Genomic DNA, 123287 nt, shown 5'->3' with positions numbered 1-123287 from the left:
CCCTAACGCCCCTACTCTACTTGCGCTACATTGATGACATCTTCATCATCTGGACCCATGGAAAAGAAGCCCTTGAGGAATTTCACCATGATTTCAATAATTTCCATCCCACCATTAACCTCAGCCTAGATCAATCCACACAAGCGATCCATTTCCTGGACACTGCTGTGCTAATAAGCGATGGTCACATAAATACCACCCTATACCGGAAACCTACTGACCGCTATACTTACCTACATGCCTCTAGCTTCCATCCAGGACACACCACAAGATCCATTGTCTACAGCCAAGCTCTAAGATACAACCGCATTTGCTCCAATCCCTCAGACAGAGACAAGCACCTACAAGATCTCTATCAAGCATTCTTAAAACTACAATAACCACCTGCTGAAGTGAAAAAACAGATTGACAGAGCCAGACAAGTACCCAGAAGCCACCTCCTACAAGACAGGCCCAACAAAGAAAATAACAGAATACCACTAGCTGTCACCTTCAGCCCCCAACTAAAACCTCTCCAGCGCATCATCAAAGATCTACAACCTATCCTGAAAGATGATCCCTCACTCTCACACATCTTGGGAGACAGACCTGTTCTCGCTTACAGACAACCCCCCAACCTGAAGCAAATACTCACCAGCAACCACACATCACTGAACAAAAACACTGACCCAGGAACCTATCCTTGCAACAAAGCCGGATGCCAACTCTGTCCACATATCTATTCAAGTGACATCATCATAGTGTTGGTGTCACTAGGCATAGCTACCAGGTAACTCGGGAGAGTGGAAGGCCAAAAGTGGCGATGAAGCTCTTCTGCTCTGGGCCTACCTGAACCACAGAACTCCATCTTGTGAACTCTCACCTACTTTCATGCTAATTGCCTTGATGCTGAAGCAGAATATATAATGGTCAGCTTTTCTAGCAGATGGCTGCTGTTTTGCTCACTCACAAACACAGTAGAGATAAGACGGGGGAAGACTGCTGCACAGGCCTTGCGAGGCCAAAAGATAAGCATGTGAATGGGAAAGTTTCTAACATGCACACTGTGTACCTGCTGTAACTGTTGTCTGGAAGGGAGGGGTAAGGGTGAAATAGACAAAGGCTTGCACAGAAACTGCTTGGAATATAAAAGGGAAAATTTGTTTGTATTTGTTGCACTTGATTTGAGACATGCTGATCTCCTAGTGCCATTTCAGAGCTCTGAAATAAACTTGGCTTGCTTTCTTCCCTTGGTGTCTTTATTGGTGCCAAGCACACCGGGCAACGAACCCCGCTATTTGCCTCCTCGGGCCCTTTGGGTTGGCAACAATAGGACCTAATCACATCAGCCATATCATCAGGGGCTCGTTCACCTGTACATCTACCAATGTGATATATGCCATTATGTGCCAGCAATGCCCCTCTGCCATGTACATTGGCCAAACCAGACAGTCTCTAAGCAAAAGAATTAATGGACACAAATCTGACATCAGGAATCATAATACTCAAAAACCAGTGGGAGAACACTTTAACCTGTCTGGTCATTCAATGACAGACCTGCGGGTGGCTATTTTACAACAGAAAAGCTTCAAAAACAGACTCCAACGAGAAACTGCTGAACTCGAATTGATATGCAAATTAGACACAATCAATTTAGGTTTGAATAAAGACTGGGAATGGCTGAGCCATTACAAACATTGAATCTATCTCCCCTTGTAAGTATTCTCACACTTCTTATCAACCTGTCTGTACTGGGCTATCCTGATTATCACTTCAAAAGTTTTTTTTCTCTTACTTAATTGGCCTCTCAGAGTTGATAAGACAACTCCCACCTGTTCATGCTCTCTGTAGGTGTGTGTATATATATCTCCCCAATATATGTTCCATTCTATGCATCCGAAGAAGTGGGATGTAGCCATGAAAGCTTATGCTCAAATAAATTTGTTAGTCTCTAAGGTGCCACAAGTACTCCTTTTCTTACTCTGGTGTAATGGAGTAGACTCTAGGACCCTGTACATGCTAGGGAGGCAAGGCTCTTCTGCTGCGTCCCTCTAATGTCAGTTGCTAAAGTAGACTCCTGAATAAAGATAGAGTAATATGTGCTGACAGGTGGCTCCTATTACCTCCAGCACAGAAAAAAGGTCAGAATGTTTCTGTGAGGCAGAGGGAACAAGGTGCTGGGGCCGAAGGGTCCTGTGGGAAGAACCCTAGGAAAATCCATACTCAGAAGAAAGCTTAGACTGAATTTTTGTTTGTTTGTTATTTTGTAAGTTACTAATAAAGGCAAATACCAGGAGAGGGATAAGTTTGGATTATGTGCTTTGGTCCAAATTCTCTGCTGCTGTAAATGGGTGAAGCGCCATTGACTTCAAAGAAGTTTTGCTCATTTACATTAGCAGAGAATTTGGCCCAGTGTACATATACTCTGCTCATGGCAGGTTGGGAACTCTATCTACTTACACATATTTACCCATTAAGACACTCTTAAGAACATAAGAATGGCCATACTGGGTCAGACCAAAGGTCTGTCTTCCCAGTTCTAGAGTATTCATGATGTTATGTAGCACCCAGAATAGTAGGCAATATTTTGAGTGTGGCAACCAAAATAGTGGGCAATATTTTGGGCACTTACTGGAGAATTGTAAAGGAAAACAGCAGTTACTTACACCAGCTTCTGTAGCATACAGTTGGAGTGTTTCAATCCTTCACACAGGAGTCTCAGTCCTTCACCCATCCTGCGACTCCGAAAACTCCAAAAACTACGCCAAAAACTATTACCTCTCAGATCCAGCTCTGTCAGCATCTGCTTTGCACTAAGAAGTGAGGAGAGATTCTTACAATCCTCATAACTGAGTCGGCACCATGGAAACCTGGAGGAGATTGAAAAGAACAGAGAGGTGATTGGCTAGTTCTAAACAATCTGGAGAATTCACTTCAGTATACCAAATTCATGTGAACCAAATTCATCACCAGTCTATATCCATTGTGCTCAGTAGAATTACATCAAAGAAGGCATTTGCCATGTGTTGTTTCAATAGATTCTTTTAACCAAAACTATAAAAAACCAACAACAGTATAATGAGTGTTTAAATAAATGAAATGATCCCTGAAATAACACTGGTTAAGGCACAGGGAATAAATGCTGTAGAGATGCTGTGTGTAGCCAATGATTTTAGTTTAGTATTCATTTATTGTGTGATGTTATGATTAATCAATGTTATACTACCTATATTCATTGTATGTTAATCAGAGTTGAATTGTAGGATAAGTGACAGGTGCCGACTTACCAATGTGCCCGGGATGCTTGACCCCCGGCCCTGCCGCAGGCCCTGCCCCCACTCCACCCCTTCCCCCAAGGCTCCACCCCGCCCCTGCCCCACCTCTTCCCACCCCCGCTCCACCCCTGCCCGATCTCTTCCTGCCTTGTTCCTCCCCCAAGCATGCCCGTCCTTGTTCCTCCCCCCTGCCCCCAAAGCCTCCTGCACGCTGCAAAACAGCTGATCCTGACGGATGGGAGGCCTGGGGAGGGAGGGAGGGGGAGGTGCTGATTGGTGGGGCCTGCTGGCAGGCAGGAAGCACGGGGGGGAGAGGGGGCCTGCCGGAGCATTTTTTTGCTGTGGGCCAGCCCTGGAGCACCCACAGAGTTGTTGCCTATGATAAAAGTATAAGATTGATCAGTATTTAGAAGAACTATGTAGTAGACATGAGTAAGACAAGCTGAAATGGAAGAAACTGTGGGATGAGATTAATTTTCCTCTGAGTCAGAAACAGGTAATGCTGCTTCCCTTCAATCCTTCCTAAATAGGTTATAACTATTGATTTTAACATTCCAATTGTGCGGATCATCCCAACAAGTTTCAGTAATACCATCTAGATTGAATTTATGCTCATAAATGAGCAATTCCAATTCCTCCTATTTATTATCCAGCTCCTAGCACTGGTGTATAGTCAATTCAAGATTTTCTTCTCTTCATGTTCTTTGTTTCTTAATTAATTTTGTTCTCAACATCTCGATTTTGTGCTAAATGAATGCTATTTTCCCTTTTTACCCTCCCCTTCTGTTATAGTTTAATGCCCCCTTGACTACTCTAACCAGCCTATCCCTGGGAAGATTGGTCCCCCTTCTACTGAAGTGATGAAGGCCATCCAAAGTATACAGCCCCCGATTCCCAAAGAAAGTGGACCAATGTTCCACAAAACCAAAACCCTCCACCCTGCACCACTTACTTAGCCAACAGTTCACTTCCAGAATCTTCTGCCTTCTCTCTTCCTTCACTTGTGGGACAGAAAGGATCTCAGAGATCACTTGGACATTATTCTTCTTCAGCACATTTCTGAGTTTCCTGAAGTAATCTATTAACTATGCAATATGCCACAACACAATGTCATTAGTGCTGATATGAACCATTACCTATAGATCCTTGCCCATCAGCTTCAGAACCCAAGCCAATCTTAGAGTAAGGTCTCGTATTTTGGCTCCCGGAAGGCAGCGCGCCATCCTGTTGTCCTCCCATCCCTTGCAGAATATTTTTTCAATTCATCTGAGTACTGTACACCCAAGAATGATCATTTGTCGTCCTTGGATGGTTGGAGAACTCTTTGTGGACAAGCTTAATTTTCTTACAGGTTGGGCCAAGTTGCCTTCCACAGGTGTGTCCCATACACCTCTCCATTCCCTTAGACCAGCTACACCTTGAGAACTATCTTCCACAGTTTCCATGTTGAGGATATGGCATTGATTGGAAATTTTGAATTGTGTGGAATTCCTTCTGGTCCTCTTTTCTCTGGTGGCCACAGCCTGCCCATCCTTGTCTGTTTCCAAATGTTGTACAATGCTGCCGTGACCTCATGCCTCTGGTGGTTACAAACTGCCAGGTCTCCTCCGACTTCCTTTCTCTCTGACTCCTTGCTGGCCATATCTTTCCTTCCTTGAACATAGGGTACTGATGTTTCCTGAACTTGGCTATATAAGAACTTCTCAGAGTCTCTCATTCTCAATAGCATCTGTTACTAGTCCCTCCAATCCAAGAATCTTTTCCTCCAGCACAGCCACGAACTTGCACTTCATGCTCAGGAAAGGCATCAGGCAGGAAAGAAAACATGGCACATTCATGCAGGTCACCACCCTGTTCCATCACTGGCCATCCTGAAATCACATGTAGAGCTGAACCTGGAAGGAGAGCCTCTCACACACAGGCCCCACCACCCAACCACCTCCAAAATTATCCTGTTAGCTGCCTCTGTTTGCAGCTCTCAAGTTCACCTAGCAAGTGACTTTTTATACCAAGTTTCCCTGCTTAGCTCAGTTCTATCCCTACCACTAGGGAGTAAGTAACCACTCAGAGACTTCAAACATCGGGACTGATCAAAGTTCCAAGGGTCAGAACCGCATGGGCCCTTACCAAGGCACCCACAAACAGACCTTTCTAAACTGTTTCTTCGGGGGGCCATGGCCCAGCTACATAGCCCATACACAGAAAACAAACCCGCAAATGGACCACATACCATTCACCATGTCCCACTACCTCCTAGCCAGGGGCGGCGAGTTGTATGGGCCAGGGGTGCCCAGGCTCCACCAATGTCGGGACTGGGTCTTTCCCCCAGCCCCACCTGCCTCCCCCGGAGTGTCCCCCAGCCCCATTTGTTGGCCCCCATGCACCTCCCCCAGTTGCCTCACCTGACTTGCGCCTGGGCAGCGGGCAGCTACCCTGGGCCCCCTGCACTCCCTCGCCGGCTGCTGCCGCTGCAGCCTAGCTATAAGGGAGTGCTGGTGCTCGCGGCAGGCTGACTGCTGCATCTGTGGAGGGAGGAGGTGCATGACAGCCCTCTCCACCCCCCAGCAGGTGACTCCGAGTGAACTCCTGGGGCTTGGGTGAGTGCCAGGAAGAGGAGGGGTTGTCCTCCTCTCTGGCCCCAGACCCGGGGCAGCCTGCCTGCTACACCACAAAGTTTGAGCTCCCCAGCCCAGCCCCACCCCACAGCTCAAACCCCCAGCCAGAGCCCTCACCTGCACCCCAACTCCAGGCCTCTGCCCTAGCTCTGAGCCCCTCCCACACCCCAAATCCCTCATCCCCAGCCCAAACCTAGAGCCAGAGCCCTCACCCTCCAACCCTTACAAGGCAGGGGAGAGAGGGGGGATGGACTTGGACCCATTCTGGGCACTACCAAAAATTATACAAACCTGCCGCCCCTGCTCCTAGCATAGAGTCTGCAGCAACACCCATCAAAACTCTCTTATTAGCTGCCTCTATTCACTGTTATGGAACAGTTTGACACTTTGAACAAATTAAAAAAGAAAATAATAAAAATATAAAAATAAAATGAAAAGCCAGGTGAGCCAGGGAGCCCACCCATCCAGCGGGAAACCTGGAGGAGCCAGCAGCCCAACTCTCTGAGTAGCCTGCGAATTAGCTGCCCTGGGAATTGGGCAGCTCTGGGAGCCCTGGCTCATAGTAGAACTCCCGGTGGGCTGCTGGGGAAGCGAGTGAGCTGGCAGGAAACCAGGCAGTTTTTCATTTAAATTGTCAAAATCAACACATTCCCTCAAGATATTTTGATTTTGATGAATCAGCATTTCCAACAGAAAAATGTTCCATTAGCAAAATTCTCATCAGATCTACTTGACAATCAGAAAGCCCTTTTTGCAGCTTCTGACAAAGTGGTACTACCAACAACCCCTGAATTCCTATCTTACGTTGTTTTTCCATATTTAAATGAAGATATTAGGCTACCTTCATTCTGTCCCAGTTCTTCTCGCCCTAAAGAAATAAGATGGCATCATCTGAACATCTATTGAGCCATTAAATCCTATTTGAACAGAGCAGAGCCTTTTAGGAAAACAGATGCTTTGTTTTTATCATAAACCAGGGGTGGCAAAATTTATCAACCCTCCAAGCTGCATATGATGATCTTCAGAAGTTCGAGAACTGCAAGACACACACAACCTTTACACATGCATTTTAAAAAAAATTAACTTGTTAGTAACTGTATTATGGCTAATTACTACTAGAGCTAGAGGCTTTGTTGGTCTCCCTCCTGGTCGTAAGTCTCTGGAAAATCTGGTTGATATTTTGTCAAGGCAGTACTGAGGAGCTCGGTCAGATGTTGATTTGTAAGGACTGCACAAAGTTCACGGAGAGCAACGATTCACAGCAGTATGTTGTGCCAAAAATTGAAATGAGTCACACACTGGTCTTCTTGAGTTGAGAATACTTCATTCCTGGCACTTGCTTTCAAAACTTGACTGTAGACTATGATTTATGCTATGCATCATCTTTAGAGCCTGGTCCTCCTGGATTTCCAACAGTTCCATTTCTACAGTAGATGTTTCCATAACCATGGTTTTGGAAATTGGATAGCTGTCATTGATCACATCAACCATGAATGGGATTACAAGAAAGGTGAAACAGGATCTCAATTTCTACAAGTCTTCAAACCTGGCCCAGAACCATCAAGCAGTCCTTGGTAATTTACCTCTGTATTCCTCAAGTTTGTGATCTTCTACTTTGATTTCAGGGAATGTGTTTACCCTACTCTTGAGATAGGTAAAGTGGTTGAAGTCTCCTGAAGAAGCTTTAACTTGTTCTGGAAGCTGAAGATTCTCTGAGTAAGATCAGAAATAATCTTATCCTTCCCTTGGAGTGCCAAGTTGAGAGTTTGCAGATGCTGCATAATATCAGTGAAAAACATGAGATCCTGCATCCATTTCTCATCTTCCAGTTACGGATAGGACTTTTTCTTTTCCTGAAGGAAAGCATTGATAGGCTCTATCCATTCCACAAACCTATTTAAGACATTGCTGGTTGATAACCACCTCACAATACAGTAGAAAGAGACATTGTTAGGTTTGTCTTCAAGATCCAGCTCTTCGATGAAATTTTTGAACTGTCAATGAGTCTTCCTATTCAAGCGGATAAAATTAACAATTTCTAGGACCATTTTTGTAACATTTTCATACTTGAAGTGTCTGCCTGTGAGATGATCATGATGGATGATGAATGAACAGGGAGAAACTCCAGAAATTTGGGATCGCTTTTTAAGAGTCTGATAAGGCCTAATTCCCCCCCACACCTTTGCAGGTGCTCCATCCATTGCAATACTGACAAGTTTATCCAGCAGTACATCAGCATTTGTCAATGCTTTGTCAAGTGTGTTCTTTACATCAATACAATGGGTTGTTTCTTCTAGCACCATTAAGTCCAACATTTCTTCTTTCACAATTAGATCTGTGGAAACAGCAAACAAATATTGCTAGTTGGGGTTTATCTTGTATATCTGTGGATTTGTCAACAACTAGGCTGAATGCTAGAGAATTCTTTAGATCATTTTGCATCTTTCTTGCAAAATCAGCACTGATCTGGGATATACACTTCTCCATAGTGTGGTGCGAAATTGGAATTTGCTTTATCAATCACTGAAGTTTTTGTTACTTGGATCTAAAATTGCAACCACTTCTGCAACATTCTTCTTAACAAATTCTCCATCAGAATATGGACGTCTAGCACAAGCGATATTCCATGACATAAAAAAACACTAGCTTTGGTCGTTTGGTCAGCTTCCTCACTCAACACTGAAAGTAGTGTCTGTTGACTATTTAGACATAATTTTAATGCGGATATATTGTTTTTCCTTAATTCTGATTCAGGAGGGTATTTAGACTAAAGTTATTGTGATTCATTTCGTAATGACTGATGCTGTATGGAACCTGGGCAACACTTGAGGATATTATGAATATCAATATTGTAAAATTGTAAAGAGTTGTGCCAGATATGCCATGTAAGGGATCTGCGAAAATGTTATAATTTGCCAAATATGATAAGCTTGTTTATGTTTGTATCACCTTTGTACTGTAAGTTATATGTATGGTATGTCTGTAGTTACAAACTTGTGCTGTGCATCTGGGTGACACCCCAGACAGATTAGCATTAGCACTGCCTAGTCAGCTTGATGACCCATCAAGGGACATCGCCTATGCAACTGACCAATTGATGCCTTGTCTACACTGCCAAGTTTTGTTGCCAAAAAATGCCTTTTGGTGACAAAACAGCAAGAGCATACACACTGCAACGGGACTTTTGTAAAAAAAAAGCCCAGTTTTGGCAACAAAAAACTTCCATCCCTTCGAGAGACTTTTGTCTTTCCCCCTCCCTTTATTGTCAACAAACAGCCAGTGTAGACACCACACCTGTTTTTTTTTTGCTTTTATTGGCCTCCAGAAAGTGTCCCACAATTCCCATGCTGCCACTCTGGTCAGCAGTTTGAACTCCGCAGTCCTGCAACCAATCTGTCCCCTCCCCCTTGCAAGCCGTGGGAATTTTAAATCCCATGTCCTGCTTGCTGGCTCAGCATGGAGAGGTATCCTGGCATGGCTATCACACCAAATGCGCTCCTGCTTGGACTACCATGGAACTGTTGGATCTGATCAGTATATGGGGAGAGGAGTCTGTTGAGTCATAGCTGCAAGTGACCCATAGGAATTGGGACACATATGGGCAGATTTCTTGAGGATTGTGTGAAAAGGGCTATGATCAGGACATGCAGCAGTGCAGAGCAAAGATAAAGGAGCTGAGGTAGGCGTACCATAAGGCGAGGGAGGCAAACCATCGCTCTGGTGGTGCACCTAAGACCTGCCGCTTCTATAAGGAGCTGAATGCTACCCTCGGTGGTGACCCCACCTCCATCGCCGAGAGCCCCAAGGATACTTCGGAGGCAGCAGAAAGAGGAGCTAACCCAGAGGTTGAAATTCTTGATGAAGAAGTGGAGGTAGAAGAAGATGCGGAGCTCCCAGCGACGTCACCTGGTGGGGCAGGCAGCCAGGAACTTTTCTCCACTTCAGAAGTGCTCTCTGGGGAGCAGGAAGCAGATGAGACGCAGGGTAAGTTGCTGTGGCTTGTGTAGGGAATCGAAAAGTGGGAGGCAGGTTGTGTTTTTATGTGAGCTTGACATTGCCCTGTGTAGCTAATCTGCGTGGCCAAGCAGGGTGTCAATGGACATCGAGATCTGCATGGAATCCTCCAGAGAGAGGCTCTGGAAAGTACTTGTTAATCCTCTGCCACATATTTCCAAGGGAGTGCAGCCTTGTTAGTTCCCCCATTTTAGGAAACTGTCCCATGCCATTTAGCAGTCACTGCAGCTGGGACCAAAGCGGCACATAGCTAAGCTGCATATAGACCGGGGTGAAAGCCACAAGCATGCAGTAGTTGTGCCCTGGTTTCCCTGCTTGCCCGCAGCAGTGAGATGTCAGCTAGGGGGCCTGCCTGTGGAAAAGTGTTGGATAATTTTAGAATGAGTTCCCTGCAAAGCTGCACTGCAAGCTGTGGCTGGTTTGTCCATATGCACAAGCGCCCTCCCCCCGATCTGACACACACCATGATTTGTGTGCTTGCATAGCTGTGTGCCTGCTTAGAGTCAGTGAGAAAGCGATTGCTACTAGTTGCAAAAGGCCCTTGTTACTGAAATGTTTCAATCATTTGCTGGAAGGTAACAATCCCTCATCTGTGCATTGTCCACAGCAGCTGAGACCTTAAGGAACACACCATGCACCCCTGCTGTCTGGCTTTGGCAGATAAGGAAGAAGACGCAGCAAAGAAGATATGCTCAGAGAGATGCTGCAGCGCGCTGACAAACAGACTAGGGAACAGAAAGAGTGCTGGGAAGCCGAAAGGCAGGACAGAAAGGAGAATCAAGCGTTCGCTATGGAAGTGACTGAGCGGATGATAAAAGTAATGGAGGATCAGATAGAGATGCTCAAGTCTTTAATACAGCTGCAGACTGAGCAGATCCGTGGTCGACCTCCACTGCAGCATGTGCACATGCACAATTCTTTGCCAATCCCATTGCCCTCTACGCCCACACGTTCCTTTTCACTTCACAGCACTCCTGAGTTTCCCCATCACTCCACCCCCTCTCACAGCTTGGACAATGATGACCTCTGGAGTAACCTTTCTACAAACAAAGCTTTGAACAAAGGGCTGAATAACCCATCCAAGCTGTGGATGTGTTCAGGGACTTTCAAGACAGCAAACTCACCAATACTGCTAGGAACCTGATGCACATTGAAGTCTTTGTATATATGTGACTGTTTTACCATTTAACATCTCTCTTCTTGTTCTTTTTTCTTTACAATAAACCTTTAGTTTTAGACACTAAAGGATTGGCTGGCAGCGTGGTATTTTGGGTAAGATCCAAACCTGGCGACGTGGCTGACCCTTTGGGGTCAGAAGAACATTTTGTATATGTGAGCAGAGTTTTTTAAAGAACTTCTCACTGTACTGGACCTATATGCTGATTGGGAGCCAGAGTACTGGAATGCAATAAAGGGGACTGTGTGATTTCTCTTATGCTTCTTGATGTAACCCTTCTGCCAGGCCAAGTTGATAGCAGCAAGGGCCGGGTTCAGTACATAGGGGTCCCTTCCCAACAGCGTGACACAGAACCAGCTCGAGCCCCCACCCAGTGACCTGGGAAAATCTTACACAAACCCCTAGGCGCCTCGAAGAGAAAATATTTCCCCTCTCGCAAGCACAGAGCCTCGGTGTAGCAGAAAATGTTTAATAACATGAGGTAAATGACATAGCATTAAATTGGGAAAACACCACAACTAGAGTTCATAGACCAAACCATGAGCGAAGACCCACCCCAGCAAATTGGGCCGTGTCCTCTCCCGTTGGTTCTTGAAACCAGCGACCCAAGAATCACCAAAGTCCCAAAAGTCCACCGATCCCAAAGTCTCTTGGGTCCAGCAACCCAAGAATCACAAAAGTCCCAAAAGTCCGACAACCCCCCAAAGTCTCTGTCCCTGATCAGTGCAGCCCCAGAGTTCAAAGGGGGGGGTGAGCAGGGTGTTAAGGGGCACCTTACGTGATCCGAGGCCAACCGGCTGCTTCTCCATGGGGTTCCACCGCAGCCTTCACCACAAACTGCTCCACTCCACCCGCAGTCCCACTCCTGCCGTCCCACAAACTGCTCTGGCAGCTGCTCCGCTCCGCTCACTGACCTGTGAGCCGCACCGCTCCGCTCACCGACCTGTGAGCCGCACCACTCCGCTCCGCTCCAGCCGTCCCTTGGGCCGCTCCCACAAGGCTCTGCTCTGCTAGCTGCTCCTCCAGCCGCTCCACTCGCCCCCGCTAAGCTAACTTAGCAATATAGCTTCAAGCTCCCCCACTAGTTAACACAGCCTCAGTGATCTCAGCTCTTAAATAGCTGTAGCTCTTTTGTGATTTCAGCTCTTAGTGATTTCAGCTAGTAGTAGGGGAGCCCCAGTGCTGGTGCACTATTGGCCCAAAGTGAACTCAGCTCAGCAGTGTGTAACTAGACTCCTAAGGGAATCAAAGTTAGCTCTGACATTCAACAGTGGAGAGCGGATGAGGAGGTGTAATTGGTGTTTCAGGCCCACAAAAGGGACCCACACCACCAGGTACCAATACCTGCCCCCAACCTCTCTCAATTCACTGGGTTTTGTAACCCATGCCCCTTGACAAGCAAATGCTACTTAGGTAATGGTGAATGACTCACTCAGTCCTTCTGTCATACAACAGTTCCACTGGCCTTGATTCACAGAATCAGGGTAACAAAACTTTATTCTTCCTGCCCCAATAACAGAGAAACTGGGGATCCCACACCAGCCAAAGTAACCACTTTGAGTTGCTGTTGTTTCATGCCAGGCGAGGGGATGTGCCTATGCAAACAAGATCAGCCCCTGGAGTTCTTTTCCACACTCGCCATAATTCACCACCAGATGTCAGGGTAGAGCTTATCCTGACTCTGCTTACATTGATAACCAGTGTGGGAGATCAGAAGCACAGTTTGTGACTGGTTGGGGAGTCTAACTTCAGTGTTACCCACTAGTCTTGGGAGTATATCTGCTCTCCCTTTTGCAGCCTCCCTGACCTTGGCATTTCCAGTGAGAGCTGCCCTAGGCACACCGGGTCACAGTGATGTGTCAAGTTGCTCCCTTTGTAGTGAGTAAGCTATGCATTGCAGATAAGACACAGGGATTTGCCACCTGTAACGCTGAATGCAAAATGTTTCTCCCAATCTGGCTTAAAACTTCTGTTTTCTTCTTCATACTTGTGTTTCTTACAATTTGAAGATGTCATTGTAATCCGCAAAATTAAAGTAGGGTTAACACTTAAATCTAAAACTATTCAAATGCAATTTATGAACAGTAAACACAGCCTATATTCTGCAGAATGCAGGGAGATCGCAAGCACATGAGGTCCACACAGCACAATGTCTGAATACAGAATGACACAAGTTCCTGATATAAAGCGCATGTGACAGCTTCTCTTTCTATTGGTCTCACTCTCACAATAGCTCAGGGTTTAAATTCTCTTGAAGTATTTCCCAGAGTCCCTGCCCCCCATTCTCCGCCTACCAGACTAAGGGGCGGGGGGAAGCTTGGGGGTTCTGCCCTGTGGCAGGGTGGTGGGGCTAGGGGCTTCTGCCCCAACGCCTCCCATGGGGCAAAAGCCCCAACGGCTCACAAACCATGGTTTGACCATGTTTGTCCTAGACTGATACAAAGAAATGCCTCAAAGCAACCATCTCCCAGCAGGTCTGGGCAGTCTGTTTCATCCAATGGACAGAGAGAAACACAGTAATTTATGAGAAAATTTGTAAACTGCAATAACTTGGTCATCTCTCCACTCCTTCACAAAACAACTTCAAGGTGCATATCAGCTTCCTCAGAGGCTATTGTTGGTCTTCAGATTTCGCAATTTTTCATCTGTCCTTAATTTCTATCTTTCCAACTATTCTCTCCTTCCCTCTCTGGGTTCTGGACCACTTGCTAATTCTTTGTAGTCCTTTCAGAACTGGTGGTCTTGGACTACCTATGTATGAGAATAATACAATTTCATTCTTAATTGCAAATTTGTCGTCTTCTAACAGAGAATCCAGCTGTTTGGGTTTTCCCCTCCCTTGTTAATAATGTGTGTCAGTGTTTCAGAGAACTTAAGGCATTGGAAGCTATTGAATAAACTCGTGGCACAGTACCTGAGTATATATGGAGGTTGGGATGGGGAGTAACTGGGCACCAACTCTTTGATCTGGCAGCTGCCTCCATGTGTTTCTGTACGCACAGCGACCCAATAGTCTGGTTTTTATGACAAGACAAATTCACAAGTAAAGGTAAAACTATCATACTACTCACCCAAGTTTCTGCACTTTGCAGTTTGGATGCTTCAGTCCTTCCACCAGCTCTTTTTTTATTAAATTACTCTGGCAGGCCTGTTCATCCTCATCCAACTGTGTCAAGGGCTGGTTTGCACTGAAAACAGAAGAGAGGTCTCTGCAGTAAATAGTAGTTGTGAGTCAAATTTGGGTTAATTAAAACAGAATTATCAAGTAACCTGCCCATGTGGGAAGTTTCTCCTAACCTCAGGCAGTTAGTGGTTGGCTTATGAATGGTAGCAGGTTTATATGTAGAGCTGGTAGTGATCCCTGTATTTGGGATACCTAACACTACCCATTTTAAATATTCTGTTGACCTTTATTTGAGAAGCTCTTAAACACCTTCATTGTTTGCAGCAGCCCTTTGAAATCTGGCATGGAGCCCTCCACCTAGAGAAGGGCCTTCCCCTTGTCTGATTAAATTCCATTCACATGTAGCTGAGTTATAAACTGTTAAAATCACCATTTCCCTGCTGTGGCTGGGTTCCACAGGAAAGTTTTGGTAGCATGCCAAAATAATAATGGACTATGAACACTCTAAGGAGTCAGGCCTGTGCCACCACCAAAATAGAAGTAACATCGCCATTAACAGTACTGAGAATGCCTGGAAGTGTGGTTTCCTGAAAATGAGAGAGATAAGACTGAGACACAGTCCCATAAGGGAAGTAGTGGAAGCCCCAATCCAGGAGACATTTAACAGGGACTGGCATGGAAAATATATGATGGGGGAAAAATAAGCAAAAGCCCTTTTGAGGTGGACTAATTTGGACCTAACCGATTTCATTCACTAGTTTCTATTATTCTATCTAATGATGACACAACCTTATTTAATATGACGTAAGTAGGTATTGCTATAACTAAATGTAAGATAAAAAATGGTTATCTATCTTTTCGTAACTGTTGCTCTTAGAGATGTGTTGTTTATGTCCAATCCATTCTAGGTGTGTGTGCACCCATGTGCGTGGTCATCAGAGATTTTTGCCTTAGCAATCTCTGTAAGGTCAGCTGTGGCGCCCCCTTGAGTGCCACACCCATGCATCGGTATATCAAGCACCACTAGCCCTACACCCTCTCAGTTCCTTCATGCCAGCAACTCTGACAGTAGGGCAAGAGAGTGGGTAATGGAATGGACATAAGCAACACATCTAGAAGAACAACAGTTATGAAAAGGTAGGTAACTGTTTTTAATTCTTTGAGTGCTTGCTCATGTCAATTCCATTCTAGATGACTCACAAGCAGAGCCCATGGAGGTGGGCTTGCAGTTCACGGTCATCCAGCTTGCAGCACTGCTCTGCCAAAGCCAGTGTTGTCTCAAGTTTGCTGGGTAAGTGCATAATGCAACGCGAATGTGTGGACAGATGACCAGGTAGCGGCCCCAAAGATCTCTTGGATTGGCACCTGCGCCAGGAAGGCCACTGATGACGCTTGCCCCCTAGTTGAGTGTGCTGTCAGGTTTGCCAATGGAGGCACTTTTGCCAGTTCATAGCAGTAGCAGATGCAAGCAGTGATCCAGGATGAAATCCTTTGAGCAGACACTGGGGGACCTTTCATTCTGTCTGCCACCACAACGAACAACTGTGTTGACTTACAGAATGGCTTTGTCCTGTCTACATAGAAGGCCAGCACTCTTCTGACATCCAGGGCATACAACTTACATTCCTCATCAGATGTATGAGGCTTTGGGAAGAAGACAGGTAAGTATATGTCCTGGCCAGTATGAAACTGGGAAAATACCTTGGGCAGGAACGCCGGGTTGCGGCCGCAGTTGGACCATATCCTTGTAGAATACCATATAAGGCGGTTCTGAAGTAAGTGCCATGATCTCAGACACCTTGCGGGAAGAAATTATTGCAATCAGAACGAAACCTTCTAGGAGAGAAGCAGGAGAGAGCAGGAAGTCAGCAGCTCAAAGGGAGGCCCCATGAGCCCTTACAGCATGAGAATCAGGTCCCAGCGAAGGACAGGATCCCGGACATGTGGGTAGAGATGCTCCAGACCTTTCAAAAAACAGGCTGTCATGTCGTGAATGAAGACCGACCTGCCTTGGAATGGAGGGTGGAAAGCTAAAATGGAGGCCAAGTGGACCCTGATCAATGACAGGGACAATCTTTGGAGTTTGAGGTGCAGAAGATAATTCAGGATCTCCTGAAGCAAGGCCTGTTCATCCCAGATACATTGTTCCAAGACCCAGCACGTGAACCTTTTTCACTTGGCCAGGTAAGTCGCTCTGGTGGAGGGCTTTCTGCTACCCAACAAGACCTGTTGATCCCGGGCCAAACATTTCTGTTCTTCCGCGTTCAGCCATGCTGTCAAGTGCAATGCCACCAGGTTTGGATGCAGAAGACTGCTGTGGTTCTGGGTCAGCAGGTCTACCCAGAAAGGTAGTTGCAGCAGGGTGACTACCAAAAAATCCAGCAGCCTGCCAAACCAGTGCTGGCCAGGCCACGCAGGGGCTATCAGGATAACCTTTGCCCTCTCCTGTTTGATCTTCACGAGGGCTCTGTGAATTAACAGCACTGGCGGGAAGGCGTACACAAGAGCCCCCAACCACGGGAGCAGAACAGAACACGTGGCATTTCCTGTTCTGACAGGATGTGAACAAGTCCACCTGGGGAATACCCCACCTCTGGAAGATCGTACTGATTGCCTCTGGGTGAGACAAGAAAGTCCTGCTGAGGCAATCTGCTAATACGTTCTGGGTCCTGGGCAGATGCACGGCTACCAGATGAATGGCATGCCGCACAAAAAAATCTGAAAAGCAGAGACCTTCATGGCAAAGGGCTGACAACCTGGCTCCACCCTGCCTGTTGATGTAATACATTGCAGCAGTATTGTCCATCAGGACCTGCACTACCTTGCCCTTCAGGTGGGGCAAGAAAGCCTGACAGACCAGGCTAACTGCTCTGAGGTCCCTGACATTGATATGGAGGGCCAGATCATCCTGCAACCAATGACCTTGTGTGCTGAGCTTGCCCAGATCTGAAGCATTGGAGACCAGGGTCAGCAACTGGGCCAGGGCTGTGAAGGGAACTCCCTTCAACACTGACCCAGGGTCCAAACACCAATTCAGGGATAACCAGATGTGATCCGGCACCCTGACTACCCACTCTAGGTCATGCCTGTTGGGGATGTAGACTGATGCCAGCCACACTTGCAAAGGCCAGAGATATAGCCGGGTATGACTGACCACATATGTACATGGGCAGTGGGTGAACCCACAGCTTGGGGAGACTAGCCTCCCACCCCGCCCCTTCCATGCCCACCAGACCCCAGCCCACCCCACACTGTGGCCGCTGCTGGCCCATGCCCAGCGCCCCCCCCACTCAATTATGGCTGCTGGCTCCTGTCCCAAGGTAGCACCTCCAGTCTCCCCCACCTCCAGAGAGCCAGGCAGCGCAGCCACAGCCTGCCCCGGCCCCGGAGCTCCAGAGAGCAGAGTTGCGTGGCTGCAGCCTCCCCCAGTCCCGGAGCACTGGAGAGGAGAGTCAGGTGGCGCAGTCCAAGCCTTCCCAGGGTGCATCTGCTGGCATGACTCCCAAGCATGAAGACACCCCCTTTGCAGCTGAGCCGCCAGCCCCAGCGCTGGGCATTTGACATGGCTGGAGCGCCCCCAACACCCAGTGCTGGGTGGCCACAGTGGCCGCAGCGCCGGGAGGACAGGCAGCGTGGCGCAGCCCCCAGCCTGCCTGCCCCAGCCTCTGGCATGGGAACAGGAGGCAGGAGGGGGCCTGGACTCTGGTGGAGCCTGGGCGGGGGCACATGAGGCAGTTTGGGAAAGCAACACCTTCCCCTGCCTACGATACCTGCCACCCAGGCATGTGGCCCAACAACCATAGACAGGTGTGAGCTGTGGTGAGCGGGTGGTTCTTCACATGGGAGATTAGGGCTGACATGGCTTGGAAATGCACCTCTGGAAGGAAGGCTCTGGCTTGCATGGAGACGAGAACAGGCTCAATGAACTCTATTAGTTGTATCAGCCTCACGGTGGATTTTTTCTCATTTATCAACAGGCCCAGGTCATGGCAGGTGGAACACATCAAATCGAAGCTCCTCTACACTTGTTCCTGAGATCTGCCCTCAATGAGCCAATCATCTAGATACAGGAAGACCTGGATCCCTTGATGCTTCATGTAAGCGGCCATTAGCGACCATACATTTTGTGAACACCCTTTGGGCTGATGAGAGGCCAAAGGGCAGTTCCGTGAACTGGAAATGGCATCCGCCGACTATAAAACAGAGCAAATGTCTGTGGCCTTGGAATATGGAAATAAGCGTCCTTCCCGTCAAGGGTGGGCATACCAGTCTCCCGGATCCAGGGATGGTGGAGCCAAGAACGACCATGCGAAACTTCAACTTCTTGAGAGACTTGTTGAGGCGTCACAGGTCCAGAATAGGTTCAAGGCCCCCTTTTGCTTTGGGGATTAGGAAGTAGCAGGAGTAGAACCCCTTTCCTTCCATGTCCCAAGGGACCTCCTCCACCACCCCCAGGTGCAGTAGGTTTTCGACCTCCTGAATGAGGAGTTGCTCATAAGAAGGGTCCCCGAAGCGGGACAGGGAAGAGGGGGCATGGTATGGAGGGGCGGCTGAGAATTGCAGGATATAGCCCCAAGATACTATCTCTAGCACCCAGCGGTCTGAGGTGACCTGTGACCAGGCCAAACGGTAGGGATGGAGATGGTTGAGGAAAGAACAAGGTGGATCGGGGGAGTTGACTGGGGTGTCGCTCTTGAGTGTACCTTCAGAATGAGTACTTCTGGCCCCCTGGATGCTTTGCCAGACTGGGTGAGTAGGAGGAGGAATGGTGGCGACGACTAAAGCTCATTGTTAGGATATAGATATTCAGGCCTGTCGGTAAAGACCTATACTTTAAGAATGTAGGTGCATTCTTATCACTTAACTAGTTATAGAGGTACAAGACAAGAATCAAAATCACAGTCTGCCTGTGTATGGGCCTTCTCTCACTATGATAGTCTAAGGCCTTGTTCTTAAGCTAAGGCCTTTGGCTAAACAACAGGGGCAGCCATAAGCTGGGAAGCGAACGGTCACATCCTCACTTGTCACATTGAAATAAGGCAATTTGGGGCTGTTAAAAAGATGATCCAATCTATCACCTCCAGAGAAAGGGAAGAGTCTAGAAGATTTAAAGAAAACTTAGTTTGATAGCATCCTGTCTGGCAAAAACTCACTTATCAATAGTGGTGATTGTGAAACACTCACTTCTTATTATTTTGTCTTTATGGTCTCCACTTCTCTACTGTTTATCTGTATGGTCTCTGTCTGGTTCTTTGATTAATTATACAGCAGACAGAAACAATTTTGCTGGGTGTAAACCAATTAAGGTGGTGGGATATAATTGGTTAGACAATCATGTTACAATATGTTAGGATTGGTTAGTTAAATTTCAGTAAAATGATTGGTTAAGGTATAGCTAAGTAGAACTCTCAAGTTTTAATATAGAGACTGAGGTCAAACAAGAAGTAAGGGGGGAAATAGGAATCATATTTTGCTAAGGGGGGAAATGGGAACAGGAACACAGGCAGGGCTCTGAGGCATCAGAGCTGGGAAGGAGGACATGGGGTAAATGCTCTGCGATGTCAGAGCTGGGAACGGAACACTGAGGAAGGAAACTGGAATCATTGTTTGCTGGAAGTTAACCCCAATAAACATCGAATTGTCTGCACCTCTGGACTTTGGGTATTGCTGCTCTCTGTTTACATGAGAAGGACCAGGGAAGTGGGAGGGTGAAGGGATAAGCCCTCTAACACTCATGTCTCTATCCCTTCTCCTCACAGACCCCTATCGAGGTTGTCGAGCTTTGGTGGAGGGGGCGGCTAGAACTGCTTCCTTGCAGACTGTGGTGTATGGAGTCCTGAATGTCCTTTAACCCATGCACCCTCGCATACGACTGCTCTGCAAAGAGTCCATTCCCATCAAATGGGAGATCCTGGACTGAGGCCTGCATTTCTTGGGACAGGCCAGTGGTCTGAAGCCCTCTTGAAGGTCAGAGGGATGGATGAGGGGGTCTGCCAGAGGGCCTTGGCAATTTTTAGGACCTCATCATGCACTGGTAGTATGACACAGGCAGGGGTAGATGCCCAAGATTACATTGAACAGGGTGCTCAGCCATCTCCTCTGGCTCTAGGCCCAAGTTCATGGCAACCTGTCAATGCAGTGCCTGTGCTCTTTAGAATCACCCGGCAGGCTGGCTCTCGAGGGACCTGCCACCACCTCGTCCGGAGATGAGGATGATGACTGTATCGCTGGGGAGGCCCTGGGGCATTATGCCCTGTGGAGGAAAGGGGTTTTGGAATTGGTGCTGGCTCCTCTACCACAACCTCCAAGTGCATTTCCTGCACCGAGACTGGTGCCGCTGGTGCTGTCAACTGTTGCTGTGAGGCAGCAGCAGATGAGTGGTGCAAAGGGGGCATCAGCATCTGCATCACAGGCATGCCCCATGCACTGCAATAGGGCCACTGTGCGGGCCACTGGCCATGTTGCCAAGGTGGCACTGTAGAGGTCGACGCAACCTTTGGTGCCCAATCACGCCGGTGATGCCTCAGCGAGGGGCTAACCTCCCTTTCCATGTGGGAGAAATCCCCTTCCGGTGACAATGGTGGGGACGTCAATGCCAGCATTTGCTGGCTGACCATCGCCGCTGGAGACCAGCTCCTTGAATAGGAGGACTGGGGTTGGGGGGACCAGTACTATGATGGAGATCATTCCCATCTGTGCCAAGAAGATGACTGGCAGGAGGGTGAATGGTGCCGGTAATACGGTGACCGTGCCTCCTACTAGGTGACCCATGTCAAGAAGGCAGAGACTGCGAACGCGGTGCCGGTGATCTACAGCGAGCCCCAGAGGATCTGGGCTGTGAAGCCAGAGATCTGCAACATGGAGTCAGAGAGCACTGCCTTGGCTAAGGGGATTGGTGACGCTCAACTGCTCTGTGGGGTGTCTTGGCGGCTGGCTTGCCCTCATAGAGAGCCTTTGTCGTGTCCTATAGCACATGCAGTGCCGGCAGCACTGGTAGAGGTCTCTGCTCTCTAGGCTCCAGGAGAGCCTGGGAAGGCATTGGTCCAGCCACAAATCTGGGTCCCCTACTGCTCCCGGGAGTCAGTGGCAGATCCTTTGGAGGGATTAGGGGCCCCGACTGGGGTGGCATGTCCATGTGGCTCTGGTGTGGATGGGTGGCCCAAACTGGGACTTTTGCCTGAAACCCCATGGCCTTTCTTGCCCAGCGCCAGGGAGCCGTGTTTTTTGGTCTTCTAGGGTACCGGCGATGGAGAGCGGTGCCAGACAGAGCCCAGTGCCAGGGCTGTGCTACAAACCCAGGCCAAGGTACTAGGGGTAGAGTCTGGCCGGAAAGGCTCAGAAGCTGGGCAGAGGACAGCCTCCATGAGGAGAGCCTGCAAACAGATGTCACACTCTTTTTGGGTCCTGGGCCAAAAGTTTTTACAAATAAAGCACTTGTCCTTCACATGTGATTCCCTCAAAGCACTTCAGGCAACTGTCATGGGAGTCACTAACAGCCCTAGGCCTGTTGCAATCTGAGCAGGGCTTAACCCCCAGAGAGCATGGGGCATACCCTGCCTGGGGCGAAGTCCCTGATGGGAGTCTAACTTCTAAACATACTTAACAACTACTTAACACTAACTACTATAAACAAACTATTTACAAGGTTCTAAGGCTCGAAGTAAGAAGAGACAAAACTGCTAGTTCTTGCTAGGCCAGGAAAGTTGCTAAGACTAACCATCACAGGTGGTAAGAAGGAACTGAGAGGGCATAGGGTCGGCGGTGCCTGATATACTGACACATGAGCACAGCACAATAGGGTGCCACAGCCGTCCCTACGGACACTGCTAAGGCAAAAATCTCTGACGACTGTGCACATGAGCGCGCACATACCTAGAAAAGAATCAACATGAGCAAGCACTGGAAGAAGAACTAATTGTTGTTATAAGGAAGTTATATTTACTTTCTAAAGATAAAATCTCAATAAACTATCTTTCCCTACCTTTGTGGTTTTCTTGCACTGACTTCAGATGAACAAAAAGACAGAAAAAGTGACTGCATTCTTCGACAGTTCTTCAAACAGAAGGGAAGAACTGTAAACTGCATTTTTGAAAAACAAGTCCGCTCCAGGTGAATGAGTGGGAAACAATCCATTGCACGTGTCACAATTTCTTCTTCTTGAATCTCAAACAAAAAGTGGAACAATTCAAACTTCAACTTATTTTCGTTCCAGTCTTTAGAGGACAGAGATGCCAATGCTATGCCTACTTCTTCAACCCAGTTCAGTACTTTGGGCTTTGTTTCAAGTGAAGTTTTATAGCCTAAGCATTTCTCAATCTCCTTCATTCTATCTACGTTTAAGAGACCAAACAGGAAAGGAGACCGGGGAGATGGGTTGGAAACGAGAGGGAGTGTGGGCTATATTGGCAGAGAGAAAGGAGAGTCAGGACAAAACTGGGAGGAAAGATCAAACCAGTATCTTAGATGCCTATATACAAATGCGAGAAGTATGGGGAATAAGCAGGAAGAACTGGAAGTGCTAATAAGTAAATACAACTATGACATTGTTGGCATCACTGAAACTTGGTGGGATAATACACATGATTGGAATGTTGGTGTGGATGGGTACAGCTTGCTCAGGAAGGATAGACAGGGGAAAAAGGGAGGAGGTGTTGCCTTATATATTAAAAATGTACACACTTGGATTGAGGTAGAGATGGACATAGGAGACGGAAGTGTTGAGAGTCTCTGGGTTAGGCTAAAAGGGGCAAAAAACAAGGGAGATGTCATGCTAGGAGTCTACTACAGGCCACCTAACCAGGTGGAAGAGGTGGATGAGGCTTTTTTCAAGCAACTAACAAAATCATCCAAAGCCCAAGATTTGGTGGTGATGGGGGACTTCAACTATCCGGATATATGTTGGGAAAATAACACAGCGGGGCACAGACTATCCAACAAATTCTTGGACTGCATTGGAGACAACTTTTTATTTCAGAAGGTTGAAAAAGCTACTGAGGGGAAGCTGTTCTAGACTTGATTTTAACAAATAGGGAGGAACTCGTTGAGAATGTGAAAGTAGAAGGCAGCCTGGGTGAAAGTGATCATGAAATCATAGAGTTTGCAATTCTAAGGAAGGGTAGAAGGGAGAACAGCAAAATAGAGACAATTGATTTCAGGAAGGCAGATTTTGGGAAGCTCAGAGAGCTGATAGGTAAGGTCCCATGGGAATCAAGACTGAGGGGAAAAACAACTGAGGAGAGTTGGCAGTTTTTCAAAGGGACACTATTAAGGGCCCAAAAGCAAGCTATTCCGCTGGTTAGGAAAGATAGAAAATGTGGCAAAAGACCACCTTGGCTTAACCACGAGATCTTGCACGATCTAAAAAATAAAAAGGAGTCATATAAAAAATGGAAACTAGGACAGATTACAAAGGATGAATATAGGCAAACAACACAGGAATGCAGGGGCAAGATTAGAAAGGCAAAGGCACAAAATGAGCTCAAACTAGCTACGGGAATAAAAGGAAACAAGAAGACTTTTTATCAATACATTAGAAGCAAGAGGAAGACCAAAGACAGGGTAGGCCCACTGCTTAGTGAAGAGGGAGAAACAGTAACAGGAAACTTGGAAATGGCAGAGATGCTTAATGACTTCTTTGTTTCGGTCTTCACCGAGAAGTCTGAAGGAATGCCTAACATAGTGAATACTAATGGGAAGGGGGTAGGTTTAGCGGATAAAATAAAAAAAGAACAAGTTAAAAATCACTTAGAAAAGTTAGATGCCTGCAAGTCACCCGGGCCTGATGAAATGCATCCTAGAATACTCAAGGAGCTAATAGAGGAGGTATCTGAGCCTCTAGCTATTATCTTTGGAAAGTCATGGGAGACGGGAGATATTTCAGAAGACTGGAAAAGGGCAAATATAGTGCCCATCTATAAAAAGGGAAATAAAAACAACCCAGGAAACTACAGACCAGTTAGTTTAACTTCTGTGCCAGGGAAGATAATGGAGCAAGTAATTAAGGAAATCATCTGCAAACACTTGGAAGGTGGAAAGGTGATAGGGAACAGCCAGCATGGATTTGTGAAGAACAAATCATGTCAAACCAATCTGATAGCTTTCTTTGATAGGATAATGAGCCTTGTGGATAAGGGTGAAGCGGTGGATGTGGTATACCTAGACTTTAGTAAGGCATTTGATACGGTCTTGCATGAGATTCTTATCGATAAACTAGGCAAATACAATTTAGATGGGGCTACTATAAGGTGGGTGCATAACTGGCTGGATAACCATACTCAGAGAGTTGTTATTAATGGTTCCCAATCCTGCTGGAAAGGCGTAACGAGTGGGGTACCGCAGGGGTCTGTTTTGGGACCGGCCCTGCTCACTCCATCCCCCCCTCTCTCTGTCACTTGCTCTTCCCCACCTTCAATCACTTTCACTGGGCTGGGGCATGGGGTTGGGGTGCAGGAGGGGGTGCTGGCTCTGGGAGGGGGGATCAGGGCTGGGGCAGGGGTGGAGGAGGGGGTATGGGTTTCTGGATCTGGAAGGGGGTTCAGGGCTGGGGCTTGGGGTGCAGAAGGGAGTTCGGATGAAGGGGGTATGGCTGTGGGTGGGGGGGGTTGGGGTGCGACCTCCTGCCAGGCGGCACTTACTGCAGACAGCTCCAAGCTGGTGGCTTCCGGCCTGCCCCGGCCCCACGCTGCTTCCAGAAGGGGCCAACACGCTCCTGTGGCCCCTGGGGGTGGGGCATGTGGCTCTGCGCACTGCCTCTCTCTGCTGGCACTGCCCCCTCAGCTCCCATTGGCAGGAGCGCTGCCAGCTTTTCTGCCAACCTAGGTGGTGGAAGGTCCCGCCCCGAAATGCCGCCCCCCACAGAGGCAGTGGAAGGTCCCACTGCCGAAATACCGCTGCGGTCGCCACCCCCCAAATTGTAGTGCCCTACAATGGGTTACGCCGGCCCTTCCCATTGGCCACAGTTCCCCGTTCCCGGCCAATAGGAGCTGCGGGGGTGATGCTTGCAGGCAGGAGCAGCAGACCGAGATCCCTGCTCCCCACCACAGGGCCGCGGGGACCGCTTACGGGAGCAGCATGGGGATGGGGCAGTCAGGGAACAAGCCTGCCTTAGCAGCAGCCACGCTCCACAACCGGAGATCACGATCAACTGGGAGAGTCCCCAGGATCGACCAGTCAATTGCAATCAACTGGTTGGTGACCACTAAAATAGAGCCCCACATGAATTACACTATGCACGTGAGCCAACAGAAGTCAATGAGACAACTTGTGTGTAATGTTCAGCATGTGTAAATCTGTGCAGGATTGGGATGGAAGTGAACAAACATATTAACAACAAAACCACCACTATGAATGCCTCACAAAATGTACTTTGTTCATTTTAACAACTGTAGGGTTATTATATTAATTCATATGTGATGTTGCACCCCATAATGCTTTATGGAAATATGCTTCTGAATGTAAATATAACATAACTGGAAAATGTTTTATGCTACATATGCCATGTAACATATCTCTGCAAAGGTTACGATCTACTGAATATAGTCATACTATTTGTATGCATGTATCATTTTTGTATTCGAAATTGATACATGCATACAAATATTGGCTGTGTACTTGTTTGATTTTAAGTAGCCTTAGTAAGGCATTTGGGCAGCTTCTTTAGAAAGGAATGTGCAAGTTAAGTGCCCAATCAAGAAACACTTAATGGACAATGAATCTTGGAAAGCTCCAATCCACACAAAAAGTCTACTTGAGGACGTTTAAGGTAGCATCTGAACAATGGCTGCTACCTGTAAGTTCTGAGTCATGCATGGACATGTGACTTGCCCATGTGACTCCAAAACTCCATCTTGTAGCTGGGATTCTACACAGGGGGAGGGAGGGGTATCCACCCACAAGAGAAAGTCTATTTAAACCCCTGGGAGACCCCTCCATTTTGTCTTCAGCTGGCTCAAGAGATAGCCTCTCACCCCCAAGGATACCTGAAAGAAACTGGAACAAAGGACAGTAACCACGGGGGTGTGAGTGATTGCTGGACCAGACTAGAAGGAGGCTAATCTGTAAAAGAAGCTTACTGGAACATCTCTGATGGTGAGGTTTCATCTGTAATCACTTTCTTACTGTATTAGGCAAAGGCTTGCGTGTTTTATTTTATTTCGTTTGGTAATTCACTTTGTTCTGTCTATTATTACTTGGAACCACTTAAATCCTACTTTTTGTATTTAATAAAACCACTTTTTACTTATTAATTGACCCAGTATATGTATTAATACCTGGGGGAGGAGGGGAGGCAAACAGCTGTGCATATCTCTCTATCAGTGTTATAGAAAGCGAACAATTTATGAGTTTACCCCGTACAAGCTTTATACAGAGTAAAACAGATTTGGGGTTTGGACCCCATTGGGAGCTAGGGCATCTGGGTGTTGGAGACTGGAACACTTCTTAAGCTGTTTTCAGTTTAGCCTGCAGCTTTTCTGGGACATGGTTCAGACCTGGGTCTGGGTTTGTAGCAGGCAAGCGTGCCTGGCTCAAACCAGGCAGGGCACTAAAGTCCCAAGCTGCCAGGGGAAACAGGCTCAGGGGTAGTCTCAGCACATCAGTTGGTAGTTCCCAAGGGCTTTTCTGTGATCCAACCCGTCACATCATAATTAGAGCTGATTGAATAATATAATTAAATTTATTACATTTTCACTCTTCATCAAGTGGTAAATACATTTTTTTCATCATTTGACCAGCTTTATGAATGATCCAATAATATTTACCAACTATATTTATTTGTCTTTCCTACAAATTGGCAAATAATTTATTTGCAAATCACTTTTCTAATATTTGCATAATCCAGCTCTATTTACAATGTACAAGTGTTACTCCTGAGGGAATTCTGCACCAAAAAATTACAAATTTTGTTCCCCCCAATTAAAAATTCTGCAAAATTCTGCATATTTTATTTGTCAAAATAATGCAGTATAATCACTCCAGTTTCAATTATTTTGGTAATTTATTTCAAAATACCTGCCAACAAATATGTCAACAATACAGACAATAGGAGTGGAGAGTTAAAGAAACCCCTACAACAACCCAGTTCCAGTTGGGGGATGTTGGAGGGGGCTGTGCGGGGCCCCGAACACCTGCACTCCCATCCCCCCAGAGCCCAGCTGTGGAGCACCCTCTAGCCCAGACACCAGCACCGCTCTCCCAGCCCCAGCCCAGACACCAGCACCCCCAGAGCTTTTACTCCCCCCAAACTTCTTTACTGTCCTGCCGGGGGACATGGGGTGGTGCAGCCCTCTTCCTCTCACTTTGCCAGAACTGGCTGGGTCTCCCAGGCCCTCTTCCATCCCCAGGAGAATGAGGATTAAACAGCGTGCAGCCTCCACCCCGCCAGGTGGATGCTCTGCTCACTGCATGCTGGGCTCTGCAGAATCCAGTAGCCCCTAGTGGTGGCCAGAAATTCTGTGGGGGAAACAGAATTGTGCAAAATTCCACATTCCGCAGTGGCGCAGAATTCTCCTAGCAGTAAAGTGTACTGTAGAATATTTAAAAAAATAATAAAGTCTTATCAGATGTTATGACCAGGCTGTTACATTAAAAGTACAGAAGTTCTGGGACATTTCAGACTTGTGCTCTACAGGTTTTGTTACTTCTATCTGAATATTTGTAGTTGCCTGAATTTGTCTTTTTAATAATAATATGTCTTGTAGAAGAAGTTCCTGCCTGAATCTTTCTTTAGAAATCTTAGAAAAGATGTATGTTTATTTAGCTATTTTTTGTGACAATGAAGTGTATGCATCTTGGTTTTTAGTCTTATTGTCTTGAAATTTCAAATTGGTGCTAAAAGCCCGTTCCTACTGCTGCTTCTTTTACTAACACATAATCTGGGGATATTCAAGGGGAAAAGATTTAAAGGAGTTACAGGAATTATATGTATTTACCTTTTCTTTTTTCTTCTTTAAGTTTAACCGCAGAGTCTCTCAGATTGGTCTGGGTGAATACTTCTATAGCTACATCTAACACAGTGTCTTCACCATAGAATTTCACCAGGAGATTCTTCGTATCTATTCTGTCGGCATTCTCCAGTGGACCTTCGGGGATGTTACCTCCTCCATCAAAGTCAATAAAAGATAATTTGTCTTTAAATCTTTTAAAATTTTCCTGAGAGAGTTCATCCAGTGCACGTAAGAGAAGATCGTTAATTTTGCTGCTTGTAATTGCCATCATCTGGAACCAGGAGGAAATTAAAATATAACAGTAGGACCGAGGATTAGAGTCCGTTTACTAAGAATCAGCATACAATCACAATTTTTCCTTGTAGAGAAAAAGAGAGCTAGAATAGCTCTTAAGACTCCTGGGTTCCCTTCCCAGTTCTGACAATGACTTGCTATGTGACCATGTCTACTGACTTCTCTGGGGCTTGTTTATTTATCAGTAAAATGAGCATAGCAGTAGTTTCTGTGCCTATATCACAGGTGTTTTTAAACTCAATTAACATTTGTAAAGTGCTTTGAGATCCTCAAATAAAAGGTAAATATACAATATTATTATGTAATGTGACAGACCCAGACCAGGGGGGTACAGGAGTCTGGTAGAGGGCAAATATACTGGTCACTGGATGAGTAGTTTTCTGTTCCCTGAGTGACCAGAGCAGGGGCTGCAGTAGCGTAATCAGGAATCCGCTAGAACCAGTTAAGACAAGCAGAATAATTAAGACACCTGGAGCCAATTAAGAAACTGCTAGAATCAATTAGGACAGGCTAGCTAATCAGGGCACCTGAGTTTAAAAAGGACCTTATTTCAGTTTGTGGCGTGCATGTGAGGAGCTGGGAGCAAGAGGCACAAGGAGCTGAGAGTGACAAGACATATTGCTGGAGGACTGAGGAGTACCAACATTATCAAACACCAGGAGAAAGGTCCTGTGGTGAGGGTAAAGAAGGCATTGGGAGGAGGCCATGGGGAAGTAGCCCAGGGAGTTGTAGCTGTCATGCAGCTATACCAGGAGGCACTCTAGACAGCTGCAGTCCACAGGGCCCTGGGCTGGAACCTGGAGTAGAGGGTGGGCCTGGGTTCCCCGCAAACCTCCCAACTCCTGATCAGACACAGGAAGAATTGACTTGGACTGTGGCTTCTACCAGAGGGGAAGGTCTCTGGGCTGTTACCTGACCCACATGGTGAATCTGTGAGGCGAGCAAATCCGCCAATAAGCGCAGGACCCACCAGGTAGAGGAGGAACTTTGTCACAGTAACCAGTTTAAGATAAGAAATTCAGAAATTTTACCACCCAATTACTTTGGGTTTCATACAGCATGTGCTTTCAGAAGAGAATATTAAACTGAATTTCTCACTTAAAGGAGAAGTTGTTTATTATTATGATGTGCACTTGAGTCTATTGCAACAAAGGGTCAATTGCATCTGTAGTGTAGCACATGACTTAATTTGAAACATGGTGTGCCTATGATGTTCATATTTGACAATCAAAGGGGGACAAATTTTGATCAATTTTGTATAAGGGGTTAACAGCTACTTAGTGCCTGAGAACTTTCTACTGGCTGAACTCTGGAAACATAAGATTGTAGTAGCGATAGTATAACTAAAAGTGAAGGGTGGCAGGATGAAGACTCTCCATCCAGCTCACAAAGCTGCAGCAGAATGCAGGGGTTAGGGTAAGGGCTATAAACCAGCTTCCCACGCAGAAACAGAATTCTCCCCAGGCCACTCACCATCACTAGAGTAGTTAGCCACCTGCTACAGAAGTCTGTATGGGAATATTTGTTCAGATGAGAGATCTGTGCAAATCAGGATGACAGCAGAAATTGACTATTCTGGGATGTACTGAAATTAATGTTTCTCCAGTTGGGATTATATATCTTCCTCATATCTGTGCTTAAGTGGACTGAGAATGCACGTGGGAGGTGGTGGTAGGGATCAGACGCAAACCCCTATTAAAAATGATAATTTTTTTAGTAATTTTGATGAACTCAGTTCTCAGAGCACCCAAGTTTCTCGGGGTGGCACCATTCATCATAAATATTATACTACTATTGTCTTATCTCAGCAGAACTTGTACTGGGGGCGGCACCTCCAGGCAAAGGGGCAGCAGGGACATGTGGTCGCCGCTTCCCACAGCTCCCATTGGCTGGGAACCAGAGAATCACGGCCCCTGGGAGCTGTGGGGGGACAGGGAGGGGGACGTTCCTGTGGACGGTCAACGTCAGCAGAATGTCTTGCAGCCCGCAATCAGATTACCCTGATGGGCCACACGTTGCCCATCACTGATCTTGCCCCTACTGACTAAACAAACTTGTTTTGTAATGATGTCCTGCTTTTACGTGCCTGTGATGACCTGAAAGTTAAATATAATCAGTACCTTTTGATAATGGTAAAGATTAAGGTTGTATAAAATTAATAGTTCGCCCTCTGACTCCTGAAGTTTCAGGCTGCAAACTGAAGTTCACGTAACACAAAGGTCAAGGCTGAGGCCCTATTCCAACAAGGCTGTAAATTCCAAGAGACAAATTTACTAAAATGTAATGAGTTAAGCTAAAAATGCACCCATATATAAATAGCAAGCATACTTACTGTTAGCCAGGAAGATGTTATACACAAGACATAATCAGCACAATGTACTTCCTCTCCTTCAATCGTCTCAGTGTTCAGATGTATGCAATACTGTCACCGAAAAGCCACATCAGCACTATAACAAAAGCAAATTCCTTCAATAAAACAACTAGACTGCATTTCATTGGAGAATAGGATCTGTGGAGCATACCTAATGGAAGCCTCAAAAATTAGAAAAGGGACTGTTTACAGTTAAATAGGGAAATATTTTTCATAGTAAAGGGTTGAAAAAATACATTAATTTGGTGTTTTTCAACCAACTTTTCTTACGAGCTATAGGCCATTAGCTAAATCTCCCATGCCTCCATATGCCTCTCTCTGATTGAAGTCTGAAGGCACCGGTGAGAGAATTACTGCATATTCAATCAGCATTAATGCTTGAGTTGCCTATGTCAATACCCACCAGTAGCTGAAGAAGCATGCTGCATAGAGCAGCCCTTCCCTAAGAGGCTTGTTAGTCCAGATGCAAGCAATAGTAGCCGTGAAGCCACCATAACTTGTGCCAGGGGCTGAAACTTAGCCATCTTAGGGATTGGGGGAGTGCAAAATTGGCATACAGTTACAGTCCTTGGGTCCCATGCTGAGCAGAGCTTGATCAGACTTGAGGACAAGAGCCACTGTAATAATTTATGGAAACCCTCGGCACCAAAAAAATAGAGAGAAACCAGAAACAGCAAAAAAAATTCCGTAAATGCTGTTAATTGAGGCACTCAAATGCCTCCACCGATTTATAAGAATAGGTTAAAAGAGCAAACTATGTATAATATAACATGATCACTATGAAGTACAGTATCTGAAGGCTATAAATATCAAAGACAGGATTTGTTTAAGGCGGTTTATGTAAAGGAGTAACTGGCTGAAAGGAAAATTTAGGATGAACATCAGGAAAAAAAAAATCTCCTAAACATGAGAACTATTGCTACTATTATTTGTACTGCAGTAATGCATACTTGTCAAGTTTTTTGTAGGCATCACAGCAAAGGGGAGTTTTTAGAAGGCATACAAAGGAAGAAAAAGAGGTAGCTAGGCTGGAGGATTACAGGGTGCTCTATAAGGGACAGCCTGGGAGACAGCATGAAGGTCATTATTTGAAAAGCCAATAACTGGGCAATTCAAGCTGGCACCACAGGTCAATCAGAGGCAGGAGTCAACATTACAATACTCCTCCCTTTCTGCTCATCTGCAAAAGACAAAACAAGAACAAACCATGGGCTCCTGCTCTCTTTACTGACCGAGGCAAAACTACCATTGCCATGGAGCTCCACATTACACAAAGGGAGGGATAGCTCAGTGGTTTGAGTATTGGCCTGCTAAACCCAGGGTTGTGAGCTCAATCCTTGAGGGGGCCATTTAAGAAACTGGGGCAAAAATCTGTCTGGGATTGGTCCTGCTTTGAGCAGGAGGTTAGACTAGATGACCTTCTGAGGTCCCTTCTAACCCTGATATTCTATGAACTCACACAGCTGAATGCTAATTTGGTCTGTTTTAAATTGTATCAATTTGCAGGGGAAGTTTGGGAGTTCTGATGAATGCTATAGAAACAGAGATTACAGAAAATTATGCCCCCAGATAACATAACCCCTGACTTTACCTGTGTGTGTCTCTTTCTGTCGATGCCAAAGATTCTAGCTTTCTTATCATCTGATTAACTGTAAATATGATCTCACTGAATTTATGCATTGAAGACTCACCTTGAAGCCTGCAGAGAGCTTGTTTAGGTTGAATTTGTATCATTTCCCCCAGGGTAAATGGAGGAGAATGGTTTCTGAAATCTTTTGAGAACTGTCAAGGCTCCTTCCCCACTCTGAACTTTAGGGTACAGATGTGGGGGCCTGCATGAAAACTTCTAAGCTTAACTACCAGCTCATACCGGGACAGTGAACAGGAATGCGGGGGGAGGAGGGTTACAACTGCTAATGGCAAATACCACCGAATGCAAAACCACAATACAGAATAAAGCCATACAACTACATACATCACCTTCTTATACATACACACCACAAACATCTCCTGTTCTTACCCAAAGCTGATCATCTGGGAGATGTGCAGGTCATAGTGGATGGCTTTGCTGCAATGGGTTCCCTAACTGTGGTGGGGCGATAGACGGAATGCATATCCCTATCTTGGCACCGGACCACCTTGCCAACCAGTACGTAAACTGCAAGGGGTACTTCTCAATGGTGTTGCAAGCACTGGTGGATCACAAAGGACATTTCACCGACATCAACGTGGGATGGCCGGGAAAGGTGCATGACGCTCGCATCTTGAGGAACTCTGGGCTGTTTGAACAGCTGCAAGAAGGGACTTACTTCCCAGACAAGAAAATTACTGTTGGGGATGTTGAAATGCCAATAGTTATCCTTGGGGACCCAGCCTACCCCTTGCTCCCATGCCTCATGAAGCCATACACAGGCAGCCTGGACAGTAGTAAGGAGCAGTTCAACTATAGGCTGAGCAAGTGCAGAATGGTGGAAGAATGTGCCTTTGGATGTTTAAAAGCTCGCTGGCGCTGTTTGCTGACTAGGTTAGACCTCGCGCAAACAATATTCCCATTGATATTGCTGCTTGCTGTGTGCTCCATAATATCTGTGAGAGTAAGGGGAGTCATGTGAGTTACCCCACCAAGTGTCTGTTATTGCAATCACATCATAGTTCCTTGACTGTGCCAGGATTTCCAATTCTTCCTGCTTGTTTCCCAGGCTTCTTGTGTTTGTGTACAGGCACCTAAGATAACTAGCCGATTGCCCTACTTTCTCAGTGTAACCCTTCTGCCCCTCTGAGTTGGCAGCAACAAGGGCCAGGTTCAGTATCTAGGGGTTCCGTTTCAATAACGCAATGCAAAACCAGCTCGAGCCCCCACCCACTGACCTGGGACAATTACATACCATCCCCCTGGGTGCCTCTAAGAGGCAATACTTCCCCTCTCGCAAGCACAGAGTCTAAGTGTAGCGGAAAATGTTTATTAACATGAGGTAAACGACATCAGCATTAAATTGGGAAAACACCACAAACAGGATTCATAGCACAAACCATGAGCAAAAGATCCACCTCCAAAGTCCCAAAAGTCCAACACCCCAAGTCTCTCCAGTCCAGCAACCCAAAAATCACCCCAAAGTCTCTGTCCCTGGTCAGTACAACCCCAGAGTTCAAAAGTTTATCTGCAGAATCTTACCCCCCTCCCCAACCTGGGTGGAAATGGGGGGGGGAGAAAGGGGGCACACAGGGTATTAAGGCACACAGGGTATACGTGATCCGAGGCCAACTGTCCCACCTCTCCATGGAGTTCTGCTGTAGCCTTCACCATGAGCCGCTCCGCTCCGCTCCACTCCACTCCAACTGCCCCACAAACAGCTCTGCTTCGCTTGCTGTCCCATGGGCCACACCAACTGTCCCGCAAACTGCTCAGCTTGCTGCTTAGCAATAAATCTTCAGGCTCCCCCAATAGTTAACACAGCACTCAGTGATCTCAACTCATAGTGATTTCAGCTTGCAGTAGGGGAGCCCCAGTGCTAGTGCACTATTGGCTCAACATGAATTCAGCATTGCCACCTGTAATTAGACTCTTAATAGAATCAAAATTAGCTCTGCTATTCAACAGTGGAGAGGGAGAAAGAGATACAATTGGTGTTTTAGGCCCTCAAAAGGCACCCATGCCATTAGGTACAAACACCTGTCCCCAGCCTCTCTCAAGACACTGGGTTTTGTAACCCATGCCCCTTGTCTAGCGAGTGCTACTTAGTTAATGGTGAGTCCCTCTGTCATACAACAGTTCCACTGGCCTTGATTCACACAATCAGGGTAACAACACTTTATTCTTCCTGCCCCAATAACAGAGAAACTGGGGATCCCACACCAGCCAAAGTAACCACTTTCAGTTGCTGTTGTCCCCGGCTAGGCGGGTGGGTGTGCCTATGCAAACAAGATCATCCCCTGAAATTCTTTTCCACCCTTACCATAATTCACCACCAGATGTCAGAGTAGAGCTCATCCTGACTCTGCTTACATCAGTATGAATCAGGAGGCCTCCTCTGTTGCATCCTCCTCCTTGTGTTTCCTCCCAGTGTCCCACTTCCCCACTTACCTCAGGGCTTAGATCTCCATTCCCCAGAAAACCTAGTTTAAAGTCCTCCTCACTAGGTTAGCAAGCCTGCCTGCGAAGATGCTCTTCCCTGTCTTCATTTGGTGGATCCCATCTCGTCCTAGCAATCCTTCTTCCTGGAACAACATCCCATGGTTGAAGCATCCAAAGCCCTCTCTCCAACACCACCTGTGCAACCATGCAGTGTTCCTTTGTTATCCTTTGGAAATCAGAAAATCTTCTCAGACAATGGAAGTAGTTAGGGTTTCTGACCAGTACCCTGGATATGAGGCTCAATTTAGAACTTGAGCTAATGAACAAATGGAAGACATAAAAGAGAACATAGGGATAACTGTATGGAACTGGAGAAAAAGTGATAAGGTTTCCAGAGCTCTGCCCAGAAGTCAAAGTATGCAAATTATTTGCTGCAAATTATTCACTTGGCTCTGCTATCACATTAGTCTGTGGCAGAAAACAAGGCAAGGTGATGGACTTTATACTAGTTTGTGCTTTACTCTGATTTAGACTCTCTTCCTTACAGATGCATAGAGCATGGATCAATGTTCATGTCACACTCTTCACCAGTACCCAGCCTGAGCTGGGGAAGCTAATGATCCAACCAGCAGACCAAATTTCATGAGGAATCCAGGTCACATGCCACCTGAGGCATGTTGCACATATGCTAAGAAGAAGACTGATGCACACGGGAGTCTACATTAGTGTAATTTAAATTCCAAGGAGCTGGGAGAAGGAGGAAGAAGTTGCAAGATAAAGTAGTTCATACCCTGTTTTAATCTGCGCCTTCTTTTGACTGCACATTATGTAAGTTTCACAATCTTAGTCTCTCTTACATCTCAATATCTGTGTTTACATAGGTTTAAAGGAATCTAAAGTATCTAATTCTGCCTTGTTTCACAGGTGCAACATCCACTGAAATCTAACTTTCAGACCCCTTCTCCTCCCCTCTCAATTTGGCCCAGCAAGTGTTAAATTAGCTGATATTCTATGATTCTGTGATTTGGTCCTATGAGTTTTCTATCTTCAATTAAAAAAAAAAGCAGAAATAATCATTTTCCTGCAAATGTTTTCATTAATGGAAGGCCTATTAAAATGATTTTAGATGAGCAGTTAGAGTGATTATCTATGCAAAACTAGTTAACAAAATAGATCCAATGTTTGGCTTTTGGATGGTAATATCTCAATACATGTGTTAGATTCCCCAGGATGATGATGATTTATTTGCATTACAGCAGTGTAAAAATAACTAAATGTGTCAGGCCTCAAATACTATGAAGTTAACCATGATCTAAAAGCTAGTTAGCTACATGATATTTTGCCTCTGCTTTGCATCTCCTTTAGGTTTAAGTAAGGTTGCCAGGTGTCTATTTTTTGACCAGCACAGAGACACTGGCAGCTCTGTGGTTGAAAAGGGACACTGGCAGCTCTGGTCAGGACTGCTGACCGGGCGTTAAAAGTCTGGTTGGTGGCTCAGTGGGGCTGAGGTAGGCTCCTTGCCTGCCCTGGCTTTGTGCAGCTCCCCAGAAGTGGCCGGCATGTCCAGCCGCTAGGCACAGGGACAATCAGGGAAGCTCCGCGGGCTGCCCCAGCCCCCACCACCGGCTCTGCAGCTCCCATTCATTGGGAACCGCAGTTAATGGGAGCTGCAAAGGCAGCACCTGCAGGCATTGCGCAGAGCCCTCTTGCCCCTCAGCTTAGGGGCTTGGACATGCTGGACATGCCAGCCATTTCTGGGAGCAGCATGGAGCCAGGACAGGCAGGGAGCCTGCCTTAGCCTCGCTGTGCCACTGACTGGGAGCTGCCTGAGGTAAGTGCCACCTGGCCAGAGCCTGAACCCCCACCTGCACCCCAATCCCCTGCCCCAGCTCAGAATCCCCTCCCAGAGCCTGCACCCCACACCCTCTCCTGCACCCCAACCCCCTGCCCCAGCCCAGTGGGAGAGAGCAAGCGACACAGAGAAGGGGCTGGAGTGAGTGAGGGGTGGGGCCTCAGGGAAGGGGTGGGACAAGGTGTTCGGTTTTGTGCAATTAGAAAGTTGGCAACCCTAGGTTTAAGCAGGGGTAGATGACCCTTGCAGAGCTGGCTCTGCAGAGCCACATGATTTCGCCCAGCAGGATCTGGCTGAAGGAGCTGCTAATGTACCGTCCATGCAAGAAAACCCTTCTGGGCTTCGTGACCCCCTCCCACCCATGTATGAATTTGGGCACCTATGACCTTTATTTGGCAGCCTTCTCTGAAGGCCCAGTTGTGAGAAACTACCACTCAGAACCTCCTGAGGAAAACGGGGTCCCTGGAAGAGGCAGAAGGTACAATCATGCAACCATAATTCAGTAGGTATCTAAGAAGAGGACCGACTGAGGGGTCTACTTGTGGGGAAGGCCAGGGGCTTAAAGTTGTGAGATCATTCAGCCCAGCTTTAGGAACTAGAGCTGATGTGCACAGATCTACCACCAGCCAAACCCACTCTGATTTCATGTGGGTTCTAGGCCAACCTTTCCCTCAGCCCAAGCTGTTTAGGTCTAATGAACTCAATTGCCCTTGAAATGTTGGATGGTATCTGAGTGCAGGCCAGGTACTGCTGCTGCATTACAGACAAGTGCTTAAGGCTTTGTCCAAGGAGGTTTTTATTTCAATATTTGCTAATTAACAAAGGTAAATGTTAGAAAACTTCATGAACAAAGAACAGTTAGAGTTGAAAAAGAAGCCAAAACAAAAGATTAAAAGGGCAGATAGATTGCTGCCAAGAGAAAAATCCGGTTCTGGTAATTAAGAACCACTTATGGTCAGTAAAAAATATGGAACAAGCCATATTTAATTATTGGTTTTATTACTGTGATTTTGCAATTAACCAGCCAGACTCTGCTTTCAGATACATCAGTGCAGCCTCAGCGTGGGTTGAATTGTGATCCTGTTTACTCTGGTTTTACACCACTTACTTCAACAAAGTTAGCTCAGATTTACATTAGTGCTAGAGTCAGCAGGATCACAACCTCGGGACACATTTTGTAAGACAGGCAGAACAGGGATCCTTCCTGCAGACCTGAAAAGGTACGTGTAATAAGCAGCCAGACCTTCTGGGGGTGTCTAGTCCTGTTGACTTCACTGGGGCTACACCTATTTACACCAGTGGCAGATCTGGTTCAGGGTCTTGCCAAGGCATCCTTATAACCTGGTGATCCACAGCTGCCAGAACAGCTCTCTGTGGCTGTGGGCAGCCAGGCATAATTTAGAGCAGCCATGAGGGAGTTCTAAATTGCACTGTGGGACCAGTCCAGCGCTGGGAGCAGGCCAGTATTATGAAGATCTAAGAGGAAGCACAAAGCTGCCTTCACATTCCTCATCGCTCAAGAGTTGCATGCAGCACAGCTCTGGCATGGCCAGGCCCTGGACTAAAGTGTGAAAAAAAAAGCTTTTAAATAGAAAAAGAACCAGTCTGTTGCTTTGGATGGTAGAGATTGAGGGATTACTGTGGCCTGCTCTACACTAGAAAATTAGGTCTGTTTAATTACATCGGTCATGGGGTGTGAAAAATCCACACACTGAGTGGTGGTGTTAAACCGACCTAAATCCCTGTGTAGACAGTGCTGGGTTGATGGAAGAATTCTTCTGTCAATTTAGCTATTGCTTCTTGAGGAGATGGATTACCTACGTTGATGCGAGAACCCCTCCTGTCGGTGTACGTAGCATCTACACTGAGCCACTACAGCAGCACAGCTGTGCCACGATAGTGTTTTAAGTGTAGACAAGCCCTCAGAGATAATCTAACTCAGCCATTACTGCTGGGTTTGGGAGCCCAGGGAGAATGAGGAGGGGGCTGTCTGCTGTAATGTTTGGCCTTCTAGAAGACAGAACATTACAAATAGCCTGGGCCAGGGTCTACGGTCTCCACACAGAACTGTGCTTGGCCATGGTGTAGGCTTCATGTACCCTCTCCCCAATTTCCATGGTGGGGCCTAATCTGTCCCATAGCATTTAACACAATAACAATAACCTTGGGGATAAATATCGTGCAGCTTATTAAAACTGGCTAAGCTTCTCCTTCCGTATGTAACTTTCCCTTTCCATGGGCCAAGAGATTTCTCCTTCTCACCTGTTGTGGCCTTTCAGTTCAGCTTTTTCCTTATGTTACCCCAAACGATTGTTTGGGTCACACAAAGCACCAGCTCCTAGAACAACAAATAAAGGAACAACTCCCCAAGCAGCCTGCCAAACCAAATCCTGGTACCTCTTGCCAAGAGAGCACACTGCATTTCTGGAGCTTTTTTCCCACCCCCAGATATTTATTTGCCTCCAGGGTAAATTTTTTCAACTCTTATTCTTCTTTGTAACTCACAGATATGACAGGGATTTTTTAGCCATGACATCTTCAGTGAGGGGCTATTGCATTTAATTATTCCATTGCACTTTTGTAGCATGCAGTCCGGGGGAATGCAAATATAAGTCTGACGGTTTTTTAATGGAAATGTTTCTGAAATGATTTTATGAAGGAGAACTATTTTCTGTACTCCATGACCAGACCCTGCAGTTTGAGCTGTTTCTCGATGAACTGCAACTGTCAGGACATGGAAGGGACGTGATTGTTACATATTTAGCTATGATAAAAGCAGAAAATATAAACAAAGTCTGAGTTATAGAACAGGATTCTTCATCCAGGCTTCATCACTAGCACAGATAAACTGCCCAGTAGGGTCAAAGGGAGTGATTCTTTTCTCAGTTAAGTCAATGGCAAATCTAATTGATTTCAAAAAGAATAGAATTGGCTCCACAGGGCCAAATTCTCAGATATGTGCCCACCTAGGATCTGGGTCGGACACTGGGCAGATACGTGAGGTCAAGTGAAGGAATCCTCCCATCCAGACTGTGGTGCGGCTGCCGAGCTACTCCCTGCAAGCTACTTCTGAAATAGCGCTCTGTGGCCATAGTACTTCTCTCTTGTCACTGGGGAGCAGGGCCGGCTTTAGCAAGAGCGGGGCCCGATTCCTGGGGGCGGGGCTTGCTGCAAACCCCGCCCCCAGGAATCGAGCCGCGCTGCGGGGGGGGGGGGGGGGGGGGGGGACACGAGGAGACCTGAGCCGCGCCGCGGAGGGGATGGGGGGACACGGGGAGACCCGAGCCGCGCGAGGACACGGGGGGACAGGGAGACCCGAGCCGTGCCGCGGGGGGACAGGGAGACCCGAGCCGCACCGGGGGGGGGGGACAGGGAGACCCGAGCCGCGGGGACCGGGCCGGGCCGGAGCCGGGCCACGGGGGCCAGTCTGGAGCCAAGCCGGGCCAGAGCCGCTGGGGCCTGCGGGAACGGGCCGCGCCTCCCTGGAGCCCTTCTCCCGCCCCCACCACCCCAGCTTACCTTGTGCTGCCGGCCCACCCCTGCTTCGTCTCAAACTTCCCGCGAATCTCTGGGGGCGGGGTGGAGAGCTGCAGCGCGGGGCCCTCTTGGCGCGGGGCCCAATTCAGCCGAATCGGCTGAATCGGCCTAAAGCCGGCCCTGCTGGGGAGTGAGTATTGCAGATAGGGTGACCAGATGTCCTGATTTTATAGGGACAGTCCCGATTTTTGGGTCTTTTTCTCACATAGGCACCTATTACCCCCCACCTCCTGTCACGATTTTTGACACTTGCTATCTGGTCAGCCTAACTGCAGGATCCTGGCAACACTTAGGGTTGCCACCTGCCCTGTTTTTCCCAGGGGTGATGCATGGCCAGAAAGGGTTAAACATCCTGCAAAATAAATAACCCTCAAAAGACACGTGGGAAGATAATGTTTGTGTTTTTGTGCGTTTACATATGTATGAGTAGGGTGGACACTGTAATCAACAGTCCCTGTCTATGCTGTATTCTGATAGTTCAGAGATCAAAAGAACATCCTAGCATTTAAATGAATTGTAAACACGGGATATTTAAGTATTCATCTCTCTTTGAAATATACTGTGAATGGTGGAGGAACAAGCAAATTGCCTTATGTTAATTCGTATAGCTAAGTACCAGTGATGGACCTCCTTCAAAGTCATCCTAGTGACCTTTTGTTCCCCGAGGAATTCTAACTTGTCAAAAGACATGAAATTGTACAAAAGATCCTTGGGTCCTGATTCTATCATCTCATATCTGCTCTTCACCGCTCCTCCTGTGCCCTGCAGAGTTCTTCTTTGATTCTTTAAGCAGAGTACTGCCTCCCAGGGCTTTGTCACTTGAGGCTCTTCTTCCCTGCAGGTTTCCCCAACTGCTTTCCCCGCCCTGAGAACTCCAGCAGCTTCTCTACGGCACCTCCCTGCTTCCAACAGGCCCTATTTCAGAGCCCCCACAGCAGCCTATCCTGCTCCCCATAGGCCTTCTTACTATAGGGCTACTATCATAAAGAACAAAATTGTCAGACACATAGATGAACATAATTTGTTGGGAAATAGTCAACATGGTTTTTGTAAAGGGAAATCATGCCTCACCCATCTACTAGAATTCTTTGAGGGGGTCACCAAGCACGTGGACAAAGGAGATCCAGTGGATATAGTATATTTAGATTTTCAGAAAGCCTTTGACAAGGTCCCTCACCAAAGACTCTTAAGCAAAATAAGCAGTCATGGGATAAGAGGGAAGCTTCTCTTATGGATCGGTAACTGGTTAAAAGATAGGAAACAAAGTGTAGGAATAAATGGTCAGTTTTCAGAATGGAGAGAGGTAAATAGTGGTGTCTCCTAGGGACCTGTACTGGGCCCAGTCCTATTTAACATATTCATAAACGATCTGGAAAAAGGAGTAAATAGTAAGGTGGCAAAATGTGCAGATGATACAAAACTACTCAAGATAGCAGTCTCCCTGGGACTTAACTAAGAGCTACAAAAGGATCTCACAAAACCGGGTGACTGGGCAACAAAATGGCAGATGAAATTTAATGCTAAGAAATGCAAAGTAATGCACATTGAAAAACCATAATCCTAACTATACATTTACAATGATGGGGTCTAAATTAGCTGTTACCACTCAAGAAAGAGTTCTTGGAGTCATTGTGGCTAGTTCTCTGAAATCATCCACTCAATGGGGGGAGGGATAGCTCAGTGGTTTGAGCACTGGCCTGCTAAACCTTGAAGGGGCCATTTAGGGATCTGGGGCAAAAATCTGTCTGGGGATTGGTCCTGCTTGGAGCAGGGGGTTGGACTAGATGACCTTCTGAGGTCCCTTCCAACCCTAATATTCTATGATTCTATATGTGCAGCAACAGTCAAAAAAGCAAACAGAATGTTGGGAATCATCAAGAAAGCAATAGATAATAAGACAGAAAATATCGTATTGCCACTATATAAATCCCTGGTACGTCTTGAATACTGCATGTAGATGTGGTCGCCCCATCTCAAAAAAGATATATTGGAATTAGAAAAGGTTCAGAAAAGGGCAACAAAAATGATTACGGGTATAGAATGGCTTCCATATGAGGAGAGATTAATAAGACTGGGACTTTTCAGCCTGGAAAAGAGGTGACTAAGAGGGGATATATAGAGGTTTATAAAATCGTAAGTGGTATAGAGAAAGTAAATAAGGAAATGTTATTTACTCCTTCTCATAATACAAGAACAAGGGGCCACCAAATGATATTAGTAGCAGGTTTAAAACAAACACAAGAAAGTATTTTTTCCACACAACGCACTGTCAATCTCTGGAACTCCTTGCCAGAGGGTGTTGTGAAGGCCAATACTATAATGGGGTTCAAAAGGGAGCTAGATAGATTCATAGAAGATAGGCCCATCAATGGCTATTAGCCAGGATGGGCAGGAATGGTGTCCCTAGCCTCTGTTTGCCAGAAGCTGGGATTGGGTGACAGGGCATGGATCACTTGATGATAACCTGTTTGTTCATTCCCTTTGGGGCACCTGCCATTGGTCACCATCAGAGGACAGGATACTGGGCTTGATGGACCTTTGGTCTGACCCAGTATGGCCGTTCTTATATTCTTTAGGCTGCCTTCACCAGGCCTTTTTAGCTTCCGGGGTCATCTCCTCCAACTTCTTTTCTCCCCCTATTCAGTCTCTCTGACACTTTTACAGCAGGGATCACCAGCTATAATTCAGTCCCTAGATCCGGTGGTGGTGAACTGCTAAATCACAGGCAGGGCTGAGCTTGATTGCCCAGAAAGGGCTAGACAGCTTGCGACAGAACCCCACAGAGGAGCAGGTCTCTCTGGCCCGAGTCCACAGAGATGTAGGTGTTGCAATGCTGAGCATCGCAACACCTAACTTTTAGGCACCTAGAAATTCATTGGAAGAATGAAAGGTTCCACAAAGCCTGAGTTAGGTGATCTGGCTCCCTATACAATGAATGGGGAGAGAGAGATGCCTAAGAATAGGATCTCTAAGAGGCAGCAGGCTAGACAGATGCCTAAGCTGCAGTTTCTCGTCGGAGTCTGTTTTTGAAGTGTTTTTGTTGGAGTATTGCGACTTTGAGGTCTGTAATCGAGTGACCAGGGAGGTTGAAGTGTTCTCCGACTGGGTTTTGAATGTTATAATTCTTGACGTCTTATTTGTGTCCATTTATTCTTTTGCGTAGAGACTCTCTGGTTTGGCCAATGTACATAACAGAGGGGCATTGCTGGCACATGATGGCATATATCACATTGGTTTTTGTTGTGTGGTGTGTAGTTGCAGGTGAGTATTTGCTTCCGGTTGGGGGGGCTGTCTGTAAGTGAGGATTGGCCTGTCTCCCAGGGTTTTTGCCACCCCAAGCAGCCAAAAAAAAAAAGCTGCGATCGCGATCTGCAGCGGCAATTTGGAGGGAGGTCCTTCGCACCGAGCGGGAGGGACCGTCCGTCAAATTGCCACCGAATAGCTGGACGTGCCGCCCCTCTCAGGAGTGGCCGCCCCAAGCACCTGCTTGCCAGGCTGGTACCTGGAGGTGGCCCTGCTCCCAAGATCTGAGAGAGTGAGGGATTGTCCTTCAGGATAGGTTGCAGATCCTTGATGATGCGCTGGAGAGGTTTTAGTTGGGGGCTGAAGGTGATGGCTAGTGGCATTCTGTTACTTTCCTTGTTGGGCCTGTCCTGTAGTAGGTGACTTCTGGGTACTCTTCTGTCTCTGTCAATCTGTTTCCTCACTTCAGCAGGTGAGTATTGTAGTTTTAAGAATGCTTGATAGAGATCTTGTAGGTGTAGGGCTTGAGGAGAGAGTCTACATAGCCAGACAATCCTGCTGTCAGGGTGCCAATGCCTGAGATGATGGGGCGTCCAGGATTTCCAGGTTTATGGATCTTGGGTAGCAGATAGAATACCCCTGGTCGGGGTTCTAGGGGTGTGTCTGTGCAGATTTGTTCTTGTGCTTTTTCAGGGAGTTTCTTGAGCTGATGGTGTAGTTTCTTTTGGTAACCCTCAGTGGGATCAGAGGGTAAAGGGCTGCAGAATGTGGTGTCAGAGAGTTTTCTAGCAGCCTCTCGTTCATACTCCGACCTATTCATGACGTGTTGGAAATATTCCTTGAGTTGGAGACATCGAAAGTAGGATTCTAGGTCACCACAGAACTATCACGTTCGTGAGGGTGGAAGGGCAGAAGGAGAGACCCTGAGATAGGACTAACATGGCTACCACTCTGCAACTTTATACTGAGATTGTTCAACCCAACTCATTGGCAGCTTGAGTGTGATTCAAGCTCCCAAGGAGGTAAAGAAAGAGCAGGAGTGAATAATGTATGAAGTGTTTCACAGGTATTGGTATTTGTAACAGTAACCCTGTGCACAATGCAGGGTCTGGCAGGCCTTTGTAGCAACATTAACTCTGCCAAGCACTGTACCTTTCCAGCTGCAGCACACTTTGTCAGTGTCACACATTCTATCCTTTCCTCTTATTTATCAATTGGGTCCTTTGCTGTAAATTAGAGATGAGCCTGAGCCAGAACACCAGAGCTCTGGAGACATTCAAATCTGGATCCAGATCCAAACAGTTGCTTAGGCCTGTCTCTGTAACAGGCTGCTGACATCTGTAAACTCTCTAAACCAGCTAGAAAATAAGAGCAAGAACAAATTCAAGGGCCTGATTCGCCTCCCACTTAACCCAGTGTAAATCAGAATTAGCTCCATTGCTGTACATTCAGCTAAGTGCAATGTAAATGAGAGAAGAATCATACCCCAAAACACAGGACTGAAGTAACTTTGGCACAATTTCATACTGAAGATGACTATATTACCCCTTTGTTGGGAACTCTGGAGTAATTTGGTTCAGCAATAACACCATGATGCTCCCCAAACCTGCAAAGATCACACGGAAGCTAGCATCGTGCAGGGAAAGGGCCAAAACACAGCCAGTACTCCAATAGGCTAAATTCTGCTCTGCTACACCAATGTAAGACCAGATAACTCCACTAACTTCAATGAAGTTACTTCAGATTTACACTGTATTAGGGTGACCAGACAGCAAATGTGAAAAATCAGGACAGGGGATGGGGGAGGGAGGTAATAGGAGCCTATATAAGAAAAAGACCCCAAAATCAGGACTGTCCCTATAAAATTGGGACATCTGGTCACCCTACACTGTGTAGACAAGAGAAGATTTGTCCCAACAGTTCTGAATCCAAATCAAACAAAAACCTGCCATGCTGTGTTTGGGGACTAAGGAGCACACCTTTGTTCCATTTGACCTATGTTCTGTGTCCTTATTTTATTCCTCAACATCAGGGAATTCTCTCCAAAGGGGTCCCTCAGCTCTGTGGGCTCACTGGTACCACCAGGGTGAAGATCCATGCTATGTAGTTTGTTTTCATTGTACATAGGCTGAAGGACCTCCACGTGATCCAAACAAACACTGAGCTTGCTTCTACACCTGCAGGATGGCTGTAATGCAGTCCAGGTGAGCTTGTGCTGCAAGAGAAGAGGAGATTGAGGATGGAGCCAGTCCTGCTTTGCAATCTTCTTCTAATAGGTTGCTAGTGTAACCCTTCTGCCCATCTAAGTTGGCAGCAACAAGGGCCGGGTTCTGTATCTAGGGGTTCCGTTTCAATAACGCAATGCAAAACCGGCTCGAGCCCCCACCCAGTGACCTGGGACAATTACATACCACCCCCTGGGCACCTCTAAGAGGCAATATTTCCCCTCTCGCAAGCACGGAGTCTGAGTGTAACAGAAAATGTTTAATAACATGAGGTAAACGACATCAGCATTAAATTGGAAAAACACCACAAACAGGATTCATAACACAAACCATGAGCAAAAAACCCACCCCAGCAAATTGGGCTGTGTCCTTTCCTGTTGGTTCTTGAAACCAGCAACCCAAGAATCACCAAAGTCCCAAAAGTCCAACAACCCCAAAGTCTCTTGGGTCCAGCAACCCAAGGATCACCAAAGTCCCAAAAGTCCAACAACCCCCCAAAGTCTCTGTCCCTGGTCAGTGCAGCCCCAGAGTTCAAGGGGGGGGCACGCACGGTGTTAAGGGGCACCTTACGTGATCTGAGGCCGACTGGCTGCCTCTCCGTGGGGTTCCACCGCAGCCTTCACCACGAGCCGCTCCACTCCACCAGCTGTCCCGTGAGCCGCTCCCGCCGTCCCACGAACTGCCCTGGCAGCTGCTCTGCTCTGCTCACCGACCTGTCAGTCGTTCAGCTCCGCTCCAACCGTCCCCGCGAGGCTCCACTCTGCTAGCTGCTCCGCCAGCCACTTAGTAATATAGCTTCAGGCTCCCCCACTAGTTAACACAGCCTCAGTGATCTCAGCTCTTAATAACTTCAGCTCTTTTGTGATTTCAGCTCTTAGCAATTTCAGCTCATAGTTGGGGAGCCCCAGTGCTAGTGCACCATTGGCCCAAAGTGAAGTCAGCTCAGCAGCCTGTAACTAGACTCCTAATGGAATCAAAGTTAGCTCTGACATTCAACAGTGGAGAGAGGAGGTAATGCAATTGGTGTTTCAAACCCTCAGAGAGGGCCCATGCCATCAGGTACAAATACCTGTCCCCATCCTCTCTCTATTCACTGGGTTTTGTAACCCATGCCCCTTGTCAAGCAAGTGCTACTTAGGTAATGGTGAAGGACTCACTCAGTCCTTCTGTCATACAACAGTTCCACTGGCCTTGATTCACAGAATCAGGGTAACAAAACTTTATTCTTCCTGCCCCAATAACAGAGAAAACTGGGGATCCCACACAAGCCAAAGTAACCACTTTGAGTTGCTGTTGTTTCATGCCAGGCGAGGGGTTGTGCCTATGCAAACAAGATCAGCCCCTGGAGTTCTTTTCCACACTCGCCATAATTCACCACCAGATGTCAGGGTAGAGCTCATTCTGACTCTGCTTACACTAGCATGAAGGATCGGAACAAGCATGGGCACGACTCCACCCAGAGCTTCACCGCTAAGAAAGAATTTATCATGAGATGGGAAAAGACAACTTATCTTACATGTGGTTTAAAGGAGGAGGGAAATAGTCCTCCCATCATCCAATACCATAAGGGAGGTGGAAATTAACAGAAATGCCTGCCTATCCCTGCAGCCATACTGCCCTATGGATGATAATGGCATCCAGAGGCTTGTTGGCCTACTGAGCCACACAGTTCCATTCAGGAAGGAAATTCTCTACCATGGCTAAGTTTTACATGTCTGGAAGCTCAGCAATCAAGTATAACACATTCTCAGACAAGCAGAGAGGAAAATCTCACATTTTACTATCTTTGATGTGGACATGTCAACACACTCTTGCATGTCTTTTCCTCACTGAGGACCAGATTCTGCCACCTTATGTTGAGTACTGATTTAAATGGAACTATTTGTGGAATAAGACCATGCTGAATGAGAAAGAGGGTAGCAGAATTTGTCTGAGTTAGCTGTGAGCATGAGCTACTGCAGAAAAGGGTGGTGCTTAGTTCAGTCAGAGCTCATGGCCCTGTCATTTACGCTTCTCCCAGTGGCAATGGAAGTTTTTTCACTGCAAGGGCAGTATTGTGATGTGTGTGATGTGAAATGTGACACATGATATTTGTGATATCGGATGATTCATAAAGCCTTTAATCTCTTTTTGGCACCTCAAGTGGGTGGAGCCTGGCCTGGGGGAGGACCATGGGTGGGTATCATTACTCCCTCCCCCACCCCTAGTTTGAGTCATGCTCCCTCTCATCTAGCCATAAAGAAAGAGAAGGTGGTCGTGGTCCCCTGTAAGCTGTTTGCGAACTTCTCAGGGTTTGCAACCCCCAGGTTGAAAACTCATGCAAGTTTAGTCTTTTCTTGGGGTGAGAAAGGAGAGAGAAAAGGTCACAGCCTGCTGGCCAGATGTAGATGAAAATACGTATTCCTGATCATTGCTGCAATATGTCCATGGGGATCTAACACCACCTCCAAACGGTGAACTCAGGTGATCAATGGAGGACAAACACCCACAGTCAACAGGGACAGTGTTACCTTTGCCTTGTCCTTCAGCTGCTTCTCCCATTTTCCCACCATCATCTCACACTCATCTGGATTAAGTCTTGGCCACCCTGCCCCTTTCCATGCCCAAATCTCAACCAGACATTTGCTAAGGAGCTTAACTGCACTGTCCTGGTCAGATTAAGCAGACACATAAAGCCGAGTGTCATCAGCATACTCCATATAGACTGAACCCCATGCCTCATCATTAATCAGCCTAATGGCTCTATTTACATATTAAATAAGATTGGTAACAGAATGACTGCCTGCGGCATCTCATATCTGAGGGCCCTTGTTGGCAATTGCTCTGCTTCCCCAACTACTCCACATGGCTTCTCCAAGAAAAAAACAAAACAGAGCTACATTAACACAGCTCCATTTAATCCTTCCAGGGGCCATATGAGAGCCAACACCTCATGATCAAGAGTATCAAATGCAGCTGGTAACTGACACCTGGTCTTCATCCACCACCATCTGCCAACACAACCAAGTCAGTCTAAGATGCACCTTTTGAGCAAGGAGCTAGCAAAGGCTTGTTTGAGGGTTGCGAGCAGCATACTCTTCTTGAGGAATTCATTGTCAATAGTTGACAATACCTGTCTACTTGATTTGAACAGCTAGGAGAGTCACAGATCCAGCTTACCAGTAACTGCTCAAACCTCCATCAGTACATCATGAACTTCAACCAGAGATTACATGCATCACTCCTGATACAGATCTGCTTCCATGGATGTCGTGAGTCCAGTCTGAACACGAATGGTCTAATCTGTATAAACACACACACATACACACACCAACAACAGAAAACTCATTGCAACAAGTCACAAGGATTAAATGCCTGAAAATTACTTGGAGACTATCTATATACACCATAATAGAGGTTCAAACTAAATGTATACCCCAAATTAAAAAAAATAAAACAGTAAGAGGACTAAACAAATGTCAACATGTCTAAAGAGCAGAGTAAAATAGGTGGTTAGAGACAAAAATGTATCATTTACAAATTGGAAGTCAAATCCTGGTGAGGAAAACAGAAAGGAACAAACTCTGGCAACTCAAGCATAAAAGTGAACTAGCACCAAGAAAGACTGAGGCACATACCAAAAATGCAGAGGAGGAAGCAGTGCTCTAAGAAGAAGAAGAAAGTGTGGGAGTAGATGTTCTGGGGTGGAATCCAGAGCACCAGGCTGTGGATTGTCACGGGCACGCAGGGGCGAAAGAAAATGCAGGCCTGTTATTTACCAGGCTGCATGTGGCAATGGACTATATTGGTAAGGGATGCAAGGAGAGTATGGGTCATGATGCAAACTGCAGACACACACACACAAACAACTAAAATTAATCAGTTTAAAGTTTTATTGGGGATAAATTACCTGGGGTAAGGGAGCAGCGTTTGATTAGCTAATAGAGTTAATGAAACTTAAAAACTTAAAATATCTACTAACAATATTTATAAACAAAGATGCAGCATTTAGTAATAACTGATACTTACAAATACAAACCAACGCATAACGACCAGCAAACGTAGACACTCTGTTTGAAACACGTGAGCTGAGAGAGAGGCTTCGAGGTGATCAGGCTCGGTTACGGGTGTACACAGGATACATTTTTCTTTCTCCTCTCCCTGCCTGCACATGGCAGGCAGGCCCATAAAGTACCAACTATGACATCATAGACGTGTCATAGGGGACGGGGCCCTAAACCTGTTTGTGTTCGTTTCTGATTGGCACAAGCAAAATTTACACCAAGTAGGGGAGCGGGTGCCTCAAAGTCTGGCTTCGCCCCCAAAAGCTGAGGAAATGCATATTGTTTTTGAATGCGTGCAACACTGAATGACAAAAGAAGAGGCCAGGGCAATACCGGTATGGGCAAGTTTTACAGGATGCAGACACGAACTCATCTCAACACAGGCAAAACAAGCACTGAAGTGCTACAAAAATATACAGGATTGCTGAGGCCAAGGTATCAGAATTCATGCAACCTACCAAACTATCTTGAAGGATGCATAAATCATGTAAAGGAAAGAGAAATAGAAAGAGCTGGAGCAATGCAGAAGCACAGCAAACTGGAAGCTCTTCTAACAACAAGAAGGAACTATTTGGAATGTTCAGAGCAGGAGTGCCACCAGCTTTTCTGCCGCCCTAGGCGGCGGAAGGTCCCACCCCCCCACAGAGGCGGCGGAAAGTCCCGCCGCCGAAATACCACCGCGGTCGCTGCCCCCCAAATCGTAGTGTCCTAGGCGACCGCCTAGGTCACCTAATGGGTTGCGCTGGCCCTGGTTCAGAGGCAGCATTTATACCTATAGGGAGTGGAGGGCAGTGGCTCACCCTCTACCATGCTACAGCTATGTGTAAGCGGGGGAATGGTCCCGCTATTGTGGGGAACTTTCCTGGCTTCTGCACTACCCTGGTGAAGTGGGCTAGCGAAAGGATCTGAGTCCTCGCTCCCACTTCCTTTACCCAGAGGCCTCCCTGCCCTTGAGGGCTCCCCTTCCACTCTCCTGTCTGGCAGAGTCCTCGTAACCCCAACAAGACTGGGCCCAGGATTCCTGGGGGTCTCGACCCCCAACCCTGCTGTGGTCACCCAGGATAGGGGCTAGGGTGTCCCCACTCCAGGGTCATCTCTTTGCACTGGGCACCTCCCTGACCCACTGATCATTTCATACAATTTAAAGCAAATACAAGTTGTTTAATTAGCAATTAATTTAAAAAAGAATAAGGAAAAATGGGAAAAGTTAAAGGAAAACATCACCCCGCTCTGTGGCAGGGAACATTACAAACAGTGTCTCTGGAACATCAGGGCAGTTCACAGTCTGTTCCTTGTAGGTCCCAGGCCTCCTTCTCAGGCTCTGGCTGTGCTACAGAGACGCTGTGGGTTGGACACTTGCTCTGGCGGTGGCCACACGCTCTCAGGCTCTAGGTGGCAGGACCCTTCTTCCCAGCGTTGCCCCCACCCTGTCAGGGTTACGATCCCCCTCCAAGTCTGGCCTGTAGAGCCTCTTGGCTTAGGCGTCTCCCTGTGCTGGGCCCTCTGCCCAGGGTCTCCCTCCTCTCCCCAGCTGCTCACCGCACCCAGCTCCAGACTGCTCCAGCCCCAGCTTCAGCTTCACTCTGCCTCAGCACGGCTGCTGCTGCTGCTCTGCCTTCAGCTCCCTGGGCTGCTTCTTTGGCTCTGGCTGCTGCAGCTCTCCTCCCAGGACAGCTCTGCTCTCTCTGGGCTCTGCCCTGGCTTTGGGGCTGCAGCTCTGCTTCCAGCAACTTAGCTCGGGCCCCTGCTCTCTCCTTAGCTCAGCCCCACTTTGTCTGACTCAGGCCATTCCAGTTCCCACGGAGGACGGGACCCTCCTGACTCCCTGATTAGCCTGCCTGCCCTGTCAATCAGGCTGATCTGGAGCATTGGCCTCTCCCCATTGTTCCTGGGGACTGTCAGTCTCAGGCTCCTGATTTCCCATTGACCCCTCCCCTTTTAGTGCTGGGAGCTAGCCAACGAAAACACCCCACTGAATGTTAGTAAGGGGGCAACAGTCCCCTTACATTTGCTCAGAGGTCAACATTTTTTTTAAGAACCATGGGAGTTCCACTGGTCTCCTGCTAAGGAGTTAAGATCCAAGAGTGAGAATCTAGGCAGATGGTATCTTAAGAGACCACCTGTCTCTCTGAAAGTGTAGAAAGCTATTCAGTTTGCACATGCCGTTTGCTCTGTCATCAGACTAAGTTAGGGGAGGGCAATACAAGTAACTTAGGGGGACATTTATTTGTATCAAACCAAATATTAACACAAATACTGCAGACTCATAGAAACTACAGGTGGACAAGAAAGAGGGATAGCTCAGTGGTTTGAGCATTGGCCTGCTAAACCCAGGGTTATAAATTTAATCCTTGAGGGGGCCACTTAGGGATCTGGGGCAAAATCAGTATTTGGTCCTGCTAGTAAAGGCAGGGGGCTAGACTTGATGACCTTTTCAAGGTCCCTTCCAGTTCTAGGAGATAGGATATCTCCATTAATTTACAAACAAACTGTACTTTATATGCTGTTCTTTACATAACATGTGACTCCTGCCCTTTTCTTGATCTCTAGTGCACATGCTGCACCTTTACATAACAAGAACTGGAGATGTTTAATTCTTCAGACTATTCCATTCCCAAGAGAACAATAAAAAAGAACAACTTCTACATTTTTTTCTTATTTCCACTCCATTGGCAAATATGGGATGGATTCCAGTGTTAATGAGGCCGTGTGGTCTGGCATAGACGCTGCTGGCAGGAGCAGATGTTGCTGCTGTGCTTATATATTGGATCGCTGCATGCAAAGTTCCTAAGCGAGTTCATTGGCTCTTGCAGTTTGAGTCGTGATACGCGATAAATCATCATCTTCACCATGAAGCTGCCAGTTGCCCTTCTGCTGATCAGCCTGACACTGTGCTGCTACTCTGGTGAGTATTACTTACAGGCCAGACTGTAAAACATTTAGTGACTGAAGTCAATGGGATGATTTGTATGAGTAGGTGTTTCACAATGGAGCCTTATAATTGGCCAGTCTTTATATGAAACCTCAAGTTCTTGAAGCCTCAAGAATTAGGCTATTTGAAATCAGCATTAAGAAGTTTATAAGGTTCCCACAGCAAATGCATTTCTATTTCTAGACTGGAAAGACAAACAACTGAGGTCAGTTACACTTATTTTGTACTCACTGAGGACCAGATTCTGCCACCTTAGTCTATGAAATCAATAGGGTACTCAAGGAGTAAGGTACTACTCAACACTAGTGATGATGGTGGAATCTGGCCCTGAATGTCACATAGTGGAAGCTACACAGCTGTGCAATTTAATCTACCTACACCTGTATTCTGACCTGTGCATAACTTCTACCACCTTTGATTAAGATGCAGCACGGCATGATTCTGCTCTAACATTGGCTTTAGATTGATGCAACTCCATGACTTCATTGGAGCTACTCCTGATTTACATCAGGTAAACTGGGAGCAGAATCAGGTCAAGTGACATAAGTATATATAGGATTCAAAGCAGTGTTGATAAAAAGATGGGCATTAGTATCAACTTTGTATTGTAGCCTAACATATAACACTACCTTACATATTATGAATTTGGGTTAGCAAGGGCTATTAGAGTTTGATTAAAATAGGGATGAGTGAACTTAGGGGGAACTTAAGAGGTCAAGGGATCCTCATGCATTGCTTTGTTTTGTTTCATGAGGTTCACAAAATTAGTTTGAATATACAAAACATTTTGCTTTGCAAACTAAAACCAATGTAGTTTCCCCACTCTCCCAGTGAGATTCAGTTTTAAAAAACTGAATGGCACGGTGATTTGGTAGAAGAAAGCCTATAGTATGTACTAGGAGACCAACCCAAGTCCTAGAGAGAGCAGATGTTCTCAAAAGTTTGGTTGGGATGAGTGGGTGTCCTAAGTATAGTTTAACCGATTCTAAGAAATTATGAACAATTTTTATTCCCCATCTCATCTCCATATTTCAGTCTCTCTCTCTCTCTCTCTGTATTTGCATTTCAGTCTTTCTATCTTTTCATTGTTCCCCCTCCCACCGAAGTAGGGCAGCCTGGGGAAAGGCTGACCATTTAAGCAATGTCATTTTTTATGGTATTTGAATATGTATATCCCACTTGTGTACATTGAGACATCTACACCCATGTCTTGCTTAAATCAGTAAAAACAGTGATATAGTAGACATGCCCACTGTGTTGTACTCAACCAAATTTCTTCAAAAATATCCAAGGTTCTTGACCTTATTGAGAAAAAATATACATCCATGGTCTGTTTGATTTTTCAAAATATAATCTGATTTGGAGTTATCGCCTGGCAAGAAATGATCCACAACAGGACAAACTAATACTCTTACTCTCATTGAGTAGTACCTTATTCTACAAGTATTCCCCATTCAGTGAAAACGAGGAAAAATTTCAGCCGTATGAACACAGTGATAGAGGTATAAGCACAAGATCACAGACATTTCGAATGGAATAGCCATCACAACCTCTACTATGGCATCGGCACCATGAGTTTTAAGACAGTAGAGAAATTGCACTAAATATTTTAGCAATAAATAGTTTAAAATATTTTGATATTATCCTGCTTAACTCTATTTCCTGTGTTTGCATTCCAGTTACTGCTGATACGTGTCCAGTTCTCATTAACATTCTTAACAAGTACCTCTTTGGCTCTCTTCCGGAATACATGGAGTCAATTGCTCCTTTTGTAACCGGTGATGTGATGAAGACTGCTGCTTATGAGTTTAAGGGATGTGTGCTTACATTTTCACGGGAACATACAGAAGCCATAGGGGAATTGATGGTAATTTCATCTATTAATTATTATTATTAAATAAAGGGTACCAGTGTAAAATCAGGAATAACTTCATTGAAGTCAAAATAAATACCCTTGTGTAAAAGCAATGTAAAGTCCTAATCCAAAACAAACTGAAGTCAGTTGACTCTCACTGACTTCATTGGGTTTTGTATCAGGCCCTACGTGAAGCATATTCAGATCCAAAGGGTTACACTGGTGAAAAAATAACTTTACGAGATTTTACTCCTCTTTCTAGAGTAAGAAATAGCTCCTGTCTTGCTTATCATGACAAGTCATTGCATAGATTCCTTTCAATTTTGCTTAGGCATATTTAAAATCAAATTTGCTTGGCAGAACCTACTGTTAGAAAGATGAAATCTCATGATTTTAAAACACCCAGATTTAATACTACCACGACAAAAGTGACTGTGCAGCCAGTCAACATGCTCTTATGCTCCAAAATGTTGTACTAGATCCCTAATGTTCAATTTAGCTGGTTGTATGGCACTTTACCTGCATTATCTTCTTAGCAGAGTTAAGCCCTCTCCATTCACTGTTGTTAATCTCTGTTTCAGAAAAATATCCTGGAAAAGTGTTAAGAGGCACCATAACTCCAGCGATCTGCACCACTGAAAAGCTCATCATAATCCTACCTGCTGATTGCTTGTTGTTGATTCCCTCTCTCTAATTTTCTCTTCTTCCTGATTCTTTGATCAAGAGTTTTTAATCTCTAATGCATAAAAAAAGCCACAGATGATGTTTTAGATTTAAACTTTTTATTTCAATAAACCAAAAGCAGTTCAGTTCTTTGTTCGTGTCCTGTTTTATTAGTGCAGGAGACAGAGGGCTTGATTTGGAAAAGGATCTAATCAGCTATTAAAATTTATACTTGATACATTACTGAAAAATAACTAAGGTTAGATGGTAAATTGCTTAGAGATCACAGGATGACAAACACTATGTCAATGCACAAGTCATTCATTTACATTGATAATTCAATATTACAAAGAAGAAATCCATGTATCACTACCATTGTTGGTACAGTAGGTATGAAAGGAAAATGGCAGATTTTGTTATGATAATAACTGAGGCAAATCTATGTCAAACTGGCAACATTTACTAAGTTCCTCAGAGTTTCCTTTAAACCACATACATTAAAACTGGTACCTGAAAAAGATCATACAAGATAGTTGCTTTGAACCCTAGGGTTGGAACATGCATGTGGACAGTATCCTGGAAATGATGCAGCCATAGTTCCAGCAAAGATGCACCAAAGTGTTTAATTACTTTCATAAAAGCAAACACTGGGGCTGGTTAAAAGGGCCTTCATGTTTCCAAGCACAATTTACTCACTATACTTCAAGGTGGTGGATTTTTTGCATACAAATTTCTCTCCCATTTAAAAAGTGAAACTTCACAAAATAACACACACAAATTAAACAGAGGAGATTCCCCACAAGATAATAAAATGGGGAATCTGAGCTGAGAATCATGGCAATGGGACAAAAGATTTCACAAAAGAAGACTGCACACACTCAACCTAGAACTGTCTGGCATCCATATTTGTCCTGCTGTTTCTGTACATCTTGGTCACTAATCATGAGGACTATAAAAGATTGTTAGGTCCCACATAGTGGTGAAAGAGGGAATACAGCTAGGAAGCAGGAAAGACAAAGAATGAGCCAATGAATCATCAAAAAAGCAGCAGCAGTTCTTCAGTGCAAAATCAAATTGGAGGATTGAACCAAGTGAGCTCAGATGCACTACAAACTAAAAGGTTTTACTGAAAATTCTTTTAATCAACCCCTGCCCTTCTGTCTCTGTATTTCTGCCTCACAAGTCCACAGGATACTCACTAGAGATTTTCAAAGCAGACTAGGGCAGTTAGTCACACAACTGCCCTAAAAGTCCCAACCTCTGTGACTTGTTTAAACTCCCTTACAATTATTTAGTCACTTAAATTCACTCTTACTAACCAATTTGTACCTTCCCTCTTTAAATGAGCATGTAAATTAGGCTCACTGATATGGAATGAAAGGAGTCTACACTGGAATAATACATAAACTGAAGGGTCAGAAGACAAAAGTAAATAAAGGAAAGAAAATTACTAGAAATGAGAACATGTAAGGTATAACAGACATCCTACTTTCACTCACAACTTGTTATGGCCCCTCAATGTGTAAGTTACACCATCTTCCACACCGTTACATTTGTTTGTTATTAAGTGGGTGTAATTAGGTCCAAAGGAGTCGGAGTGTATAGGAATTCTCAGGCCTGGCCTACACTACGAATTTAGCAGTGTTAAATCGAATTAAGCCTGGACACGTCCACACGACGAAGCCCTTTTTTTCGACTTAAAGGGCCCTTTAAACCGGTTTCTTTACTCCACCTCCGACGAGGGGATTAGCGCTAAAATCGGCCTTTGCGGGTCGGAATTGGGGTAGTGTGGACGGAATTCGATGTTATTGGCCTCCGGGAGCTATCCCACAGTGCTTCATTGTGATCGCTCTGGACAGCACTCTCAACTCAGATGCATTGACCAGGTAGACAGGAAAAGCCCCGCGAACTTTTGAATTTCATATCCTGTTTGCCCAGTGTGGAGAGCACAGGTGACCACGCAGAGCTCATCAGCACAGGTAACCATGATGGAGTCCCAGGATTGCAAAAGAGCTCCAGCATGGACCGAACGGGAGGTACGGGATCTGCTTGCCATATGGGGAGATGAATCAGTGCTAGCTGAACTCCGTAGCAGTAAACGAAATGGCAAAATATTAGAAAAGGTCTCAAAGGCCATGAAGGACAGAGGCCATAACAGGGACGCACAGCAGTGCCACGTGAAAATTAAGGAGCTAAGGCAAACCTACCACAAAGCCAGAGAGGCAAACGGAAGGTCTGGGGCAGAGCTGCAAACATGCTGCTTCTACGTGGAGCTGCATGCGATGCTAGGGGGTGCAGCCACCACTACCCCAACCGTGTGCTTTGACTCCATCAATGGAGAAACACGCAACAGGGAAGCGGGTTCGGGGTATGAGGAAGATGATGATGAAGACAATGAAGATAGCTCACAGCAAGGAAGCGGAGAAACCAGTTTCCCCAACAGCCAGGATATGTTTATCACCCTGGACCTGGAACCAGTAACCCCCGAACTCACCCAAGGCGTGCTCCCAGACCCTGAGGGCACACAAGGGACCTCTGGTGAGTGTACCTTTGTAAATATTACACATGGTTTAAAAGCAAGCATGTTTAATGATTAATGATTAATTTGCCCTGGCAATCGTGGCCAGTACAGCTACTGGAAAAGTCTGTTAACGTGTATGGGGATGGAGTGGAAATCCTCCAGGGACATCTCCAGAAAGCTCTCCTTCATGTACTCCCAAAGCCTTTGCAAAAGGTTTCTGGGGAGGGCTGCCTTATCCCATCCGCCATGGTAGGACACTTGACCACGCCAGGCCAGTAGCACGTAGTCTGGAATCATTGCATAACAAAGCACGGCAGTATATGGTCCCGGTGTTTGCTGGCATGCAGACAACATCTATTCCTTATCTCTCTTTGTTATCCTCAGGAGAGTGATATCATTCACGGTCACCTGGTTGAAATGGGGTGATTTTATTAAGGGGACATTCAGAGGTGCCCGTTCTTCTCGGCTGAACAGAAATGTTCCCCGCTGTTAGCCACGCGGTAGGGAGAAGGGATGAAGTGATCATCCCAGAGAATTGGGTGTGTGTGCGGGGGAGTAGTTGGGTTTGTGCTGCATGTTAACCCAGAAACCGCAGCCCCTCCTTTTACATTGCAAACCCATTTTAAATGGCCAACCCAACGGGTGCTTGGTATAGGAAATGAGGGCGCTACTGTTTGAAACCATTCCCACATGTTAAGAAGGTTAAAAAGGCTAAAAGACTGTGGCTTACCATGGCTGCCTGCAAGCCGAAATCTGTTGCCTGGCACTGCATGAGTGATCTCTCACACCAAACCGGCAGGCCCTCAATATAAGTCGAAAAATGCGACCTTGTAACGAAAGCACATGTGCTGTGTAATGTGAACAGCAAAATTTAACATGAAAGAGTGTACCCATTGTTCTCTAAAATGTGTCTTTTTTAACCACCTCTCCCTTCTCCTCCATCAGCTGCAAATGTTTCTCCTTCACAGAGGCTAGTGAAGATTAGAAGGAGAAAATGGCGGAATCGGGATGAGATGTTCTCGGAGCTCCAGATGTCCTCCCATGCTGACAGAGCACGGCAGAATGCATGGAGGCAGTCAATGTCAGAGTGCAAAAAAGCACAATATGAACGAGAGGAGAGGTGGCGGGCTGAATCGTGGGCTGAAGAGAGCAAGTGGCGGGCTGAAGAGGATAGGTGGTGTCAGCTTGCAGACAGAAGGCAAGAGTCGATGCTCCGGCTGCTGGAGCATCAAACTGATATGCTCCAGCGTATGGTTGAGCTGCAGGAAAGGCAGCAGGAGCAGAGACCACCGCTACAGCCCCTATGTAACCAACAGCCCTCCTCCTCAAGTCCCATTGCCTCCTCACCCAGATGCCCAAGAACACGGTGCGGGGGCCTCAGCCTCCGGCCACCCAGTCACTCCACCCCAGATGATTCCCCGAGCATCGGAAGGCTGGCCTTCAATAAGTGTTAAAGTTTTAAACTGCAGTGTGTCCTTTTCCTTCCCTCGTCCCCGACCCATCCTGGGCTACCTTGGCAATTATCCCCCTAGTTGTGTGATGAATTAATAAAGAATGCATGAATGAGAAGTAACAATGACTTTATTGCCTCTGCAAGTGGTGCTCGAAGGGGGGAGGGGAGGGTGGGATGGTTAGTTTACAGGGAAGTAGAGTGAACCGGGGGGGGGCGGGGCGGAGGGTTCATCAAGGAGAAACAAACAGAAGTTTCACACCGTAGCCTGGCCAGTCACAAAACTCGTTTTCAAAGCTTCTCTGATGCGCACCGCACCCTGCTGTACTCTTCTAACCGCCCTGGTGTCTGGCTGCGCGTAATCAGTGGCCAGGGGATTGGCCTCAACCTCCCACCCCGCCATAAATGTCTCCCCCTTACTCTCACAGATATTGTGGAGCGCACAGCAAGCAGCAATAACAATGGGGATATTGGTTTCGCTGTGGTCTATCCAGTCAGTAAGCTGCACCAGCGCGCTTTTAAACATCCAAATGCACATTCCACCATCATTTGGCACTTGCTCAGCCTATAGTTGAACAGGTCCTGACTACTGTCCAGGCTGCCTGTGTACGGCTTCATGAGCCATGGCATTAAGGGGTAGGCTGGGTCCCCAAGGATAACGATAGGCATTTCAACATCCCCAACGGTTATTTTCTGGTCCGGGAAGAAAGTCCCTTCCTCCTGCTTTCGAAACAGACCAGAGTGCCTGAAGATGCGAGCATCATGTACCTTTCCCGGCCATCCCACGTTGATGTTGGTGAAATGTCCCTTGTGATCCACCAGGGCTTGCAGCAGCATTGAAAAGTACCCCTTGCGGTTTATGTATTCGGTGCCTTGGTGCTCCGGTGACAAGATAGGGATATGGGTTCTGTCTATCGCCCCAGCACAGTTTGGGAATCCCATTGCAGCAAAGCCATCCACTATGACCTGCACGTTTCCCAGAGTCACTACCCTTGATATCAGCAGGTCTTTGATTGCCCTGACAACTTGGATCACAGCAGCCCCCACAGTAGATTTGCTCACTCCAAATTGATTCCCAACTGACCGGTAGCTGTCTGGCGTTGCAAGCTTCCACAGGGCTATCGCCATTCGCTTCTCAACTGTGAGGGCTGCTCTCACCCTGGTATTCTGGCGCTTCAGGGCAGGGGAAAGCAAGTCACAAAGTTCCATGAAAGTGCCCTTACGCATGCAAAAGTTTCGCAGCCACTGGGAATCGTCCCAGATCTGTAACACGATGCAGTCCCACCAGTCTGTGCTTGTTTCCCGGGCCCAGAATCGGTGTTCCACGACATGAACCTGCCCCAGTAACACCATGATTTGCACATTGCTGGGGCCTGTACCTTGTGAGAGGTCTATGTCCATGTCAATTTCCTCATCACTCTCGTCGCTGCGCTGCAATCGCTGCAATCGCCTCCTCGCCTGTTCCTGGTTTTGCTTTGGCATGTTCTGGCTCTGCATATACTCCAGGACAATGCGCGTGGTGTTCATAGTGTTCATAATTGCCTCGGTGATCTGAGCGGGCTCCATGATCCCAGTGCTATGGCGTCTGGTCTGAAAAAAGGCGTGAAACTAGTGTCTGACGGAGGGAGGGAGGGAGGGGCAAGTGACGACATGGCATACAAGTACAGGGAATTAAAATCAACAAAGGTGGCTGTACATCAGGGAGAAACACAAACAACTGTCACACTGAATGGCCCCCCCCAAAGATTGAACTCAAAACCCTGGGTTTAGCTGGCCGTTGATTTCACGGCGGGAGGGGGAAGCAAATGAATACAGAACAAATCTGGTCCATCTATTTTTTACATCTTAAGCTGGCAGCAGACGGTGCAGCATGACTGATAGCCATCGGCATCTTCTGAGTGCTTGGCAGAAAATGCTGTATTACGACTGCTAGCCATCATCATCAAGATGGTTCAATAGGACTGCTGGCAGGACTGAGTCTCCAGGAGACAAAACATGTCTGCCCAGGTGCCTCTGATCGAACTGGAATATGACCATGATGGATACCAGTCGTAATACACCATCTACTGCCAAAAGGCAAGGAGCTGGTGCTGTGTAGCAATGCAGTACCACGTCTGCCGGCACCCAGATAACACAGGGTGACGGTGAGCTGAGCTGAGCAGGTTCCATGCTTGCCATGGTATGTTGTCTGCACAGGTAACCCAGGTAAAAAGGCGTGAATCGATTGTCTGCCGTTGCTCTGATGGAGGGGGAGGGGCCTGACAACATGTACCCAGAACCCCCGGCGACATTGTTTTTACATCATTCAGGCATTGGGATTTCAACCCAGAATTCCAATGGGCGGCGGAGACTGCGGGAACTGTGGGATAGCTACCCACAGTGCAACGCTCTGGAAGTCGACGCTAGCCTCGGTACTGTGGACGCGGTCAGCTGACTTAATGCACTTAGAGCATTTTATGTGGGGACACACACAATCAACTGTATAAAACCGATCTCTATAAAACCGGCTTCTATAAATTCGACCTAATTTCGTAGTGTAGACATACTCTCAGTTAAATCAGTGCAAACCTGGAGTAACTCTACTGAAACCACTGGTGTTTCTTATATAACTAAGAGCAGACTTCAGTGTTTTGTATTATTTTGCATCTCTTTGAAAGTTAAAAATTGTTAACACTGAAATAGCTTACATCTAAAACACTGCTCTACAGCCAAAATGCTTCTGAAATAAATGTAGTCAAACTTTATTAATTCTGGGTCACTGAGAACGAAAATGATGCTTAAAATTGTTGATTGGCTCCAGTTTTCAAGAAATGCTATTGGGTCAGTATATACGACACTTGACTTGGGAATGGCGGAGGATAAGTGAGTTATAAAGGGAAGGGATCTCAATTTAAACCAGAAAATGACTAAAATACAACTTTGATTGGATCTATGAATAAATCTATGACTGGGTTTGGACAGTATTTGCTTTTTAGGCAAAACAATGAATGATGCAATCTAAAGCTGGTATTGCGTCATACATGATATGAATTGCATCATGTTATTCCTAGAAGTCATGGATGATGCAATCATAATGAAGCTTACATCACTCTGCTGAACAAATTGCCCTGTATCAGCTCTAGAAATCATACAGTGTCGTGCTCTCTTATTTGTCAGTGTTTGATTTTGCAAAGGGACACATTTCTGTTTAGCCAAAGTGAGCAGAGATGCCTCGTACTCATGTGAACAGTGCAGATAACTTCTGCTATGTTTGTGGTGAAGTGACTTTTGCATCACAAAAGCGCAGTATAACCATAGTGGTTAAGAAAGCCTATCACCTTTATTTTGGCTGCAAAATTGGAGATCAGGACAAGAGGTGGGCCCCACACATATGCTGCAACACTTGTGCAACAAATCTTCGCCAGTGGTTGAACAGGAAAAGGAAATCTATGCCTTTTGCAGTGCCAATGATTTGGAGAGAGCCAACAGATCATACCAGCAATTGTTACTTCTGCATGGTGCCTCCAGTTGGGAAAGGTGTGTCAAAGTAGCAAAAGTGGACTGTGCATTATCCAAACATTCCATCAGCTATACGCCCAGTACCTCACGGAGAAGGACTGCTAGTTCCTGATGCACCAGAATCCTTCTCACCTGAGTCAGACGAGGAAGAGGAAGAGGATGAAACTTCTGGTCCTGAACCATCAATGTCACAGCACCCACATTTTCTCCCATCCTCCTCCTCTGAACCATACCTCATAACACAAGGTGAACTGAATGACCTTGTCAGGGATTTGGAACTACCCAAGAGTAAGGCAGAGCTGTTGGGCTCCAGACTACAGCAGTGGAATCTCCTGGCAGGTGATGTTAGGGTTTCCATGTTCCGTGACCGTCAAAAGGATCTTGTCCCATTCTTCTTCACGGAAGGTGATCTTGTAGCCTGCAACAACATCGATGGTGTGATGGCAGCCCTCAACATCGTTCACGATCCAGATGAGTGGAGACTGTTCATTGATTCATCGAAGACGAGTCTTAAAGCTGTTTTACTGCATAATGGCAATGTTTTGCCATCAATTCCATTTGGTCATGCAGTCCATATGAAGGAAACCTATGACAACATGAAACAACTTTTGAGGTGCATAAACTATGACCAACATCAGTGGCAGCTTTGTGACGATTTGAAGGTTGTTGCTCTCTTGCTTGGTCTGCAGACTGGATACACAAAGTACTGCTGTTTTCTCTGCAAATGGGATAGTCGTGCAAGAGATTCCCACTACATCAAGAAAGATTGGCCACTCCGACAGTCATTGGAGCCTAGGAGGAAAAGTGTTCAGCATCCACCACTTGTTGAATCAAGGAAGATTTTGTTACCGCCCTTACACATCAAGCTGGGTCTGATGAAGAACTTTGTCAAGGCCATTGACAAAACACAAGCAGTGTTCAAGTACCTCCGTGGAATTTCCAAGGTTAAGTGAAGCTAAGATAAAGGAAGGTGTCTTTGTTGGTCCTCAGATTTGTGAACTTCTTTGAGATGATGCATTTGACCATGCACTGTGTGGCAAGGAAAAGACGGCATGGAAAGCCTTCCAGTTAGTGGCAATAAATTTTCTCGGAAACAACAAGGCAGACAACTACAGGTTGTTGGTGGAAAACCTACTCAAGGCATACAAAAGCCTTGGTTGCAACATGTCACTAAAGATACATGTTTTGCACTCTCATCTAGATTTTTTTCCACCGAACTGCGGAGCAGTGAGTGACGAGCATGGCGAGCAATTTCACCAGGACATTGCAACAATGGAGAAACGCTATCAGGGCAAATGGAGCCCATCAATGCTTGCAGCCTATTGCTGGACAGTGACAAAAGATGCTCCATTTAATGAATACAAGAGACAAGCCAAGAAGCAAGCGCTGAGTAGACACTGAATAGGACTAAACTATGTACATAATATTTTTTTGCTTTTTTGTTTCATAATAAATTTTATTTATATAACCCTTTTGCTGATTTTGAAAGTGTTACATAAACAGGACAGGTGAAATATTATCATGTAAAGCAACCATAAACACATGAAAAGACCTAGGTTTACAATTTATGATTCAAACTCTACTACACAATATACATAGACATAAAATGTAAAAACTTAAATATCTTAGAAACAGTAGCCAGTTAGTTGTTTTAATTGTCATATTTGAATTCAGCACATCAAAATACATAATAAATAGCACATTTTATCTCTGAAGTAGACGATTTCTCAAAAATTGTAGACCAGTGAAATAAGCATAAACCTAATTAGATTTTGGGGGCAGCGGTAGGGTTTGATGCTCTTGTGGAAACACTGCATCAATTAAGTGAAAAATGAATAACTTAAAATATTTTTTAGTTACCTTGTTAAACTTTATTGTGTATTTTGTGCTTCAGGGATTGCTTCTGCTGGAGAAGTTCTTCCTGGTTGTCTCTGGACACTTCTTAAGGGCTTGAACAGCTTTATGCTGGACTATTTTCCTAGTACAAAATTGATGACGTTACTAAAGCAGCTTTGGCTGCACTGAAGAAAAGTATTGATGGTCTTTCTGCTGAACATGTAAGGGCCCCTGTCAACCTTCTGGTAATTCACTGATTGTGTGTTTAGGTATTGCCTCTGCAGCCTAGCACAAGATTCAAGATGTTGTGTTCCTGAATATTTTAATTCAACTATTATTTGGCTAATACGTGATACAGGCAAACACAGGGAAGTCTGGCAGATGGGATTAGGACTCCTGGATTCTATTTTCAGCTCTGTCACTGAGGGCTTTGGACAAGTCATCCTCTCTCTTCAGTTTCCCCATCTGTTAAAACAGGGATAAAAATACTTATTGTACTGGGAACATGTGCAGCTTAATTAATATTTGTGAAATGTCTTGAGATCATTAGATGAAATGTGATATACAATAAGTGCAAAGAACTTTTTATATATTTAAGTAAGTTAGAAAAGTTAGATTTAGATAAAGTTAGATGTATTCAAATCATCAGGGCCTGATGAAATTCACCCTAGAGTACTTAAGAAACTAGGTGAAGCAATTTCTGAATATTAGCAATTGTCTTCAAGAACTCACAGTAGATGGATGAGGTCCCAGAGTACTGGAGAATGGCAAACTTAATAACTATCTTTAAAAAAAAGGGGAGGGGGAGAAGGATGAGAACCTGGGGAACTATAGACCAGTTAGCCTAACTTTTGATATCCAGAAAGATACTGGAACAAATTATTAAACAATCAGTTTGTAAATATCTAGAGGATAATAAGGGGATAAATAATAGCCAACATGGACCTGCCAAGAACAAATCACACCAAACTAATCTAATTTCCTTCTTTGATGGGGTAACCAGCCTAGTGGATGGTGGGAAGCATTCAGTGTGACAGTGAAGCTTTTGACACAGTCTGAGCCCCCTCCTGCACCCCAAACCCCTCATCTCCAGCCCCACCCCCAGTCGGTACCCTCACACCCCCTGATCCCAGACTCCAGCCCGGACTCCCCTCCCACACCCCATACCTCTCATCCCCAGCCCCACCCAAGAGCCTGCACCCCCAGCCCAGAGCCCATACCCCCTATGCACCCCAAACCTCTGCCCCAGCCCGGTGAAAGTGAGTGAGGGAGGGAGAGGGGATGGAGTGAGCGGGTGCAGGGGTGTTAATTTTTGTGTGATTAGAAAGTTGGCAACCCTACCCCAGCCCCACCAGCTCGCCGCAAGGCAGAAGCCCCGAGCTCCCCCCGTCTGGTAGATGGAAAATGGAGGGGGGGCGCCTTTGGGGGCTCCACAAGCCGCTCTTTAACTGTAAAAGAGCTGCATACAACTCACGAGCTGTGGTTTGCCCACCCCTGCTATAGAAATGTAATGCTTCATTGTTCCATTCCTACTGAAATCATTAGGAAAAAGAAGAGAGGTAATTCACATTTTTCATCTGCCTATCCCTGGACAGACCTGCCCTGGATCAATGTTGAGACCATTCAACCCATCATGTAATCATATGGAAAGAGCAAATCTGGCTGATTTGTTTTGTTCTTGTAACTTCCAAAGCAAGTTCATTGGGTTTTACATCTTAATGGTCAAATTTCCAAAAATACTTAAGTGGCCTAGGAGCCTACGTCCCATTTTCAAAAGTGACATATGCACTTATCCATTGACTTTTCCTTTGAAATCTATTTGAATTAGGCATCTAACCTGATTAGGCAATTTTGAAAATCTCACAAGGCACCTATCTCCATCTTTACCTTTGAAAATCTTGCTTTAAGTGTCTATGTCACTCTTGAAACCAGGGCTTAGGCTCAATCATTCAGGTGACTGAAAGGTTTGCCCCTAACCTACAAAACACCCAATGCACTCTTTTTGGAATTTCATAGGAAGAGCTCAATGTATACACAAAGCAGCCACAAGCACTAGGTAAGCAGGATTTGATTATTTAAATAGTATCACTTGAAGAGATGGATCAGCACTGACGATAGAGAAGTGGACAGAAAGACTTATCACTGCGGTTTGAACTGGACTACCCTGTGGGCACAAAGTCCTTGTATAGATGTGAAGGTCAAAAAGTAGCACTATGATGCCAAAGCTATAGGAATGATTCATGAAACACATACACCAGGGGCTAGAATCCTAATACTGGACAGTGTTCTAGAACCTCCTGAGCCACTGTACAAGTAATTGTGAGTTTCTATGACAATTTCATGAAAGTTCTTCCCAAGTCCACATGGAGGGAGAAACCTAAGCCTGCCCTGCCAGCATTCCACCTTCTCCTAAAACTCTGCAGTTCTATTACTGAAAGAAAAGTGAGAAGGGCAGCAGAAAGGACAGGGTTTATTCACATGTAATTAGGCTTCAAAGGACAAGAAAGGTGAATTGTTTCCTATTTATCTAGTTGGAGATTTCACAGCATCTTCATTTCTGTATAGCTTCTAGTTCTATAGTTAGCTATATTGAGTCTGCAAATTGAGCTTAACGGGATAATTTTAACAAATCATTTTCTCTCTAAACCATAAACATTTTAATATTTCCAAGCTGGTATATTTAAAACTGTTTTCTTCTTAAAATAATGCATTAATGTATTTTCTTTTCAATATAGAATAGTAATAACAAAAAAAGGTGTTGCAGAAGATAAAAATCATGGAAAAGGTGTAAAAATGCTATTGCCGGAGAAAAACAGAGTTCTCACTATTTGTTTAGGTATAGCAAGTCAGATGCTTTATTAACTCTCACAATTGCGCAGAGGGAGAGAGCTAAGCAGGTCTCTCAACAGGTAACCAATTACAGCAAGCATTTATACCTTTTGTTACAGACAATAATGAGCAACAGTTGCATTTTGTTTATACATAGGCCATCTTGATATCTCATTTCCTCACTTGTTTTGACTCTTGCCAACATACAATATTTTCTATACCTTATCTACACAAGGTCTTCTACACCTTATCTATACCAGGTCATAATGACTTCTTACACAGTTCTTTCTCACCCGCCTCACACAATCCTCGCTTCTACAAATCTCGCGTTATCAGGGTTACAGTTAGCCTGACTCTTGCTAACGAACGGTCATGCATTGCATCCCCTTCCTGTCAGTTCTTTCTCTGCTTCCACACTATATTCACACAACTGTCAGCTGTCCTATAGTAAACTGCTGTAATTTGCTAGATAGGGTACGCAAGAAAACACAGTTAAGTCCAAACCCACCGAATTCCAAACACAATCTGCTAACATCTGACACTTCATTGTGCAGACTCAGAATTATTTTTATTTAGGACACCATCTGCGTCAGAGAAGTAGCTTTATAACATAGTTATAAAGTTGTAAAGCATTTGTGGTCCACAAAAAAAAACCTCTTTGCAAATCTTCAAAACTCTACCAGACAGTCTAGCATTGCAATTGACACACTGAGCATTTTTTGTGGACTGCTGGTGTCAAGGCCGGCTCCAGGCACCAGCTTGGCAAGCAGGTGCTTGGGGCGGCCACTCCGGATAGGGGCAGCAGGTCCAGCTATTCGGCGGACGGTCCCTCACTCCCGCTCGGAGCAAAGGACCTCCCGCTGAATAGCCGCCGCAGATCACGATCGCGGTTTTTTATTTATTTATTTATTTATTTTGACTGCTTGGGGTGGCAAAAACCCTGGAGCCAGCCCTGGCTGGTGTACCAATAGTGAGATGGCTTTACATGGAATTTGGAACTGCTAGGAAGAAGAGTGCTTCCCTCAGATTCGACCTGCTGAGAATTCCCTATAGAAGCAATAAGCCAAAACTAGCTTTGTTTCTTCTGCATGTTGAATTCCAACGTGTACAGCATCAGGGTTATAGGTTATCATGGAATATTTTAGTATGTTATATTTTTTTGAAAAGTGAATGGAAAATGGCATCATGGTCTTCTATGTTTAAGGCCTGATCCTTCAATTACTCTTCACACAGGAGTCCTATTGAAATCAGTGGGAGTTCTATGAGCGCAGCACGAGGCCAATATATCCAGTGGCTTTCACAGCATATCGGCTCAATTTACAAACCCAAAGAAAAATCATTTTTCTAACATCCAGTGCTGCAAACTGCACCTAGGATCTGCCTCTTCCTGTACATCATCGCCAGTAACAAAAGATTCTGCAGTAGGAACTTAGCTGAGTTGGAGAGGCAGGATAACATTCAGCTCCCTTCTCTGTAACTATACTGGCTCTGAGATGCCAGCTGTAGTTAACATTTTGCATCTCCCAGCATACCAGGAGATAAAAATCAAAGATGGACAGTTAGCAAAGAGTGTCATTTTTACATTGTCACTGTTCTCTCTGTAACCATATTTTAAAGTGTGTAATACATACACATAATGTATGTGAGGCACATTTAACCCTCTTGGACCTATACAGAAGAGGAAAATTGCAGTTCTTACAGAGAACAGCTGAACCTCCAGGTTTGTTTGGTTAATGTACTTGCAGACTTAAAATAAGGAATTGTTATGCTAATGTTATTTCTTCGTTTTTCATTCTTGTATCCAGCTGAAGAGCTCTTATGTTTTGGGTTTCAGGCACCTGTGTCAGTCCAGACCAGGAACTGTTCTAAAATAAATCTCCTGAGTCATATTTAAAAAGGAACAGCAGTAGACGGGGTGGTTCACGACTCAAAGCACAGCAAGTTTTGCTGCTGATACAGAGAAAATAGAGTCACACAGCTGATGCTTAAAGCAGCAAAGCAGCAAGTACAGGTGAAGCTCAGGTGAGCACACGGTGTCCAATGAGTGAGATACCAGCAGGTACAATAATGACTCTGCAGAAGAAAGAGGTAGAGTGAGCGGTTTTCTAGCAATTCCTTCTTACCATAGTGCCTAGGAGCCCAGGACCTCATTGTGAGAGAAGCTGTACAGACAGAGAACAGAAAGAGAAGAGGCAACAGATAGATACAGACAAGCAGAGAAGAGTACAAGGAAACTATGCAATAATATTGGTCAGCATGAATAGGCAGTGGTCTCAGCATACTGGTGGGCTAACTGCTGTCAATTTTTTTGTAAGCATCAAGGCAAAGGAGAGTAATACAGAGTAATTTGAACAGGGATAATAAGGTAGCTTACCTGAGGGCCGGACAGCCCAGTTATTCAAAAAGTGTCCTACAGATGAGAGCAGTGTAATCTAAAAAGTCCCATGACACCATGTGAGATAGGGAGATATATAGCTAAAGGAATGGAGGCAGAGGGCTAAGTGCACATACTAGTGAATAGGAGTGAAATCCTGGCCCCACTGAAGACAATGGCAAAAGTCCCATGGACTTCACTAAGGACAGGATTTCACTCCTACTATGTGTACAAGTTTAGGGATAGGCCCATGGCAGAAAATATTTCCTATCCGAGTAGAACAGAACTGCAGCCTGAGGGATTCTGGGCTCTGCTGAGATACTGGCTAACGAACAACCTGTAGGAGACCTGAGATTTTTATTAAGTTCAAACTCTGACAAGAAAATCTTAGTGGCAAAGACACTGTGAGGGAGGATCCTACAATTGCTGAGGATACAGGATGTGAAGGTTACTAGCAGTCACCAAATAAAACCAGGATCTGCTTTATAACAATTATCTGATAGGGGAGAAAACCAGACCCTCTGCAATGTCAGAGGAGTCCTTGTTCTGGATTCAGGGATTTGCCCTGTCTACTGCATTGAAAAGATTCTTAATATCACAGGCGTCAGGTTTCCTGTTCCTATTCCCTAGAGGATTCTCCCTCTGGTAAACATGACAAGTCACACTGATGGAAAACACCTACAATTTCCCTTCCAACAGCTGTTTTAGTGCCTCAGTACCACCATGCTACTGGCAGCAGCAGACACCCAGATACCAAGAGGTTTCCAAGATACTCCTACTACAGTACTGATATGCTAGTAACTTCGTCAACACTTGTCCACTGTCCTATATCCATTGTCTCAATGGGTTTGCTTATACATTGGAGTTGACATGTTAGATCAGATTGTTGGTCCAGTGCATTTAGCTGAATACCTTGCCTCCATCAGGGCTAGCACCTGATGCTTCACAAGAATGCACACCCTCCCCATATTAGCCTATTGAGCATATTTCACCAGCCATTGTGCAGTGCTACCAATGAAGAAGGTCCTGATAGAATGCTTCACACCTTGATGTCTCCCTGCTCCTCACCATACCATAAACAGGGTAACGGGTATAAAAGAAAATGCAGATTAGCAAAACAGGTAGACCACTGAGTTTGAATGCGTTAGCATCAATGGCCTAAAGAAGCAAATAAACTAGGTATGTATTATATGAGCAGGGGTCCTTTATTCCTGATACAATGCAATCTATAAAACATTATGTCTCTCAGTTCCATTAACATGGAGACTGTATTCAGCAGATGAGGCTTCAGGTGTAGTACAATTACAGGGCCAGACTGAGAATTTTTCACTGAAATGCAAAAAAGAAATAGAATTTTGCTTCTTTAAGAGAATCCTGCTATTAACTTTTCTACTCTCCCTTCAGGCTTTGTAACCAGCTCCCACCATGGGTGACAGCGCTTGGGTGGGGACCTGGAGGCCTCATCGTCCAAGGGGCCCAATAATGGCCCACTTTACCAGCCCAGGACCAAAGTACTCAATACAGGGGACAACAGGTAAAAGGACAGAAAGATACAGAGTTTCAAGAAACATAGTTGATAACATGAGTTAAACACACTAAATCCAGATCAGTTCAAACAATTCATTTAGTACAAACTTTCACATATTCTATTCAAATAATTCCACTTTCTCTGATGTGAAAGTTAATAAAACCCTCCTACGGGATGTCTGTATTAATTTTCATTATAACCTAGGAAATAGGACAGGGTGATTCTGCTTAGTACAGACTTATGCTGAACCATTTCAAATGATGTTTTCTTTACCATCAATCGTTATTTTAAATCTCTCTGTGGCGAGTAGATTTTGTCGGTAGGCTGGTAAATTTTCATGACATCACAAAGATGAACCAGAAACACGTTTCCTTGGAGTAGAAATTACAAAAAGGAGAAGTTGTTGGGAAATTCATAAAGAATATCTCTGCTGTGCTTAACCTCACTGCCAACCACCTATGGCTGTAGCTCCTCAGAAAATTAGAGAAAGGTGTTAGATGTCTGACTATGATGCAAATGATAGTCAGACATTTGTAAGAGGCAGCTTGACTCTTACATCACCTCTCACTTCTGCTGCTGCATACCTTTTGTCTTCCTCGAATAAAGTGTCAATATTTAGCTAAGGAATTATATCACCATCTGAACTATTTGCATTATGCACATTTTTAAGGCATCAATCAATAAGAATATAAATTCAGAAGGAATTTTCAATATAGATTTTTAGAAATAATGTCACTAGGAAGTTGTTGTCACTCTCACTGGGAAGCTGCCATTTGAACAACTGCATTGTACTTCCCAGCAGCAGGACACATGGTAGGTAGCATCCCCATTAGAATGCTTTGGAAAACAAGGTTTAAAATTAGTGGTAAGTAATAAGTGTTCTTTACATTTGAGTTTGGGTGCTTTTTATTATTTTGGTTATTTTAAACAGCTGGTTGTTAAATAACCAAAGTATTTTGTAGTTCCAGAATTTGATTTAACAACAACTTTGGCATACTCTAATCACCAGTGTTTTCACATGGGAAAGTCAACCTTTTCAGTCGTACTAGGCATCACATTGTTAAGACCGAGTTTTCTTGTTTGATCCCAAATTATTTAAAACTAGTATTTCAAACTAATTTTGTTTGGGAGTTACTCTTCTGTGTAATTGGAAGTAATTTTTAGAATCTCTTATATTACAAGCTAGTTTGCAAGAAAATTCTCTTGGCTTTAGGGTATGTCTATGCTGGGAAAGGTACCAAAATAGCTATTCCAGAGTAATTATTCCAGGGATAGTTGTTTCAATATAAGCTCCAGAATCAGCGTCCACATGAGGGCTTGTACTGAAAGAACTATTGGAGTAATTATTACCTGAATAGCTATTTTGGTAAGTTTTCTGAGGTAGACAAGCTTTAGTCTCTGTAATAAGAACAGCACAGTACAGCTCACTTTTGCAATCCGTGGATGAAATCCTGGCCCCACTGAAATCAATGAGTTTTGCCATTTGTTAGTGATTCACCCCTTTTGTCCAGTGACAGAACTGCTCAGAAGGCGACAGCTTAGGCTTGGTTATAACAAGAGAGAAACCTCTGACATACCCATAAACTGAGATGAATGGGCAATAATAATGACCGTATGTCCATCTTACAAACCAAAAGTAAAGCCAGCGTCTTAGAAATGAATCTCATGGTCCAAAAGCTCTAAAACGACTTTAGCAACAAGACCCAAAGGGGAATTAAAATAAAACCTGACACATGCATATGAAATGTAGCCCTTCTTCCTAGGTTACCTGAAGCACAACCCCACCAAAAGGAAAGCCCCTGCCTACACTTTTAAGGGGGCAAGGCCTTTGCTCCGTGAAGCCTGTTCTCCGGGTCCTCGTTACTATGTGGAACCCGCAATGACCAGGAAGGGAAAGGAAGCTGCCCCAGCTTATACCATGTGTGGGCGCCCCAAGGTGAAAACTGAGGTCACACCTGGCCCAAGTGAGTAATATTTCTTTCAACCATTTATTCAAGGTGAGGATAATGTGCCTATGGGTGTCCTACATTAGGGGAATATAAACCACGGCAAAATGAGGTATAGATGTTTTCAAATGGAAAGTAACAGCTCCAGTATTTGAGGGTAGGATTGGAAGGAACAACAACATGGGTGGTAGACTCAGGATTCAAGGAAGGGCAGTGCAGGGCCACAGGGCTGGGAGGAGGGGAACAGCAGTGCAGGGGGTGGGAGCAGGATGGAGGAGAACTGGCAAAGCAGGATGATGGGGATGGGATGTAGGGGGAAAATGGCCGTGCAGCATGATGTGGTTGGTTGGGACACTGCAATTTTGCACAGACTGAACCTACAGATCAAGCCACCTGTTTGGCATGAAAGGATCACTGTTGTTGCTTTGCTCATCTCTTGTCTAGGCGATTATTCACCAGAGAAGTCAAAAAAGCATGTTTATGAATCTGCTCCTGTGCACTCCATGTCATTCAGGACTAGGAGCTTCAGTGTAGACAGCACTCCAGGTAAAAATCCAACAACTAATAAAGGAAACCAATCTAGGAGTCCTGTAGTTGCCACCTGACCTAAAAGCCAGAAAGAAAGTGAAATTCCTGAGACTGACTCCACAGCAAAGTATTATAATGAAGGAAGAAAGCTTTGGTAATAGCATGTGTAGTTTGAACTTGGGGCTCTTAAAAGCCATGAATTAGAGATGGTCCTGAGCTTAATATGGTTGTCCTCTGCACTGGTTACAATATAGTTCCAATTTGTAGTGCAAATGGAACCTTAATAGTGTTCTGTAACTGGGCTTAAGACTTGCTCACATCCAAAGCTTCCGCTCAGTTACAGTACATGGTTAAGGACAGCCCTGTCTACACTAAAACAGAAATCATGTCTTAAACGAGTCAATGGACATGCATGTTATAACAAGACTGTATCCCATTTGTATTTGTAGTGGAGATGGGCTCTTAGAGACAATTTAACTGATTCAGTGTCAAAAGAGGTGAAAGTTGAAGAAACTAAATTCTTCCTCTCAATTAACAAGGGGCAATGGGGGACAGAAACCAACAGGAATATTTCCAGGGGAGGAAAAAAAAATACTGAAAACACTCAATGCTCATGTGACAACTCTCAGAGTTACTAGACATTGATACCACAGCCAGGCAGCTTATGTCTCAAAATTGAGAAGAACTCCTTTGGCACAGAGGTATAAAAGCTCACTAGAAGTCACTGTTACACACAGACTTTGAGACATACTATCATCAAGATTAGTAGGCCAAAATGACTAACTTTATTGTCCTATGTCTGTTTGAAATGCATATGCAATTCCTTTTACCTACACTTTAAATATCAGCAAATAATTAGCAGCACAACTATCAAAATCAATAGAGGTCATCACATGACAAACTCCATAATATGTTTTTAAAAAATGTCCCATTATATGAGTATAGTTTTGGAAAAATGTTTCAGTGTTCTTTTATGAAAAAATGTCTGAAAAACCCAGGTCGCTATAGATGTGTTAGGTTTACTTCATCAGCAAGAAAAGTATCAAACATGCAGAGATGAGACAGAAGAGATACAGCTTGATCAAAAATAATGGCCATGGATCAATCGTTTAGACAGATCCAAAACAACATAATACTTATTGTTGTACCACTTTCAGAGCAATGTCTACATATCATCACTATGCAACTGTTTCTCTATTACTTTTGGTTCTCTCAGATAGCTAACACCCGGTCTACAATCATAGCAATGTTTGTGTGCCAACTGCAAAATAGATGTGCCCAAACCTTGTATAATACAGTTTGGTTTTCTTTGCATAGACAGAACCCAAACATTACTGGGATAGCACCTAAGAGCCCCAATCATGGAACAGGACCCCCTTGTGCTGAGTGATGTACAAACAGAGAAAAAAAGGTTGTCACTTCCCCAAAAAGCTGACAATCTAAGTATAAGATGAGACACAACATGTGGACACAGACAGAATGAGGAGCACAAGGAAACGACATTAGTCGGCATGATAGTCATCACCTCAGCATACCATCTGTTATCACATTTTTGTGTGTGGACATAACAGTAAAGGAGAGTTTTAAAGGATGGTTTTGAAGAAGGACAAAGAGGTGGCTTGGCAGATATTTACAGGGATCTCCTCAGGCATGATGGGCAGACTGGTAGAAAACACAAAATTGCTCATTTGAAAATGTTACACGTGAGCATTAAAGGCTGGTATAATTGGCAGAACAGAGGCGGGCGTCGTTAGACATATCAATAGCGTATGAGAAATGATGGGTAGCGTGGAGAAAAGCCACAAACATCCTTGAAAGTGAAGACAATTAGTTTGTGTTTCATGTGGTGAAGGGGGAGAAAGAGGACAGATGGAAAGAGAGAGGTGGCATGGACAAAGCCAGGAAAATGATCTGTACAACAGCAAAACATTACGATCGTGTTATATGAACTACGTTACAACCTTGAAAAGATCCAAGTAAGTCCTGTTCACAGAGGCAAAAACCAAACCACATTACAGCCCCATTAAGCCACAGCAGGTTTGTCATTTGTTGCCCCAACATAGTTGGAATTGTTGTGTAGATGGGACCTGAGATTTATGGTAGAACAATTTGTAATGATTACATAAAATTTGTAATAACTTCTCTTTAAATTGTATAATGTTTATTATTTTTCAATGTTATGTGAAGTACATCCTCTTATACCCAGAATAGTTATTGGGGGCAGCTTTAAAAGTGCCGCTCTACTCTCAAAAGCCACTATAGTGTCCCAGGGACTCCAGTGTAAATTAGATCAGCCCACAATTAATAGATGTGATTTTTTTTTTAAAACTACTAGCCCCACAAACTCAGCCTGGGTTCTAAACTTCAAGCTGTATCCTTGGATGGAGCAGGCGGCTTTTTAATTCCATTGTTCTTTGAGTGATTGTTCACATGGATTCTACTCTTGGTGCACATGCATCCTATGTGTACGATCTCAGATTATTTTGCCCAGCAGTGTTTGCTGGAGCCGCACATGCACCCTCAGTTCCCTTGTGCCCCTAACCCAAGGGCATAAATCATAAGTGGTGAACCAGGTCCAAGAGTCTCTCATTTCCTTCTTATCTGTGGCAGTGAGAATGAACCCCCACTGTGTCCACCTGCTTCTCTGCAGCATCGTGTTTGTTTTTTTGCCCACAGGCAACACACCAAAAAGTTCTGATTTCAGTCAGGTTCTGGTTTTTAGGCACGCCTGTACTGACTGTTAAAAGAGCACCAATATTAGCCATTAAACCTGCAGACAGTATCTCTCTTTGTAATGATCCTTCAGCAACCAGTGCTTCTGTACAAGCAACCTTGAAACCATGTTCCTCAGGGCCCAGCCCAGGTCCCTACTGTGCTGGTACTCAAGGCATATATAGTACTTATATGATTTATCTGTGGCTCGGTACCAGTCTCCTCTCCTTGAGTGGCTGAGGATTCACCCAGCTACTGACGCATCAGTACAGCAGGTAAAGGAGACCGCTCCAGTACCGACCTGACTTCCTATCCAGCACAGGAGAGCACAACAGAGCCAGGATGTTCCTGACAGTACAGCCCCTCCCTTGGAAGAAATGTACTCCTTTACTTCATCCCCATCAGGGCATAACAGGGACTCCTCTCCTATGCACACTTCTTCCACTGCTTTGGAAATGCCACCGGAGCCACGAAAAAACTCTAAGGAAGTATGTGTAAGGAACAGCAGGAAATGACCTAATGTTCATAGGGAAAATTGTTCCTGGTGCCACCTTCCCTAGTACCTATACTCATATCAGCCTGCGTGCTACCGGCCACATGGGGTAGGATAAATGACTCAGTGCCAGACTTCACTTGTGCTCCATGAAAGAGTATCTATTCAATAGACACCACATGCTCCCACAAAAAGTCCTCTCCCCATTCAACTAGTGATAAGACCCAATCCGGGTATGCAAGGGGATACTCTGTTCTGCACATCTCTCTACCAAGACATTAGCGATAAAAACCTTCACTTGTGGATGGAGGACTCGTCTAAATCACCCTCAGACTAAGGGCCTATGATGTCCCCAGGAAGCTCATCTTCACATAAACATCCTAGAGCTCAGCGCTATCTGCCTTCATGCAAAGTACACCTACCGCTACTCTAGGAATCTGTGATCCAAGTGCTGACAGACAACCCCACAGCTATTATGTCAACAGACAGGGGGAGCAAGACTGTCTCCACTGTGGAGTTGGGTGCATTCCAGATCAAATCATACCAGTGGCGCTGCGCCTTCCTGGCCCTCAAAACATCGTGGTAGATTGACTTAGCAGGTAGTTCTCAAACAACCAGGAGTGGTCTATCAAAGACTCAGTTCTGCAGAACATCTTTCACATGTGGCAATTCCCAGAAATAGATGTGTTTGCTACAGACCAGAGCAACAAAACATCAGGCATTAGGCTCCTGGACACTGGGATGAACATATACCTTTCTGCCAATTCCTAAGATACTGAGGGCTCTGAGAAAATTCAGGCAAGACGCAGTAGTTGATGATGACACATCTTGAAGAACTGCAGTTAGTGTAAAGTAAATAACCGTTCTTTTCTGTTTGTTTCATTCAGCATGCCAGCCTCACCACTCATGAGCACCAGCAGTTCAGACTCCAGATGCTTACCCTTATTCCAGGACAGAAAAGGGCCAGGGAATGTGAAAAAGAAATATCCCTCCTTCTCTCCAGCCTCTGTTGAAAGCCTCTCTCCCATATGATGCTCCCTCTAATCCCTGAGGATTCACACTGTACATAACTATCATGGTTCCCCCTCCAGGTCCTGGCGCATACACTATCCCTCGGGTGATGGGACCCAACACAGTGGACAAAACTGCTAGCCCTTGTTATTCCATGAAATGGAAGAGTAAGCTTGGTCGCTTTGATGAGGATCTCCATAAGGTAAGCTGCTTTTCCATTTCCTTTCCAGCTGCTCTCATTGACAACCAGTGGTCAGTCACTGCCTCCAAGACTGAAGGCCGTTAAGCATTGGTGGGTTCTTTCCTAGTACTTGAAGAGATACAAGTGCTGCAGCTGAAGACTGGCAGCAAACATGGCTGTTCTTAGTAACTGAATCATTGGCAAGTCAGGGCTCTAACTGTATTTGCAGCAAATACCTGTCTAAGGGCTTCATCCAAAACCCATCAAAATCAATGGGAATCTTTCCAATGACTACCATAGTTTTCAGATCAGGCCTAGTTCTTGTGCTATGCCTAAGCACCATGTTGCCTGAACTCCATCCGGAAAAGGAGTTGGAACTGGGATGAGGACAAGAAATGTGTTAAGTAAGAGAAGTTCAGATATGAAGTTTCACATCAGGACACATATTGCAATATATTTTTTATGTTCTAGAGGAAAAATCTTTTGCTCCAATGTTATAGTTACTGAATATTTTGACATCTTATTGTGCATCTGCGGTAGCAACATTTCAAACTCAAATTTCTCTGCCATCTCTAAAGAATTTTTCTTACTGAAATACCTACCGTGATCCATGTCCCCAGATAATAACTATGTGTAAAAAGTCTTTCTAAAATACCCAGTAATAGTCATTAAAATGTCAACAATTGCCCGCAGTAAACACAGCAGCATCTGAAGGACCACAGCTTTCTTACAAGAGCAAATAATTGTTACATCTAAGATGCTGCTGTGTGGTAAGAGTTGGAACATGATTTTTTTTTTAAACGATTAGCATTGTGTTTTACAGTGAGGGGTGTGGGAAAATAAAATTGACATCTTGCTCAAGCTTATTTTCTGGAAATAATGATCCCTCTAGGTAGAAGGCTGTAGCAACATTCCTAGTGCCACCTACCAAACTAATCATCAGATTTCATGCCTATGATAATATCATACTAAGTGAAATAAGACTGTGTAGCTGAATACCATGGAACGTTACATATTTACAAAATGATTATTTTTGTATTAGATGAAAAATGATCATGTACAGATTCTTGCTAATTATCTAAAACCTACTGAAAACACTGGGCTTTTAAACAAATCTTTTACTATAAACCATATATAAAAGCCAGTGAAGGTCACAGGTGCCTAACGTTTGCAGAGACAGAACAATGGCACTTTCCTTTCAGTTTGAGCCACTGTCCCCTTGCAGTCTGTCAAAAGTGAAGTGGCTCAGGCTAATAAGATTTCAGACATCTAATGTAAACTTCTAAAGGACATAACACTGTTGAGAGGGGAAACTTGCCCTTCTGCAAAAAAACAAAAACAAAATAAAATAAAAAAATTGTTAGAATTAATTGTTACAGATAAACCTATGCACCTCTCATAGGAAATTGGGGATATTGAATGTAGCCATTTTCAATGGATGATTCCATTGACTCTCTTACAGACCCCGGGTCCAGCTGCATATAAAAAGACAGACGTTGATGTGTACAAAAAGAGAGCCCCCAAGTACAGCATGAGCTCCCGGACTAAGCCTGCAGGAACTGTTAGACATCCTGGACCAGGAGACTATTATCCCGGAAAGGTAAGGCAGAGAAATCTAGAGGGTAATTTACTTGAGTCAGAGGACAAAACAGACACAGGCAACAGGGCTGGTTTGTATTTAAACTCCTTGAGTTGACAAGTCTTGATTTAGAGCTATCATGAAAACTTTTTCCAGCAGAGTTCAGCATATAAAAATCCAGATTCATATAGCAAGGACAAGATCCTTCAATATATCAATGCATTAAGATGAGTATTGGTAAGAAGGGACATCAATCTGCATGGAAGAGCTACAATTAATGTTTTAATTACTGCCCCGAAGAGCCCATGTTGGAACAAGTCAAAGTTAAATTAAAAAAAAAAAAAAACACATCCCAAAATATTAATGCATTATTGAGACAGATTAATTGCAGAGAGTCAAGAAACTGGACAGGTTTCTTTGAGAAATCCTTGTGCATATCAATTCCAGCAGGATCTTTCATTCCATCTGTTTGGGTATGTATTCATCAGATATCTGAGCTTACATGAGCACGTGTACAAAAGCACATGTACAAAAATACAAAATATTATATTTGTGCATCTGGGATTAAAGAAAAAGGTTTAAACAAATAGAACTCAATCATTTCACTGTCAGCTGCTGTTGTACGAGCATAAACTTGTATGAGTCCACATATCAATCAAAGACAAACCATAATGATTCTATTGCTGATTAAATTATATCCAAGCACACACTTTGATGTCTCCTTGGATAACTGCGACCCCATTTTCTCAGATCCTGAGTAGTACACTGCTCAGTGTCCCCTGTAATGAAACGGCCACAACCATTCCCCATCACAGCTCTGAGATTCCACATATTTCTTATATCTTTCCAATGCTTTGGTCAACATGGAAAGATTCCCTTCACCCATACTCTTCACATTCCATGTGTCTACTCTGATCATTCATTTACAAAGGTTCAAGTCACTCTTCCTTGGTGCAAACATCAGGTTTATCCTGAAGGATTTGGTACAGAATCATCATAGCTGCAACTGGTACTCTTAATGGCCAGAACCTCCTCCCCCAGTATAGTTTGTTGTGCTTTCTAACCTGGGGGTCTTGCCATCCAGCACCACATGGAGATTAATGTTTCGCCTTTGTTCTAGCATGGAAGTACAGAAGGTGGTTTCCTATGGACTCCCCTCTAGTTTTTAGCTGCTGTTGATTAAATACTTGATTGAACTTTTCCACCTTCCGGTGGCACTTCCTCCATCAGGGTTCCATTACCCTCCCCAGGCACTCATCCAGCCAAAACACTGGCATGAAATGTGCCAAGTTACTTGAATGCCACTCTGCACCCAGCACCAGCCAGTTGGACTACTTTTTGTCTGGTCCCTACTCTTTGACTTGTCCAGCTTGGGTGGCTCTGTCAGGAGATAAAGCTCCTGCTGGCATAGTTATCAAGCTCATTGGAATATGCAAGCCTTCCCACCATGCCAAGGTGCAGTGCCCAGGGAAGGGTTCTATGAACGGTGAAGTTGGAAGTGTAAGCTCTCATGAAGCTTACTGAAACAATGTTTTTTGTTTACAAAATGAGAAAGGAAGGTGTTTAGTTGAATTCTGCTGCTCTCATCACCTGATCTTTACAAACACCATCTTCACCCATCACCGTACATATTTAAACACATAGAAGTCACCTGAAAGTATGTCAAAGAACCAAATTGTCTATGTAATGATACAGCAATGTTGGAGATAGAGCATCCAATGGATACAGACTGACTCCCAGTCTGCACTTGGGAGACCACCAACCGTTAGCCTCAAACATAAACTGAAAAAGATAAGATGTTCAGCAGGTCCGCTACATTTGGATCGGTTCAGAATCAACAAAAACTACATGACTTCTGTCCAAAATGGGTTTGAGGGATTGTCACAGGTAGAAGAGAAAAACCTGAATAAACTTCGGAATAACATGAAAACTATCATGCTCAAAGCTGCCAAATTATACATTCTGAAAAGTAAGTGTCGCAGTGTACCACAGATGACTGAGAAATGGCTTGAGCAAGTGGAACAATAATGCAGAATGAAAAAGAATGTCTTAGAGACTTAAGAATGAAAGAGAGAGTACAAGGAACTAAACAGATCCAAAGGCAGATTAGATGAGACAACAGTGAATACATCAGGGCAAAATGCATGGAACTTGCGAATCACAGAGAGAGTAATAATACAAAAAATTTGTTCACAGAGGTTAGACTTCTTACCAAAAAGTTTTCCCTGCAATTGAACATAACAAAAGATCATGATGGCAGAATCCTCACTGAAAGTGATATCAAATTCTGAAGGAGAGATTACTTTGCCAATCTTTATGGTTCATTAGAGCCACTCAGAATATAGGGCAACAAAGGAGAGAGTACAGAGCCAGAGCCATCAATCCCACAAGAGGAAGTGGTATGTACTATTATGAAAATGAAGCCAGGGAAAACACCATGGGAAGGTAAAGTACCAGCAGAACTGTTTAAAGTGACTCGTGTGGAAAATTTCCAACCACGTATGGACAACTAGAAATTGGCCAGACAACTAGGTGAAAGGGAGTCTGTCTGCCATTACCAAAGAAAGGGGACATAACAGAGAATAACAATTGTATCCTCAGCCTGATATCACAATTGACCAAAGATTTGCCCCACCTAATCCAGGATCGCATGAAGCAAATGACAGAAGCAGAACTACCACAACTTGTTTTCAGAGAGGAACAAGACACACGTGATCAAACTGTGAATGTCAGTCAGTCACATAATTGAAAAATGCAGGGTGTACAACCAACCATTGATCATGTGTTTCATGGACTACTCAAAAGTGTTCAATACTGTCCAACTTGATCATCTTTGGAGGATAAGGGCAGATTTGCAAGTCGCTACCTTCAACAACAGACGACACTGCTGCAGGCAATAGCTACTGGTTTTCCACTGGGCTGTGCACGAGACAAGGGTGTTTTCTGTCCCAAACTTTTTCAAGAGGTATGCAGAATGAAACAAACCTGGAAGATTTCGATAAAGTGGAAGGAACTGGGATTTCCATTGGTGGACCCCCTCTTAACTGACCTTAGATATGCCAATGACAATACCTGTTGCTACAACCACTGGTGGAATGTAATGAATGCTGGAATCTGTAAAAAGTTAGTGAGGAATATAAACTATCCCTGAATACTGTAAAAATTAAGTGCATGTATGTTGACACGATTAACAAAAACAGGATGAAAGTGGACATCATGATTAATAGTTAAATTGTAGATGGTCTCCCTCACTAAAATTTAGAAAAAGCATGACATCTCAAAATGTATGAAGGTTTGATTGGTGAAAAGCTTAATTTTCTCAAGAGCGACCTATAGATGTGAATTACGGGTAATGAATGTTGGCAAGTAGATGAAAACTGAAGCCTTTGAGATTTGATGTTGGCAAAGATTCCTGCATATCTCCTGGATGGAAAATATGACAAATGCTTAAATTAGCAGCATTATTAGAGAGAAGACCATGTTGCTGGAAATCAACAGGTGTAAATTTATGTCCTTTGGTCACATCAGGCACAGAGATGGAAATAATCTTGATAAAGTTATCCTGGAAGGAATGGTGGGAGGTCCTCATAATAGGGGACGACTGGGAAGGAGATGGAGGAACGGTATGTGGCAGATCAGTGAGAGGACAGCTGCTGAGTGTTCGAAGCTAGTGATGGATTGAGAAGGCTTCTGAAAAGTCTGCTGTGATGTAACCAATATTCAGACTTGAATAAATAGATTTTATTTCCTGAAACAAATGCACAAATTTACACAAACATATTTGAAGAACAGCATCAAAATTAGTGCAGCTTTTCACCTGTATTGATTTTTTACAAATATATATCACATTTGCTTATATATAGAAGTGCCTGAAGTATCTTAAAGTGGCAGCTTTAGAAATTTGTTTGGGGATCATTTTAATCTGCCACTGCTGTCCTCCAATGATGAAATGTGGCAACTATTTTTACAGCATATAATATTGTATCAATGCAGAGTTTAGAAAAGTAAGTCAGAGATACTGTACCCTATTGAAACTGCAAGGAGGAAGGCAGAATTATCCCAGTTGGAAACGTGGCCAAGATACTGCAAATTGCAAACTGTTTCATAAAGTGCCAGTGGGATTTTTAATAACCACACAGAGAAAAGCCCTAGTTTAAGTTTCACCTGAAAGACGCACTTGGCAATTACTAGATCACTCTGCCCTGTGCTGTGTCATAACACACACACACACACACACACCCCTTTCTTTCAATGATGCAAGTTATATGTACAAGGGGACATAATTAAGAATAATTAAAAATATTTCAGTTAGAAGCCTGCTCAAGCTGGAATATAGGATTGGAAGTATTTTGAAATTTGGGCAAGTACCAATGCAGCCTACAACTTCACAGCTCATCCCTAATACTAATTGTGTATGTGGGGGGGGGGGGGGGGGGGGGGGGAAGGGGGTATTAAATAAAAAACAAAACTGTTTTAAAAGGGACCATTGAAATAAGAGATATTGAATAGATTTTACACCAACATTCCTAAACTACTCATCTCTGGTCTAAGAAAAAAGCACAGGAACTCTTAACCCAAATGGCGGTAATGTCAAAAGTTATTATAGAAACAACTGATTAGAGTCTGTTGGAATAAAAATATCAACTTAATGGGTACAGTTAAATGCATTCTAGCAACAATAAAAGGAGAGAGGCATAAAGTGGACAAGGTGGGATCTATAGGAGTATCTGGGTAAGTAAACCTCACAAACTATTAACATTTATGAGAAATCTATTTAATAAAGAAACTGATGCAGGGTGTGGTGCATACAGAAGGAACAAGGCTACTTATCTAAGGGAAGAAGCTGCACTTTCAGACTGCCAACATCAAAGGTCAAACACCACCAGACACCCCTCCTCTTATTAGGAAATGTTGTAACATCTAACCCGGAGTTCAGAGAAGCTGATTGCTCTTCAACCATTCTAATCTGGCTGTATGATCAAGACAGTCTGTGCACCAACCTGCCCCTTCAGTTACAAACTTTCTTTTCACTGATAGGAATCTAGTAAAAGGGGAGTGTGTGTGAGACAATAGGTGATCTGGACTGTCCAGATCTTGTACTTGATTGGGGAGGTCATGTAGCATAGAAAGTAGACATTAACAAACCTGATGCTAGTTAATGGTGAATATCCTGATGTGTTGTATTTACTTTTCCATCTCCAGATAACACTGACCAAGCCTTGTGCCCCAGTTGTTACCTTTGGAATCCGACACTCTGAGTATACAATGCCTTTGATAGTGGATGTCTATTGACCTTCACGCAAGCCGCCTTACAGAAACTACATTTATTTTTCTATATCATGTTGCTTTATGTTTTAAAGCTGCCAATTTTTATACAAGTTCTTATAATTAACAATCATCTATCTTCAAACAAGTAATAAGTTTCTACAAGTTCTAGCACTAAAGGATGATGAATATTCAGAAAATGATCACTTGCAATAATTTAACTTGCCTCGGGCTATGAAGAAATTTTCCATATCCCCCCTTAATGAAGAGGACATGCTGAAGCTAGCAGTATTACCCTGGCGTGTGGATCTTGCTGTATCTACCTGCTGAGAGTCTGAACCCTGGCACTAGTGCATTGCAGCATCTGGATCCTGTGTTCCAGAAACTGGGAATTCACAACTGTATACATAAAGAGTCACTCAATTTTGTACTATTGAGCTATTTTGTTTGTTTACTCCTGTGATGACCCTCACTGTATGTGTCATTTATCCCTTTTATTGTGTTCTATTGTAGTATCACCATGTAAAGAAAATAAATCAGGGAGTCAGTATTTATCATGTCAAAGTAGCTGAATACTTCAATCTACCTTTAGATGGAGTTACAGACTAAAGTTTAAAGGGATACTGTGTGGTTAAAACAAGTTTTTACATGTGTTACATCTTTAGCTTATTAAAACAAAACTTTTAAAAATTAAATGGGCTTTTCATCACTCATTCCTAGTTTACATTTTCCTCTTCACTAATCTTGGATAATGGGGATGGGGAGCAGATGATTAGAACCACTTCTGCTTCTCAAGCCTTAGCAAAATATTGCCATTTTAGAATTGCTAGAAAATGTTAAAATCCTAAATTAAAAAAAACTTTTCATTAAAATTTAAGAACAAAGTTTCATTAGAATTTTTTAAAACAAAGTAAGCCTAGATTGCCAAACAACATCCCCTTAACCTAGGAGAAGCGCTGTTCTTGCTCTCTCAGCTGCTGCATGCCGGATGGCTGTGAACATGCAGCGCCTTGCAAGGTCCACATGCAGGCCAACCATAACTGCAGGCTGCACTCAGGAAGCACAGGAACTATTCCAGAGAAGCATACTGCCCTAAAGAGGAGGTGGACGACCTATGGACACCCTGCAGCTACACATCACCACTTGGAGCAGGCCTGACACAGCAGGGGTGGGAAGTTGCTCCTGTTGAAGTGGTATAGAAGTAGATATTCTCCTCCTGAATTATAGGGGGAAATCCTGTCTCTGTGAGGCTTCCTCCCCAAGCTCCACACAGAAATGGTGCAACTCTGCACCATCCCTTGCTACGAGCAGTGCCTGGGCTCAGCTGTGGCACTCAAAGAAGGTTAACACAATTATTGGGAAGGACAAATTGTCTGCCCCACTTAACCAAGCTGGGAACCCCAACAGTCCCTTCCCCCATTTATTTTGTTCTCTCAAAGTTTTACTTAGCCTTTCAAGGCAAGGTTAGTGTGAAGATGGTGATGGGGAAGCGAACTGTTGGATTCCAGAGGACAATGCTGACCTTTATTTTAAAAATATTTTTAAACTAAAATTTCAAAACAAGAAGTCATTTTGAATAAAAAAAATCAAAGTACTTCATTCCAAAAACGAAAAAAATTGGGACAAAAGTGTCAAACAATCCGTTGAAACCCAGGGGAAGTTTTGGTTTTGACAAATGAGCATTTTCCAACAACAAAAATTGTTTAAAAAGTTCCTGACCAGCTCTATTATTGACTCTGAGCAAGATGGGCAATTTGTACTTGAGTGGTCATTTTTCCTCTTCATCAAAGAAGTCAGTGGGGGACAATTTCTCTTCTTCTTCATGGATACATGCAGATCCCATAGGGTACTATCTTGTCACACCTTCTGGTCTAATGCATCTTAGAGCTTGGATGTAATCTCCACTGCCCAGTGTAGTGCGTATTGTATTACTGATGTATTTAATGTTGGTGCATCAATGCAGGTTCCAAGGCAATAGATTCTATAAAAAGTTAATCATGTACATGTTTGGAAACTGGCTAGTATAATACAGCTTTGGACCATGATAAGAACATACATATAACATTACTGGTGCAGCATCTTAAGACAGTACAAGTTTATTCACACCATAAAAAGCAAAATAAAGAAATCATTGCTCTGGCAAGAATTAGTGCTTTGGAGTTTTTTGGTTAGGAAAGATTTGCTTGAGGGAAGCAGACGGAATAGTCAAGTGAGCCACCCAAATTTTTTAAGCGTGTAAAATGAGCTTAGAACAGCCAAGTCTTACCAAAGACAAGAATCAAACAGGACTGAGTCAACTGAGCCAAGAGCCAGAGTGGATCATCACTGCATCCTTCTCTCTCCATCCCTATTGCACATTCTACCTTTGGAACAGGATAAGGACACAAGTTACAGTACATCAACTAGTACATTAGAAAATCAATATTCAAGGTAAGAAGCAGATTAAGAAAACTGGATCTAAATCTGCAGAAGGATCAATGTTCTGTGGCTTGTAAGAGAGGAATTCTTCACTGTCTCAGTGTCATTTGTCAGGGTCAGACAATATATACAGGGATTAGGGAATATGAGTTTGTTTGGGGAGAATAACTGTATAGAGGATATGTTCTTTGGTCCTAGAGAGGTGGCTACATCAAGAGGAATAAGAGATAGCCAATCATCAAGCAAAGCAATCTTACAGGAGAATCCAGAGAAGCCCTTGGAACAATTAATATACACTAGAAAACAATTATGGTAGAGTTGTTTTGTACCATTTTAAAATAATGTGTAGAGTTTGGGGTATTTTTTTTAAACAATAGCAGTATTTTTAGAATGGTTTATTATAACTGGAGGCAGATATAAATAATTCAGATGGGAGAACATACATGGGCTGGAATGAGAGGGGACGTAACAAGGTCAATGAAAGGGAGAGAAGGGTGGTTTGGAATGAGCATTCTTAACCAACATACAGTACAGAATAAAGATGTAGTGCTGAAAGATCATTAACATCCTTCATTCACACAGCATTCTAATGCACAGAATTATGTAGAATCATCACAGAACAGGGTACATACTGTATCTCAAAGTGCTGAAAGCTCTGGAGTGATGGCTTCACAAACAATAGACAATACATGCTCAGGTATGTACTCCAGACAGTCACCCAGTGACATGCAGCGTACCTACCAGGTGATGTACTGTGGAGGGGACAAAGAATTGGGAATTCTAAGGTTACCTCCTATTTTAAATCATCCCTCTGATCAGACCACTTAAGATGACAGATCTAAACTCCATTTTTATCTATGGAGTGGAAATGTATTATGGGAATGCTAGTACCAACTGTACAAATAACTTCCCCTTCTAGATTATTTAAACAATAGTTTCCAAGCCTTTTGTAAAGTAATATTTTTCATCTTCAGTTTTTCAACTCTCGCATGTTGTCTTCTACAGTTGCAACTGAGCACGTGTGTATGTGTTACAAGAGCCATGATATTTGTGCTACTGCCACCAGCCATCTCTTTACTGCCTTTCCCCATCCTCGGCTATAAGACAAGCAAGCAGGTAGAACCAAGCTACCATGGTTGTAAAATCCTGCTCTGATACCATGAATGGCTGATGGATTTTTGTAACAAGTAGTAACTACTCAACTCAGTACCTACCACACACAATTCAGTTCTTTAGAGTGTTATACAACAATTCTAGCCTAGTGAGATGCTGTTGGTATTAATGTATTTCAAAACATAAAATGAGATTAACTGACTTCCCAAGACCACAGAGCAAGCCAATGACAGAGCTGGATTAGAACTCAACAGCTCCTGCCTCCCAGTCCCATATTCAGACTAAACCATGCAGCCTCCCCAGCTCTGCTCATTTATGAATGGAGCACAGGCACATTGCTACTATGGGTTGAGTCAGACACTTTCACATTAACAACATGGCACGTCATTAAGGTGGACACGACATGGTTATGAGCCAGGCAATAGATGAAGGCTAAAGGTCATGGACAATAAACGAAGGCTAAGTGTCAACTAGGAGATCAAGTTGTGGTATACATACATTTAAAAAGATCAAAATGAACTATATTCATTTTATGAAAATTGATGAATCTCTCCAAGACTGATTAGAAAAGTGACAGTAACCTGGAGTCCAGAGAGGTTATCTGGTCCTCCAGGAATATCCCAACTATTCTTGAAAGGGTAGATTGAGGATAACCTTGAGCAAGTCTCTGTTTATCATGACCAAAGTTTTTCTTTCCATAAAAATTCCAGCATGAGGACCCCACTCAAGTCCGTGCTTTTGAGACCAGATAATAGAGGATGAAAAAGACAACCACCAGTCCAGCAGCAATGTAACAAAGCAGTTTGCGATTATCCCTTCCCGAGCGTGTCATGGTGGAGAAACGCTTCACACTCCCCGTCAGCAGGCCTGTCACACTCATGAAATCTGAGTCCTGAGGGAGACAGAAAGGTGAAATGGAGAAATTATAAAACAAATGGGGCTTTCCCTAGAGAGTGCTACTTTTTTAAGCAGAACCATTTCAGTCACTAGCTGCCCGGGGAACTGACTAACTCTAAAGTCTAGAATAAATAAATAAATAAATAAATAAAGGGAAAAGCAAAATACAAGCAGCAATCCGTCTTTAAGAAATCACTGTCTGCTACTCTCACACTCAGGCTCCAGAGACAGAATATTACCTTCAGTTCATTCAATGCAGTTAGATATTTGAAGGGCAAGTAAAGTTCTATTAAATGCAATGTACACCCCCAAAATATAACAACAACCTATGTCAATGCAACTTTAGGTATTTTAATTGCACACAAATCAGAAAATGCAGAATTAAGGGTCCTCAGAGCAACCTTAGTTTTGTCCTAGTCTACATATGCATTACAACAGGGTCCTCAATTCTGTCATACAAAAACAACAAGGAGTCTGGTGGCACCTTAAAGGCTAAGAGATTTATTTGGGCATAAGCTTTCGTGGGTAAAGCCTCACTTCTTCAGATGCATAGAGTGAAAGTTACAGATGCAGGCATTATATACTGACACATGGAGAGAAGGGAGTTACTTCGCAAGTGGAGAACCAGTGTTGCCAGGGCCAATTCAATCAGGGTGGATATAGTCCACTCCCAATAATAGATGAGGAGGTGTCAATTCCAGGAGAGGAAAAGCTGCTTCTGTAATGAGCCAGCCACTCCCAGTCCCTATTCAAGCCCAGATCAATGGTGTTAAATTTGCAAATGAATTTTAGTTCTGCTGTTTCTCTTTGAAGTCTGTTTCTGAAGTGTTTTTGTTCAATGATAGTGACTTTTAAATCTGTAATAGAATGACCAGGGAGATTGAAGTGTTCACTTACTGACTTTTGTATGTTACCATTCCTGATGTCCGATTTGTGTCCATTTATTCTTTTGCGGAGGGACTGTCCGGTTTGGCCAATATACATGGCAGAGGGGCATTGCTGGCACATAATGGCATATATAACATTAGTAGATGTGCAGGTGAATTAGCCCTTGATGGTGTGGCTGATACGGTTGGGTCCTCTGATGGTGTCGCCAGAGTAGATATGGGGACAGAGTAGGCAACGAGGTTTGCTACAGGGATTGGTTCCTGGGTTGGTGTTTCTGTGGTGTGGTGTATAGTTGCTGTTGAGTATTTGCTTCAGGTTGGGGGGTTGTCTGTAAGCGAGGACTGGCCTGTCTCCCAAGGTCTGTGAGAGTGAGGGATCATTTTCCAGGATAGGTTGTAGATCGTGGATAATGCGCTGCAGAGGTTTTAGCTGGGGGCTGTACGTGATGGTCAGTGGTGTTCTGTTATTGTCCTTGTTGGACCTGTCCTGTAGTAGGTGATTTCCGGGTACCCGTCTTGCTCTGTCAATCTGTTTCCTCACTTCCCCAGGTGGGTATTGTAGTTTTAAGAATGCTTGATAAAGATCTTGTAGGTGTTTGTCTCTGTCTGAGGGGTTGGAGCAAATTCGGTTGTATATTAGGGCTTGGCTATAGACAATGGATCGTGTGATGTGTCTTGGATGGAAGCTGGAGCCATGTAGGTACGTATAGCGGTCAGTAGGTTTCTGGTATAGGGTGGTGTTTATGTGACCATCACTTATTTGCACTGTAGTTTCCAGGAAATGGATCTCTTGTCTGGACTGGTCCAGGCTGAGGTTGATGGTGGAGTGGAAATTGTTGAAGTCCAGGTGGAATTCTTCAAGGGCCTCCTTTCCGTGGGTCCATATGATGAAGATGTCATCAATGTAGCGCAAGTAGAGGAGGGGCACTAGGGGACGAGAGCTGAAAAAGCGTTGTTCTAAGTCAGCCATAAAAATGTTAGCATACTGTGGGGCCATGCGGGTACCCATAGCAGTGCCACTGACTTGAAGGGGTAAGTTGTCCCCAAATCTAAAGTGGTTGTGGGTGAGGACAAAGTCACAAAGCTCAGCCACCAGGCGTGCTGTGGCCTCATCAGGGATACTGTTCCTGACAGCTTGTACTCCATCCTCATGTGGAATATTGGTGTAAAGTGCTTCTACATCCATGGTGGCCGGGATGGTGTTTTCAGGAAGAACACCAATGCATTGTAGTTTTCTCAGGAAGACGGTGGTGTCTCTAAGATAGCTGGGAGTGCTGGTAGCATAGGGTCTGAGGAGAGAGTCCAAATAGCCAGATAATCCTGCTGTAAGAGTGCCAATGCCTGAGATGATGGGGCGTCCAGGGTTTCCGGGTTTATGGATCTTGGGTGGCAGATAGAATACCCCTGGTCAGGGTTCTGGGGGGGTGGTGTCCATGTAGATTTGTTCCCGTACTGTTGCTGGGAATTTCTTGAGCAGATGGTGTAGTTTCTTTTGGTATTCCTCAGTGGGATCAGAGGATAGTGGCCTGTAGAATGTGGTCTTGGAGAGTTGCCTGGCAGCCTCCTGTTCATAATCCGACCCGTTCATTATGACTACAGCACCTCCTTTGTCAGCCCCTTTGATGATAATGTCAGACTTGTTTCTGAGGCTGTGGATGGCATTGCGTTCTGTACGGCTGAGGTTATGGGACAAGTGATGTTGTTTGTCCAAAATTTCAGCCTGTGCACGTCTGCGGAAGCACTCTATGTAGAGGTCCAGTCTGTCATTTCGACCATCAGGAGGAGTCCACGCAGAGTTCTTCCTCTTGTAGCGTTGGTAGGAGGGTTCCTGTGGGTCAGTGCACTGTTCAGAGGTGCGTTGAAAATATTCCTTGAGTCGGAGACGACGAAAGTAGGCTTCCAGATCACCGCAGAACTGTATTGTGTTTGTGGGGATAGTGGGACAGAAAGAGAGTCCCCGACATAGGACAGACTCTTCTGCTGGGCTAAGTGTGTGGTTGGAAAGATTGACAATGTTGTTAGATGAGTTGAGGGTACCACCGTTGTAGCCCCCTGTGGCAGGTAGGAGTTTAGATAGCTTACTGTCCTTTTTCCTCTGTAGAGAAGTGAAGTGTGCATTGTAAATGGCTTGTCTCATTTTTGTAAAGTCCAGCCACGTGGACTTGTGTGGAAGGTTGGTATTGTATGAGAGTCTCCAGTTTTGAGAGCTCATTCTTGATCTTCTCCTGTCTGCTGTACAGGATGCTCATCAAGTGGTTCCTCAGTTTCTTTATGGTGAGAGACTGTGCCACACACTCAGTCAGTGTAGTATGTTGACTGCAATGGATTTTTTATCTTCAGTCCATTTGGTATGATGTTCATCTGTTTGCATTTGAAGTGAGGTTTTTTACCCATGAAAGCTTATGCCCAAATAAATCTGTTAGTCTTTAAGGTGCCACCAGACTCCTTGTTGTTTTTGTAGATACAGACTAACATGGCTACCCCCTGATACTTGAATTATGTCATACAACACACCATATACAGTAAAGCTAGTAATACAGAATGCTACTTATCTATCTTTAAGGGCTTGTCTATACATGGAGTTATTCCTGATTCCAGGTGTGGAAACTTATTCTGGAATCAGACTTCCCATACATGCAGTTAATCGGGGATAACTCCATGCATAGACAAGCCCAAAGGTTTAGAAAAAGGTGCAGTTTCTTTCCATTACATTATAATGGTATTTGCAGATTAGAACACCATATTGCTCAGTGCTGTGTCATCAGATAATGAAAGACCCTAGTGTAATGCAAATTCTCTCCTCTCAAGCCCCCCTTTTCCTCTCCCATCTTTTGTTTCTGTCTTCTCACACAATTATCATTGTCAGCAGTTCCTTTTCCTTACCCAAATCTACTGTTGTTCACTCTAATTAAAGCTTCTCCTAACCTCCAACCTTTCCTTTCTCAAAGTGCTTGGAGAAAAGGCTATTTTCTCAGTCACCTCTCAGAGAACCATATTCTTGAAGTCCGGCAGTCTGAAGTGCGACTCTGGATATAGCACAGAATGTATTTTCCCTTGATTAGTTCAATGACTGTCTCCTTTCTCATGATAGCTACTTCTTTTTTCCTCTTCACCTTTGACTTCAATGCAGACTTTGGACCATTCTTTCCTGTTACGCTACTTCCATAGATGTGTAGGCATCTCCAGTTCCCTTGTTTACCCAACTGCTGTTCGTCACTAGTAGTGGTTTCTCTTCTGCATCAAGAACCCTCATAGATAGAACTTAACAGGGCTCAGTTATTGGCCATATGCTGTCTTCCATCTCCTTTCTCCCTCTCCATTATGATCTTATCGCTCCCATTTTTATCCTTTGCTATAGTTTTTCAGCCACACTCAAATGAACATGTTATCCAATAACTTTAATGCTGCATCCTTCCCTCCAGTCTTCCTTATTTACACGTAATTTGTGGCTTCTGCTCCAGTTTCCTCCAAGACATTTATTTGAAATGCTTCTCTTAGGTAAAAGCACAAATTCATCTCCTGAACATACCTTGTTGATTTAAGAGTCAGATGAAGGCCTTTTGCCCATAATCTTGCTGCTAACCTTCACCATCAACCTCCATTCTCCTCTCCTTCCCAATTCTGACTTTGTATGTGAATGTATGGATCTCACCCCTGTTGAAGACTTCATATAGATCTTCATCCCATCTTGCTTTCAATCCTGCAGTTACCTTCTCTATGGCCTCCATGTCGCAGCTTCTCCAGACTCCAACATGTGCAGAAAAGCCACTGCCTGATCTCGCTCATGAAGTAACAGCATGACCACCTCAGTCCCATCCTCAAACATCTGCATTGGATTCCCTTCCTTTCAGAATTCTTCCAAAAACCTCAGTGGGTAAGCTCTATGTTACAGATCTTCTCTCTCTATTGCTACCATACAATTTGTACAGCAATTTAAGACTGCAATAGGGGGTGAAGTTAAGCTTGTTAAATAAAGGGGAAATAAATTGGACATTAAAAATATGGAGGTTAGAAATTAAGGTCTTTTCCCCTAGAATGATAAATTAGGGCATCTGCTAGCCCACACATTGCACAGCAATTTCAGCTTTTTCCTGAAGTTCCTGGATCTTCCATCAGCAGCCAGAGTTTAAAATACCTAACCAGATTTTATTTTATAAATTATATTTGTTTTTCACAATACCTGTGAAAGTTAAGGTGGTAAGTAGAAGGAATAAGATACTTAATGACATGAGTAGATATGCATTTGCACAGAGTCCCAGCCTCTGCACTTCCAAAAAGAGTAGTGAATACAAAGTCCTGATTAATTTTATGGGTTTCAGAGATTATGGGAAGTAATCCTGACATATTTATAAACAATTCCAAAGTTACAAACAAAAATGTCCAAGAAAGGCCTATAACTGAATATTAGCTTTAGAGGTAGAGGTCTTAATTCCAATAAATAGATAATCTCCATCTGTATTTCTAAAATACACCATTTTATTCCAATGGTTTCTGTTACTAGTTGCTAGCTGTGTTAGTCTGATCAGACGCAATGATATTAGCAGCTGGTATGCATCTGTTGGACTATGTACCAAAAGGCCCACACAAAATAGCTTCACATTTATCACCCAGCATTTGAGACATTGCCAAACCCAATTGCTAGAATTTAATTTGGTGCTGTTTATTGGGCTGCTATGAAACTCAAACAACGAGGACAACTCTTGAGATTCAGCACAGAAGTTTTCACTCCTTATGGACTTCTATCAGTTTCTTACCGTGCCATCCAGATAGCGGTTTTGATCCTCAGCATCTTTGTCAATATCCAGTGCCAGCTACTCAAGACAGAGGAAAGCAAGTGTCAGCGTGTCCAAGTGAAATGATCAACTCCTAACATACTAAAAGCTGTTGAAATTCCAAGCACACAAACAAGAGTGGCCCACCACTCCTACCACCTTCCACACATACACACAATGTGTTTGTACAGTCCAATGAAAAAAATTGCATGTCTATTACACAGCGATAGTTGCAGTAGAAATTCCTGAGATCTCCAGCATCAGAAATTCTGCCCTACAACCAACCACAGACAGAAACTTTTGTATATGAAGTCACCATGCAAATACTGGAAAAGTGAAAATGGAAAACAGACTCCAGTATTCTGCTAACACTGTGGTCTCTGCATTAAGAAGTGTACGTAAATCAAGGTTTTTCAAGCCAATGGAACTGATTTAGTCTCAGGAATATTATCCTGAGGGAACACTGCACACACACACCTTTTTCATGAGTATTTTTAATATGGTTTTATTGAGACCTTCCAAAGACGGCACCCTTAACAATATATCTTTGCATATCTTGACCTCACACCCCATTCACTTACCAAACCGAATTCCGTCTCTGGATGCCACTAAAACCAGACAATTTTGTACCCTGTAACATAGTTAAATTCCAAACAAGGGATGAGGATTTCAATAAAATTCCCCAGGACATTCCAATAGCAAAAGTTAGCTACCTGACCAGTAACAGACAGTGATGTACTTAAAAGCTTCTCAAAAGCTGAATAAATAAGACAGCCCCATGTAACCTACTATGTACTCTCAACATCCATGTAAAACAGTAAAGAAAATGTATGATGTGAAGTTAGCAACTAACCGATTTCAGCCTGGTGACCTTGGTGGCTAGATTGTCCGCCATACGCTTATTCTCCACATCTAGCATATCGTCCACAGCATTTGGACTCTGACCTGAAAAAGTCCTATTGGTTATGATACAACAAGTGGCAATGTATTTTACTGGTTAAAATTGAGGAATGGAGTCATGATTTCTGATTTCTATTTTCAGTTCTACCACAGACTTGCTTTGACACCTTGGGCAAGTCACTTAACTTTTCTATGCCTCCATTTGCAGAGTCGTAAAATGGGGATAATAATGCTTACCTACTTTATGTGGGTATTGTAAAGATCAATGCCTGTGAAGAACTTTGAGATCCTTTGATGAAAAGGTACTACAGAATTGCAAAACATTACTACTAAAACCTTATGGAGCTTGCAAGAGTCATTTACAAGGAACTACGGAAAAAACACCACACCATTGCTTTTGGGAAAATGCCTTCTTTTTAAGGCTGCTTTTCAGACAAATGCTAAATGGAAGGTTATGCAACTATGAGCAATAATATTTCAGGAAACTGTTTCTCTCAGCCCTGAACTACTGTGCCAGGTATCATTGGTCTGAAATGAATAGCAAATTCATCAGGCATTTGACAAAGACATTTTCTACATCTGAGTCTCTGCTCTAAAAAAATTCCTAATTCTGCCCTTAGCTGCACAGGTGCATATTTTGGAAAAGCTTGGGCTAGAGAGTGTGTTTGTGTATATATGCAATAATAAATAATAATAGTTTGTTCTTCTGTAACAATTTCCATATGAGGATGTCTAAGCCAGATAGTCGTGCCAACTTAAGTAAGGAGTGTTACTTAAATGGAGGAACCACTGCTGAAATCTTGGGATGGCAGGGAAGCCTGTAGTTCATAATGAGCATGCACACACAAGTCCAAAACATCCCTCACCAGTCCTCAGTCCATTACTGATCGGCCGCACTTCTGCAGCAGCTCTACCACCGCTGTTTCTTTGGCGGCAAGTCCTTCCCTCTGAGAGGGACTGAGGGACCTATCGCCGAAGAGCCGGACGTGCCGCCCCTTTCCGTTGGCCGCCCCAAGCACCTGCTTGCTGCATTGGTACCTGGAGCCTGCCCTGGAAGCAAGCAGAGTGACGCCACGCTTGGCAGACCCCCTGAAGCCTGCTCACGGCCCCCACTGATCTAGAAGAGACAGCCCTATTGGAGCATCCTCCATGGCAGTGGTTGCCGGAGGAAGGGAAGTGGAGGAGTAACCCATTTCCTAGAATGTTAACTTTAAATTTGTTTTACGAAATTACTATTTAGAAAACCCCACATGCGCAAGATACTTAAACAAGAAACCAAAGTGACTGCCTGATCGTACTGTCGTATCCTTTGATCCCCTCCCTAACTTCAAAACTACCAGCAAACCAAGCCAACCCCATCCACACCTATTTTGTACTGATATGCCCCTTGCTGCCCCACAGACCCACATCTAACCAACTACCCACCCCAAATCTTACCAACATGGGCTGCATTGTCCTCCCACCCCAATATCTTACTGACAGGTCCCTCCCCACACCAGAGCCACCCCAAACCCACCCTCCACCGCATGCCTTACTGCCACAGTGCCAGGGGCCTCATTGTCCCCCCAGTCTCCTCCAAACCCCAGCAACCCCCAGCCACTGCCAGGCCCCCCACCCCACTGCCAGGCCCCGCTCCCCACTTCACTCCCAGACCCCTACCGATAGCCAGGCCCCGCCGTTCCCTCTCCCCAGGCGGGCGCCCGGGCCCGGACAGATAGCGGCGGCCCCGAGCTCGGGACTGGACTGGGCTGGGCTGGGCCGGGCCGGGCCCGGGGCTCCCGCTGGCCCGGGGGAGGAGGCAGCGCACGAAGCCCGGCCCTGTCTCACCTCGACCCCAGTCCGCCATGACCGCGTCCTGTCTCGGTACCTCCGTATCCGGCTTCGGCCGCTGGCAGGCGGCTCCGGTTGGCGGGGGCGGGGCGCTACGGTGACTCCGCCTCCCGGGGCGGGGCCTCCCCTGCCACCGAGCCCGGGCTGCTGTGCGGGGGAGGAGACACCGGTCCCGGAGCGCCCCGCCCAGCAGCCTCCCCTCCCCTCTCCTCTGACCGGATAACTGGGCCCCTCTGTCCGGCCAGTTCCGATCCAGTCCCCCGGTGTCCCTCGGCTGGCCGGGCAGGGAGACCAGGCTTGCCTATGCCGAGCAGGGTACGGGGTCGTGCCCCACCGTCTGGAGACCCATGGGCAAGAGGGTGGCTGCGCCCCTTCTGTCTGATGGCTGAACGCTAGTTGTGTTAGACCCATTGCAATGGGGCCCCACATCGGTCTGCGTGTTGATATAAGTCTACATCAGCACTATACCTGTGTGATGTGTAAAAAGAACAGGAGTATGGATACAGACTAACACGGCTGCTACTCTGAAATGTGTGATGTGTGGGTCCCTGTAGGGCTGTAACCCACCCTGCTCTCTCACCCTTTCGAGTCAGTCAAGCTTAGGGTTACCAGTTTTGGTGCCAGGTGTTCCTGGAGGTTTCATCCCATAACATGATAAGCTTTAATTAAAGATTAATCTTTTTCTCCTGGAGACTCCAGGACAATCGTGGAGAGATTCCAACATCCTGATTGGCTGCTCACCCTTGCTTAGGGTTTGCAGATTAGACAGTGCCACACCTGGTGGTAGGCCTCAGTGCTGCAAACTATCCCCCCAGGGTTCAGTTTTTAAACCTGAGTGATAGTACTGCAATGCTGTTTGGTATGGGCTTGTTGTAACGTGAAACATAGGAATATTTACATTTTAAAAAAATAAGCTTTGAGTGGAATAGAAAACATGTTTATAGTTTATTTTAATTAACAAAGTCTAACATCCTGGCCTAAACTTCCCGTGTCTCCTTCTCACACTGACAAAATGTTATGTATTTATCTCTGAGCCTGCAATTTGATTCGTGTGAGCAGACGCCTGCACAGAGCCCCCGAGAGGTGCAAGGTTCCAGCGATGGGGAACAGCTGGTAGGATCTAGGCTTTAGAGAGCTCCATCAGCGGGACCACTCAGGGAGGAACTCTCTGCGTGGCAGTAAGTATTTACACCATTGGGACACCGAGAATGAACAAATAGGGAGATGGAAGAGATAAGAAAAACGGCGACTGAGCAGTGATATTTAGCACATGCCTTGTTTGTTCCATAATGTTTGCTATTTTATATTTTATAGCTTTAAATATTACATTAAAAAAAACCAATAGGAGAAAAACATAGAGAGAGAACAGGTTTGCCCAGCCCTGCTTGATTATTTTACGTTAGGAATTTGTTTTTCATCTGACTCTCAGTCTCAAACACAATGGGAGAGGAGAGGATTTTTCATTGTTTGTCATTAATCCTACCAGAAAAAGGTGTTCAGCATCCATTGTTTAACATTCTTATGGCGGATCCCTGGAAGTTAACTCTGCCCCTCCCCCGATTCCAAACCTCCAGTAATGCAGCTTTTCTTTGTCTGTGTCTTCTTCCCTACCCGAGCTGCTGCCACCCACCCCTTCTGAATCGGTTATCGGATGCAGCGTTAACAGCACGGGTCACAACTTCCGTATGAGTCACACACACACAAACCCTCCCTTTCCCGCTCGCCTTGGACAGTGGGGAGGGGGAGGAGAGAAAGATCTTCTCTTCCCCCCTACCCTGCCCTAGGAACAGCAGCTCAGCCGGGCAAATGACACCGCATTCCACCCTGCCGCCCGCGTCCGAGCTTGAAAAAACAAGTTTTGTTGTTTAAAAACAAAGCAGGTGCCCTCACTAAACGTTGCATTGGAGGGACAGCTGCTGTGTTCAGGAAATAAGGCAGGAAACCTGAGCAAGGAAAGCTAAAGTAAAGGTAATGTGCTCGCTCTCTCTCTCTTTTATTTGTGTGTGTGTGTGTATATATATATATATATATATATAATCATTTAACATATAGTAGCTCCTAATGTTTGTTTATACTGTACTCTTTTTCATTGATCTGGAAGGTGGAATTGTTTCAACTGATTTAGCAACATTTTATCATTTAAAATAAAGCTAATCTAATAATTATTATAATGGTTATTGTTAATTGTTGCAGACATTTTGCTTCTATGCCCTCTGTCTCTACTGCAGAGTCCCAGGCCCTACTTTTAGTAAAATAGTTACTATTTGTCCCATTCTGCCCCTTCAAAATGATCATGATTTCTGAAAAGATTGATTTATTATGAAAGGTTAAAAAACATGCACATGTGTAGTTTGGCTAAACAAAGACCAAGGCCCCGATTCTGCAGAAACCTTACACACATGCTGAACTTTACTACCATGAGTAGTTCCCCTGATTTCAAGGGACTGCTCACAGAACTAAAGTTAAGCACATGTGTAAATGTTTGCAGAACCAGAACCAGAGGGAGGAGCACAAAGACCAGCTTCTATACATTTTTGGTGGGTGTGGGCATCAAAGAGAGAATGGTACTGGGTGTGGAATTAAAACTAATGGGATGAGTTCCTCATGAGTTAAACAGAAAAATGCAAGATGGAAAAACAGGATGTAAATTACAAATAGTGAGGTCTAAATGCCCTAGTCCCATGGGAAGTGGTGGAAGCTCCATCACACTGGCCTGGACAAAGAGCTGGAGAATACGCTGTAGGGAACAATCCTGCAATGGCCCAAAGGGGGTGGATTAGATGAGCCACCTTTTCCATCTTTAAATCTACAACTGTATAGAATTTATTTTAGGGTGTTTTTTGAGGGTGGTGGGATTGGGGGGCGGTTGGCGCTTCTTGAGAGCTGTGTTCCTCTCTGTCTTCCTAAATGGCCCTATTAGTAGCTCTCATACTTCAGGGTGCACATCATGGTGGATGGTCAGTAGGCACCCTTCAACTTTATTGTGGTAATGCCATAGAATTGGTGCACACCCTGCAATGAGGTCTGGATGGAGCCCCACTGAAGTCGGGGGTGGGGGCTTGCAGGGGACTCATCGCAGGATCGTGGCCTTACTGTGTAATTTTACACTACCAATATTTAGTGCAGAATTAACATCTAGCTATAGAAAATATAAACATACATAAACTTATGGAATTGTACTCAATAATGTATTATATTATTTATTAACTATGTCTCTCAGGACCATATATCAACACAAGGCTTTACAAACAACCTTAAACACATGCCTAGCCCCAAAGAATCTGAGTATTATCTGCATATAAATACACATCTAATTATTTAATATCATTGTAAAATACATTGGTTTCCTGGATGATACAAGCTTTGGCCTATAGATGCCTTTTATCTGTCCTCAAGACAGGAGTTTTTATAGTGCGTTCGGTATATCCTCCCATCTTCTCCAATTACAGAGCTATACAGACGTCTCAGTATTCTAGATTCTTTATTGAACCAACAAAGCAAAATCCCAGTGCTTTTAATTGAGGAACTTCTTCATGCCACCTTAAAGGGCAGCTCCACCTTAACCCAGCCTGGATGGTGCTTGTCTGTCTATTGTGCATCTCTTTTACTCCACAGGGTCATTTCTGGGATTTTGCTGTGTGATAACAGAAATCAGGATAGGGGGTGGAGGAGGAGGGCAGCAGGGAGCTGTAGTTATCTCTTCTGTGTTAATCTTCCAGCTGGGAAAGGGAGGGAGGTTTCCGAAGTGCGTTGGTGGGAGGGCATTTATTAAACATTGGAAAGCAGAGAGAGGAGGAAGAGGATTAAAGGGCGAGAGAAAGAGAGGGAGTTAGTGCCTGATTTTACAGGGGTCATCCATCTGCTCTACCTTTTGGATGTAACAGTGAGCTATTTCACTTGCTTTTCTCTCTCTGTTCCTCCCCTCTCCCTCCCAGTTGTCTGTGTATCAAGGTCCCGGTGCATCCGTAATTATCCGGGTAATTATCCGGCAACGCTGCAAGGCCGCCCACCCCACCCCATATCATTCCAATCCATATCCAAGCTGCTAGGGCAATGGAGCTCAAGAATGTGGTAGAGACTGTGGAAAGCGGGGAACAAGATGCTATCCTCAAGGTGCTGCAGATCTACAACCAGGAGGTGAGTGTTGTGTTTGTGCTTGGCCTGAGCCAGTCCTCAGCTTTCCCTGTTTACGTGTCCGGGAGCAGGTTGGCTGGAGAAGCCATGCTGTGGGATTTCTGTGCCACCCAGCTGTCCCCGTCTGTCTCCTCTACCTACATCTGTCTGTGCATCGCTTCAATAAAACTGCCATTAAGCTGCTTAGCGGGTAAATCTTTTGTTTGTAGCTTCAGTGGTTCCTGCATGTTTTGACAGTGACTGTTCCTAAGCATCTAGTAAACATCTCCCCTTCCTGCTTCACTTATGTACTGGAAATAAAGCACTCAGGCTGGATTTTTAGCATCAAGGGTGCAAGGGAAACATGGCAGGGAAACGAATTTCCATGCAGGGGCTAAATAGTGAGCGATAGAAAGGAGGAGCCCTTTATGGTAAAGGAAGGTTTGGAGGTAACATATGAGGCCTAAGGAGGAAGCTATGGATGGAGCAGAATTATTATGGCTCACAATTAAAGATAATTAAGGAAGCACTTTGACAGTAGAGATTTGCCACATATGCTTCATCTGAAAGTTGACGATAAGAGGAATCAAAAATAGGACGTGAAAAGAACAAACTGCTGGAATGAGTGATTGCTGCTACCAGCTTGGAAATGTTTCAAAACATTACATGAATAGGCTCACATGACGTTTTCAGCCCAGGAACCAATACGCAAGTGCAGGTGAAATTCACTTCAAAGGAGTCACCTTGGGAATGAATTTGGCCCATCAGATCCTACATGACTCATTCTGCATCACGCGGAAGTAGGTGGAAAGTGAGCAGAGAAAGCTGCAAATATTGTTGCACAAGTGTCATTTTCCAGGAAAAAATTGTGCGTGCTACATCTGTTCCAACCGGGCAATTTTAATCCAGTGGAAGTCTCAATTAAGAAACAGTAGAACCCCATAAAAGTGACGTACAGCAAAAATAACACAAACCGTGGCAGATGAAATATAAGAGGAATTAAGACGCTAAGAGGAAATTTGAAGAGCATATAGCTAAACATAGCAGAACAAACACCAAGTCATTTTTTGAGAATATATCGGAAGCCGGGGAGAGAGTTAGCAAGTCGGCTAGACTGTCAGGGAGCAATAAAGGAGGATAAGACATTGCAGAGAAGCTAAGACAATGTCTTTGTGTCAGTCTTCACCACAAAAGATGATGGGAGATCCCTGCCCCAGATATATTCTTTTCAACAAATGGGCATGAAAGGAAGTTAACATTAGGGTGCCTGAAGAATTCATGTCAGGCTGTTTAATAAAGATCTGGAAGACATTGTGAACAGTGGAGGAAGTCAAATTTGCAGATGACAGACAATTATGTAAGTCTCTCAAGACTTCAAAAGAATGTCAGGAATTCCTGAGGGACCCTACAACAGACCGGATCGCCAAAGCCCATTGAAGTAAATGGCAAGACTATCACTGACTTCAGTGGGTGCTGGATCAGATGCCAATAGGCAATTGAGCAACACGGGGGCAATAATAATTCACTGTGGACTGGTGCAAAGTGATGTACATTGGAAAGAACAATTTGAACTATTAATACATGTTGATAGGTTCTAAATCACTCTGGAAAAAATCCTAGGCCCTGTTTGTAGGCAGCACAATAAAAACATCTGGGCAATACACAATATTGGTCAAAAAAGATGTTGGGGAGTATTAAGAATGTGATGGAGATTAATAACAAAAATATGATAATACTGTTATGTACACTGATGACATCCTCGCCTTAAGCAGTGGATCAAATTCTCTGTTGGTGTAAATTGGGATAGTTCCATTAACTGCAATGGAGCTGTGCCAGTTTATCCCGGCAGAGAATTCAGGGCCTATTATAATCTGTATTGGTTACTGCATTGCCAAAGGATACAACAGAAATGGCAAAGGTCCAGAGAAGGATGACAAAAGTGATTAGGAGCATGGAAGTGGTTCCGTATGAAGAGAGGACAGAACTACACCTCTACCCTGATGTAACGCGACCTGATATAACATGAGTTTGGATATAATGCGGTAAAGCAGTGCTCCGGGGGGGCGGGGCTGCACATTCCGGTGGATCAAAGCAAGTTCGATATAACGCGGTTTCACCTAGACCGCGGTAAGATTTTTTGGCTCCCGAGGACAGCATTATATCGAGGTGGAGGTGTATTTGGTTTGGAAAGGGGACGTGAGAGAGGTCCTGTATATAAAATAATGAGTGCTATAGGACAGATCACTCAGGAGCACATCCTTACCTTTTCTTGTCATAAAGGCCCAAGGGGTGAAATTCTCTGGCCTGTTTTATGCAGAAGGTCAGACTAGATGATCATAATAATCTCTTCTGGCCTTAAAATCTATGACTCTCTGATCCAGTGAAATTAAAAGGTAATACCTTTAAAACTGGTAAAAGGAAATGCTTTTTACACACACATTGCATAATTAACCTGTGGAACTCATTGCCACAAGATATAATTCAGACAAGTAGCTGAGGAGGGTACAAGGATTGGACATTTACATACCTAACAAGGATATCTGTAGTTACATTAGATAGGATAAAACATTTATAAAAGTCTTTAAACCCTCTTCTGTTGGGACATAAATCATAACTTCCCCCATGGAAATGTTAGTTTATAATTGTCCATTTTACCCTTTCCTCTGAAGCATCTATCCTTGGCCACTGTTGGAAGCAGGAGCTTCCGGAGCACTGGTCTGATCCAGTATGGCAAAGGTGATGGGGAACGAGAGAAGGCTACGCCCACCCTCCACCCCTTGCCCATTAGCACAGGGTGCAACCACAGTTCGGTGCTGTAGTGTTTTCCTTTAGCTGCTTCAGCAACCCCTGCCTGATTTGAATAGGATAATATGCTTTGAGACCTTGGAGTTACATAGACTGGGCTCATCTTGGTATCTGGCTCAAACCTTTGAATGATGCGTCATGTCGAGGTATGAAAATTGTTTAGTTCTTTAAAAGATTGGATTTGAAATGCCATGCTTTGGATGTTCAAGAGGGATTCCTCTAATCCGTCTGCCATGGTGAGCAATGGGCCAAACCCTCTGATCCTTCCTTAGTTATTCCTTCCTTACTCGCTTAACACTCCTATTGATTTCAGCAGAACTTTGCTGGAAAATGACTGAGTAAAATCTGAATAAGACCCTTAGATTGGCTGTGTATTATTGAGAGACTACGTGAAAGGTACCAACGGGGTGAAAGTAACTTAAGACTTACCAGTATGCCAGAGTCCTGAGAGGGGGCGTGGCCTCAACCGGAAGAGGCGTGGCCTTTCACGATTTAACGGTCCTGATGCTCCAGCTGTGGCTGGGAGCCCCAGGGCCTTTAATTCACCCCAGAGCTACCAGCTGCAGAGGCTAAAATGACTTACCCGTAGTTTGAAAATCAAGTCTATATACATATCTGGACAACAAGCAAAAAGAATAAATCAGAATTTATGGACATTATTACTATTCCTTATTATCATGCATCGCCATATCTTTACGTGGTCCTTTACAGACAATTAGAAGAAGACCCGATTCTCCGCTCCTGCTTCATCCCCTCTGTGCCACTCCTGGAGTGCAAAGGGACCACAGAGTTGTGCTAACAGGATAGCTGAGGATTCCCTTTGCATAGGGGAATCCTTGGGTGGCAGAAAGTTAGCCTAGGCGGCTTACCACATCACGTGTTCCTGGGACCACCTTCTGGGTGCAGTGGGTGTGCCGGGGGGAGGAGGCATGGCAATCTTTGACTGACTGAACTGGCTTTAGAGCAGCTCTGGAGCTGCTCTAATTTGCACTGGAGACCAAAACAGTCCCCTTCTGCCTCCAGGAGTAGAGGCAGAGGTGGAAAGCCACCTGTGTCATTCCCCCCATTTCATAACACCTAAGGATCTGGCCCAGTGCCCCAGCTTCAAAGAGATGAAACGTAAACACATGGCTTCCTTGCACGGTTTATAAGAGTGAGCTGAGAAGAAAGGAATGTCTTGACTTAGTTTTGAGTAGTGTAGAGGACTTGACAGGAGCCATAGAGGTGGGGAAACATCAAAGCAACAGTGCCAGTAATTCTAGGTAGTATGTAAATGAAGTTAACCTGATTGTGAGGGAATATAGGGACAATGAATTTCACAGAGCCAGATGTGGAAGAGAGTGTAAAGTTGGGGTTAGTTGATAAGGTTGAAGCAATGGAGGAGCAAGACACAACTTGAATGTGATGGNATGGGCCAAACCCTCTGATCCTTCCTTAGTTATTCCTTCCTTACTCGCTTAACACTCCTATTGATTTCAGCAGAACTTTGCTGGAAAATGACTGAGTAAAATCTGAATAAGACCCTTAGATTGGCTGTGTATTATTGAGAGACTACGTGAAAGGTACCAACGGGGTGAAAGTAACTTAAGACTTACCAGTATGCCAGAGTCCTGAGAGGGGGCGTGGCCTCAACCGGAAGAGGCGTGGCCTTTCACGATTTAACGGTCCTGATGCTCCAGCTGTGGCTGGGAGCCCCAGGGCCTTTAAATCACCCCAGAGCTACCAGTTGCAGAGGCTAAAATGACTTACCCGTAGTTTGAAAATCAAGTCTATATACATATCTGGACAACAAGCAAAAAGAATAAATCAGAATTTATGGACATTATTACTATTCCTTATTATCATGCATCGCCATATCTTTACGTGGTCCTTTACAGACAATTAAAAGAAGACCCGATTCTCCGCTCCTGCTTCATCCCCTCTGTGCCACTCCTGGAGTGCAAAGGGACCACAGAGTTGTGCTAACAGGATAGCTGAGGATTCCCTTTGCATAGGGGAATCCTTGGGTGGCAGAAAGTTAGCCTAGGCAGCTTACCGCATCACGTGTTCCTGGGACCACCTTCTGGGTGCAGTGGGTGTGCCGGGGGGAGGAGGCATGGCAATCTTGGACTGACTGAACTGGCTTTAGAGCAGCTCTGGAGCTGCTCTAATTTGCACTGGAGACCAAAACAGTCCCCTTCTGCCTCCAGGAGTAGAGGCAGAGGTGGAAAGCCACCTGTGTCATTCCCCCCATTTCATAACACCTAAGGATCCGGCCCAGTGCCCCAGCTTCAAAGAGATGAAACGTAAACACATGGCTTCCTTGCACGGTTTATAAGAGTGAGCTGAGAAGAAAGGAATGTCTTGACTTAGTTTTGAGTAGTGTAGAGGACTTGACAGGAGCCATAGAGGTGGGGAAACATCAAAGCAACAGTGCCAGTAATTCTAGGTAGTATGTAAATGAAGTTAACCTGATTGTGAGGGAATGTAGGGACAATGAATTTCACAGAGCCAGATGTGGAAGAGAGTGTAAAGTTGGGGTTAGTTGATAAGGTTGAAGCAATGGAGGAGCAAGACACAACTTGAATGTGATGGAAACGATCCTGATGGAGAATAAAATGGACAAATTCTGTGTGCCTGCCACTCAAAAGTAAAAAAAAAAAAAAAAAAGTCCAGTTTGTTCAGGGAAGGAACAGAATCATCCGGGGTAAGGAGGAGGCACTTTTAAGCTATAAAATAGGGTCAGGAGAGGAATGGAAAGGTTATAGAATGAAATTAGCTGCTTCAATGCTGACTAACGTACCTGGTTAAAATGCACCTCCAGTGATGCTGCAGATGCTGTAGCAGGTATGCCACCAATGAAATTCTGATCTATTGCCAGCTTAGCACTTGAAACAATGCTGCTGCATTCAGCTGCCATACAGAAGTGGTACCAGAGTTCAACAGTGAAGGGGTTAATCGTGCATTAAAATTGCCATGAAAACCGAAACCAGAGGGATGAAAAGCAGAGGCAAGATAAAACACGCATGTTTTCAGAGTGAAGGATGAGAGGCAGATGAAGGAGACTGTGGGGCTTCAGGGATGGCTCTTGTGTTCCAGAAGAATAGGGAGTTCCCTAAATCATAGCATTGAGAGCCAAGAGCAAGACACAGACCTATACGCTTTATTGAGTGTATCTGAATTGCCTGGGATCCAAGGGGAGAAAATGACACGCTGAAGGGATGGGTCAGTGATCTTAAGTAATCCATTTTGAAGTCCCTAGACATCACCCAGCCTCCTCCCACTTTCGTGCAGTGTGCTGATTGTTTGCCTGGCAGTCTTTTACCCAGCTGTGATGCTGTATATTTTGTTTAGACTGTGGGATGAAGGATACATATAAAATTATATTGAAAATCAAGATCATGTCCGGAATAGCTAATCAAGAATTAGAAGAACTGAAAGCTGAGCAAACCAAAGGGTGGGGACAGGATCAATATAAGGCTAACGAAGGAAGTGAGAGAGGGCAATTTATGCGTCTATATTTTAAACCTTTTGAAAACAAAGGGGCTGGATAGAAGCTAGTATAACAGCTCTATTAAGGAATCCAGAGCAAATCGAGGAAACTATAGGACGTGGCAGTGGAGGAGATAATGGAAATATCACCAAGGAGAGAGAGTAGGGCCAAGACCTAGAATATTTAAGATGCAACAGGGTGTGTAAATTCCGAAGTGACTGGTGCCCACCTTAGGTGCCTTGTTAAGACCAGAGCCTTCACCTAGCTGCCAAGCAGCCTTCTGTATTAGGTGTGGGATGTATCTCTTGCCTTCCTAGTTTGGGGAGGTGGTCCTTCCCAGCTTACATCTTTTTAAAAATTGTAGAAATAGAATCTTTCTCTTCAAAGAAAGATGTGCAAAATAGAAGCCTGCTTAGCTTCTGGCGTGTTTTACAGCCAGTCCACGTGCATCAATGGGTCCTACAGAGCTGGATAAAGAGCAGAGTAAGGCTAGGTCTAAACTAGTCTTCAGCTGGCATAGCTACATTGGCCAGGCATGTGAAGAGGTTTGATCCCTGACTGACATAGCAGAAGCCCCTCATGTAGATGCAGCTATGCCAACAAAACTGCATTTTTACTGGTGTTTTTCTCATGGGGAGTGTTTTTACAGTGTACAAAGTGCAGCTTTGCCAGTATAAATTGTGTCCACACTAGCAGCACTTTGCCAGTGTAGTGTGCTGACATTCCTATACTGGTAAAGCACTTCTAGTGCAGCCAAAGTCTTAATGCCCATGTCACTTACAATGTTAAAAATACCTTTTTAGACAGATCTCAGACATTTCTGATCCAGCGTGAAGCGGCCTCGTGCAGAGGGAAGGTGCTGTACAGTCTGGGTGTGGTCTTTGTTCAGGGTTGCAAATAAGGTAACTTATCAAAGTCCTGGGCTAGTTGCTTGCTTGGATATTGAAAGCATGGAGCAGTCCTTGTCAGCTGAAGCCCTTTGGATGGAGGGAACTGGGCTACAGAGTAGCAGAAGCTTTGCTGTTATACTAAGAAACTGGAGGATGTGGTGGATCCCGAGAATCTCTTGGATACTGGCAAATTCCTAAACTTGCTTATTGAAAACACGAACCAACTGAGAGGCCAAGGAGGAGAAGAACTAGCACTAGTGCTAAGCACTTCCTGATTATGACTATAGATATTAGCACTGACACACCGTGATGGAAGAAGCAAGAAGAAACTCAGGCATAAGTGGTGGAAAATATGTTCTGATACAGCCAGCTTCTAGTACCAACTTCTGCCACTGCTATGAGGGAGATAGAGAGCCTGGCTATGGAGGTAGCAAAGCAAAGCCCCGTAGAATTTTTCTAGACTGCAAACTCAGATGGCCACCACTCAACCCGAGAACACAGCACCTCTCCCTGCAAGGAATTATCCTCTTAGTTCACTGAGACAATCACTCACATCCGGGATGGCCTCATAGGCCACAGAATAAAGAGCCAGAAGCAGCTTATTCTCATAAGAAATAACATTTCTCTACTTCAATCAAGGCACTAGACACTCAACACACCCACTCACACAAGCAAATAAAAAACAATGACTCAAGCTGCGTTTCACCCGGGCCTGGAAAGAAGAAAAGGAGAGAGAGAGTTTGTTGTTGTTGTTTCTATATTTAAGTGCTTGGGAAGTGCTCAGAAACAACCACACAGCAGTGGGAGACATATAGGTATCACAATGGACTTTAGAAAAGAATGGATTTATTGGCAACGCTGGACACAAGCCTCTCCTACATGACAGCTCTCATCCCTACTCATCTGTTCTTTTCATAACTCTTCATGTTGTTTTATAAAGTCATGGATTTTAAGGCCAGAAGGAACCATTGTGATCATCTGCCTGACCTCCTGTGTAACACAGACCACAGAATTTCACACAGTGATTCCTGCATCAAATTTAACAACGTGTGGAAATGTTTGTACCCAATACAAGTCAGAATCCCATGCTGTAGGTTAGCCAGCTAAATGGGGAGCTGCAGGTTCCACGAGGATCAAGCCCAGGACCTTGTAAAGCAGACATGATACAGGAACCACCTGCATATACAGATTGCTAAGGGATCTTAAAACTCCACAGAGAACAAAAGAGAAATTCATTTTTGAGGTGTCATCCTAAAAAGGTATTTACCTTTCAGTAACCTAAAAGAAGGAACATGCAGTGAAGGGATGAAACTTGTTAATGGTACAAAACTAGAGCACCTGTAGAAGATCGGGGGATGATCAGTACAAATATGCCTGTCAATAAATCTCAGAATGGCTTGGACAGACAAGGAGCGAGATCAGGGCAATGGAGAGAAATGTGAAATAATGAGGCTTAGATTTAAGAAGAAGGATGTCACACAAAACCGTGGAAGGAATGGCAGGAAAATGGAGTGGAAGGAGGGTTAATGGGATGGATGGCAGGAAGCAGAAGGAGGACGGATGACATGGAGCAGAGAAGTGTCTGAAGAACAGTCTGGGTGTGTAAGTGGTCATTTAAAATGTAATGCAAACTCCAGGAAGCAGGGGTCTGATCCAAAGTGCATTGAAGTCAGTGGGAGTCTTTCCATTTACTTCAGCAGCTTTTGGATCAGACCCTAATTGCAACCATATATAAAGGACTTGTAATGGTATAATCCAGTTCATGTGACTCCTGCTCCCCCCTGTTGCTTTTGTTAATTTGGCTGGAAACATGCCTTGTGGAGTGCCTGCGGGTTGGCTCTTTGAACATATATAACCCTGGGTAACAGTTTTGCAACAGAGTGCTAGCAGAATTGTCTCCTAGGCATATAAGTATCTTGTCTCTTTCAGTCGCTCCTACGTGATGCTTCAGAGGAAGGTGAAACTCTCCATAATGAGTCTAGTCAACTGTGCTATACCGTGGGGGGAAATGATTTTCTGAACTTTGCAAGCAATCCTGATTTCTCTGTTAACTTTTTGCCTGGTTCAGTGACTTCAGATACTTGTGTTCTACTTGTTGATGTAAATATCTTAAACCCTTTTAATAACTTCTGATAAACATTGCCATACTGATTTCCTGCAGCAGTGAGTTCCATGAATTGGCTCTTCTCTGCAAGAAGAATGATTTCCTTTTTCATTGCTGCCTTTCAGTTCAATGACTGGCCCGTAGCTCTCATATTATGTGTCTGGCTGGGTAGAAGCAGCCCAATGGCTGTCCCTGAACCATTCCTTGTATCCTGTAGAGCAAATTTATTTTCTCATTTTGGTTTTTGCCTCTTGAGACTAGTAATTTCTAGTTTGTTTTCACAGAAGTCTCAGTGTTTCACCTTTGAAGATGAAGAGCGGGAGGAGAGGAAGGTATGTCCTTTGTTTCTTACTATGGCCATCCAGAGGTACCTGAATGCAGAGCAGTGAATGCCAAAGGGCTTGGTGAGAGATGGCAAATCCCAGAGAGAAGCTAGTGCTCTCTCATTGGGACTAGGTCACTGATGGAGGAGCATTGAGTTAGAACAGTGGTCCCCTGCGTCAGTTTGTCAGCAGTGTCCATTTCTGATCCGGGGCAGGTTCTACATAGCACGATGCCACGTCTGTTGTCCCTCTCCTTCTTCCCCAGGGCCACGCAAGTTATTCCTCAGTGCTTTTTCAAAAGACGTCTTTTATGGTTTTTGATAATTAGTGTGAAAAAGCTATTGCCTCAATCTCTTATTTCAGACATTGGAATAGAAAATCACTCTCTGTCTGTCTCCTCTGTCACATTGCCTGCACTCTCTCTACTTTGGATTTGGATACACACCCTACCACACTCCTGCCACTACCCCTACAGGTAGACAAATGCCCACCATGTGCATGCATGTACACACGGCCACACAAACGTCACCTAAATAGACATACCATACAGGAAAACGCTTGCCACCTGTACTGACACACAAACCAAAGTCATGCCGCCTTTAACTCCGCCGCAGTCAATGAAATTATGCCAGAGTTGAATGTGGCCTTCAGAATGTAATATACACAGAGGCACACACCTGCCACCACCCAGGTAGCCAGAAAAATACTCTCCACCTGCATAGACCCTTTATCTACAGTGGAGAAATGTATTGTGGTACAAAATGATTGTACCTCCTCAGTCAATGGAAATGTCTTTTGTGTCTACACACAAGTGTTCCATAGATAGAGGGTGAGAAATATGCCAAATACCCTTGGATTTTGTAGCAGTAAGCAACGATGAATCCTATGGCAAAGAGCTTTTAAAAGGAGCAATCTGATTAACCAGAGACGACCCCTTACATGCATCACCCTGCCTTACAAAAGGACAAAACAGTATTAGGACCCAATGGAGACTCCAGCTACCTGCAAGAGAGCAGCTACGCCATTAGAGAGGCCCAACTTCCCTCTGTGGAGTTTTGATGCTACACTATTTGTCAGGGAAGGGGGGGTGTTTTTACACTAAATGGTTTTTATAGCCTTAAAAATATACAATATAAAAAAACTCCAGTGCTTCAAGAACTTCATCAAAAGTTGGGTGGCAGAAGGATCCTGACTTTGAAACTCTTATCTTGCAACAAAGCATGAAGTGATCATATATCCATTATTCTTCATAAAGGCTATCTCTGCAAGGCCCCCTCCTCATTTAGTTCACTTTGGATCATCCCCAGAAAGGCTTAAGATTTACTGCAAAACCCCACTGATTCCTGCCCCATAGATCCACAGTCTCCAAAATTCACTCACATGGCAGATGACTGTCTCACCTTCACCTCTCATCACAGATTGAATGGCAGCGAGCGAGCTGTAGTAAGGTCTTCTCTTACTGTGGCATCATTACTTATGCAACATATGCAGAACATTTATACTAGTGTCATATGAAGTGTTACACATTAAAACAAAACTATGCAGGGTTGTACCTTTGCTCTTCTTGCTGTTTTGTTTTCTTACTCGCTGATCTGCAAGATGTCAACAATTCACAATGGGACAGATCCTCAGCTGGTGTAAATCAGTATTGATGAAGCTATCCCAGTTTACCCAGCAGGGAGTCTGGGCCAATGAGTCTCCTAGTCATTGGTGAGAATTAGTGACATTCTACGATATCTAAACCTTCTGAGATATTTTCTCTTCTCCCCACCCTCTTCTCAGCCCAGCTAGATCCTCCATCCTTCCCTTAACCTTGTATTAACCTTCCCTCAGTTCCTTCAGCCTGCTCTCCCATCCACAGTATCACCTGCTCTCTGACCTTGAGACTCCCATTACATCACCCCCTCCACCTCCAATTTTGTACTCCTTTCCATGCATTATTTCTAGATGTGGGTCAGAACCCACACTCTGGAGCCAAATGCCCTTGAGCTTTGGAAAGTTCACGTCTTGATCTGAACTTTATGGTAGGCCCATCTCTAGATACTGCTTATCTGTTTCAGCGTGGTGCATTACACAGTGCCCACTTGTGAGAACAGCTGTTGAAATGTCAGAACTAAGGCATTGTTTGCCCTGTCTTCATTTTTCCCTTCCAACTCCCCAGAAAATGGCCCAGCTACTGATCAAGTTCTTGGAGAGAGAGCTCCAGCCCTCCTGCCAAGTCACATGTTTGGAAAGCATCCGCATCCTGTCCCGGGACAAAGGCTGTCTTGACCCCTTTACCACTGGGGAAGGCCTGCAAACCTTGGCCAGACACGCTGGCATTGATTACTCAGAGGAGCTCATTCGGGAAGTCCCAGACCTAGATGTGATCCTGGAGGCCCTCAAATGCCTCTGCAACATCGTCTTCAGCAGTCCCCGGGCACAAGAGCTGACGGCTGAGGCCCGGCTCGTGGTGGGTCTTACGGAGCGCATCAAACTCTACAATGAGAAGAACCTCCCCCATGAGGTCAAGTTTTTTGACCTGCGTCTTCTGTTCCTGCTGACAGCACTGAGGGTGGACATCCGGCAGCAGCTGGCCCAGGAGCTCAGGGGCATCAGCCTGATGACAGACACCCTGGAGCTGACACTAGGGGTGAAATGGCTGGACCCCCATGAAGTAGCCACTGAGGGGAGCCCTCCCCTGCCCCTGCCACGCCAGGAGACAGAGCGTGCCATGGAGATCCTTAAGGTGCTCTTCAACATCACATTTGACTCCAGCAAGAGGGAGGTAGATGAGGTAAGTTTCCCAGAAGTCACTGCCCATGCCTTGGTTTGATTGTGGTTTTCCACCTCCACTTAGCAATTCTTCCCTGTTGCATCTGATGTTGGTGCAGCCTCCAGTCTGTGGACTCACAGTTACATACACACATGTAGGAACAGAAACAGCCCATGGGGCCTTCACTTCTAGAACAGTTTGATGACAACTCTGCTGTCTCTGCCCTATAGACTGTTAACACTTAACAAATTATAGCACTTTAAAAACTTACTTTTTGTAATCTTTCTTATGACTAAAAATAATTTTTGTGCTGGAAGAGGGCAAAACACTCATGTAACTCGCCCTTGAAATGGCCAAGTCCTGGCCCTTTTCCGCCTTCTATATTAGCTAATGGGTGTGATGGAGGTTGCCGATGGCTAACTCTTGGGAATGTCTGTGGCCTCTGCTGGTCCCTGGATTAACCATGTAGTGTGATAGAGGACTTGGGAGGGATATGGAGCAAGATAAAGGACAAGCAAGTGTATGAGTGGGGCAGGAAGCTGAAAGAGAGTTTTGGGGACATTGCCATGATTTGTATCTTACTCCACTTTACCAAGATTTGGTTGTTCTTGGTATCAATGTACAGAAGTGTTCTGTTCCCAAAACAGCAGTAGAGCGGCAGAACGGCAAACAGACTCTGGGATTTCAGGGACTGCAGAAATGTGCTTCCCTTTCATAATCAGGTTTCTTGTTTTCTGTTTTGGGGCCAGGAAGATGCTGCTCTGTACCGACGCCTGGGCGCTCTCCTGCGTCACTGCCTGATGATTTCAGCTGATGGAGAGGACCGGACAGAAGAATTTCATAGGTGAAGATCATTATCCTGGCATAAGACTTGAACCCATATAACCTTCTTACCCAGAGGAGAAGGTGCTACTATCTAAGCCATCCTGACACTAAGGATCAGATTCTGATACCCTGACTCATGCTGAATGGTACCTTTCTCTACAAGTACACCTCTAGCTCGATATAACGCTGTCCTCGGGAGCCAAAAAATCTTACCGCGTTATAGGTGAAATCGCGTTACATCGAACTTGCTTTGATCCACCGGAGTGCGCAGCCCCGCTCCCCCGGAGCACTGCTTTACCGTGTTATATCCGAATTCATGTTATATCGGGTTGCGTTATATCGAGGTAGAGGTGTAGTCCTGCTGAAGGGAATGGGACAACTTGTCAGAGCAAGAATTGCTCACCAACTTGAAAAAGGTCTTCACAATCTGGCCTTAAATATCTAACCATATCCTGAGTCATGTTGTGCAACTGACATTGACAATTGTCATTAGAGAGAGAGCTGAGACCTCCCAAAATCAGGTCATGTTTGACCTTTGTGTGCACACCCTTTGATTAGTTTGGTTGTAGAAGAGTCCACTTGCAGGTCCCAGCAAATGATAGTTTTTGATCTTACCCTCCGGTGCGTCATATTGCTAGAATTTAGAAATTAACTTACTCCTTGGAGAGTAAAAGAATCTGCATTAACATAGAGCCTTGGCTGTCTCTTTGTTCCTCCTCTCCCTGTATGTTCAGCCACACAGTTAACCTCTTGGGCAACCTCCCACTCATGTGTCTGGATGTCCTGTTGACCCCGAAGGTGCGGCCAGGCTCGCTTGAGTACATGGGCGTCAACATGGATGCAGTCAGTGTCCTGCTGGATTTCTTAGAGCGACGACTTGACAGGGTAGGTAGAGGAGATGCTGTTCAGAGTTTTTCATTGCACCATCTTTCCATGCAGTACCTTCTCTTCTCACTGTAGGGCAGATTTGGCCCTCCATCCCTGACAAGCAGAGCTACTTTTTCCATTTAAAAAACCCCAGAACACCTCACGAGGAGACCACAGGAATGTCAGCAAGTGATGTCTGGTTTGGAATTCACCAGAGTAGTTTGTAGCTATACCTTTAATAGAAGTGGCAGATATTTTCCTGACAGAGGCAAAAAATTATGGTTGGTGTTTGACTAGGTTCACTGGTTGACTGGACAGTAGGGTGATTAACTTGTTGATTAAAAAGTAATAGATTTATTGGCTGTTTGCATGGCAAGATTCGTTGGATGGGAGTTGGTTGACTGACTGATCAGGGTGCTGAACCGCTGATTGAATTGGAAACCCTAGAACTGGTTAGTTACTGGTTGTGTTGGTCAGCTGTTTGGATATGACAGTGTGAGTTTCTGTACAGTAGGCAGTTGATTGATTGGTTAGCTGTTTCTTTCCCGTGACTAACTCAGCAGATCTGAGGACTGATTGTCACCAATCTCACTTTGAGGTGGAGGACTGGTGGAGTTTTTGTGGGCTTCATTAAGGCAGATCGTTGGGATTAACACCCAGTCCCTCCCCCCCCCCCCCCCCCTCAAATTCCTGGATTTACTACTCCAGCAGCTTAATCTGAGTTTTCCCTGAAGCCAAAAATAAAATTGTTTTTAAGTTCTCAGTTCATTTTTGACAGAAAGGTGTTATATGAAGCAAATCTGTTAAAAACGTCACCGACTCAGCAGAGCATTGGGTGTGGTCTTCAATCTCTAGAAATACTTTGAGAGCTTTTCTGAGCGTGGCTGCATGACTTCCCAGCTCTCTCTGCTGTCACTCCTGTGTTCCAGTGTGCTTCTGGCAGCCCCTTGCCATATAGCAAATGCAGAAAAGCTGCCAGCTCTGAGCACTGACACAGTGGGAAAGCTGCCGTGGCACAGAACTGGAATCCTCAGTCCTCATTTCTTTCCACGCAGGCCTGCGCTTTTGGGATCTGTCTCTGCTAGGAACTGGACAATGAGAACTACATTAGCTTGTGATGACCTGTTGTTGTTTCTTCTGGGCTCTTTCACAGGGTCACAAACTGAAGGAGACCCTGACCCCTGTGCTGAACCTGTTGACAGAGAGTGCCCGTGTCCATCGCCAAACGAGGAAGTTCCTCAAAGCTAAGGTACCATGTTGGTGTAGGGAGAATCCAAATGATACTCATTCCTGATTCCTCTGAGGTGAGAGAAGAATAATACAAACTTTATGGATACCACCAGCCTCCAAACAGATACCCCTCTCTCTCCGTATATAGATTCTGCTATCCAAGGCTATGAGCCCCACAATACCTGCAACGTTTGCCTACACGCTTGCCGCACTCCCAATAGTTTATTCATTTATTTAATCTGTAAATTGCATTGTGGCACAAAGGTATTCTGGAAATCCCAGTGCTGTTCCAGCTTCATCCCTCTTGCTGTGGCTTTGCAGGTGCTGCCTCCGCTGCGGGACGTGAAAAATCGCCCCGAGGTGGGGAACTTGCTGCGGAACAAGCTTGTGCGCCTGATGACTCACATTGACACCGACGTGAAGCACTGCGCAGCCGAGTTCCTCTTTGTGCTCTGCAAGGAGAGCGGTGAGTAACGAAAATGTCACAGGACGGATGAGATCCTCTGGGATCTTAGTGCCAGGGAGGCAGGGCATGGAATCCAATTTCTGGTCAAAGCCAATTAGAGTTTACACCACATCAGACCTTCCGAGGCTAGAGGACACACCTTGCCACCTCTCAGACACACTTTCCAGACATTCGGTGCTTGGGGCAGGTAGTACAGGAGTGCACTGTGGGAAGGCGGAGTTGCCAGTGGTCAGTGAAACACTCTGCAAGGAGACAGCTTCTTCGCACCTCACAGACACACTGGGCATTCAGACCTACTGTCAACAGATGCAGCTCCACTGACCCATTGTTCAGCCCTCCCAGTGTGGGGAGTCAGATGATAAATCTGGTTTTGTTTGCTTTACCCTCCGCTCTGCTGTCAAAAAGTCCAGGGGAAGAATTGGTATTAGGGGATTTTGTCTGGGGGAGGAGGACCCGGAGCTGAACTTGCTGCTTGAGCACTCAGGAGCAGTGTATTGACTATCAATGCCACAGTCTGCATTTCCACCTGCCTCTTCCACATGAGGATTTATTCAGTGGCTGTCCATGCTGGCTGGTGCCTCTTGTTTAAAACTGGTCACTTTCTCTGTCACTCCAGCCTGTCCCCAGGAGGGCTGGTGGGCAGCACAAGGATGTGCTGACTCTCGTGTCTCTCTCCCCGTCAGTGTCGCGATTTGTAAAGTACACAGGATATGGCAATGCAGCTGGGCTCCTGGCAGCACGAGGCCTCATGGCAGGAGGGCGGGCAGAGGGAGAGTATTCTGAAGATGAAGACACGGACACAGAGGAATACAAGGAAGCTAAGCCCAAGTAAGGACCCCTTTCCCTACACCACCTCTTCCCACAGTCCCTCTGTCCCTCATGCTCACAAATCCTTTCTGCATGCCCGGCTTGTGCTCACGAGCTCCCTTTCCCATCCTGTCCCTATGCTTTCACCTACCCCATTACCCATTTTTCTCACCCTATTCCTTTCTGCTCTTCCCCATCCTCTCCCTGCATCCCCCTGCCCAGGGCTTCACCCACTCTCTCCTCCTCACTACTCACTTCATTTGATGGCATTTCATCCAAAAATTACCTACTTCCGACTCCAGTGCCTCACCCACCTTGGGAATGGCTCCCTTTGCATGACAGCTGCTAGTGTGCCCGTATCCACTCACTGGCAGTAGGGCACGTCATCTACAGTGGAACAGATTCCCTTATTGCACCACTCCGGAGGGGCATGGAGATGGGGTAGCGTGTATAATGAGGGTTGGGTTAGAGCTCTGGTCAGACCCACCTCCAGCTGCTGGGTCCCTGTCTGCAGCCAAAGTGAATGTGTTCCTCTCTCTCCTCAGCAGTGCTTAGCTGTGATGGGGTGGATAGAGGGGACTCTCCAGTCCTACTGAGCTCTGATTGAACCTAGGATTGGCCATGTCAAATCAGGCCATTAGTCCACCAATTCTGGAATCACATGGACCACATGTATGTGGAAGAGGAGGGAGGTGAGGTCTCTACAGATGGAGGCCTCTGGAAGAAAGTGACGAGGAGAGGGTGTATTCCCACTCTGGTGGCCAGAGAAGGACGGGAGGGCTTTGCAGGACTTTCCTACCGAAGGAGAGTGGGGGATGATGCAGTGGAGCATGGGCAAGTGTCAGGAGCACCTGGCTCTCCTCTGTGATACCACCAGCACTAGTATCCCAAGGAGAGAAGAGAGCATGTGCTCTGTGGCCAGCTCTGCTCTCATGCTATTGTAAACTCATAGACGCAGGCTGCTTTTCAATTAACCTGTTTCTCTCTTCTGTCTCTTTTTCTCTCTCTACCTCCTATTCCCATTATTGCATTCAGCATTAACCCAGTGACAGGCCGTGTGGAGGAGAAGCTCCCCAACCCCATGGAAGGGATGACTGAGGAGCAGAAGGAATATGAAGCCATGAAGCTGGTTAACATGTTTGACAAGCTGTCCAGGTATCAGAAGAGAGAACGGAGCGTGCGCGGTTGTGGTTTGGGGATGCAGTGGGAATGCACTAGAAGAAAAAGTCCTGGCTAATATAGGTCAGACACTGATATTGGGGAGACCCAGGTTTGTCATAGAGTCATGACTATGGCAGGTCAGTGCAGTAGGATAGTCTTAATGGGAACACAACTACGTATATGCCTTGAGGAGGAGGGGAATCCCAACTCCATGCAGTGAGTGTTTGGTAGCAGTCCAGGGCCCTGGAAGGTCATAGGGGATGGACTTGGGGTGATTGCTGGGAAGATTTAACACATGAATAAATTAACAGAGCTGGATTCTGTTACCCCAGCAAAAGGAGTTCAGGGGCCTTAGCCAAACCTCACTGAGACAGCAACAGACTAAGGAACTACCACATAATGTGTTCTCCACCTCCCAGTGAATCAGGAGTTGTCACCTCACCAGAGTTCAGCCTCTGAGTTCTCTAGCAGATGGTGGCATTGCCCCTGGGTGGCTGCTGGTAGGAAGTAGCATTTCAGCCACAGATGGCAGCCAGTGGCACCAATTCTCCTTCCCCACAGGAGAGCCTTCTCTAGTAGGCGCTCATCCATCATTAAGGGGCACTGCAGACAGGGGTCCGGGATCTACCTAGAGAGTTCAGAAGGCACCGAGATGGGAAGGAAAAGGGCAGCTCATTTAATGCTGATAGCACATGTGTGTCAGAGAGAGAGAAACTCATCCTGGTGCCAGTCCTAACATTACACTACAGTGGTTCAGCTAGTACTCCCTACCTCTGCCCAGTGCTACTCCGGACGGTGCCAGAAATGCCCAGGAGATTCTAGAACCCAACCAGTGTAGCAGGAGCTTAGAGTGGCGGCTCCTGGGATCTCCAATGCTAATTCCAACATGACTGGGGTTCTGGGCCCCTAGTACACCCTGCCCCAGGGGCTGCACTCATCGGGTTGCTTGAGAAAAGGCATCAATCCATTCCTTGGACTTGATTTGCTGGGCTGTGGGATTCTCTCTGCTGCCTTTTGGAGCTTTGCAAGTGGAAGTATAGAGCTGGATATTCAGAGGTGGGGAGCTCAGTGTGAGTTGTGGATGCCCAGAACTTCTGAAAATCAGCCCCTCGTTCTTTTCACAGGTTTATTCCTTCCTTGGGTGCATGGGAATGTTGTTGCTGGAACCAGGCCTGTTTCTTTAACTAGGGGGCCTCTACTGCGCTGGTATCCCACAAAGCATTCTCCCTGGCTGCCATCTAGAGGTGCCCACAGGTCCCTCAGAGTGCTCAGCGATGTGAGCGTTCCCCAGTCTCCCAGTTCTGTAGCCCCTCCAGAAACATTATGTGCTTTCTCCTGGGAACTCCCTTTGCCAAACTAACTCTGCTCTTTCCCTCCATATTGCAGACAGCAAGTCATCCAGCCAATGGGGATGACTCCAGGGGGCAATCTCACCTCTCTGGAGAACGCTGTGCATGAGCTGGCAGAGGAGAGGTCATCGTCTGACTCTGACTTGGGGTTGGACTGATTCACACCTCTCAAACCCCCCTCCAAGGACTGTGGGCTCTCCACTCTCCCTCCAGAACTGGTGCTGCATCCAGAGGATAGTACTGAGTGAGGACTTTCCCAGTGGGATCTGAATCAGGACTGGAGTCCACTGCCCAGACAGATAACAACCACTTCCTCTCTGGTCCCATAACCACCTCTCCTTTCCCAAAGAGCTCGCCACAGCTTGGTTTCATCTTGGTCTCTTTCCCTCCGTGTCCCTGAGGATCTCACACTCCAACCCAAGCCCAGGATTGTCCAGTAGGACTTTTATAAAGAAACATTGGGAAGGGGGAGGAGGGAATATCTTCTTACACCAACTGGGTCCAGTAGCATGTGGAGCATTGTGTGCGCTGACTTCTGTGTAGGCACATCACTGTGTGCGCATCTGAGTGTTTTTATGGGGTGTGGGTGTGTTTATAGTATGTGAGGCACTTGTGCAGCGTGCATACATTTGTAAGGGCACACAAGGGTATGCCTATGTCAGAGAACATTTGTGGGAATTTGGGAACATGAGATGTGTGTGAATGTGTATGTATAAGTGGAGTATATGCCTGGGACATACGTGTAATGATTAAAAGAGTGTGGGCATTACATGTTTGCATACTGATGGTATGTACTTGTATGGGTGAGCCTGGGTATATTGGGTGTATGCAATTGTATATGTACAGATGGGCACGTCAACGTGTAATATTTAGGTATACATATAGATAATATTTGTGGGCGTGTGAGGGGTGTATACATGAGTGGCTGTGGAGCGTACAGGTGGGAATGTGGGTGTAATTTTTAAGCACATCTGCCTGTCGGGACTCATGTTAGGATACATGTGCTGTGTGGGGAGCACATGTGGGGGTATGAGAATATAGCTCTTGTGAGAAACTTTCAGCACTCACACTGACTGCAGGACTGACATTTGCAGGTGACTGTTTGCCAGCAATGCTTTGATTTGTAGTCTATAGCACTGTGCAGTGTTCCTGTTTCCACTACCCTCAGTTTTCTGGACTAACTTCTCCCATTCTGCTTTCTGAACGAAAGGCAGAGACCCTTGTGTAGTTTCCTGCTGAATCATCTGCTTCAGCTCCCACAAATCCCCAGCTCTTTGCACTCCCAGGCTGGTATCAAATCCCCTCCTGCACTCTGGTGTAGACTTTTCTGTTTAAAGAAGAGAAACTATCTTCCAATTTGTCTCCTGTACCAAGAGTTTCAGAACATATTAGCACAAATAGAAAGAATTACACTAGAATAAAGGAAACCTTCTGACAGACGAGTGCGTGTCAATGATTCATCTGAGTGGTGTCACAACTCTAAGCAAATTAGAAAATGGCCAGTGTTTCTGGGGGTCCGTCATATAGCCATGATCATTCCAAACATTAGTTTTATTCCCAAATAATAGGCTATATTAAGAGACAGTTAAGGCTGAAACTATCTCTAGTTTAAAAAAAAAACAAATATATCACTGAATGTTTAATTTGAAACATCTAAGCACCTGAGATTCAGGAAATTCTAAGTTAGGATTCTACTAACACCCTTAACTCTGCCCCCCATCCCTCGCCACATGTACTGTAGCTATAGGAGCATAAGTATTCCAATTACTTTTTAAATGGTTGTAATTTATTAAAAATAAGTAATACAGTCCATGTATGTTAGTTCCCTTTTCTGCTCTGTGTAGAATATCTAAGGGCATATACCGAATTGCAGAATGAGGTTTTCAGCTAGTGTTTGTGGAGTGGACAAACTGGGCAAAATGGTTACCTGCTTGTATGTAGATAGTGGGGTTTCTGACCCATATTGAATGAGAGAGTAGGTTAAGCATAGCGGTGTTTCTCTCCTGTACAGAGAGGATGGACAGGAAGTGTTGGGCCTTGTGGCTTATCGCTGAACAGGTTGTGGTCCAGGAAATCAAGGTAGTGTTGGAGCCCTGGCGGGCAGAAGTGCAGCTGTGGAGGGCGGTTGGGGGGGACTGGAGAATTGGGGATTTTTCCTAAAAATGTCTCCTACTGTGAATTTTTAAGGGGAGAAAAACAATTCTAAGTATACTTAGCAAGTGGTTTACATTTTAAAGGCTGTTTCTGCAAGGGAAAAAGGCTAGAGATTTACTTCTTTAAAAATGCATGTTTAGTTCTTCACCTACTGAAGAACTTTGTGGAAGTTTTTAAGGAGTTT

At 45.0% G+C, this 123287-nt stretch overlaps 4 protein-coding genes across 9 annotated transcripts; 3 read left to right on the top strand and 1 right to left on the bottom strand.

Annotated features, from left to right (window-relative positions):
• Positions 1-52565: 52565 nt before the first annotated feature.
• LOC117877410 (secretoglobin family 1D member 2-like) lies at positions 52566-55350 on the top strand. The gene is made up of 3 exons (XM_034770524.1): positions 52566-52669; positions 54376-54563; positions 55133-55350. Exons 1-3 carry the CDS (start codon positions 52615-52617, stop codon positions 55154-55156), a joined length of 267 nt encoding a protein of 88 aa, XP_034626415.1. The 5' UTR covers positions 52566-52614; the 3' UTR covers positions 55157-55350.
• Positions 55351-71147: 15797 nt separating this feature from the next.
• ODF3 (outer dense fiber of sperm tails 3) lies at positions 71148-84992 on the top strand. Its single transcript, XM_034770528.1, has 6 exons — positions 71148-71256; positions 73014-73214; positions 73641-73742; positions 78021-78142; positions 79584-79721; positions 84903-84992. The coding sequence occupies exons 1-6, from the start codon at positions 71148-71150 to the stop codon at positions 84990-84992; spliced, it is 762 nt and encodes a 253-aa protein (XP_034626419.1).
• Positions 84993-87045: 2053 nt separating this feature from the next.
• On the bottom strand, positions 87046-99286 carry BET1L (Bet1 golgi vesicular membrane trafficking protein like). Of its 4 annotated transcripts, none has more exons than XM_034770521.1 (4): positions 99266-99286; positions 95906-95997; positions 95035-95091; positions 87046-89388 (listed from the first exon to the last, which is right to left on the bottom strand). In XM_034770521.1, exons 2-4 carry the CDS (start codon positions 95969-95971, stop codon positions 89221-89223), a joined length of 291 nt encoding a protein of 96 aa, XP_034626412.1. In that variant the 5' UTR covers positions 95972-95997; positions 99266-99286; the 3' UTR covers positions 87046-89220. The 4 variants fall into 4 exon arrangements, with proteins under 4 accessions (XP_034626412.1, XP_034626410.1, XP_034626411.1 ...); XM_034770519.1 differs by lacking the exon at positions 99266-99286 and adding an exon at positions 97780-97894; XM_034770520.1 differs by lacking the exon at positions 99266-99286 and adding an exon at positions 96819-96920.
• A 178-nt stretch (positions 99287-99464) lies between these two features.
• RIC8A (RIC8 guanine nucleotide exchange factor A) lies at positions 99465-122388 on the top strand. Of its 3 annotated transcripts, none has more exons than XM_034770501.1 (11): positions 99465-99750; positions 101718-101919; positions 111451-111498; positions 113651-114265; positions 114988-115088; positions 115804-115954; positions 117090-117185; positions 117488-117632; positions 118316-118460; positions 119475-119594; positions 120987-122388. In XM_034770501.1, the coding sequence occupies exons 2-11, from the start codon at positions 101836-101838 to the stop codon at positions 121105-121107; spliced, it is 1626 nt and encodes a 541-aa protein (XP_034626392.1). In that variant the 5' UTR covers positions 99465-99750; positions 101718-101835; the 3' UTR covers positions 121108-122388. The 3 variants fall into 3 exon arrangements, with proteins under 3 accessions (XP_034626392.1, XP_034626393.1, XP_034626394.1); XM_034770502.1 differs by having other exon boundaries at positions 99468-99750; positions 114994-115088; XM_034770503.1 differs by lacking the exon at positions 99465-99750 and having other exon boundaries at positions 101316-101919; positions 111438-111498.
• The last annotated feature ends 899 nt before the right edge of the window (positions 122389-123287 follow it).

The sequence above is a fragment of the Trachemys scripta genome, chromosome 4, assembly GCF_013100865.1.
Source record: "Trachemys scripta elegans isolate TJP31775 chromosome 4, CAS_Tse_1.0, whole genome shotgun sequence".
Classification (NCBI taxonomy): Eukaryota; Metazoa; Chordata; order Testudines; family Emydidae; genus Trachemys; species Trachemys scripta.
The sequence above is the reverse complement of the archived record's forward strand: the minus strand, read 5'-3'. Positions and strand labels throughout refer to the sequence as shown.

Bases quoted from the DNA above. Each gene is read 5' to 3' on its own strand.
- BET1L (XM_034770519.1), bottom strand. The intron at 95,092-95,905 runs GTTAGTTGCTAA...TGTCTTGAGTAG, and splicing joins AGGTCACCAGGCTGAAATCG to CTGGCACTGGATATTGACAA. The intron at 89,389-95,034 runs GTAAGAAACTGA...TGTCTCCCTCAG, and splicing joins ACCGCTATCTGGATGGCACG to GACTCAGATTTCATGAGTGT.
- ODF3 (XM_034770528.1), top strand. From the start codon at position 71,148: ATGGGTGACAGCGCTTGGGTGGGGACCTGGAGGCCTCATCGTCCAAGG. The intron at 73,215-73,640 runs GTGAGTAATATT...TCTCTTGTCTAG, and splicing joins TGAGGTCACACCTGGCCCAA to GCGATTATTCACCAGAGAAG. The intron at 78,143-79,583 runs GTAAGCTGCTTT...ACTCTCTTACAG, and splicing joins TTGATGAGGATCTCCATAAG to ACCCCGGGTCCAGCTGCATA.
- LOC117877410 (XM_034770524.1), top strand. From the start codon at position 52,615: ATGAAGCTGCCAGTTGCCCTTCTGCTGATCAGCCTGACACTGTGCTGC. The intron at 52,670-54,375 runs GTGAGTATTACT...TTTGCATTCCAG, and splicing joins GACACTGTGCTGCTACTCTG to TTACTGCTGATACGTGTCCA. The intron at 54,564-55,132 runs GTAATTTCATCT...TCTCTGTTTCAG, and splicing joins AAGCCATAGGGGAATTGATG to AAAAATATCCTGGAAAAGTG.
- RIC8A (XM_034770501.1), top strand. From the start codon at position 101,836: ATGGAGCTCAAGAATGTGGTAGAGACTGTGGAAAGCGGGGAACAAGAT. The intron at 115,089-115,803 runs GTGAAGATCATT...CTGTATGTTCAG, and splicing joins CGGACAGAAGAATTTCATAG to CCACACAGTTAACCTCTTGG. The intron at 117,633-118,315 runs GTGAGTAACGAA...TCTCCCCGTCAG, and splicing joins TGTGCTCTGCAAGGAGAGCG to TGTCGCGATTTGTAAAGTAC.